The following is a 121859-nucleotide window of genomic DNA, read 5'->3' on the forward strand; positions in this document are numbered from 1 at the left end:
GCACGTTGGTCTTTTCACTGATTTGTCACGAAAGACGATGAAAAACGAACCTTTTTTCACAGCTGCAAGTGAAATAAAAAGGCAAAACACGTTGCTTGGAAATAACCCTTTACCACCCTCTTATATTAACACTGTGTATTCCTTTTTCTTACAAATCGATATCCTGCCACACGGACGCGCAAGTCATTCTCAAAAGGGTTGAGTAACAACACATGCAAGTCATATAAAAAAGGGGGATGAGTCTTTTGTAAACGAAACGCGTGTCTGGCGTATATACTGAATGTAGTCCTGGTATCTATGATGAGTTTGTTTCCAACCATATATATAGTCCCTTACAAAGGCATCAGTTGTCATAGGATTTAGGATTTTAATTAATTTGAGAGAAAATTACAAAAGTATACTAATAAATGCATTAAGTTTAGGGTAGTTATTAAGGTTTTATGTACCCTTCTGTAGCCATTTTTGTACGAATTTTTCAAACCTCAATTGTATCAAAATTAAAGATATAATAAATAATAGAGATAGGCCATTTCAAGGGGAAACTTGAGGCAAAGCATTATTTTTTACTGTTCCATTGCATTTAATAGAAGAAGAGGACTTTGTGGCAAATAAATCAAGATTTTTATAGAAAATCCACAGCCTTTATCCTTGTACTCTGAGTACTTGGAATATGTCCAAATGACCTATCTCGGCCCTCTATCTCTATTATTCATTATATCTGTAGTTTTGATACATGATTGAAGTTTGAAAAGTTCGTACAAAAATGGCTACAGAAGGGTACATAAACCTTAAATGGAAGTTTTTGACGACCTTGACATGCTACGCAGACTTTACACGGTCGGTAGAAAGACAACAAATGGAAGTTTTTAACGACCTTGACTGGCTATACAGCCCTTGCACGGTCGGTAGGTAGAAAGATAAAGGTATACCGCCATATTGAATTGTACAATCACAGTAAATATTAGATATAGTTTTTTGCCCAAATCTGCAAATTTGGAGGCAGATTTGCAATTTATTGCTTACAATATTTATTTATATAAAGAAAACTTATTTATTCAGTGCATTATCAAAAATATTTGTAAAAATACCATATATTTTTGCTTTCATAATTAAATTTTCAAATCGAACCTATTTTAGGGGAGTTAACTCTTAAAGAAAGAAAAAAATGTTGATGGACACATAGGAAAGTTTACATATTTTACTTGAAGCAAGAAAACAAGTTTGGTGACACCATTTTTTCTTCTTATTTTCTTAAAATATATGAAAAAATATCTTCTCTTATTCAATTTCAAAATTCTGTCTCCTAGATTTCTTTTTATACACAAATTTTTTTTTTTTTTTTATTAACAATCTAAGCAAATTTTGACATTTTTGAAAGGCTTGATCTTTAAAATAGCGCGGTGACCCATATTTTTTATCATTTAAAAAAAAAGAAGCATAGTAAAAGCCAAAAATATTTTTTTTCAATTTTCAGTTAGAATAAAAGAAATTTTCAAGCTGTATGCATAGCTTAAAAAAAAAGTAGTAAGATTTGGAGTAGAATCATGGTGAATTAGTAAATAAGTAGAATACGTTTATCACGTCAAGTTTAACATTTGAATGTCCTACTAGGAACGTTATTCTTTTTAGGACGATTATCAGAGCCATATATATATATATACTAAAAATATGTATGCTATAACTCAAATACAATACCTCATTTAATGCGCTATTCTGTGTAACTGTTTATGTCAGTACTATACGTTCTGGATAGACACATTTCTCTAGATAATCTATTCCCTAAGAGCTCTGTAATAATGAAATCATTTATAAACAGGATTTCGTAAAATAACAGAGGATAACGAAAACGATATGTGTTGCAGGTCACGACAGTATAAGAATAACAATACTCTGTATGTTTCTTAACCCCTGCACAAAAAGTAAAAATGGATCAGAAATGGAATTTGTTAGAAGCAGCTTTTATTTAATTTATTAACAAAATCATTTGTAATATTCATATTTATATCTTAGTATATCCTAAGACTAATTGATTTATCAAGTATTACTTTATTTTATAATGTGTATCGAATACTGTAGTATGTAATTTCACATGTTTCGTGAAAAATAAAATAATTACAAAAAAAAGAGACAGTATAAGGATGAATACAAAAAAAATTTGAGTTTACGCCAATGAGACGGATACCTAACAGCATACAAATAACAATAAAATTTATGGGTCGACAAACGATCTTTAACAAAATAAATCTACATCCAACTATTGAGCTAAAAGAATATAAGGGTTCCGTAGAACTCAGTGTCTCAACTTCTTTATGAAGCTAATAAATGTTTTAGGAACTTTAAGTGCAGGATGTATGTAATGTTTACGGGGAAAAAACTATGTACATAATTAAGTAAAATACGGATAAGTAGGATTTTTTCTGGATACTATCTTCTGATCATAAATAAGCTTCTTGTTTGCTCTATGGTCGGGTGGTTGTCGCTTTGACATATTCACCATTTCCTTTCTCAATTTTATTCTGTTCAAGTTTGGTAGAAATCCAGGATAGTTTAAGAAAGTTCTTAAAATTTAAAAAACTTTAACCACAGAGTGAATGTAATGTTAACTGTAAGAAACATTAAGTCCAGTTATAAGAAAAATATGGATAAACAGGATTTTGTTTTTACAAAATCTATTTCTGGATACTATCATAATAGAAATGAAAGATAATTTAAAGAAACCACAGAACGAATAAGTGTGGACACTGCCGCCGGGATATTCAGTGTAAAATCGATATGTCTCGCTTTTTCGACAAAAGTCTTTCAAATAGGTAAATGTATTTTAATATATACAAAACATGCGCAATATGTATCATTATGCAGATGAAGAAAACTAGAAAAATTAAAATCTATAGAACCTTCGCATTGCAACGTCCACAAAAAGTCTTCTTTTAAAATTTAGCTATAGAGATATATTACGAGCTTTCATTTCTTAAACAATGAATATTTTGCAAGGACTAATGAAGAAATAAAACAAAACTCTGTTATTTAATTTTTAAGGATGTAATTTAAGTAACGATGCAATTTTGGTTCTACTCATAACAGAGTGGTGGATCGTTTGGAGGTTGCTTTATATCCATTTTTGTATCATTCAATATGGATTCAAAATTAAATTGGTGGACCAACTTATGGTAAACAAGGATACATCTATACAAAATGAATCCTGAGAATGGAAACTTTTGTTTGGAATATAACTAAAGGTAGAAAAAAACTATCATGTTATATCATTGCCTATCATTTATCTAAACAACAACCATCTTTTCTATTCTTTGTTTTACGGTGATGTGGATAATTCGGATAATTCCTATTATAAAGGTGTGCATATTCTAATGAACTATATGTAGAGATGATTAATGTAGTTTATAAATTGTTATGAAATCAAATGTCATACGTACCAGTCCAGCTGTCTTGGGTTTTCTTGAATGAATGTGTTGTTACCACTTCTAACGTCAAGGTAGTCGCCGACGTCATAGTAGGACGTCGATAGCTTCTTAAACGTAATGCAGATCTTTTTTTTTTCTTTTCTTTTTTCTTGTGTTCTTGGAGAAAAAATATGACATACCCACCAATAAAGGGTCCCAAAAGGAAAAATGTAAAACAATTCAAAATGAGAAAACTACAAACAGCCTGGTTTTTTACGAACAAACAACAACAACAAACAAATATTTTATTTGCCAATCACGGCGCCCAGAATGAGCAGAATAATTATAATATAATTTTCAAACATAATGTAAAGTAAATTCAAAATAGGTTAAACAAAGTACATAATATGATTGATTTTGATTTAGTTGATTGATATAATATTAAAGAAAATGAAGTAGGCAATTTGTAAATAATAAACATATATAATACAATATGGTTTTTTTACGAGACAATAAAGAAAACACAAATTTAATAATAAGCAACAAATGGCATCCACTGAATTACATGCTCCTAACTGCTTGGGAAAGGCACATACAGAATGTGTGTGTGGGGATGTAAATTAGTTTGAAGGATCGCCACACCCCACTCCCTAAACCTCTTGGACAACGGTCATGGTAACAGAACAATTTACCGGCAAAAAAGAAGAAGCTATAAACATTAGTTGGATGTTGATTTTGATATAAGTCTACTGGTCTGATTTCGTTGAATGTAAACTTGATTTCTACTAGGCAACTTGTTTTTTCCTCTGGTATGTTTAAATTTCTTATTTGTCTTAATCGTGTTATTTAAAAATAATCCGAAATTCCTCTCTTTTCAATTCCTTTCTTAAAGTGCATAACGACTCTACATCTTCTTTCTATATTTCTGTGTTTGACTTTAAGATTCAATTTTTATTGTCGGTCTGTCTTTAATGTACGAAGCGTGATTTTAAACATTTGTGGTTTTCTTTTTTTTTACCATCCAGCAATCTTCAAAACTTGTATATATATATATATATATCTGTTCATGTATTTGCATAAAGATGTCATAAATCTTTTGTTGTCATATGATGTTAACAAAAATGAATATTTTTTTCTCAATTTACTGCAGTATTCTCAAAATTGGACACTTTTAAATAAAGACTATCTTGAAAAAATGTTCTTGAGGCTGCAATTTTCCTGAAGAGTTGAAACTGCGTTCATAAAAGCCAGTTTCAGTTCTTAATTTATGAATACTTAATCTCAATTTTGTGAGAATTTTCCAATCAGTATGTGTAAAGTGAAGAATTCGAATCTTAAATAATCATTAGATTGATAGAGTTATCTTTCTTTGTCCAAATATGGATGTCACTTATATTGTAATTCAGCTCATCCCCTTCTTTTGACATCTTGATTTGTAAATACAACAATAATTCTGTTTCTACATCTGCATAAGATTATTTTATTTTTTCTTATATGGGGAAATATTATCATAGTAGCTGTATAGCCGTAAATATAAAATGGTCCATCATTTAAAAATGAATGTTCGAAATCTTTTCCTTATTCAAATTTGATATTTCCGGTTTGGGAAACGAAAAATAAACAGTGAACTTTGTAGGTTTGTAAATGTAGTTTTGAGATAGATATAGAACATAGAAATATTTTTTAAAACAACGTCAAAGAAAGTAAACGTTTTACCGAATTGAAACTCAACGGTATATGTCATGAGACAGGTGCTACCGGCCGGGTGCTACCTTTATGTTTCTAAAATAATGATGTAAATCATTTCTGATAATTTCTTGGGAACAAGTCGATGATTGTATACATGTTTGATTTACTTGCATTGAATTGATAGCTGTAGTGTTAAATGACTGTTCAGGTTTTTTTTTATCTCTTGGGGCCTGGTGGCTGAGTGGTCCAAGTAGTTACTACTCTAATCACCTGCCAGTCAACACTGAGGTTGTGAGTTTGAACCCCGCTCATCGGTTGCACTCTACTCCAATCTTAATTGACTAGGATTGTCAGTTTTCCTGTCAAAGGTCAGTGGTTTTCTCTGGGCACTCCGGCTTCCTCCACCAATAAAAACTGTTTGCCACGAAATAAATAGCCCAAAAGCTTAAAATTGACAACACCAAAAATCAATCAAATCTTACATGTACATGTATCTCCCTTTATTCCATGTAAACTGTCCTCTGGTTAGCATTATCCTGTTTTGAAATTTCTGAAATCCATAATACAATTTTGTTATAAATTTTGGTCAAGTTTTGCTCATTTGAAAATATTGATAGTGTGGCCACAATGCAAAAGAGTAAGTTGTATTTAATACATTGGTGCATTTCGTTGGAGTTTTGAAAAATTTTGGGTCAGCTGTTGCAGAATACACATTATTACTATTTGGAAATCTGTCCTGGTTGACCCAAGAATCTTCCCTGCTTATTGATGTCATACAACAATTACTTTTCCATTGTTATGTCATGTATGTCATGTATATCAGATATTTTGTATTACATGTATGACCTCAAATTTTATTGGTACCTTTGTGATGCATAGTAATGACCAGCTCAAGAACATTTATACATATAGATCCTGAAAATTCTGAAAATGTTTAAAAGTCTGTTTTAGATAAATGTTTAGTTTATATGTAATGTTAAATTTATGTATATATTTTTCACTTTGATATGACATGTACATACATACATGTATATAAGTAATTGCCTCTGAAATAGGAAAAAAATCCATTTCTTTGCTTTTTATTTCTGTTTGTTTTGATTTTTTTGGGTCTTATTTCTGTAAATTATGAAGAGTATAGTGCTACACAAAAATGTACATTACAAATGAAATTTGCATACATTGTAAATGATTAGCATGTTAAAATCTATCAAATTGAGTTATTTCCCCTGATATGTTGACTCTTACTGATTTTTGCAGTTTTTAGCTGTTGATTAATATAAGAGTAGGCTTAGGTTACACATGTTATTTTCACAAGTTCAAATAATCAGCAATTCAAATACTAATAGTATATGTATGGTACATTTGTATGTGCATAAATAAATCCTGATTTGATTATTTTCAATACTTTGTAGGTGAGAGATACAGGTACAGGTGTGCCTAATGTTTCATTTAACACATGTATGTTATATTAGTGACATATTTTGTCTTAGTATTGATTATAGTGCTTATAAATGTTCATTTTATCTCTGCTAAGTTGTTCTGTTGTCTTAATAGTACTAAGATCATCCAGTCCATTGTGTTTCCTCCCAGAGAACAGGTCTGTTTGAGCTTAATTTTTTTTTACCATGTCTAGAACCTACAAAAATGTACATGTATCTTGTCATCACAACTACTCAGAGATTGTTTCATCATTTTAATGAAACTAATTAAAACTTATTATATGGTTAGATCCTAATATACATTTTTTGTACCTATGTACATGTAAGTTGGATGTACATGCCTATGATGCCTTTGATACATGAAATAAAACGCTTGAAAAAAGTTTTAATTCTGGTCTTTCAATTAGTCACTTTTATACTTCAAAGGCAATGCAGGATGTGGAAGCTTGACAGTTGTACAAGTTTAGCAATTCTGACTCCCTGGAACCTCTTCTTTTTATGATGCAGAGTTCTATATACATGCATATAATTGATTTTAATACAAATGCCTAAATTGATAAAAAAAATAAATAATGCAGGTCTGAGGTGAATTTGCATGCACATACATATATAGTAACATGTGCAATTTTATATATATATGCAAATACATTGATCCCTTTTGGTATTCAATTTATGCAGCAGTATCATACATAACAGTTGGCATTCTCATGTATTGATTTGTTGAATCAACTGAGGGATTCAATCTTAGAGAAAACAAGAATTTCTATTGATTTTATACAGGCTCCAATCAACCTAATGATCATCATTATAATTGGATTTCATCTTGGTGACAGGTAGTGTTGGAATTTGATTTTTATAGCTTTTTTATTTAATTTGTTGGCTATTTTGAATTTGTGTTTAATTTCCACAGACATGACAGATGTTGTAATAAATGAGCCAATACATGTAATTGATCTGGAAATTTATATTCATCTACCGGTAAATACATTTTATACATGATAATACCATGTATCAATACTGTAAAACTGAAATATATACCAGAAAGAAATTGATCTTGAATTTTATCTGTTTCCCTTCAATAAATGGAAATGGGAATGTTCATCTCTATACATCATTTTGTACATTACTGCCATATTGCATGATGTTCAAATCTGTAACTTTTAAACAAACAATGTTAGATCTGTAAATTTGCCTTTGCAAATTTTTGTTCTTCCCTCACCAGGATTTGAACTCATGCTACTGAGATATCCTGACACTAAATTTCCTGCACTGTATCCAATGTGCTAAACCACTCGTCTACCTTGGATGATATATCTATAAGTACTACAATGACTGTAAATCAGGTACCCTAATTCTTCAGTACTGGTCTGTACCGGTATATACATGGCTTTAAAATGATCCTTCTCTACATACATGTATATGAATAAGGGATATAGTAATATGTTAAGTTGTACCTACACCTTGCTAATACATGTAGATACCCATTTTACTGTATTACATTTGTAGATTAAGAAATGTCAGTCTGGTAACATTGAATCAAAGGTAACATTGGAAGAGATCTTTCTCTAGTAAGAATTTAAAGATTTGCAGTGAACATTTTGTTGCTAGCATTTGAAAACATGTCCATTTTCACTCAAATTCATGCTTTTCAAAAATCCGATTTCATATTTCATTCCCCAGATAAATGCAATATTATTTTTTGTTCAAAAGTTCCAAATTATAACCTTGCCAAAACTAGTCTACTCTTACTTAAATTAAGTAAGTTTTATTCATACTGCAACATATGAACATTAAAGTCATGACAGTTACATTTATACAGATGCATTTTTACATGTTATCCTTCGTTTTTTAAATTGGGAAACGTGTATGTTAATGGATTTTGCCGCCTTATATTAATGGAATACTTATAAGTTGCTTCAATACATTTATAAGCAGATCTATTTGGTGAAATATCTATGAATAAGAACACCTAAAATCTTATTTAAGGTCATGAAGACGCACAAATCTTATCATTGATAAGATACTTGTTATGTTCATCAGTGGCTTCTGTAGGAAGGGACCAAATTGGTAACTCAGTTAGACACGAGATCAAGACTTAGAATGCTATGCACTGTTAGCCACTAGTGTGATGCCCTAGTCTAGGAAATATTGATATGTACTAGTAAAAATTGTGTGGGGTGCTCATTTCGCCATATCTTTCCATGTTTTCTGCAGTTTATGTTCAGGCCTTTATATTTTTGAAGTATTACTGATATTTCTATATGAAGATAACTTCAAAAGCAAAATATTCTTAGCTTGAAAACGTGTGCGTTTGAAAAAAAAATCATCTAAAAAGTTAGATTAAAGGGTGTTTAAAATGTCCTGCTGTTTTGTCAAAGGGGACACATATTCCCTGTATTTACACATCTATTTAAAATCAAATAACTGCAGCTTAACTTAACACTTTTGTTGGGGAGGACACCTTTCTAAGTGTTATACTTATATAAATAGGATGATATATATATATACTTGAGAGTTGAGACAGTTATAAAGTGGTGCACACATATTGATAGTGATGTCATAATAAACATGTCAAACTAACTTATTATCTATAACAGCTAAAATTATCAGCAGTTTAAGACCTACATAAGTCCAATGTGAAGGAATGTATAGCATATAATTGGCCTTATAGGAGTTATAGCTGCATTGGTAAACAGTTCAAACTTATTAACCTTGACATTCAACAAATTGTTTTGTATCTAAGAAATCAATGATAAATTACATAATAATAAAACAATTAATGGCTGTTGACAGATAAATGACATTCAATTCATAATGAGTTAGTGTCATTTCATATTATGTTTTTTTCCCCTCATTTTATTAAAAATTCAGAAAAGATATTTTAGTGCATTAAAAAATTTAAAGGTCACTAATAATCATATCAGACTTTTATCATCTTTGAATATATATATGACTTAAAGGGATAAGAAAGTATGTTTAAGGTCAGTTTGAGTTCAAACCTTTTAAGATATTTCAATTTAGAGAGGACATGTACAGGTAAAAGGATACATGTTTTTCCAATTTTATTATTCTTATGTTTTGCACCTACTTAAATATTTATCATGAGATATGTTTTTAATACATTATGTAGCAGTAATCAAGAAGATAATGAAACAAATACACAGAATATTAGAAATTAACAAATATGTTTTACATTCTCAGACATATGATTTGAATTGAGTTTTCACCTTCAAATATATTTATTAATTATTTATCTTTTATGATTTCCCTTTTGGTTATACTAAGGGTTGTATTTGAGAAATGTCAATCATTATAATTATCAAAACTGGATATAAAATAAACAACTCTTACAGTAAGAATAACAATGAAAGGCAGAATTATATTAAAATGCATTATAAAATAAAAGTGCTTTACCTCTTACATGAAGCTTTTTATGGAGACAGTTGAAAGAGCATAGAAAAAATAAATGCATGATAGTCAATTAAGAACAACAGTTAACTCCCTTTGCATATAATTTGTTGTTGTTACAATATATAAAGGGTTATGTATTAGCCTATTTTATATATTAAAACCTAGATTACTGCTTAATATCAGGTCAATATCTTCAAAATACCTGTGTAGTAGATCCACTAACATGATAGGCCAATTTTCATTCATATTTAAAAAATTAATATTATTACCAGTAATTATAAAACAGTGTACATGTATTCCAAATATTTGCTATTGACTGTATTGTACTGTCATTTTGATCTTAAAAAAATTTTTTTTTACAGAACCAAGTCTTTGTCTATTTTTTTTGTTACTCTGCGCATGCGATATCATGCCTATCACAGGGGGCATTTAGTTTTACTCTTGTTTATATATACATGATACATCTATTTGTATGTCAGTCTGTATGTTTGTACAGTCCAGAATTGGTTTCTGTTATTTAACTTTAGTTTTTCTAAACAAAATGAATGTTATGAAACTTTTACACAATACTCATAACCACAAAATGAAACTTTTACACAATACTCATAACCACAAAACACAAGTTTGAATTTGGATGGTGTCACTTTTACCTTTCTTGAGCATGTTGAGTTATGCTCCTTTACAAATGGAAAAATGTTCATTTTTTTATTCCATTCTGGAACTTAAGTTTGTCTCAACCAAATGTAATGAATCTTTATACACAATGCTTATTACCGAAAAAAAAGCACAGATCAAGTTTGAATTTTGCTGGGGTAATTTTACTGTTCTTTTAAACAAATGGAAAAAATGCTGAATTTTTCGTTTCTGCTCTTACTTGAGTTTGCCTGTTCAAAATGATATGAAACTTATAAACAATGCTTATTAGCCCAAAACTCAGTTAAAATTCAAATTTTCATGGAGTCACTTTTAATGTTCTAGAGTAATGCCCTTTACAAATGGACAAATTGCTGTATTTTTCATTTCCGTTTTCTAACTTTAGACAAATTAGTTTGCCTAAAATAATTGTTATAAAAAAATGATTAAGTTTGAATTTGGTAACTAGCATCACTTTTACTGTTCTTGAGTTATGTCCCTTTGTAAAGTTATATATATGCAAGTGGGTGCATCATCTGTGTCCCATGACACATTCCTCATGTTTTTGTTTTGAAAAAGTGTCAACTTGTGGACGTAAATCCTCTGAAAATGTGGAGAAGATCCATCTTTTTGTGTTGAAAATTATCTTAGTATGTGACGTAGAGTTATGTACATGTATTTTTTAAAGCATTAAATGGGTAATGTGCAAGACAAGTTAATACAAATGTATGATTGTAAAAATCACAAATTAAAAAGATCTATATTTGTCTTACATTTGTACATGTAAAAAAACAAAAAAAAATACCTTGAAACTTGAAGCCAATACTATATGAAATATGAAAATATTAAATGTCACTAGGAAAATTGGGTTAAGGTTCTGAAGGAATACAAATTAACTATGAAGGTGATATTAATTTGATAGTTTATGTTAATTACCAATCCTTTTATAGGTGATGTTTTGATTTGCATATACATTGTCTGACAAATATAGATGAATTTAATTAGGTGTAAACATTTGTACTTGTAATGTAAAACAGTACATGATTTTATACATTTCCTGAAATCAGTGGATGGTGAAAGCGTTCAAGGGTAAATTGTTATGTTTTAATTTATTTTCAATTATGTCAGCTGTTGCTATAAGAATAAATGCATACATGTGTACATGTTGCAAAATTTTTTTATTATTTGATAAACCTATTTTTATCATGAATATATTGACCAACATTCATGACATTTAGTCGCAAGAGAGGTTAAACTTATCAATCCTTTAGATAGTTATTCTTAAAGGTTACCAGTTCAACACTGTTATAATTAGATCTTTGAATATTGTTTTTATAGGTACATATTATATTGATTTTGAAATCAATAAATAAAAAAAATATTCTTGTTTTATACATTGTGTACATTAACTGTTCTACAATCTTTCAATATCTTTATATTTTGGCATTGAACAAGGTCATGTTTTACTCCAACTGTTTATGATGTCTTTAACTAAATCCATTGCAAGTTGGATGTGAACTGATTGATATCTTAGTCTATGATATTGTATATGAATTTGTTATGAGTTCTATTGGCTCTATGCAAATGATTTTTATAGTTTGTCCTTTTTTATGCACCACCTAGTCATGCTAGTGGCATTATGTTTTTCTGTCTATGGGTCTGTTCCTTGGTTAGTTATTCATTTGTATGCTTTTCCATTTGTCTGTGCTGCTTCAGGTTACAATTTTTAGTCAATTAGTTTTTGCTGAAGTTGATTCAAATCAGATTGAATTTAGTACACATGCTCCGTATGATAATCAGATATGATCTGATGCTGTCTGTTTGTTTGTTCATTCGCCTATTTATCTGTCCAGCTTAAGGTTAAAAGTTTTTGGTCAATGTAATTTTTGATGAAATCAGCAGTCCAATCAACTTGAAACTTAGTGCACATATGATATGATCTTGCCAAAGTATTTTTTTTTACCCTAATTTCACGGTCCACAAAACATAGAAAATGATAGTGCAAGTGGGGCATCCATATACTATGGACACATTCTTGTTTTTAATGTTACACCACTGTCCCAGGTTTGTGGGTAAGTTATGGCGCTAGAAAAGGCAAACATGATTAACACTGCCACGCTCTATTTGTGCTTGTCTAAAGTCCTGAGCTTGTAATTTAGTGGTGGTTGTTAGAATTGACAATATGTTGAATTGCCTTAGATTCATATTTATAATTTGATTTGATATTGAGTTTGTGTATAGTTGGATATATTATATATGACAAATTGAAGTGTGAAAGTGGTAGACTAAAAAAAAAGATTATCCAGAAAAGCCTTTAAAAGTGCTGGCTATAAGTATAATAGTATTTTGTCTTTATATTATTAGCATACATCTTTCTTAGATATATATAAGATTAGATCATGTTACATGCATTGGTTTCATGTTACTAGTTGGTAGATATTCATATTTTTCATAAAAAGTACATTTTGCATATTAAAGTTAATGGATATAATTTGGAAAGGAACATGTACATGTACATGTACACACTACAAAGATTGAAATTGAAAATGGAGATCATTGCAGAAACAAGTATGTGTATTATAATGTGATACAACAAGTACAGAATTTATGTTCAGGTTGGAAACATATTGATATTTTATACTTGAGCATCAAAGAAAAAACTGCAAACATAAATTTTAAATGTTGAGTTTTATTAGGTATTTTGAAGTGCACATGTATGCAGTAAATATTTTAAATTAAAAGGTTTTTTTTTGTGAGGTTCATTATCTGTCTGAATTTTTAGAGCATACCTGCTGTATTTCAATTTATGATTTAACAGCATGGTTGGATTCATATACTTTATTGTTGTATATTCATGTTAAACATGATATGTAATATTATGAATGGATAAGTTAATATTTTTGTCCTGAGGACAAGAACAACGTTGGTTGTGACACGTCGTACAGCACTGTCTGAAGTCATTGTTTGTCTGTGTTTACTTTTGTTCTTGCATAGATAAATCATTTCAGCATGAACATTATTTTACACAGGAAATAAAGAAATAATTATTCAAAACTATAAAACATAAACAGTTGAGAAGAGGTTGACCTAAAGGGTAGACATCCATGTTATCCTAAACTGAATATTTAATTGGATTTATTTATTTTAAGGTGATAGAAAGTACACATTAAAGACAGAAAAAGATATAATTAAACAGCCATAAAGTAGGAATGGAAAAAATAGATACGGTGTAAAAACATCATGTGAAAATTGGGTAAAATAATGGGTTAGAAATATGCATGCCGTTATTGAAAGAGACAAATTGATCAGTGAGAGTAGTCAGAAGGAAGAAGATAAAAATGAGAAAGAAGAAAAGAAAGAAGTAGTTGATACTCAGGAAGAAATAGTTAATAGTCAGGAAGAATTAGGTAATAGTCTGGAAGAAGTGATTAATAATCAGTATGAGATTCTGGCTGCAGAGACCGTGGTATCAGGATTCTCAGAACTAGTTGACAAATCTGCAAGGGAGATAACTTTCTCTGGGGAATATTACACCTCAAATACCAACGATTATGACAGCTATGGTGCTGTTATGACTGGATTGAAAAACAATGATCTGGCAGTCGTCAAACATGTATTACGAACAAACAGTTGGTTACCCAATCATCCGTGTCGGGAGACGCTGTGGATGCAGATCTGTAAATATTTACATAAAGCTAAAGGAGATGTGTACACAGAGTTAGAAGGGGATCTACTAGGTGACAGTAAGTATACTTGTTATGGTAAATACATTGAATTAAAGGACATATTCTGTTTAGAAAAGATAAAGTACAGTTATTTAAAGTGTGTAATTCTGAATATATTTTGATTGGTAATATTTTGTCTGTGATTTTGTTGACTGGCATCTTCTGTATCATAATGACCATTCAGACATACAAATAAAAACATCATTATATATCTGTTTAATTGACTATTGGTATTCATATTCTAAACTTACTAGAAACAATGCAATATTCTGTTTGTTTTCTCACTTTTCTGATGTAAAGCCAGCTAGCCCTATCTGTCGTTTAGCCTTAAGAGTTTAGTATATCTACTTGAAATAAAGACCCTGCTCGTATCTAAATGTGTAATGACAATATCTGAAATGAGACTAACTAGTTTATTTTTGGCAGCTCTATGTTATTATAAACAACTAAAAGTTTGTAGCCCTAAAAGATTAATGAACGACACTATTCATAAAAATAAATTCTGAAAGTAAGACACTGAGGTATTGTGAACATCTGAAAGTAAGACACTGAGGTATTGTGCACTTCTGAAGGAAATTACATGTACTTTATGTATTTATTGTGGTATATTTTGTAATTTAAAACTCCATGATGGCAAATGAGTTAGTACACATGTTGTAACATTATACCTTTTGTATAAAAGTAAGAAGATTTTTTATGATTGCCAATTGGACAACTATCCCACTAGAGTTCAAATAAAGTGGAATTGTAAGCAACAATGCTAGAGGCTACCATATAATCTTCAACAGTGAAAATACCCAAAGTATACTTCATAGTCTTCAAAAGGGACTGACTTGAAAAATGTGAAATAATTTTCAATAAACAAGAAAACCTCATTTATAACAAAACAATTTATGAAAGTCAAATATAACAAACATTAACCACATTAACACTGAACTACAGACTAGAACCATTAGTTGGGGGAATTTTTGTTGGTGAGGTTAACTTATGTAATGTGCGTTTCTGAATTAAGTAAGACATTTTTTTTCACCATGTTAGTCATGATCTGATGATATTGTGTGACTGCATGAATAATAAATTGAAATAAAGAAATAGTTAACATAAATGTATATGTCATTTATATACATTTATTTATGTAAGGTAAATGTTTACTAAAACGTACACATATATACATAATGTAAATATACTCATAGAAACATATTGGTAAAAACTATGGGAGTTTTAGAGAAATCCAAAGAGCAAAATTACTCAGCCAAATAAGATCTACACATATGTCCACATTGCTAAATTATCACACTTAGTAGTTATAGTAGATTTGGTGGTGTATATATATATAAACTGAAACAGTAAAAATGAAATTAATGCATGTACAATACATATGCATGTTCCTACAAAGAAGCAACAAAATATGATCTACACATAAGCTAACATAACTGATTGAAATAGATTGGACAGTGTAAAAGATGTAGAAAAATACAAATGATATGCTATTGCACCTTGGGGATAGTATATTACTTGCAAATTTATTGTAAATTTATATCTTTATGTTTTATTCATAATATGGTAAGAAGGGGGATAAAATTACTTGTTAACAAAATTTGATTCATGAACTTTAAGATATAGTAGTCATTTAATCTGATTGAAAATATTCAACAAGCAGGTGTTTTGTTTTTAATTTGCATTTTATATATGTTCTCAGGCAATATATGTATAATGATAAAGTTCCTAAAACTAATCTGAAAATGCTTTAATACTGTTTGTATTTTTTTGCAGGAAAAATTAAAGATGTTCAACTACCTTCATTTGTGGATTTTGACAATTTAATGACCTACCATTTATCTGTGGATGGAGTTCAACAATTACATAAAATACTGGCAATCTTACACCATACTAATCCCGATATTACATACAGCCCATTATTATATCCCTTACTTAGCATATTTTTACATTACATGACTCCATCAGATGCTTATAACTGTATTTATGGACTCCTGACATCCAAAGAGACTTTTATCATACAGACCAAAGTGGCTTATGAAGCATCAAAACGGGTTATGAGAGATCTCACCAAAAAGTTTGCTGTGAGTTGATAATAAAAATAAAAGATTAGATAAATAAGAAACTTCTATTGAAATGTTGTTTCAAGAAAAATAGTATTCCTGTATGCTTTAAAAAAAGAGTTTAACTTCAATGAGACAGCAAACCATCAACAAGAAACACAAGACCGACAGGACTTTATTTATATGATACCTGTATTTATCTGTAGGAAAATTGAAGCAGATCCACATTATTATGGTAGTCATTTATGCAGTCAACATTATATTTGGTGCAGGGAAATTTTGGAAACAGATATACAGTGTACATGTATTTTACAAAAAGAAATGATGTATTTATCCAGGACACAAAATCTCTGCCTCAAAGCAAAAAATAAAATATAGATTTATTTCTGTTCATCTGAAAATGACAATGACTTACATGTATTTACATAATGAAACAGTGGTTTTATATATTATATATTTTCAGAAATCAGCTTATGTCCATTTAGTGCGGAACTGTAACACCAAAGATATAGATACAGTATTTGATTCCTGGTTATGGTGGTTATTTTCTGGATTACCATTCCATTACATGGTAATAAGTGATATTGTATAAACTGTCAAAGTCTTAGGATCACAAGCTAGAAAATTAAAACATTCTACCCAATGTAGAAGTATGATTTAGAAATAATTCATGGAAGCCACATATTTGTTGAAAATTTACACATAGCCTGGGTTGTGATATTCACATTTTACCCGGAGCATAAGCGAGGGAATGCCATGTGTATATTTTCATAAATATAAGTAATATTTGATTTTTTATTAACCATTGGTTGGTCTGTTTAAAATAGGAGTTTCTTACATAGAAGCAAACAAAGTTAGTTTTGACACAAATCAAAATCACTTTTTCTCAGCCTATTAATTCTTGTTTGAAGGTGATTGAAAAAATTGTATTTAACTTATGATTTCAGAAGTTTTACTTAAATACCTAAAATAAAACAGCAAGCAAAGCGCATATATAAACATAAATTCAGGAGATCTTCTATTTGCACCAAATGAATATCTTATTCCTATGTTACTTATAAAATCTGTTTTTTTTTCAAATATTAAAAACTAATAGAATGTTTTACCTGTCTACTGATGTAGGCTGGTAAAGGTCCATCAAAGGATATTTTTAATAACAACAAACTTACTTTTCATTGCATGGGTAGAATAAATCTTCATGTGACATTTCTTGTAAACAATGGATAATGTTTTACATTTCTGTAAAACTTCAAATATCAAAATTTATGAGCTTGTTTATTTGGATTGGGTCTTTGGACTCGGCCGACTATGTATGTTTGTGGTTACATGCTATGAACTAAATGTACTAAGTATTGTCCTATGACAAAGGAAGTAAGATTTATTCCTTCCGTTGTTTATAATTTAAGTGGAAGTCTTTATTCAGTTGAAACATACGACTCAATATGGTCTGCTTTTTGTCTGTTTTCCAAACAACTTATTACAAGTTTTATTTGATCTTAGATAAAAACATGCATTTTATTTTTATTTATGTTTTTATTTATTTGCTCAGGTTCACTTCAATTGAATTTGATCAGAAATTATTGCAAAAAAATGTGCATTGAAAATTAGTCTTCAGTACCTCCATGTACAGATAACTGTAAACATTGATAAAGAAACTGTATAAATATGAAACATATATATTTAAACTTATTTAAACACTAAGAAGGAATAAGCTATAGATGGTATAGATGTAAAACATTATACTCAGATTTCAAGGTAAATTGTCTTTTCTGTGCTATAATTATGAGATTAGCCACCAATATTACAAAGATAGTATACCCCTTCATTACAAGGAATTTAGCAGTTTTTCAATAATCCAAAATAAGCAATTTAAAAAAAAAAGATTACCAAGAGCATTTACATTTTTTCTTTATATTTTGTTAAAAATATGTCAGTATTCTGAATAACTTTTTGCTGTAAGTTTTTAGGTTTTGTGAGTTGGGGACCCCGTTTAGATAATTAATTTTCAATATTCCTGTAAATAAGTAATATAACTCGGCTTTAATTAAGTTGATACTCATATACATAAGTGTGCCTTATATATTTAAAACTTGTAGGAAGTTATGATAGGCTAAATTAGTTCTATTTAAGGAGGCTTGTGGGTATCATTTAATATAGGATTTCGCTATATTTTTCTATAAATGAACATAATCTTAAATTTAATTGAAAAATAGAATTAAAAAATGGAGTAACCGTTCATTTAAAGTCACAATCTGTCTTCGAAACAAGCATACATTTTTGTAAAGGTACTTTTTTCTGTTGAACTTATAGGAGAAATAGAGGTAATATGGAAATAAAAAAGAATTAAATTACAGAAATCACTCAAATTTAAAAAAGCTAAGTTTAAGTTCAGCTTATTTGAAACAATAATAAAAAATATAGGTCACCGATGAGTTAAGAATTATATGTCAATTTTAATGAAGAAAAAAAATGGCATTTTTGCACCAAAGGGAGATAATTTGGAGCTTTTTCAATGTTACATACATTTTAAACGTCACCTGGGCCAAAACAAATTGATTTTTCTTAATGATTTTTGTACCATAACATAAAGTAACAATTTTTTCTTCCCTTGAGCCTTTAAAAATATAAAAAAAAAGATGTAATACAATTACCAATTAGACACCTCACCACCAGAGACAAAAGGATGAACATGTTAGAAACTTATTAATGACATGATACCAGCATAGCAATGTTGATGTACAAATAATTTTTATTCCAATATTTCCAGATTCGTGTTGATGATTGTTTTTTGTTGGAGGGTGTCAAAGTATTCTACAGTATAATTTTGATTCCTTTATTTTCAGATTCGTGTTGTTGATTGTTTTTTGTTGGAGGGTGTCAAAGTATTCTACAGAACAGCTTTATCAATACTCATACTATTTACAAAATACTCTGGTAAGTTTTAGATAAAGTGTATTCATTAGGGTTTATGAAAAGAAATCTGATTTAGTTTTGAAATACAAAGACTTGTTCAATTCATTAGTAGAGCATCAAAACATGTCCTACTTTTAACGGTTATCGAATGACTGATAAAGCTACCTATTCTGAACTTTGATTTGGCAGAGTATTGTCTTTATTATGAAGAATTAATAAAAATTTTCAAAAATGAGAAGGCAGTATTATTACTGGGAATAGTTAAACAACTTAAAATTGATCTTACGACGTGAACCATTCAGTCTTAAAATGCATTGTCAATAATATGCTTTGCCAAATTTTCCATCTACAAGAGGATTTTTTTTCAGTTTACCAAACAAACTCTTGATTTAGAATCAGACAATCTTTTATTACTAATTGAAAATATTTGTGTCCTTTTTGTCGAGCCTTCAACTTTAGTCAAAAAAGCGAAACTAAGCGATCGGTGTCGTCGGCGGCGGCGTCCACAAATATTCACTCTGTGGTAAAGTTTTGAAATTTTAATAACTTTCTTAAACCATACTGGATTTCTTCCAAACTTGGACAGAAGCTTATTTATGATCATAAGATAGTATCCAGAAGTAAATTTTGTAAAAATAAAATTCCATTTTTTTCGTATTCTGCTTATAAAATGGACTTAGTTTTTCTGCCAGGAAACAACACATTCACTCTGTGGTTAAATTTTTGAAAATTTTGATAACTTTTTTATACTATTTTTAATTTGTACTAAACTTGGACAGAAGCTTGTTTATGATCAAAAGCTAGAAATAATTTTATGAATATTTTGTAACTGTGTATCTGTATTTTACTTATAATGGACTTAGTTATTCCTCTGGTTAACATAACATCCATATAGTTAAAGTCTTTAAAAGATTAAATAATCATTCATAAGCTATCCTGTATTTTTTGAAAACTTGGACAGAAGCTTCTTACAATCAAAACATAGTATCAAGCGGAATATCTTTATTGATTTTTCCCCTCATTTTTGTTGAGCCTGCAATTTACAGCAAAAGTAGCAAAGACACTGGGTTCCGCGGAACCCTTACAAATTTTTTTGTCTTTCAACTCTGTATTCATTTTTGCCTTTTACAACTTGACATTAAGTTTAAATTAGAATTGTTTACTGCCTTTTGCAGCTAATAATACTTGTACATGTCAAGCATGTATCAGTAAGGAAATTATGTTCAAATAGATAAAAAGTGTAAATAAAATATATATGATTTTAGTAAAACATTGTTAAACTTCAGAGGCCTCTTAGCATTAGGACAGTTTTCCATCTCAAATATCATTTTCTTTTCCTTGTAATAAAATAATTTTATTCTGTATTTTATCTTGATATTTCCACCTGCTTACAGGTATATTGAATGGAGCAAATGTGTTTGTCACGGGAAACTTGCTTCTTATATTATTGGAGTTATTCCCCTTTAATCAGCTGTCAATTCCAATGAGTAATATTTCACTATTTCCTAAACTGTTCTATCTCATATAGATCTATTTTTTTTAAATGACATATTCCCATGAAATGATTTCTGTGGTACCATCAAATGTATTTGTACGGTTCTATTATTCTTGCATTTCTTTAAAACATTGAAAGTCTTTCTTCTTTATCTGTCCTTTTAACATTTATTTAAAATAACTATCAAAACTGCAGATAGACAATATCCATACATTCTGCATAGTCCCTAGAAATGTGGTAAATTTAGATTTTACCTTGCAATTGTAGTATGTTTTATTATAGGACCACAATTTTGCAATTGTACAATGGTATGATGTTGTTGTCTGCATCGTCCAAAAACACATTTGGTGTCCAGGCAATAACATAAGTTTAAGTGAATGGATCTCTATGAAATTTAATAAGAAGGTTCAATACTATAAAAGGCAGGCTGGGATTGATTTTTGGGGTGATGGTCTGTACCATTTTTGGATAAACTGTCACAAAGGGGCCCAAAACAGCATTTTTCAACTTTCAGAATATTAACTTGTGAATAAGTATTTCAATTGCTCTGAAATTGTACCTCAATGTTTTATACCACAAGTAGAAAGTTTGAATTAATTTTTGGGGTTATGGTTCCAACAGTTTAGGTATTAGGACCAAAAAGGGGCCAAAAACTAGCATTTTTGTAGTTTCAGGACAATAACTTGTGTATTAGTGTATGTATCTTTCTACATTGTACCACAAGGTTCCATATCACAAAAGGAAGGCTGGGATTGAGTTTGGTAGTAACTGCCCAATTCATGTGGAAATTAGGGGCCAAAAACATGCAGTTTAGTAGATTTCAGACAAGAATAAGTGTTTAGGAATATGGATCTCTCTGATATTGTACTTTGAGGTTCCATACTACAAAGGAAAGGCTGGGTTTGAGTGTGGGGATAATTGCTCTAAGGGGGATTCAAAAAGTTTTGAGGGTTCCAATTTTTTTAAGACGTTTCAATATTTTTTCAAATTTCACATTTTTTTTTTAATTTTCAAGAAGAATCTTTAATTGCACAGTATTGTGCAATAGATTTGTAAGATCTTGACATTTGTTTTGTGTCAGAAACCTATACTCTGTCAAAAATTTGATCACAATTCAAATTCAGACAGAATCAAGCTTGAATATTGTGTCCAAATTTGCCTGAATTGTTCAGGTTCAACCTCCGTGGTCATATCAGGCTGCGCTCAGCAAAGCATTTTATTTCATTTTTTCTGGAATACAAAATAAAGTGAAAACCTTTTTGAAAACTTTGAAAAATCTACAGAATTCATTCAAATTATTTTGAAAAATGACAAAACAGATATAATCAGAAAGAAAAAAAGTATATGAATTGAAACTTTAAACACATGAAATATGTATTAAATGTAAAATATTGATCCAGAACTTCTATTGAACAGGGAAAAGAACAAGTGGTGCTCCAAGAGATTTTAATGGTTTATCCAGTGTTCCTCAGAATCTTCTACAATTTTGTCAGGAGATGCCTTTCAAAATAGAAAAAATGCTTAAGGTAGGTTAACAAATGCTGGTGTAAATAACCAATATACTTTTGAAGGATCATAGAAAATATCTGAATTTAATGAGTTTACAATTGGCACAATGATGATACTTTATGGTTAACAATAGTGTTGTTATCATAGATATTCCTTATTTCAAGAAATGGATGTCATTCACCACAAATTGGCATTGAATGTTTTTTTTCTTCAATAAATGCAGATTTTAACTTTTACCTATAGTCTTAATCCATCTTTGAATAGAAGATGTATGATATTATGTTCAACTGTTTTTTAGAGACAATTTAAAGTAATCAGAAGTAATTAAACTTATTTTAGACATATGTCTAAAGCTGTTTTTTATACAACCGCAAAAATAAAAATAGAATTTAGACATATTTGGTATCACGTTTTGTAGTTATGGCAGGGTTTCCGCTGGCGGTCGCCATTTTCGCAATTTGCGAAAAAATAATAATTGTGGCGATAAAAATTCGTCATTTGCGAAAGAATTTGGCGAAAGAAATATATACAACGATTAATTTTTCTCCATCTTGTTTATTTACTTTTTTCGAGTTTCTCAGACTTTACCCGATCAGACAATACTCGGAATTCACCTTGACCTAATTAAGATACGGACAGAAAATCAATAATCAGCTGATTGCATTTTATTGCTATCGACAACAAAGGACTAATTAATAAAGGTGTTGATTGAATTGTTTGACAAAATGATATGGTTAAATGGCTTCCGTTAACTGTCACATACAGAATTTATTTACAGCTTTGCGACGCACATGTTTGAAGCAAATTTTTGACGTCTCCTCTCCTTTTAAAGATAGTTTAGAAAAGAAATCTGTTGTTGTGATGAAAAATGTTCAAAAGCAAGAAAAATCTCCGATTTAAAACTTGAATACTAATCTAAAGTCGTTTGAGTGATACACATGTTTCAAGCATAGTTTTTACGTCTCATCCTTTTCACTTACGATGGTCAAGAAAAGAAAACTCGTTATGAAGAAATCTATCAAAAAGGTTGGGAACAACCCCTCGAATGAGAGTAACACATGAATTCATGTGAGAAACATGATAAAAGCTTTTGTTTTGTTGTAAAAAACACTTCTCAGTATAAAAGGGCACATCAGTTTTGCACTACGAATTAACTGGTATTATATGGTTATATATTATAAAACATGTCCATTAATTTGTTATATTCCAGGACTTATATAAATCTTCTTTATTAATAAAAGAATAGTGGCACCTTTTGAGTTTGAGAGAATAATCATAGACACAATGGGAAAAAAACATCTTATTTATGGGAAGGGGGTGGGGGGTAGAAAACAAGTTAATATTAAACGAAAAATATATTTATGTTACTTGGCGAAAAAAATAATAAAGTGGCGAAAAATATATTGTTTTTGCGAAAGAGGTGGCGAAAAAAAAAATTGACCCAGGGGAAACCCTGAGTTATGGTCGTTGTTGTCTGGCATCATCTTTGTCAGGTGTCTTTGTCGTCTTCAGCATTGTCCAATTTGTTTATTTTTTTTTGGGGGGGGGGGGGGGGGGGGATAAGGGGAAAGGGGGAGGTGAAAAAAAGAGTAGAAGGTTTTTTTCTCATTTTAGATTGAAGAAAATTAAAAGAAAATTCTTTTCAAAATTTGTTTTTGAGGGGTTGATATTTAACAGCATAGTGTATTGCACAAAAGCAAAAAATTGAATATAAATTCAAATCATATAACCAATTTGAAGTTCTTTGACTACAGTTATTCTGTGTCAGAAACCCATTATGTGTCAAAAATTTAGTTACAATCCAAATCAGACCTGTATCAAGCATGAAGAATGTGACCATTTTGGCTCCAAGTTTTCAGGGTTTGACATCTGCTGTTGTATCCAGCTGTGCTCAGCAAAGCATTTTATTACAGTTTGTAGAAGCATTAGTTATTTTCAGTATAAGTATGATTTCGAAGCCAAATTATTTTTGTGAATTGGTACAAAAGTTAACCTATCTATTATTATAGTGTTTATCTGCTGTTAGTTGACGATAATCATTTCTTTACAGGTAGGATTTGGTATCCGTGGCTTAACAAGAAAGGAAATTAAGAAGCTACAACTGAAACATGAAATGTACTTGAACAGTCGCAATTTCCTAAATCATGAAATGCATCGAGTGGCGTCCCATCATTCCATAACTCGTTCAACAAGTGGACCATTAGCTTTACACAACATTTCGTCTATCAATTCCAGTGTTATAACCTCTGATATGGTATGTATTTTGTCACTCATGGCAAGAATTGGCCTGTACCAATTAAAATGCGTTAGCTTCTTTATATAGCTTTCATGTACTGAGGCACTGCACTTGAAAGATTTAGCTTTGTTAGGATTCAATATTGATATTTAATTTCTAAACTGGTTAAAATAAAAGTAAATGTAAAAGAACAGTCAAAATAATCAGAAAAAATCAAATTTTGATCTGCTAGAACAGCATTTCTAGAACAGCATTTTTCAATGCAGCAAAAATATGATATATCTTATCTAAATTTCATTTAGAGTAAAAAAAAGTATACAAATCCACTTCCCTACTTTTAATTATACCCCCAATTTAAAAAAGGGGGGGCATACTGTTTTACCTCTGTCTGTCTGTCTGTCCGTCAGTCCGTCAGTCAGTCCGTCCCATGAATATTTTTCGTCGCATTTTTCTAAGGAACTACAATACAAGGATTTCTGAAATTTGGTTTCAGGGTTTATCTAAGTCAGCTATACCGTGTGATGCGTTTTCAGATTGATCACTTGAAAACTTCCTGTTTACCGAACACTTGTATGATTTTACACATGATAGCCAAGTTGAAAATTTTCGTCACACTTTTCTCAGGAACTACAGTACAAGGATTTCTGAAATTTGGTTTCAGGATTTATATAAGTCAGCTATACTGTGAGATGCGTTTTCAGATTCATCACTCGACAACTTCCTGTTTACAGAACACTTGCATATTTTTACATTATTTATTTTTTCGTCGCATTTTCTCAGGAACTACAATACAAGGATTTCTGAAATTTGGTTTCAGGGTTTATCTAAGTCAGCTTTACCGTGTGATGCGTTTTCAGATTGATCACTTGACAACTTCCTGTTTACGGAACACTTGTATGATTTTACACATGATAGCCAAGTTGAAAATTTTCTTCACACTTTTCTCAGGAACTACAATACAAGGATTTCTGAAATTTGGTTTCAGGATTTATATAAGTCAGCTATACCGTGTGATGCGTTTTCAGATTCATCACTCGACAACTTCCTGTTTACCGAACACTTGCATATTTTTACACTATTTATATTATCCACTTGCGGCGGGGTTATCATCAGTGAGCAGTAGCTCGCAGTTTCACTTGTTTATACTGTTGTGTCCCAATAGTTTTAATTGTATGGATGTAGGCAACTAGAAATATGGTTATTTAAGTTATGCTATAAGTAGGTATGCAGTACTTTGTTTAACATTCTGGTGCATCAATAATACTTCAGTATGAGCCTATAATGTGTGGATATGTGTTTATATATTGGTTACTTTGTTGATAGAGCATATTGCCTACTTTCTTGTCCTAATAAAAAAGCAAGATATTTATAAAATTTTTCATCGATATCTCTTAGTATTCAACTTTGTTTGTGGTTAGTTTAAGTTGCATTTCTCAGTCTATAGTCTAGGTTATGTTTTGTGGAGTTATGTTAGAACTTTTGTTGAGCCTTCGACTTAAGTTGAAAAAGCGAGACATAGGTATCCTACATTCCGTTGTCATCAGCGTCGTCCACAAATATTCACTCTGTGGTTAAAGTTTTTAAAATTTTAATGACTTTCTCAAACTATCCTGGATTTCAAACTTGGACAGTAGCTTGTTTATGATCATAAGATAGTATCCAGAAGAAAATTTTGAAAAATAAAATTCAATTTTTTCCGTATTTTACTTAAAAATGGAATTAGTTTTCTGCTGGGAAACATTACATTCACTCTGGTTAAAGTTTTAAAAAATTCAATTTCTTTATTAAACTATCGTGGATTTGTACCAAACTTAGACAGAAGCTTGTTTATGATCATAAGATAGTAACCAGAAGTAAATTTTGTTAAAAAAAATCCATTTTATTTGTAATTCATCTGTAAACGAACTTAGTTTTGCTGCCAGGAAACAATACATTCACTCTGAGGTTTAAGTTTTTAAAATTTTTGTTGGGTGAGATACTGGATTTCGCAGAACCCTTACAAATTTTCATCTTTTTATGTCTTTCTTTGACTCTATGGAGTTTTAATTGCCTTCTTTGTTACGATTCAATTTTTGTCAAGCCTGCAACTTTTGTTGCAGAAAGCTCGACATAGGGATAGTGATCCCGCAGGCGGCGGCAGCATTAGCTAACTTCTTAAATTTTAAGCTTTATATTTAAGAAGGTAGAAGACCTGGATGCTTCATATTTTGTACTTTGTATATATAACCTCATGATACAAAGTATCCGTCAGTCACATATCCAATGTCCTTGACCTCATTTTTATGGTTCAGTGACCACTTGAAAATAAAAATTAAGATTTTTTGTAATGTTGAATTCTCTCTTATTATAAGTATAACTATATTTGGTATGTTCATACCTTGCAAGGTCCTTGTGCCCTTCAGACAGTTTTCACTTGACCTCGACCTCATTTCATGGATCAGTGAACAAGGTTAACTTTTGGTGTCAAGTCTATATCTTAGATACTATAAGCAATAGGTCTAGTATATTGGTATATGGAAGGACTGTAAGGTGTACATGTCCAACTGGCAGATGTCATCTGACCTTGACCTCAATTTCATGGTTCAGTTATAATAGTTAAGTTTTTGAGTTTAGGTCTGTTTTTCTCATACTTTTTGAAATAGGTCTACTATATTTGTTGAATGGAATGATTATAAGGTTAACATGTCTAGCAGGCAGATGTCTTCTGACCTTGACCTCATTTTAATGGTTCAGTGATCAAAGTAAGTTTTTGAGTTTTGGTCTTTTTATCTAATACTATATGCCATAGGTCAACTATATTTGATGTATGGAAATATTTAATGATCAATATATCAGTCACACAGGTTTTATTTGACCTTGACTTCATTTTCACAGTTCATTGCTCACTGTTAAGTGTTTCTGTTTTGGTCTTTTTTTCTTAAACTATATTTGTTGTATGGAAGCATTATTAGCTGTACATGTCTGCCTGGCATGGTTCATCTGACCTTGACCTCATTTTCATGGTTCATTGGTCTTTGTTTAGTTATCTTGGTTAATGTTAAGTTTATGTGACAGTTGTAATAAAGCTCTGTATTTAGGACTGTCAACATAATATCAATGGTTAAATAGTAAAGAAGGCAAGACATTTCAGCATGTGCACTCTTGTTGCTATTCCAGTAGTTTCAACATATCTTGTTGAAAAATGTTTTACAAAGACCTATTTATTGATATCTGAGTTAATTAAAATTGAATTCATATTTAAACCCTCCCATGCTTGTTAAGTTTTTAGAAGTCTGTTTCAAAGAATCAGAAAATTAATATTACAAATTCAAATTTTGAATTTTATGATTACCGTATTTATTCTAGTAAACGCCCCGGGGGCGAAGACAATTTCCGAAAGGGGGGCGTCAATTAGAGAAACGAATTTCGTACCTTACTTCATTGACCTTTACCTGAATTTTGTTGAAACAGACTATAGTAACATACACGTGTTTCTTATTGTCTCCATAATCTATAAATAGCGTTTATCGGTAATGTGACCTCAAAAAAAAAATAATTTGTTAAAATTTTCGAATGAACAAGCGTGCACATCAATGGAACACAATTTCAACAGCGTACTAACTGACACTCTCCTGACAGATCTATTTTTGGAACTTGTACACACTGTGTTGGATTATCGGAGTGGATTAAAACATGGGCATTATTGATTTTACGTTTCATGTTTCTGAGTGACCGGGTCGATGTCTTTGCAATATTGTAATGGTTAAGTTTCAATTTTATTTTTTTAACTACAAAATGGGGGCGGTTATTAGAAGTCAAAAGTTCTGAACGCATGATTTTCGGTAGGGGGTGTTAATTAGAAGGGGGGCTTTAAATAGAATAAATATGGGTAGGTGTATTTTTGTGTGATTGATTGATAGAAGGCTTTTTTATTGTCATAAGATTAAAGACTGTGTTCTTGTAATGCCTTCTCCCTGTTTTACTGCCAGGGAAGAATAAGTTACTTCTGATCATTAAGAAGTGTGATGACTACTATATTGTTTATTTTTTTGAGATTTTTTGGGATGTTATTTTTTGGCTGCAAGTGCTGTTAAGACATATTGCAATGTTTCACTTTTATCAATTTTAAATTTTCAAATTGTCAGTACATTTTAAAAAATTTCTAAGTGAATGATATGTAAAAAACCAGATTTATTTTATATTAAGCCATGCAGTAAAATGAGATCACATTCTGTTGGAATTTTGGCTCTCCCTCATATTGATTCAAGAGCCATGATGATGGAAGATGTGAGTTACTTCCCTTGTTGTATTTTTTTGTATTCTGAGTTATCTCCCATTGGATGTTCTTTATTATTTACTTTCATTTAGTTTCATGCTCACTTCCTTTATTATAAATGCATGCATCACTATTTAAAACTTACACAAAAGTTGCTTTAGTTTCTTAAAGGATAAATCAGTTTTAATGCATTGGCTATATATTGAATGCTTCTTCTTCTCTTTTGATATCAAAATAAATTTACTGACAATTTATTGCTATTAGAGGGTTAAAAAATACATAATAAATTGTATTCTTCATTGTAAATATGAAAGCTATATGATATGAAAGTGATTTATCTTCTGAAAGATGCGTTGAAAGTACAACTGTCATTATATATATTCAAAAGAACTGTTGTCATAAACATTAAAAATAGTATGTTTTGAAGGCAGTTGACTCCATATGATCAGCATGGCTAAATCACAAAAGAGAGAATTCACACATTATAAATTATTTTATGTACTTTCAAGCGCTTGAGCAAAGACTATACAATATTAAACAAATTGATTCCTAATTGATTCAAAATATCCAGTAATTCTTCCATTTTCTGACCATAATAACAAAGGGGGAAACAAGTTTTGTTAATATCTTCAAAACAAATCAGGGGCTTTTTAATATAGTAATGCATTCATGTTATGTTATGTTATATTATATTTTTTTTCATAATTGATTTATGTCTGTGTTTACCTTGATTTTATTTGAAGTCATGTGGTTTTGGACAAATTTAATATATACTACATGACTCACCAACATGAAACCTGATTCTGTACACATATACCTTTATAGTCAACAATACATGTTAAATCATACAATCATAGACACAATCTAAAAACAATATACAGTTGTACAAATATATCATTTCACTAAACTCTTTTTAACTTTATTTTTGATGAAATATTTACATTTTTAATTTCGGATTTGAAATCGACTTTATGCAAATGAATACCAATACTTTTGATTATTATTTATTTTGGGTTGAAAATGAAGAAAAAAAAATCTATATGGAAAGTCTGTAAATGTTTTAAAATTGAGTTAATATACCAACCTTTCAAAACAGACCAAAATTCATCCTTTTTGTAATTGATTGTCCCAAAAACAATCAAATTTGTTTGTATGTAAATGTTTACATGCACTTGTATAAGGTCAATTTCTCTGCGACGCAGCTCTTATGTTATTGTTATTCTGCTGTTTACATTTAATTGTTGATTTTTATTTTAATGTATAAGTTTTTTTAAGTAATTAATGCCAGTAGAGACATTAAATTTTTTATAAAATATGTGTGAAGAGTACAATGGTTTTATCTTATATAGTGAATACAGTTGTCATTTTTAGAGATTCATGTTTCTATGCACAAAAGAATTTCAAATTAGCATTTTACTTTATCTTATTCGTTATCCAAAAAAACATCAAAATTGTTTTGATACAATAAAAATAAATATTTCCTTTTGTACATCTGTTGTCATGTGAAATGAGTGTTGTTGTTGTAATATATTAGATATAAGCTTGTAACCTGTAAGTATGTATATGATGTATATGATGATGTAACAGTACCTGTATATTCTGGTAACCATAAGTGATTGAGTGTAAGACTCGGTCTTTTTAAGGACATACTTGTCAAAATGTGATTGATCTGTCCTGTATTTCTAGTGAGAACTAGAAAATAAGTCAGCTGTTAAAAACAAAGGAAAACACATGCTGGAATTAAAACATGCTTAGCCATATTTAGTTCTGTAGAGTGTCAGTAGGCTGTTGGTGTTAAAATTGAACATTCATTGATATACGTATAGTGGATTTTGTCAAAAATGTGTCTGATTGAATTTGAGGACAATAATAAATAAAGTGCATCATCAAACATCTGGAGTGTTTTAAAATTGTTTGTTCTGTGTAATGGAGAAACTGTGTGATCTTCAGCATTTCTTGAAAGGACTTCATAGGAAACATAAAAAGCAAGGACTGCCATCTAAAATAAAACTACAAGTTAATAATGTTCCATTATGTCCAAACCCTAAGGGATGTAATATTCCTGATTGTGCTGAGGTTTGTAAGAAACTTAATTTATCAAAAAATCTTCAGTTAAATATATACCAACTTTCTTAATTTCTCTCACATTTGGTTTGAAAACAAATATGTATAAAAAAATCTTCTTACTGTTGAGCTTATCCCATTTAAGATAATCCTTGAGTAGTCAGTTTATTCCACAATCAAATAATGTTTTTATGCCCCACCTACGATAGTAGAGGGGCATTATGTTTTCTGGTCTGTGCGTCCGTCCGTCTGTCCGTCCGTCCGTCCCTCTGTTCGTCCATCTGTCTCACTTCAGGTTAAAGTTTTTGGTCAAGGTAGTTTTTGATGAAGTTGAAGTCCAATCAACTTCAAACTTAGTACACATGTTCCCTATGATATGATCTTTCTAATTTTAATGCCAAATTAGAGTTTTTATCCCAATGTCACGGTCCACTGAACATAGAAAATGATAGTGTGAGTGGGGCATCCATGTACTGAGGACACATTCTTGTTTCATTCTACTTTATATGTCTGAATTGGAATTTTGTTTAAACAATATGCTAATATCTAGAATTATTTTCCTTACAAAACTGAAATAGATCTCACTGCTTTTGTTATGCATATGACTTTTTGAAGAAATCAATGCATTTAATAAGAAGTACAAAAGCTATAAAGTTATCATCAACTCAGTAGTAAGTGCTTTTGTACTACAAACTTTTCATAAATTCTGCGTTGACAAATTAAGAACTTTTAAAAGATTCAAGCTCCCTTAGGCAATATTGACCTTATAGGATGAATAATGCTATTTTACAGGTCCCTTTTGGGTATATAAGATTACATGTGTTTTGGTCTAGTATGGCCTTTCAAATGATTTGGTTCGAGTGCTTGATGGAGGTTTATTCTAAAAAGTGCTTCAGGCACATGAAATTAATCATTTGTTTTTTCATCAAAAACAAAAAAAAGTAATTTGTGAATTGTCGTCTTAAAGTTTTTGCTCTAAAAATTGACAAAAGTAGCCGTTGCAGTTACTATATAGTATTAACAGCTGTTTACATATTTGCTGTTGGATATTAAGAAAACTTTTAAACCAACATAGATGAATAAAGTAATCAGCATCAGCAATTAAAGTTAAAGATCAGTCATTTTCTGTTGGGTAACATAATCAATATTTTTTAAAAACATGCTTATTAGTGAGATGATGGAATGAAACCATTGTATATTTAAGGCAATTTACATAGATTAAAAAAAATTACTGGCTAAACTTTAACAAATATATATATATAAAATTTTTCCTGTTACCACAAATAAACACTGTTAAACAGTTGTGAAAGTGTTCAGAAATATTGTAGCTTACAAATATTACAATCATTATTGATAGTGATATTTATTTACACTTTCAGCTTTATACAATATGGACATGGTTACCACCACGGTTTGCTGTCTGTCAACCAGAGTTGTTGTATACATCAGAAGAACATGGCACAAGTCTAATGACATTGTATTCCAGGGTAGAATCCTACCAACCAACACTCATATTTATAAAAACAACTACAGATGAGGTAAATTTTAGAATTAGATGATTTAGATTTCACTGTGGACTGTGGCAATAATTCCTCTGCTCTGAGGTTGAGGTATATAGTGATATGCATGTTCTTCCACCCATCCAAATTAATTGTTGCATGATAGTAATCAAAGTACTGATTGGAAATAATATTAAAATTTAAACCCAAATATATAGTACAGCTTGGGTTTTTTTTACAGTTCAAGAGTTATGGCCCTTAATTATAAAAAAAAATGGATTTATTGATTTATTGTTTATTTCCGATTGAGTGATAACAGGAATGCTCAACAAAAGCTAAATACACATGTTTAATATGTGAAATTTTCTAAATTAAATGTCAAATGATGATTTTATCTCAATTTCTGAATTAACTGAACATAGAAATGGGATAGTATAGAATCAGTACCTTCTCAGATTCAAGTTTTAGGTTAAGGTAGTTTTAAAACATGAAACACTTGCTCATTATTATGTACTCTTTTGAAAATTTATGACAAATAAAGGTTTTTACCCAGATTTCACAGTTCAGTGATCAGGTCAAATAAAGTAGGTTAAAGCTCTTGTTTACCATGAAGTAGTCATCATACCTATATATAAAACTTAGTACACTTGTTCTACACATAATTATTATGATGTTAACTTTCCAAGATATATACCAGATTAGGACTTTGACCCCGACTTCCTAGTTCTCTGAACATTGAAATGTGATATGCAAGTGTTGCATAGTGCCCTAGGTAAACACATTTTTGTTTAAGCATTCATTACATATAGTGTAGACTAGGCCAAGTTTATTATAGACAGAGATAACTGTTAACAGCAAGAAATTTTCAGTAGAATAAGATAACAAACAAGTCACCATCACCAAAACAGAGAATATTGTCATGATTCTATTCTTATCTTTAATGTTGTACAGTGTCAAACATGCACTGCAGCACATAGACCAAGGTGAGCGACACAGGCTCTTCAGATCGTCTAGTTATATTAGCTGTAGATTAGTTATATTTTCTATTTATTTCCAGGTGTTTGGTGCCTTTTGTTCTAATTACTGGAGAGACAGACGACAGAGCTCAAGAAAACTCTGCTATTTTGGGACAGGAGAAACATTTATTTTTACCTTGAGTCCAAAGAAGAAAAAGTATGAGTGGGTTGGACTTCATGAAGAAGAGATACCCAACACTGCACACATGTTCTTAGCTGGAGACAATAGTGTCTTAACAATAGGAGGAGGGTAGGTGTAGTAATTGTAACAGGTTAAATTGTGTAACATGTTTATTGACTACCTCATGTAGCCTATATTTTTGGGGGGAGTTGAATAAATGAACTTTGGAAGATTTTGTGGTATAACATAGAAGAATAACATCATAAATAATTGGAAGACAACTGTAACTTTCTCATGGTGTAAATTCTATAACATTACATCCCAATAACAGATTTTTTAACATTCTATAACATGGTACTCAAAAATCAGATTTTGACTGGTGTTAGAAATAAGTTTTACTGCATGTTAACAAATTGATGACCTTGTATTTGCATTTTTGGCTTAGCATGATAAAAAGGATAACAGAATGACTCCTGGCAAATACTTTATATCTAATTAATAATATTGTTGTTTATAGCCTTTTATGAATTGAAGGTAATTCAAGTAAAGTTTAATGATTTGATTCAGCATATCTTTCATGAAAACTTTATATTTACAGACATGGTGAAGCCATCCAGTTAGATGCTAACTTAGAACATTGTCGTTCTCAACATTGTGATACATTTGACAATGAACCCCTGTGTTCTAATCAAGACTTTACTTGTAAAGTGGTCGAAGTTTACGGATTTCATTAAACAGACGAAACGAGAAGATTTTGTAGAAGTTATGATTTTTTTTAATGTTCATATTGTAAAGATTGAGAAAGTTGCAAGCAACTGGACAGAAATATATTGGAATTCAAATAAGGTCAATCATATATGGTATTTTAAACAGATTTTTTACTATATGGCATACAAACAGGCGTGACACATTTTATTTTTCAAACTGTGTAATGCAGGATAAGTCAATGAATGTGTACCTTATGGTCTTTACTTGAAACTCAACATGAGGTATATGTAGAATTAAGCTTTTGTATGAAAATTTGATTACCGTAACTTTAGAAAAATGTGAAAGTGACATCAGTGGAAAGGGTAAAAATAGATGTGCCGATACAGAACAATGTTATGTAGAAACTATTTACATTTCTTCACTATGTTTATTATGTTATTTTGTTGATTTATTTTGTTATAAAACAATTGTCATTCCATTTTCATTGCTGTTATATAGGAATTTATCTTATAATTTTATTCAATAGAGTAGAAAATTAGTATTAAGAAAGTTATTTTAAAATGGCACAGTTTTATGTTTCATCCAAATTAGTTTTCAAATTAGTGTTTTTATGAATTAAAAGAACTACCCTGGTATGTTATCAGAAATTTAGCAATACCGTTTTATATTTTTAATTGAAAATTACTTCCTGACACTACTTATATCTACAAAAATGATATGTTTTATTTTATTAACAAATCATCATGAAATTTTTATATTCAGTCATGACCATACTTTGGCCTATAATGATTTACTTTTAGAAATTGTGAACTTAGATGGAGAGTTGCCTCATTGACACTTATACCACATCTTTTTATATCTATGATAGAAAACACATAGTGTATTTGAATGGAAATTAAAAATAATTTTCAGTAACTATTTTAATTGATTTGAAAAGGAGTAGCATGTTACTCTAAAGAATGTGATCAAGCAGTTATGTACATTACAAAAGTCAGTTGCATTTAATTTTTATTCTAATCAAGTTTTGTAAGCAAACTTCTTGTAATTTGTAAAAAAACAATCCTGTTTATGGAATAAAAAAAAATAATTTAGAAATGGTAAATATGAAAGGGTAGTAGGTTCATCAAATATCTGTTTATAAGTCAGCAAAACTTTTAATTACCTCGTTATATGGTAGTAACTTTATTAAATCAGGTTGTCATGAGATTCTAAGGGGTATATGTGAAGAAATCGGCATTATTTAGATTACAATATTGAAGTCCTCATAACAAACAGGTTTAAAAATGTTTGACTTTTCCAAATGGAATATTTATGCTTTAACATTTTATGTAAACATTGTTGATTAGTTGCGTCTTCATAATAATTGTATTTGAATATGCATACTGCTTTTGTGTACTTCAAATGCAAACTATTGAAAATTGATATAGATTTAAGACTAAAAAATCACACAAGTACTTTATTTGTAATAATAAACTTGATTTTTGTTTTTTGTTAGGTTTACAATTCTGTAATAAATGTAGACAAGATTAGAGTTAAGCTAACATTATTGTATGTCAGAAAAACATTTCATTCTTTGTCATGTCAATTAGATTGATGACAGTTTTTACAACTTATGTAAAAGGAAAAACATGTATTTTAGGGCTTTTTTGCCCCAGAAAGTTCACTAAAAGCATAAAATCGTATGATTATCAATCACAATTTTAAAAGACTTCAGAAGAAAAGTTTTATGAACATTTTAGTAATGACATTATAATAATGATATATTCTGATAGTGACGTCATTAGAAAGATATGTCAGTCTTTTAAGAAAAGTAGGCAAAATACAGGAATATTCATATAAAGTAACAGATAGTGTAATGTCCAAAAGATTTTTTTGCTATCAAAAGAGAAACGCAAAACAAACTTAACATGTTTTGAATGGGTTAGTTCTTTATAATATTTCCAAATATGTACAATTTTAAACCATTTTGTGTAAATGTGATATTTTACTTTATTAATTGTCATTGCATGGCTTTGTTTAATTGACAAATGAAAACAAATAATTTGAAACCAAAACTGCAATGTTTATATAACCTGTCAAAAGTAATCTTAAGATGCCTGCTTTGTACAAACCCAGTATGCTTAGCATGATTTGTTATTTGTCAGCTTTCAAGGTAATCAGAAGATATGGCTCCTATTTAATGAGTGCATAGTGAAAAAGATGCCAAATTAATATTTAATCATGTGTATGGAGATTTTTATAAGTGAACAGATTAATTAAGATGCAGACTGATAGCTATAATGTACCCATCATATCAGTAGTTTTTTGCTAGTTTTATAAGCCTAATTTATAAAAAATTGTATTTGTATGTTTGTGATATAGTGATCGTCATTTACCTTGTATTCAATTTTGGAAACAAATAAACTCAAAAGGCTAGTTTTCTGTTAAACATTGAAACATTTTTGAGATAATATATATATAATCAGTACATGCAGTAGTTGCGCATCTTTATTAACATTTCACAATGTGTTGCTACGTTGTGATTAAAACATGATATGCTTTGTGTTTAATCTAGTCAAAAAGCAAGTTAATTTAAGAACATGCCAAATATATAGTATTTTCCTAAAATATTGAGAAGGAGAATACAAAACTTTAATTCATATCGAAACAGGTCATCATTTTCATATTTATTTTTCTGGTTTACTTTTGTATTTTAGACTTCTTGTTTATTGTTGTTTTTGAAAATTAAATTCAATTTTTTTTCTTTTAAAAGAAGTATCATAAACACATTTATCTCAATTCCCAATTCAATGTGTTGTGGCACTGAAATTTTAGATTTGGGTTTGCACTATTTTGACAACTAGATTTTTCAGAGAACATAAAATGATGATTTTGTACGCCAAAAATATTGATTTATATATCATAACTCATAAACAATGGCTTATCTTTCTGTAACTGGAGTAAAATGATAGTAGTTCAAATGTGTAATTAGATGATAGTTGTTTAAATATAATTAGAAATTACTCAGATGTTATATTTCTTTTTGTAATCACAGGATTCCACCCATAGTAGATGATCATTATATGTGCAATAAGATATTGTTTTGCATCATGTATATTTATAGAAAACACTTGTGGTGTATTCAAAGAATAAATTCTCAAAAGAATTGATGTTATTTTTTCTTGTCAATAATTTATAATACCAGATGAAACCTAACCAGTTCTAGGAGAATGTTGTGTGTTAGTACATTCTAAAATCCTGATACATTTGTATATAAAAGAGTGTGTTGTTTGTTTCTACATGTCTTTTGAAATAATTGATCAGTCATTTTGTCCTTTTGAAATAAGTACATATGTTCATCTTAAACTATATATATAAAAAAAAAGATGTGCTATGATTGCCAATGAGACAACTCTCCACAAGAGACCAAAATGACACAGATACTTTTACAACTGTAGGTCATCATATGGCCTTAAACAATGAGCAAAGCCTTTACCGCATAGTTAGCTATACAAGGCCACAAAATGAGAATGTAAAACAATTCACAATTCAAACGAGAAAACTAACGTCCTTATTTATTTACAAAAAATGAACCAAAACAAATATGTAGCACATAAACAAACGACAACCACTGAATTACAAGCTCCTGACTTGGGACAGGCACATACATACAGAATGTGGCAGTGTACTTTTTTCTGAATGATTTTTTCTTATTCTACTCTTTTCTGGCTCAAAAGGGTCATTTGGATATTTTTTAGAGTATAAAACTAAGCATTTGCTATACTCCACAGATCCAAATTGAATGATATACACTTTTAACATAAATATTATTATTATAATACTTATTTTTATAATGCACACGAATGATAACTTTGAACACACTGATGACAAATGATCAGTATATAAGATAACTTGTGGAACATATTTCACAAACAGGGAACTTATTTCACCAGGTGAGGAACAAATCTCACAAACCCAGTAGTTATTTCACCAGGTAAGGAACAAATCTCATAAACACGGAACTTATTTCACTAGGTAAGGAACAAATTTCACCAACCCAGTATTTATTTCACCAGATATAGTGTGTGACTTATTTTATACAGATGTAACAAATCATACAGAAATCATCTGTGAAAAAAGTTCTCCCAGAACATATTTCTGGTTATATTAGTTCCACTCAAACATTTTTCACAGGAACAAATATTGGCTCACACAAGTACATTGACAGTTCCTGATATACAGATTTTTATCAGATGAGCACATGGGTAGAATTAGTTGAAGTCTTGATAACAAAATACAGACCGAGAAATAAACCAAAAATTTTCAAATATACCAGAAGGCCCAGTAGGACATGTGAGCCATTCTGTCATTTGGAATCAACTTTTAAAAAAATATTTCTTGAAAACAACTTGGACTTATATTACTAAACTTTGCCAAAATATACCATTTGGAATCTACTTCGAAAATTATATCAGAGGATCTAGTTCTTAAACAAACATGGCACACAAAAAACCCATCTTAAGCAGTAAGAGCTAATCTGACAAGTATAAAATGATCAGCATGTCAAGGGCTGAAAATCAGACAACAGATTTTGGAATTTTTGTCACTCAAATGTCAATGTTCAACAATTTGGCAGATTTTGCCTCTTATTGTGCTTTCTCTGCCCCGTGCAACATTTTGTGGGGGTCATAATAACACTGGACAACCTCTGGTCTGGTTAGCAAGCTCACCTGTACATATCTTGCTAGATTTTTATAATACTTTTATCATAAGTTGATATCAGCTGTCTTGGATGAGTCGAAAATTCAGTGCTAATTATTTTTTAAGAGTTGTGTTCCTTGGAAACATTAAATGTATTGAAAATTGCACTGTTAGCACTCTAATGAGTACAATTCTTGCCAGATTTTTATGTAATTTATATCATAGGTTTATATTATGAATGTTTTTTCGAAACAATATGTCAGAAGCCTTTTTGAACTTGTTTGCTTTGCTCACTCTACAAAAATCTTCATACTGTGACTCGCAGCTGTTAATTTACAATTATATCAATATGCAGACAACCTGAAAATCATTACATAGAAAAAACGAGAGTGCACCTGCTGAACTCAGAAATGTCTTTCCTGATTTACTGATCATCGAATTCATGATGAAAGTCTAAATATGAAGATTATACTTCAAGAACTACCTGTACATAAACTTAACTTTATCAATCAATGTTCTATGAAAATGAGTTCACTGTCAGACGAACCATGCCAGACAGAAATATACACCTTACAATCATTGCATACACCAAATACACAGAGGTCTCATTGGTAATAGTACCAGAGAATCAGATTGAACCACAAAATAATGAAAGTGAGGTAAAAGTCATATGAACCCTGCCAAAAAGACATGTGCACCATATGATCATTCCATACACCAATCTGATAGACTGACAATGAACCATGAGAATGAGGTCAAGGTAAATTAAATTGTGCGAAACAGACATGCTCACCCCACAATTGTTCTGTATACATAATATAATTTTCCTATTGCTTACATTTTGAAAAAAAATAAACAATTCCAATGAACCATGGAAAAGAGGTTGAGGTCAAAAGAACATGTACACATAATTATCATAGAATACACTAAATATAGTGGTCCTATTGATTATTGTATCTGAGAAATAGACCAAACCAAAAAAACTAAACATAGGCTAATAAGCATTAAATTGAGGTCAAGGTCAGATGTAACCTGTTCCACAGACATGTTCACCTTACAATCATTCAATGCACCAAATATAGTTGCACTATTGCTTATAGTATCTGAAATAGACACTTGACCACACAACTTCAAACATCCGTCACTGATCCAGGAATTAATAAGGTTGAAGTCAAATGAACCCTTCCTAACTGACATGTAGATTTTACAAGGAACCCATATACCAAATATAATTAATATTCAAAATAAGAGAGTATTTAATTAAAAAATAAAAAATAATTTGTAATCATGAAAATGAGGTCAAAGACATTGGACAACGACATACAGAAACTTCATAATATATGGTATCTGCACAAAAACTTTTTCAGTATAAAGCTTTGAAAAAATATCTCACCCCATCTGATTATAATACCTAGTATGTCTCACATACTGAGACTTTTGTCGCAAGTGAAACAAAAATCTGTTTTGTAATAAATCGACATGCTGAGGGTGATTTTTAACACACTAGTTTAAAAAGTAATTAAGTCCAAATGTACAGTAAAACATGTCCCTGTACACAGATACATTATTCTGACTCTGAGGCTTCTAGTCTTTACTTGTACCCCAAATTGCCTGTGCTGAGTGAAGAAGCAAAAAATACCAAGTTTCATGTATCAAATTTAACCCAGATTAGGTTGAACCCATGGTCAACACACTCAAGGCAAACATCCTTCCATAAGACCACCAAGGAAGTACTTCAATAAGGAGTAATGAATATTTTGGCCATTTTTGCCATTCAGATTTTCAAAATGTTCTGTTGTAACAGTTTTATTAAAACAAATAAAACTCAAATGTCAGCATCTATTGCACAAGGAATGGTAAAAAAAGTTTTTGAAATTTTGCAACCATCATATTACATCTTAAATCTCTACATGTTTTTCAATAAGGAACATCAAGTAGTCTTTACACAACACTTCCAACAGCAGAAATAGTCCTGAAAAATATGGAATCAATTGTCAAAAATCAAAAATATATATTCATATTTATTGATAGTTTTTCATATTTACTTTACTTTCTCATCTTTTATTTCATTTTTCACCTTATATCTGAACATTTTGTAAATATCTTTTGTTGATTGAATAATCTTAGGAAAAACAGCTTTCCCATACTTTGACTTCTCTGAATGTTTAAAATTACTGAACATTCAGAAATTATTGTGTGCATTTATTATTTTAATTTTTTAAGAATTGCTCAAAAAGTATAATTAATTGTTATGATTTCGAGAAAATCTCCAAATAAATGTGTATATTGATTTATGGATGCCAGCTCTTAGATTATTGCAATCCAATTTCCAGGAATCTCAACTAAGGTTAATAGACATAATTCTTTTATGCTATGCTCTATGCTCATTTTAAGATGGGTAAGCTTTATATTTTTGTCAATATATTTATTGCTTTTATTATTTACCTGTAACTGAGGAATGTTCTCCAGCAAGAAGTTGTATGATTTGTCCACTGATGTATGACCATTGTAAGACAAACAACTGAATTTGTGGTTTCTGTCTGTCAGTCTGTAATAGTAAACATTTATCAATCAGAAAAAAGTCAATAAAAAAACATAAACCTGTATTACTTACCTGACGTCTATTCATTAACTGTTCATCCTTTGTTCATACAAAACTAGAGGCTCTTAAGAGCCTGTGTCGCTCACATTGGTCTATGTGAATATTAAAAACAAAGGAAGCAGATGGATTCATGACAAAATTGTGTTTTGGTGATGGTGATGTGTTTGTAAATCTTACTTTACTGAACATTGTTGCTGCTTACAATTATCTCTATCTATAATGAACTTGACCCAGTAGTTTCAGAGGAAAATGTTAGTAAAAATTTACAAACTTTATGAAAATTGTTAAAAATTGACTACAAAGGACAATAACTCCTTAGGGGGTCAACTGACCATTTCAGTCATGCTGACTTATTTGTAAATCTTACTTTGCTGAACATTATTGCTGTTTACAGTTTATCTCTATCTATAATAATATTCAAGATAATAACCAAAAACAGCAAAATTTCCTTAAAATTACCAATTCAGGGGCAGCAACCCAACAACGGCTTGTCCAATTCATCTGAAAATTTCAGGGCAGGTAGATCTTGACCTGATAAACAATTTAATCCCTCGTCAGATTTGCTCTAAATGCTTTTTTTTTTTTAGTAATAAGCCCAAAACTGCATTTTACCCTTATGTTCTATTTTTAGCCGTGGTGGCCATCTTGGTTGGATGGCCATGTCACCGAACACAAATTTTAAACTAGATACCCCAAAGATGATTGTGGCCAAGTTTGGATTAATTTGGCTCAGTAGTTTCAGAGGAGAAGATTTTTGTAAAAGATTACTAAGATTTACGAAAAATGGTCAAAAATTGACTATAAAGGGCAATAACTCCTAAAGGGGTCAACTGACCATTTCGGTCAAGTTGACTTATTTGTAAATCTTGATTTGCTGAACATTATTGCTGTTTACAGTTTATCTCTATCTATAATAATATTCAAGATAATAACCAAAAACAGCAAAATTACCAATTCAGGGGTAGCAACCCAACAACGGCTTGTCCAATTCATCTGAAAATTTCAGGGCAGATACATCTTAACCTGATGAACAATTTAACCCCCATGTCAGATTTGCTCTTAATGCTTTGGTTTTTGAGTTATAAGCCAAAAACTGCATTTTACCCCTATGTTCTATTTTTAGCCGTGGCGGCCATCTTGGTTGGATGGCCAGGTCACTGAACACAATTTTTAAACTAGATACCCTAATAATGATTTTGGCCATGTTTGGTTAAATTTGACCCAGTAGTTTCAGAGGAGAAGATTTTTGTAAAAGCAAACGACAGACAACAACGCCGGACGCAAAGTGATGAGAATAGCTCACTTGGCCCTTTGGGCCAGGTGAGCTAAAAATCTATACATCTATTTTAACTAGTAGTCAACTTTTAAAAGACATGACTACAATACATGTCCCATACTTAAAAGAGAAATTGTTTACCTCTTACATATATAATTTAGTTCAAACATAATTATTTATAGTGGATAGGGAAACAAGTTGTGCAACTAATATTACAGTGAGTTGCCTATAGGTGTTACTGTAAAAGTTTACCTATAGCTCAACCTGTTTTTAAAATTGTCAACACAATAGGGACATTTAAATTGACCAGTTGGTATTGTTACAGCACATTTAAGTCAGTATGTAGCTAATGGTAATATCTTTGGGTAGCTTGCTTGTTAGCTGAACCGTGAAGTCATTGTTAGGTAAGGTAAACTTCCCTCCTTTCATAGTAGACTAGCCCAACAGATAAAAAAATCTATCTCTCTGTTGGACTAAGCTACGTTAAAAGGAGGGAAGTTTACCTTACCTAAAAATGACTTAACGGTTCAGCTAACAGGCAAGCTAACCAAAGATATTACCATTAACTACATACTGACTGAAATGTACTGTAGATTTTATAGCTATAAATACCTTACCATCATAAATTCTGAGTGTAACCCCAATTGCGTCATAGGTCAGATGGAAAATCCCAACTAAAAATAAACGTATTCTCACTGGTCCGGACATATACCCCTGTTTGCCCATATTCTTCCATTCAATTTCCATCTGCGACATCGGTCACACGTGCACATCAAACAGATTCAACAGAGAAGTGTTTAGTTTTTTGAATAGCTTAATTGCTTTTCATATATATTGTGTATTTTATTGGAAATATATTCCCTTGTTTTGTTTAAATTTCTAAACAAATTATTTGTGTTTTTTTGACTAAAGTAAAATTTATTATGGACTTTAATTTGAATAGTCCGTATGTAAGTATTCCTGGTTCGGACTATCTCTTAGATGGGTCACTACCTTTAAGTCCCCCCCCAAACTACCAGTACATTGACCGGAGTTTCGACAACGGTGTCTGGTAATGCTACCTATCCGACCCTTTCACAAGGTTCGGCCATGCATTTTGGGGGGGTACCTACGTCAACTTCGGTGACTCATACTTTATCTAGGACTGTTAATTCAGCGGGTACTATTAGTTCTGTCCCAGGTACAGCTATGGGCTTGAACTTGCCAGGTTCTAGACCCCCATTATCCTATTGTGGGTATATGCTTCCCAACACGGGCACACAACCTTTACCCTCATGGTCTCAGCCACCTTGGCCACAGTCTTACCCTTATGGTGGGTTTATGCCAAACCAACCTGGTTTTTGGCCTTATAGGGACAATTTCTATGGTCCCCCTTCTGGGGTAGCTACTGCACCACCTTTAGCTCCTGCTCTACCCGTAGCAGTATCTTTGACTTCTGCAGTAGCTCCTTCTACCACCGTACCTGACTCTCAAGCTTCTAGTTCTTCACATGGTACTCAGGTTTCTGATCATGCATCACCTTTGGATGGTTTACAGAAGTTACTTTTAGACTTTGGTGAGTCTTTCAAGGCAGAATTCCATACTCTATCCAGTCGTATGACTCTACTGGAAAATAGAGTTTCTTCTCATCAACCTTCTCCAGCTAAGTCTGAAGAATGTGATGAGAGGGAGGATGACGAGCTTTCTGTTTCCCCTGGGAGTCATGAAAGGGCTTTCCTCACTGATGAGGATGTTGAAAGTTCTTCTCCCAAGGTATCGAAGACGGCCCCTGAGCCTTCTTCTAAGTCAGCTCAACAACCTCCCACCAAGGAGACTGAGGATCCTCCTTCCTTGAAGGATCTTAGGGATAAGGTGTATACCTTGATGAGGGATGAAGCACATATCCCTTTTCTCTCTCCTTCCAAGCCGAAGAAACCTTCTTCAACTTTTGAGGCTTCCTGTGGTATTTCTCAGGATACTGTGACTTCTCACAATTCTTTTCCTGAATCTGGCCATATGGCTTTTGCTTTACAATTTATTAATGAAGGTATCGCTAATTCTGCTAGTGAAAAGGTTTCTAATAACAATATCTCAGGATTTGGAATGTCATCCTTTACTGATCAGGTTAAGTACAAGGATTTTGATATCTTTGATTCTTCACTGGGTAGACTTGTTCCCAGTTGTGACAAATCTATGTCATCTTTATTGGGAAAAAAGCCAGTAGATGGTCTTCGTCTCACTCAACCTGTTTGGTCAAAGACTGAGAATCTCCTTCGTAGTGCTTCTCAAGTTCTTGGCACAGCCGAACATTTTCTAGCTGCAACCGGACATTTGCTTAACAGCGAAGATTCGGTTGTTCCAGCAGAAGTACGATCCTTCTTACTTCAACTGGATAAAGCTTTAGGTTCATCTCAGTTGCTTTTAATGGGTTCTATTGCTAATTGCACCCTATCTAAAAGAGCAGAGTTTCTTGAAAACATTTCTATAGCTGAGCCTTTGAAAGATTCTTTACTGAAATCTCCACTCTCTGACAAGATGTTTGGTTTACCCTTACAGCGGGTTCAAGAGGAACTCAGCAAAAACCCTCCTCCAGTCAAAGTTAGTGTACAAGTTACTAATGGCAAGAGGTCGGTTAATGCTACATCTAGTTCTAATAGTACTTCTGCTTCAGGTGGTCCTCCTTCTTCTGCTAAGAAAAGGAAGAATAACTACGGCAAACCGCAGAACAAACCCAATAACTCAGGAAAAAGCTCAGGTAAGCCTTCTGGTGGTTTTAAGGGTTCCAAGAAACCTGGGTCTAGTACCTAGGTTCTTGCCCCCTCGTACGTTATTGACAGCTTCCCCAGGGGAAAATTTACAACAAGTTCCTCAAAAATCAATACCAGTAGGGGGGAGGTTAAGTTTTTTCCTAAATCAGTGGAAGAAAATTACCTCAGACTGTTATGTGCTGTCAATAACTCGAGGGGGATTAACACTTCAGTTCAAGAACCCACCTCCTCTATCTGCAATTCCAATAAGTTTGTCTCATACACAAGACCCAGTCAAGTGTCAACTTCTATCAGTAGAAGTGGACACTATGTTACAAAAAGCTGCAATAGAGGAGGTGTCGATCTTAACTCTGTCTCCGGGATTTTATTCCTGTCTTTTTCTGGTTCCAAAGAAGACTGGAGGAATGAGGCCAGTCATAGACCTATCTATTCTGAACAAATTTCTTATTGTTCCCCACTTCAAAATGGAAACAAACAGATCCATCAGGGCTTCAATCCTTCCAGGAATGTGGACTACTTCTCTGGATCTTTCAGACGCGTATTTCCACATTCCAATTTCCAAAACTTACAGGAAATACCTTCGCTTCGTTTGGAACAACAAAGTTTTCCAGTTCAAGGCTCTCCCTTTTGGCCTGTCTACAGCCCCTTTGGCTTTTACAAAAATCATGCAGGCAGCCATAGCTCACCTACATTCCCTGTCTATTCAGATTCATTCCTATCTGGACGATTCCCTTCTCAAGGAATTTTGCCCAATCAAATTGAGGGTTCAGACAGATTTGGTCATCAATTGTTTTCTGTCCCTAGGCTTCCTTATCTCTTGGAAAAAGTCAGAGATAATTCCGTCTCAAGACTTTGTTTTCCTGGGAGAACATTTCCTAACCAGTGTAGGCCTAGTCCTCCCACCAGAGGAGAAATTTACAAAACTATGTCAGAAAATACATTTATTCCTGACGGTTCAATCAGTCACAGCACGTCAATTCTTGCAACTTCTGGGTCTATTGAACTCTCTGGCAGATGTAATTCCATTGGGACGACTTCACATTCGTCCGCTTCAGTTTTATCTGCACAAGTTATGGATTGCAGCTTCACAAGAATGGGAAGCATTGATTCCAATCACTCAGCCTTTATTTCCACACCTTCAATGGTGGTTAGTACGGGAAAATGTAATGAGGGGCCTATGTCTGTCCCCTCAAGTTCCCAGTCTAACATTATTCACAGATGCCTCCACCCTCGGTTGGGGAGCATATCTGGAGGGGCTTACAATCTCGGGAGTCTGGAGTCTAGATCTTTTGGAAGAGCATATCAATGTATTGGAAATGAAAGCAGTTCTGTTTGCACTGAATCATTTCCAAATGTCTCTAAAGAATCAGTCTGTCATTCTGGCCACGGACAACACAACAGTTGTAGCTTATCTCAAGAATCAGGGAGGAACTCATTCACCTTCTCTTTATCAGATAGCCAGAGACATTCTCCTTCTGTGTTTTCAACTCCAGGTTCATCTAGTGGTGAGACATATTGCGGGGCACCTCAATATTCTAGCCGACACTCTATCCAGATCTCTTGCTCCAGTAAACACGGAGTGGGAACTACTTCAAGTAGTTTTCAAAGCTGTGACTCTTCATTGGGGGTCACCTCAGATAGATCTGTTTGCGACCAGTCTCAATCACAAACTTCTAACATTTGTGTCTCCGGTTCCAGATCCAAAATCTTTTGCAGTAGACGCAATGAGCCTATCTTGGAAAGGAATGTTCGGGTACGCCTTCCCTCCTTTCAGGTTTCTCTCCCCAGTACTTCAGAAAATAGCAGGGGAAAATTGCAAGATCATAGTTATTGCTCCAGCATGGCCAAAACAGTCTTGGTTTCCAGACCTTCTGCGCCTATCATGTGCTTGTCCTCTAGTTCTACCTCTGAGACCAGACCTTCTGTCTCAAATCAAGGGCAAGGTTCTTTATCAAAATCCAGAAAAACTTCATCTACACGCCTGGCTTCTCTCAGGGTTAGCCTCAGAAAGAGAGGTTTTTCTGAAGGAGCAACCAAGCATCTCACAAAGTCTGTCAGAGACTCCACTAGCATTGTCTATGATGCAAAATGGTCAATCTTCTCAGATTGGTGTAGTGAGCGGGAAATTGATCCTTTCCAAGTCACTGTACAACAATTAGCAGACTTTCTAGTTTTTCTTTTTGAATCCAAAGGATTATGTCCCTCTACTATTAAGGGATATAGATCAGCTATCTCAAGAACTATTCATATTTCTGGTGGCCCAGATTTTGGAATCAATGAACATATTTCTCTTTTGGTTCGTAGTTTTAGTCTTGAAAGACCAAGACAAAAAACTTTAGTTCCTAAGTGGGACCTTGGACTAGTTTTATCCTTTTTAAAACTTCCTCCTTTTGAACCAGCAGAAACAATAGATTTAAGGTTTCTTTCCTATAAATGCTGTTTTCTTTTAGCTTTGGCTTCTGGACGGAGAAGGAGTGAAATCCATGCCTTCTCTATTTCTGATGCTTGACTTCGATTTAACAGGGATAAATCTTCTGTTACTCTTTTAACGGATCCTGCTTTTTTGGCAAAGAATCAGATTCCAGATAAGGGTGCAGAACCAGTTGTGATTCCTGCACTCCCTAGCGATTCTATTTCTGTACTTTTATGTCCAGTAAGAATCCTTTCTATTTATCTGGAAAGAACGTGTAGTTTACGTTCTGTTTCTAACTCAAGACTCTTTATTCCTATTAAAAAAGGAATCTCAGATCTTTCTGTTAAAACTATATTTCTACTTGGATATGCAAATGCATATCTTTAGCTTATGGTTCTTCTAAGGCAGAACTTTTAAATAGTTTTAATGTTAAAGCTCATGATGTTAGGGGTATCTCTACATCCTGGGCTCTGTTTAACAGTGCATCTTTGGAAGAGGTACTGTCTGCAGGTTTCTGGAGAAATGAGAACTCTTTTATATCTCACTACCTCCAATCTATGGCTACTTTTGCCGAGAGTTTATACTCTCTTGGACCTATAGTTTCAGCACAAAGATTGAACTTTCCTCCTGTTTCTTCTGTTACAGGGGATTCAGCTTTACGTTAGATTCTGTTACTCAGAATTTATGATGGTAACGTATTTATAGCTATAAAATATTCAAATTTTAAAGTAAATTTGGATTTTATTAGATAAATACTTACCATCATAAATTATAGGTCCCACCCACCTCCCCTTCATCCCCTTTCCTTATGTTTTCTGTCTTGAGGAAATTGAATGGAAGAATATGGGCAAACAGGGGTATATGTCCGGACCAGTGAGAATACGTTTATTTTTAGTTGGGATTTTCCATCTGACCTATGACGCAATTGGGGTTACACTCAGAATTTATGATGGTAAGTATTTATCTAATAAAATCCAAATTTACTTTAAAATTTGAATATTTAAATCTACCTTGATGCTACCTGTAAAAAAAATTATTCACCAAACCCAAAGTTTCAGCATGCTTTTTTCCTGAACTTTTTCTTACCTAGGATTATTCTATTGAGAGGTTTTTATTTTACTGTCATTCAAAATATTAGGAGTGATCAAGCCAAACAAGAATGACTATATCATATATGATATTTTCTTGCAGTTTGTTTAAAATTGCATGGCCTTAAATGCACTACATTTCATCTTAATGTTTGTATAGCCACTACTTGCAGTGTTTATATCCTAAATAATCCAGTCATAATATTTCACTCACTTTATGAAACATCAAAATCATATTTGAATAAACAATTTTATTTATTTTTTAACACTAATATTTGAAATCTCATCCAGAATTCCAAAGATTTTAAATAATTCCCAATTTTATTCATTTTTCACTACTTCACTAGATTTTTTTCTAAATCCATAGTATAAATTCTGATTAACTTCCCATGATATACAACCTAATTTAACAGGTGCAGAATCTTGTTATTTTGTTATCAATTCCATTACTATATTCCAAATAGATATCCTCACTTTACAAATATTTTGTAATATTTTATTTATATTTTTACTATTTTATATTTTTACTATATATCACTTGATTTTACTAGATTTTACTATATCCACAGTAAACATTTTATTTCTTTTCCTATGATAAATTTCCAAATCAAACAATATTTGATCCAGAATTTTATAATTACTATTTCCAATTTCACATGAATCACTTAAAACATTTCCTCACGTTAGGAATATTATATTTTACTTTCATTTTTCACTTTATCACTAGATTAGACTATATCCACTGCATTAATTCAACATTTTATTTCATTTCCAAGATCCCATTTAAATGGTAAATCATCTTAAGTTTGTAATAGATCCCAAAACTAATAATGAATGTTTTTAAAATCACGTTTAAAGCCACAGAAACATGTTGGATGAACTCGCACTATATCTCTTACTTGAATTCCAGTTTTGAATTTGTTTAATCTTTAACATAACTAAATCCCATCGTATGAAAATTTGAATTTCCTTGATTGAACACAGAATTTTATGCACAAAAGTCCCACTGATATTATAATAGATTTCAAAGAAAAAACACAGCAAGGTATACTCCAAAATTATTTTCTAATTTTACATGTACAACAATATATGTAAATCCCACAAAACAGTTTGAATGAATTATTTCCTCCTTGATGTCCTTCATGACAATAACATCTTGAAAAAAACACATCACATTTTAAGAAGCAAAATTGCCATAAAAAATCTAAGAAGTGAATTCAAATGAAATAAATCCAATATTGTATGCACAATGACACCAAAAGATTTCAAACATTGCAAATAATAATCCAAAATGAGAATCTTGAAGGGTCATGTGAAGAAATGAACAACATATCCCTCTGAAAATGTAAACTGTAAACACCTGAACAGCTATTTCTTGTTTCACTGGCAGCTGGACAATACTATGTATAAGGGTTAGAATTTTAAAGAAGCATTTAGTGTGTAAATAAAGTTTAAATTTTCAAACATAGTAATACATATTTAATTTAATCTTTTAGTGATTTAGAATTTTAGGTAAAAATTTGATAAATCATAAATATCAGGGATTTAAAACAATTAAAACCAAAAACTATTTTCTTCCCTATCAATTTTTTAATAGAACAATCCTAGGTAAGAAAAAGTTCAGGAAAAAAGCATGCTGAAACTTTGGGTTAGTTGGGTTAGGTGAATAAAAATCTTTACAGGTAGCATCAAGGTAGATTTAAATCTAACAATACCAACTGGTCAATTTAAATGTCCCTATTGTGTTGACAATTTTAAAAACAGGTTGAGCTATAGGTAAACTTTTACAGTAACACCTATGGGCAACTCACTGTAATCCCTTTCCACTTTGCGGTTGAGAGTGTTGAGTTACATCGGCATTAGCCTGCTCTTTTTTCGAAATCTACAAGGGTGTCTTTTCAATGCAAGATATATGGCTCTCTCTTTACACAGGTCAGCCATTTATCATCCCCTTCCGACGGACTATCATTGTTTCCTCAAGACCATACTTGCAAATGGTGTCAAGAGACATATAAATAAAATGTTTATACATGTGTTGCCTGTATGTAACCTTAATTGGGTAATGGACATGTTTTAATTTCAATTGTATTACTGTATGAATATCTTTTATACATTTGGCAAATTTTTTTTTTTTTTCAGATGGTTTAAGATTTTATCGTTTTAGAAATGATGTAAATCAAGCATATACAGAAATTGACTTGATCACAAATTTATCAGTATCTATACCCAAGTAGGATAGGAAGTCAATGGACCATTACTGATAGGAAATGTGTCAATGCGTTTACAAATATTTACATATGCAGTGGTATACATTTTGGGATGAATGCCTCTAATAAATAGTTTTGACAAGGTTTGAAGAAATTGGCCCAATAATTTTTTGGAAAAGTTTAAAATTTCTTTATGATATATGTTTTGTCCTGATTTCGTGTGAAGTTTTAGGGGCCAGGGTCAGGTGAGCTCAAAATCTTCAAATCACTGATTTTCAATTTTTACTTTTAAGCAATGTGAAAGGAGGGAAACAAAAGGCCTCTGAAGTTTTCTAAGTTCTTGAATAGTCATATACTTACCGACTTCCAATATGTCTGTAACACTGTGTGGACAAGTCTTGTTAACTGTGCAGGTATGTCCTTCTTGCTATCTAGTATCATGTCTATTTTCTTTATATCTGTAAAAGATGACAAGTAATAGAATAACCAGAGTTCTCTTCCTTTCATTTTGGCTTTGAGCATTTTGATAATGTGTTGATTTATATTAATACACAGTGTACCTCCCTAATAAGCTTTAAAAAAAATCTCACATTGCAGTGTGTTAGAGCTGGAATTGATCCTATTCTATTAAAAACATCTCAATAATTGACCATTTATTATATATAAAGTATGCTATTATTTCTGCCATGAAAATGACACAAACAAAACCTGACAAAAGCAATGTGTAGATTTTCAGCTATGTATAGATGTTAGCTTGATACTTAAAAACTAAATTTTCTTCTGATCTAATTTGAAACACACTTTTAAATCAAGGCGGCATTCAAACTTAACCCATGGTCTTTAGATGATATTATAGGACTATGAAAGAAGGGTAGAGAACTATGGTAGTGCACCATCATATCACTGGGATTTTCGAATTTATTTCAGTCTTCATCAATGGCTAAAAGGGTTTAAGAAAAAATATCTTTATAATTTGACTGCTCATATTTGATGAAAAATCAATTGACATAATGTATTACTGCTGATCAATAAAAGCTAGTGTATATCTTCTAATTCCAGCAAGTACTTACAAAAAAGAACATCTTTTAAGTCAATTTGTTGAAAGACTGTAGAAATCCTCCCATATACTTCCTTGCTGTCTAGGTGTGTCCAGTCAGTATGTAATTTACTAGCTACATCCTGATTCCTGAGTACAACACAAGCTACAGTGTATATACAACTGATATGAAGTTGTTTCTGAATACTCTTTTGAAATTCTTGGTAAACTGAAAATAAAGTTATCAGTACTCATAATGTAGATGTAGATTGCATGTTAGTTTTAAAAGACAAAGGAATATCTCCATGTCAAAAATGACAATAGTTTTATATGCTAAGAGCTGATTGCGGTAACTGACATTGAAAAATGATGTCAGACACTTGGTTACAAGTGATAAAAGATAACACTTGGTTACAAGTGATAAAAGATAAGGCTATGTGGAAATTGTTTGCCACACTTTCTGATCAAAATCAAGTTCTGGCCAAAAGATGTATTGAAGCAATTTTACTTTTTCAATGGTTGTTGTTTATTGCTTCATATTTATTTTTCGTTCGTTTGTTTGTAGATTAACTAGGCCAGTTGTTTTCTCATTTGCATTGTTTTACATTTGTCAATTCTTTATAGCTGACTATGTGGTATGGCTTTTCACATTGTTGAAGGCCATATGGTGACATATGGATGTTAATTTCTGTGTCAATTGGTCTCTTATGAAAAATTATCTCATTGGCAATCATACCACATCTTCTTTTTTTTTTTTTTTTTTTTTTTATATATTTACATATTCAGTCAAATCATACAGTTATTAATCTTAATAATAATTCAACTGATTAAGAATTTAAGTATATATAAACTGTCTACTCCTTATTATATTGAATGCTACCACATGTTTTTGTGTGTACTAAGTCAGGAAATCTTGAACATGTGTTGTTCGTCCTTGACTTTGTATATATATTTTTTTCTTGTTTGCTGTGTACATTCCAGCAGCAGCCTTTTTATGCATTGAATATAAATATAATTAAAATATAAAACTCAAGGATGTTGTAAATAGTTGAAAAACATATGAATGAGTATGTAAACAAATCTTAATTTCTGTGTTTTAGGTAAATAGGGTAACAGGATCAAACTGTTGGTCAAACACTTTACCATTGAGGGTGTTAACAAATCTTACCTTTTAATTTCTGTGTTCTAAGTAAATCAGGTAACAGGATCAAACTATTTGTCAAACATTCTGGTAAACAGTGCAGTAGACTCTTCACAGCTTCTGTTATTCTAAAATAATAAAACAATTAGTATGGATTAAGAAAGAACAACAAAAGGGAGAAAGACACTGAGACAAGAGGATGGAAAGAAACCAAGACAAGCGAGGGAAATTAGCACAACACAATATTAAATTCTACCAGAAGAAATCAGTAAAATTCAAAACTTTAAGCATAAGTAGAGCCCAAAACAACTGTGAGTTTTAAAGTGAGTGTGGAAATGATTTTTGTACAATAACTGAGTTTAGTCTTTAAAAGAAAGGAATGTATTTACAACTATTTATACAATTTAGCACTGTTTTGAATGGTAGTACATACCCCTTGTTGACAACATAGGGAACTGTTGGTACGAGAATATCATTGATAACAAAGTACACCAATAAATCACACTGTTCTACGACTGATACAAAGTCTAATTGGTTAAGAAGTGGATACATCTTCACAGGAAGGCCTGTCCAGAACTCAGATATACATCTTGTTACCTACAAATAGAATCATACCTTTACTTAATTTTCATGCATACACTTCAAGGATATTGTAGGTCAATCACTGTTAAAGTTCAGAACATGTCCCTATATAGGTCTTTGTAAAACAAATTTTCAACTAGATCTGTTGAAAATCAATAGGAATGGAACAGCCCACAAGTTCAAAGCCTGTACTATCTGCAAAAATCACTCAGTGTAAAATATTGCCAATATAATATAATGCCTACCAATGCCTAAGAATTATTTATTAATTTAAATATCTTTTTTTTGCAATTACATTCAAATCAATTGTTCATTAAGGTAATGTTTTTTTTCTGGTAATGTTGATGACATCTTTACACTGTGTCCTAAATTATACTTTATTCTGGGAAAACACAATTTTATTTAAATTGCTTTGAACTAGCTTTCAGTAGCTGTGAGTATACTTAAATTGGTATTTTGTGTCGTTTGTCTTTAAGTTTAAGTTGACTGCTCTCTGGTTACTATGTCTTGGAAAAGAACATTTCAGCAAATAATGACTAAAATACTTAAAGCCAATACCTTATCAAATTCTGCATTAACAATTGAACTGATTAATGTGACAGCATGATCTTTGTACATCTGTAAAAATTCAAATGCCTGAAAAAAATTGAAAAAACATGTTAATTATCTTTTTTTTTTTTTTTTTTTTTTTTTTTGTAATGTGTTTATTGGCAAAGAACTTCATATATGTAATATATTTATTGTTAATAAGTTCATAGTACATCAGCAAAATCGAGACAAGTACATAAAGTTGATATTTTGAATCCTTCTATAATGTTCATGTTAATTATCTTGGCAAAGTAAATTAATCTTTTAAACCCTTTCTTCTGTTCAAATTACTTTTAGGGGAGTCAAGACAGCATACTCAGAATTTATTCACGAGATTTCTATCATGTGACTTGTTTATACGTTGATTGAGAAAAATATGTTTTTGTGGATATTTGATTTTGAGGTTTTCCCAAAGTTTACACACAAGCCTATAGAAAAGACTTCATTGAAAAGCTATGGTTCACCTTAACCTTAACCTTAAAAAATTAACAAAAATTGATATCCAACAAATAATTATGAATCTACAGTACAGTAAATTCAGAAAATAGTGCATGCGTTTATGATTGCCATTTTAGGAGAAAAATTATAGATAAATGACTGCGATTTCAGGAAAAGCTACAGACAGATATATGTAAAGGATATCAGAAAAAAATCCTTATTTTTGAAAAACTCATCCAGCGTGTCCAGTGGCATAATTCACATAAATAAAAACCTCAGAATTACTTCTGAATTTACAGTACTAAATTTACAAATATATGACTCCAATGTCACTGACACTGCCTGGTCTTCCATTAATCAATCTTCTCAAGCCTCAAAACATTTAACATTTGTTATTCCAGAGATTATTAAAACAGAATTAAATATTGACATCTGCAGCCCTGATACAATGTGATCAGAATGATATGAGCCATTTCACAAGGACCTTCCATATATTGTTCCTTCAAAGTCTGATTCAAACTTGCCTGGTTTCTTGACCATTATGATTAAATGAAATTACCACAGATGGACATAGAAAGCAAAGAAATAACTTCAGCTCAGAAAGTCCTATGGAACAGGTGAAGTAATATTTTATTTCTTTTTTCAAATTATCTTTTTCCTGTATGAAATGTGATTCTACATACCAGAATCTTGTGTTTACATTTAATAGCTACGGTTTCAATAGTTGGAAAATCTGCCAAAAATAGCTCTACATCATGATATCCATTAGGTCTCACTCTGTTGGGACACTGTAGCACCTACAAATATAGTACGCTAAAACTAATTCCAAATAACCTGTATGGCTCATCTTTGAGTCTATGTACACTATTGACTGATTCTGCATACTAAGTATGTATAAATATATAAATCTCATGCAGTTAAAGTATAAAAAAAGAAGATGTGGTATGATTGCCAATGAGACTATTCACAAAAGACCAAAATGACACAGACATTAACAACTATAGGTCACTGTACAGCCTTCAACAATTAGCAAAGCACATACCGCATAGTCAGCTATAAAAGTCCCCGATAAGACAATGTAAAACAATTCAAACAAGAAAACTAATGGCCTTATTTCTGTAAAAAAACGAAGAAAAAAAAACCAAATATGTAACACATAAACAAATGACGCACAATCTTTGATTTAAATTGGCCAACTTGTTTTAGAGAATCTATTCATACATTTTCTTCCAAATTAAAAATAGAAATTCCTTGATAGCTTCACTATTAGATTAAAGCTTTATATGAGCATTTGGCTTTTAGGAATATTTACTTAGAAGTATACAATCTCAACATTTATATATTTGAAGAAAAAAAACTTTGGGCCTGATCAATCACAACATACTTTCCACCCTTGCCTAAACATACCACTGCTGGGTTGTGATCATCTGCTTCATGTCTAAAGTAGGATCTGAAATTAAATAATTGTACATAAAATTTCACAAAGCAAACATTTATTGTATCAAACATATTTCAGACATTTAAAAACAATGTCCATTTGCCAAATGTGACAAATTATGATGTAACCAGGACTTCTTTATAAAGATTATAAATTCTGACACACCATCTTTCTTCAGACCTTCTGAAAAAAGGCAATAATGGTGTATACCAGGTTTAAATGCCTACGCAAATAGTATACAATATAGGTCCAGGTAACACAAATGGCATCCTTTCAATAAACTTCATTACCATATCTCCTTTTTCTTTATTTTATATCTGTACTTAAAATATTTTAGGTTGGCATTTTCTCTGAAACTGTTGAATACACTTTAAAATTAACTTAATAAAGTGCTTGTTTTTCCTACCTGTGTGGTATAGATGGAGAGAATTTTTCTTTGTTCTTGACTGGTCCTATACCAAAATAATGGTACCTAAAAACAAAATATCACTTAAAGAACAGAATCATCTTTAAATGTCATCATATTGCTTTCTGATTTAAACTATATTAGTAAAAAATGTAGCAAAAAAAATTAATTCTTCTCATTATTATTGTAGAAATTTCAATGAAGATTTGAGATTTTCTGACACCCAATTACAAAATTAACAATTTTCTTATTGCATAAGGATCAATATCAAATGCCTTTTGAGCTTTATTTTGTGTTTCTTTACTTTCTATCAATTGTTATGAATCGTTTGTGCAAGATAGTAACAATAGAACTTAAATACTTAGTATTAACCCTTAGACTGCTACGCGCGACTATTGTCGTTCCGATAAGACAGTCCGCTACTGCTACTCGCGACTATAGTCGTTTTCCGTACTCGTTTGTTTACACAGTTACCATGGAATGGGCGGAGTCAATATTCATGAGATCGCGGCAGTTTCGACTTGTATGGATTCTGATTGGCTTAAAATCTGCGTTCTTTCGAGTGTCTCTTGACTTTTAATCAGGTATAAGCGATAAACCGAAAGTGAAAATTTTTGATGAAAAAAGTGACAAAATGGCGGACATTGTTTGGAGAAATGGCCAACACGTTCAGAAGTATTTCAATGATAACGATTTAACAGGGGCGGACAATTAAAAGGATTTGGACGAGAACCGAAGATATAATAGACAGAAATGGAAGTATTCTATCAAAACTGCAAACAGAAGACTTTTAAAGCGAGAATTACGGGGATTCCCAGACATTGTTCAAAATGGATGACATGAAACAGGATTTGCGATGTTTATCATTTTGCCTTTCAAATGTGAATCAATATTGACTAACATCGATAGACCCGAACTTTGACATGAAACAGGATTTGCGATGTTTATCATTTTGCCTTTCAAATGTGAATCAACATTGACTAACATCGATAGACCCGAACTTTAAGTTTGTCAAGATTATATATTGATGAAAGCTTTAAAAATGAACTTGTCGTGTAAATATATTTGTACATGGAAGTAAAAGTCGGCGCAGTGAAAGTTGGAGGAAAATACCGGAAAATATTTGCATAAAAAAGGCCGTTGGTCTGAGAAGAAACTTTTATTTTTTGATAATCACAATGGAACTTAGTTCTTAAAAGAGATTTTAAACTATATTGGTTCAATTCTGAAGTCATGGATACTTTTACATTGATGGATCGTTTAATAAAACATGAAAAAATAAGTTTACCTTTGTTTACCTATTTTCGCACCTGTACAGGTAAAACATGACCAGAGACTCACACAAAAATAAAATAAATTAAAAATACAGAATCTAACAATACTTTTTTATATAACTTTTATTGATGAATATTCATTTACAAAGATACAGCAATTGTAAGTGAACATGTTTATTTCATCAGTGATTAAAATTTTACTCAGCATTACACAAAAGTACAATAGAAATCAATGCAGCAGTCTAAGGGTTAAGTATTATGTACCATATTTCAAATTTCAAAATACTCCATACTATCCCAGGGAGGACATGATGAGAAATACACATTCATTTACCTGGAATGACCTCTGATCCCTATTCTTCTTGTCTTAATTCCAGGAAAGACAACTCTGACAATCTTTCCAAACGTAGCCTGGTTACAAGGTGTTTCTCTGTGAAACTTACAGCATTCACAGTAGTAGTTGTACATTTCTCCTCTAGCAACATTCTTATCTTCATGCTCTATAAAATTATCAGACAGCCTAAAAATAGATATAAAGCAATGACTGAATTATTGTTTTAGACTCTAAACAAAATCAATCATGTTGATACTAAGTGATCACACTTTAATTGCTAGTGACATCTTACAAATGTGAAAATTGCTAACTCTGTATAACTCATCAATATTAAATAATTACTTCCCCTCAAATGTGAAAATTGCTAACTCTGTATAACTCAATATTAAATATTTACTTCCCCTCAAATGTGAAAATTACTTACTCTGTATAACTCAATATTAAATAGCTACAGACCTAATAACAATTCATCCCTTTTCACAGAAGATTATTACTACATGTATATATTTATGTATTAATATTTATTAGATAGTTTAACAAATAAAACAGACAGACAATTGATAGTCATCAAGGTCATTGCAGTTTCCCAATCATCTCTGACATGTAAGATGGTGCATATAATGACAAGTCAGAGAGATGATAGTGACAGCAACTGTAGGTTATGCAGCAGCATCACATGTCATACTGTTTGATAAGCAAATCATTCTTCAATTAGAACTTCTGAAAAAAGCAATACAGGTAGAATAAATCATTTTCTGTGTCTTTCCTTGTTTTAAAATCAGTTTAAGGTGGCTCAGGCCTATTCAAATTTTCTATCAGAAGTGCCGTATTTTTTGTTATTTTATTCTTCACAGAAAGTGATTCAAATTGGTCGAAAGAAATAGGGGGTCACGGACCATTTAAGCTCAAAATTTTACTTTTAAACAGGTATGTAAAAGGGACCATTTTTCAATGAAATTATAGGGAAAATAGAGGTGTTGACATATTTTTATCAGAATTTCAAAAAAACATCCTATGACACTTGGTCCAATTTTGGCGGGAAAATTGTGAAAATGGGTGAAAATTCAATTTAACTCTTTAACAAATACGGATAATAACGAAAATCTTCTATTAGTCACATAACTACAATGATTTAACATTTCTAATCAATCAAAATATTAAAAAAAATTATATCTAATTTACGACTAAGTCTTTTGTAATTCATGCGTGAAATTGTGTGCAGTCGAATAGTCAATACTTGCAATGGGGGGAATCAGAATAAACGACTTTGTTCAAGAGATTTGGGAAGGATGTTAATACAGTCAAAGAAAAGACATATGTCATGTTATTTCTAAATATTTGTGGTGAGAAATTTTGAAAAAAGTTGAAAACAAGATGCACTGTGAGCTATTGCCATAATTTAATACCCCTGCACATTAATGTTTTTTTTAAATGTGATGAAAGTTACTAGTTTGTGTGCATTAATTTGAAGTTTAATGTTTGGGTAGGATGTAAAACCAAAGGAACTAAAATGTGTTCAAAGTATGGCATCACAAGATAAAGTCATGCCATCAACAACTTAAAGAAGCCACATATAAGACTAGCAGTTCCACAGAAAAAAAGCTGTATAAAATTCTGTGCATGGGATAATGAACTGAAAAATATGGGATAGAAATGTATTACAGAGAGAGGAATACCAGTATACTCCATCCTTTGAGGAGGGGGGATTACGATTAAGGCAATTTTCATTTTATCTGTATCTAATTTTTTTAAATTACATATTACAAGTAAAAATTTCTATCATAACTATAGAGGGAAAACATAAGTTTACAGTATCAATCCTTACAATTCTTTGTAATTCTATAGTCTTATCCTACCATTGTTCTATTTTAGGGGACTGAATTTTACCAGAACCCTGAAAAGTACTATAATAAATACTATCTGCCAGATTTTTAATTGCATCTTCATATTTCCCACTCTGACTGGCTGTTTCAATGGGACAAAGATCTGGTAGCTCCAACTGGTTGCACTGAACATCCATTAGTTCTTCTATTTCACTATCTAAAAAAAATCAGTTTCTTATTTCTTTCAAATAAAATTTTAAGTTCTTTTTAAAGTGATTTTGGTACATACTTAAGGAATAACAGTACTGTAGTTGAAGAGTTGCCACCGTCAATTGTAGATTTGACGGTCGCAAATGCAGTTTTACTGGCAACGCGTAGCGGAGACAGTAAAACAGAGATTTGCGACCGTCAAATCAAAATTGACGGTGGCAACTCTTCAACTACAGTACTGTTATTCCGATTCCAATGCATTTCAAAAAGAAATAATACGAAAAACTTGGAAAAATGTCTTAATTTGACAAATAAAAAAAAAACCGCGAAACTTCATGAATGATTTTGACGCAAAAGCGTCTTGGATAAACGTGACGTCATACGAATGAAAACTAATAAACTGGAGGTTATTACGTTACCTGTACGCTTCAAATTCGGATAAAATAACATTAAAACGGCGAATTGGAGGTAGGTGTTGTTTTATTTTCGATTATATAGTAGTAATCGAACATGTGTTGATTCGATCATTTCAAAATGGTTGTTCTCCTTAGTTACGCCTGGTCAACTGTGGATTTGACGGCAACTTTCAGCCAATGAAAAACAATGTTACATACAAATTGCATTAGAATTGACATTTGACTGTAATAGTATTTCCTCAAAAATTCAATCTAGGGAAAGTTAAAAAAAATAAGCTATTTCCCTTTGAACGGAAATCTAGTAATCAATAAGTATTTCATCAAAAATTTAATTCTAGGGAAAGGGCTTTAACTGAACAAGGAGAAATGCTAGGATGTAAATGTCCAAAGTCTTGACAAGAAATCCATTATAGAACAAACCTGCTTGTATTTGAGATACTGCTACTGATGAGAACACAGGGTCCGTAAAATTTGTCAGGCACATGGAACAATCCTCCAATGTCATTCGTAAATACTGTGGTCTCTCCACACGATATTTCAAATCTCTCATCATAGCAGTGAATAGGTTAGAACTGTAAAGAAATATAATTTACTGATTGTATGTGTTGAAAAAATTATGTAGATAAACTTGATTGTTTAAATTCTTATAAAACTTCAAATTGAACAAAAATTTTAAACATTTTTTTTAATATAATATAGCTTATTTTTCAAATAAAAAAGGGATACAAGTTCATTGTTCATACATATTCTTAATAAAGAAAATCTTTTATTTTGTCAATATTCTAATAATATACATGTACTGCTATTGAATTATATTGTCTCCCGTTAAAACTATTCACAGACAGCTTTTCCATATACATCATGAGCATCGTTCATATGATTTGTGATTCATTTTAAAATTAAAAAGTGTTATGAACAACAGTTACTGATAGAACAAGTTAAAATTACATGAATAAAATTATAATACAATGATATTCACATAAATAATATCTAATAATTCTGATTCAGGTACTTGGTCATTTCTACCACTTAAGATTTGGTTGCCTTAATTCTACTTTTGCAATCAAGATGTTAATTTCATACAACTTTTGTGTCAATTTTCGAAGATTTGTAAATAAAGGCTTGAGAGTTGTGGTTTGTATATTTATTATAAGAAATGAGTGCAAGTGACGATGAATTAAATGCTTAAAAACTCTGATTCTGCAGTTCTTGCAAAATGTGATCGTCAGTAAATTTTGCAGGCATTTCTTTTACATTTTACACAGTGAACAATTCTGCAATGAAAGAACACTATTTCTCCTTTCCTTGTACAGTACATACTCATAGCGTCGATATTTCATTATTTGAATATTAGAACATTAAATTGCTATGCCAATTCACAAGAGACTAAATGTTTTAAGAACATGCATATTTAGTCGCACGGTAAAGCGCATTACTACCCTCATGAATGAGGGTTGTATTATAGAGCAAAAAAAAAATTGAGAATGGAAATGGGGAATGTGTCAAAGAGACAACCCGACCATAGAAAAAAACAACAGCAGAAGATCACCAACAGGTCTTCAATGTAACGAGAAATTCCTGCACCCGGAGGCGTCCTTCAGCTGGCCCCTAAACAAATATATACTAGTTCAGTGATAATGAACGCCATACTAATTTCCAAATTGCACACAAGAAACTAAAATTAAAATAATACAAGATTAACAAAGGCCAGAGTCTCCTGACTTGGGACAGGCGCAAAAATGCGGCAGGGTTAAACATGTTTGCGAGATCTCAACCCTCCCCTATACCTCTAGCCAATGTAGAAAAGTAAAGGCATACATGTAACATTACGCACATTAAAATTCAGTTCAAGAGAAGTCTGAGTCTGATGTCAGAAGATGTAACCAAAGAAAATAAACAAAATGACAATAATACATAAATAACAACAGACTATAGTATCATACCATCATAACATATATGAGAAGAACATAACCCGAGTCATGCCAACAACTGTTTTTTGAATAAATGTGTTTAGTTCCAATGCAAAGACCCTATCAGTGAATCAATATTAACACCAAAATATGCAATCTTTAATGACCTGACAACAGTATCGTAACTAATATCCCTTCTTAATAAGTCTATTCAAAGGTTTTGTTAGTTTCTGAGGTGAATACTGACACCTTCTTGCTTTATAAAGAATATTTCCATAAAAAATTGGATGTGAAATACCTGAACGTACAAGAAGTCTGCATGTTGAGCTATATTTACGAATGATGTCCTTATACCGATGATAAAATTTAGTAAATGCTTTGACTAGTTTGTGATATTGAAAACCCTGGTGTAATAATTTTTCAGTAATACATAAAGTTCTCTTGTTAAAATCTAAAACATTGTTACATACACAAGCAATTCGTACAAGTTGAGATATATAAACATTGTAAGATGGTGACAAGGGAACGTCACTACCTAAAAATAGATAATTAACGATAGGAAATGAAAAATCATCTCTTTTATCATAAATTTTAGTATTCAGCTTTCTGTTAGTGATATAGATATCAAGATTGAGGAAAGGGCAGTGGTCAAGAATACATGGATGAAGGTTGTACAATAGCATTGGGGTATAAGCAGGGGTTGGACTCCTATTTTTTGGACGACCAATGCATTTGAATGGGATAATAGAGTTGGACCCCCCCCCCCCTCCTTTTAAAATGGCTGGATCTGTCCCTGAATTGATCAAGAATACAGGTGTGCCTTCTTTCTGGTATCAGAGACATATATACATGTGTATATATGTCTCTGCTGGTATAAAGGCGTGAGAAATTATTGATGATCTTTTCTGTTGTAAAACATGATTCCAGAAATTACCTATTTATTATATGGCGAATCAGACATATATCTGTCTCTGACTGAATTGACTACGGCCGAAACGTCTGTGAAAGAACAGGTTCCGAGTCCGAAATGGTTGTAAATGTGGCCGAATCCGACGAAAGGGCGAAACGTCTCAAAGAAATCTTCCAGACCCTCCCCCTTTTCTCTTTTCTGCTTCTACAAATATTTGGTCATTAATGAAATACCTGTTGTTTCAAATTTCATATAAATGTAAAATTTACAATATAACTGTATTCATATTACCATGTAACAGCTGTATTTGAGATTGTTTTTACTCCAAGGAGACAGACCTTATCATATCTCCCGCCATACGTCAATAAACAGGAACATTGAAAGGGGAAATAACTCTAAATAAAAATCGACACATGTGAGGAGGAATGACAGCTGTAATTTTAGGTGGTGGTGTCAGTGGTTTAGCCTCGGCTTACTATCTGGTCAGAAACTCAAGTCCATTTAAAAGGGTTTGTACAACTACAAAAAATACATAAGAATGTGAAATCAAGGTCGTTATAAATAAAAACCTTGTCGTATCTGAAAGAATATAATTTTGTTACTTTATGTAAGGATTATGAACCTTTATGTTGATTCAATGCTAAACATATTTGTGATAATATGGAAATTTTATAAAACAGCAAATGGAAGTTTTTAACGACCTTGACTGGCTATACAGCCCTTGCACGGTCGTTTTTTTATTTATTTAAAATGCACATCCTTTCCCTTTATACTCTCATATTTGGCAATTCGGTGCCAAAATATCTAGCAATGATTTCTTTAAACAAGTTTATAAATTTAGATATTGGTTAAAACAAATATAAAGATGGATCAATACACCTTATCGCTATTTGTCCACCATTACTGGATATCACATAGGTTCCCGTAAAATTTTGAAAACAAAATATCTGACGCCAGAATGGAAAAGTGATTGTTGTATGCGTCAAAAGGTCAAGTGGCCAGGTCGGCCGGCCGAGAAGGCTAATAACGATAAGGTGTATTCAATTTCACCTTCTAGCTTGCACTTGACTTTAGTGATTTAGCACAAGTTTTTTTAAATTAAAAGGTTGATTTATTCAATTCAATTCAATTCAATTCAATATTTAATTGGAAAGAGCACAATAGAGGCGTGATCCAAATACAGACAATTATAATATTAAAACAACATATAAATGAAATAAAGATTCATGTAACAAGTCATGAGCCAATTCTATGTATACAAATACATTATAGACTGATATTGATACCATAGACTTATATTTCAGTATTATTATAGATTTTCGTATATTTACTTAAAACACACAATACAAGATATTTATATATATATATGTATATGCACAAACTACTGTAAAAGATTATTATCTGATGAAACGGTATGGTGGTCTCTCAAATCAAGAGCTTCTTCAATATACATACAAATAGATTTTAATTCCTTTTCAGACATAGGATTTAACATTTTGGTAAAATTTTCATCCAAATTATTTGAATTAATATCATTTATTTTATATTTAGATCTAATGTTTTTATATTGCGGACATTCAATCAAGAAATGAATCTCATTTTCAATTTTTTCTGTGCAAAATTTACAAAATCTCTCATTAGATGGTATTTTTGGTCTTGCATACCTCCCAGTTTCTATTGCTAATGAGTGTGCACTTATTCTTAATTTAGTGAGTTTTTTTCTAAGGTATTTAGGAATATTAAAATTTAAATATTCTTGTTGTTTAAATTTAGTATAAATTTTACTAAAAAATAAAAGTTTACCACAGTTTCCATCTTTTATCTTAGAAAGTTCAAAAATAATTTTATTTTTGTAGAAATCTTCTAGTTTCTGTTTGAAATTAATATTACAATGCTTGTTAAAGGATATTCCAATATATTTCATTAATTCAGATAGTTTATAAGACCATGAATTTTCTTTATTTGTGAGAGTTTTGTCCACTTCAAAAGCAGCTTTGAGAATTTCATGCGGACCACCAGACCGTTCACCAATATCACTGAGACGCTCATAATATTTAAACATAAGTTGATAACATTTAATGCTAATGGGTAAAGTGCCCAATTCACACCGCACTGCTAGATTGGAAGACTTTCCATGAACCCCAAGTATGTTTTTAAATATGGAGTTTTGTGTTTTTTCTAATTTACTTTTGTCTAATGCTTCAAAATTTGGTTTGAATTCTGATATCCATACTTCTGATCCATAAGTTAAAATAGGAGTTATCATTGAATTAAAAAGCTGGAGCCAAGTCTTAACAGACAAATTTTCACTATATGGTAGTTTTGACTTCAATGCAAAATATGCTTTTTTAGCTTTATCTGAGAGGCTTGACACTGCCTGTATAAATTTTCCAGAGCTATGAAAATCAACTCCTAAGTATTTATAACAATCAACAATTTCAATTGCATTAGAGCTGTAATAAAAGTAAAAGTTTTCTTTATTTACTTTAATTTTAGAGAAAATTATAATTTTTGTTTTCTTAAGGTTCACGTCCAGTTTCCATTCAGTACTATATTTTTGTAAAGAATCAAGAGAGTTCTGGAGACCATCTGCAGATTCTGATATCAACAATAAATCATCGGCATACAATAAATGGTTCACTTTTTGACCATTTAAATTAACTGCACTAGTTAAGTTTGTATCTAAGTATTTTCCTATGTCATCAACAAATATATTAAATAAAGTTGGACTTAAACTGTCACCTTGTTTGACACCCTGATTAGCAAGAAAAGGCTTGGTAAACATATTTTGATATTTACATGAATATAAGGTATTAGAGTACATGTCATGCAGTATATTATAAAATTTGCCTTGTATTCCTTTATTTTGTAATTTTAAGAACAGAGCTGATCTCCAGACACTGTCGAAAGCCTTTTTAAAATCTACAAAACACACATATAGTTTCTTTTTACATTTAAACAAATATTTGTTTATTATTGTTTTTAAGATAAAGACATGATCTACAGTTCTGTAATTTTTTCTAAAACCACCTTGATTTGAAGATAATAAATTATGTGTTTCAAGAAAATCACTAAGTCGTTTTTGTAAAATGGATGTAAAGACTTTACCTAGACAGCTTGTAATGCTTATACCTCTATAGTTCCCACAATCAGATGGGTCACCTAGTGTGTTTGACCCCACCTTTAGAAATTCATTAATTATTAAATCAGGACCTCCAGATTTTCCCTTTTTTTGCTTCTTAATGCAGTCTTTGATTTCTTTACATGTAATAGGGACATTAAGGGATGTATTAGAAAAGTTTTGATTTTTGTTCTCTATATTTTGATTTGTATCAGTCTTATCATTATTACTTGAAGCAAGTAAATTTTTATAATGAATCTCCCATTCTTTGGCAAAAATAGCAGGCTCACAGTTATTATTCTTTTTTTTGTAAATATTAATGCTTCCCAAAAATTCTTTGGTGTTCTTTGGGTTTATCTCATTTATTTGTTTTATCAAGGAATGAAAAAAATCCTTTTTTAATTTATTTTTCAATTTATTGTACTCTCTTTTACAGTTGCAATAAGTTAATCTTAATGCATTATTATTAGGGGCTTTAGCTAATCTATTTCCAAGGGAACGCACTTCTTTTCTAAGGAGTAAGCAATCATTTGACATCCATACTTTTTTAGGTTTTGCTTTTTTTGTGTGTCTTTGCATTATGGATTTTTTAAAATTTGCTTTAAAAGAAACTGATTTTTTTGCAGCTTCTAAATAGATTTCATTAGTTTTGTTCACTAAGAAGTCAATATCATTAAAATTATTATCATCAATTAGTTTGTTTAAAGATAGAATGTCTTCTACACTCTTTTCTTCTAATAAAGCATCAATATAAATGTCCTTACTTTGATCCGCCCATTTAAATTTACCAGGAAGGGACCATAGTTCTTCCTCATCTATTTCTTTAGAATTTTTAAAATTAAAAATATTCAATGCTATTAAACAATGATCTGATAGATCAGTAGGTGGTTTTACCATAAAGTTATTGATGGTATAAAATAAATTTATAGAACTTTTTGTAAACAATAAACACTAGCACATCATAGAAAAAAGAATGAGTAATCTATGTAATTTTACAGCAAAAATCTCTATTTAAGTCTGTAGATTTTCTACAAACATCTTGATTGTATTTGCCACAAAATACCCTTTTTCTTTGTTTTTTTTTTAAATGCAAGAAAACAACAAATAATCATGTTTTGCTCATAGTTTCCCCTTGGTACATCACTGTATATCTACAAAATAGCACATCTTTATTATTCATTATCTTTACGGTTTTGATACTACATGTAAAGCAGTTTGAAAATTTGGTAATTCAAATGGCTACAGAAGGGGTCATAAACCTTTATGTTATAAGATCATTTTTGTATTTGAATTTCTTTATTTACTATTTAAACTGTTATAAATACCTCTAAGCCCATGGCTTCTTACTTTACATGTAAGTGGTGGAATTTTTTATTTTCAAAGACAAAGTATAAATAAAAATATGCCAAAGAAGCAAAGATTGAGTGAGCTTTGTTGAATTTTTCACTCATATGAGCTTTAAATATAAGCTCTTACTCAACTAAATGGCAGAATAGTCAGAAATTGTGGCAGCCACCAACTGGCTGAACATTTCTGAAGCAGTTGTAGAAAATTGTATTCTTTGGAAAAAACCAAATCTGTTGTAATATGAATCAATATTATTTTATTTCATTGTATTCATTTAATTAGACATGTTAATGGCTAGGTACTAAAGATCAAACAGAACTTGAATTGATAGCTACATATAAAAGAAGAAGGAGTTTGTGCACTAATGAGACAACTCTCCACTAGTCCAAATAATTATGATGTTTTGAAAGGCTATTTTTTATTTTATTCTGTGACTCCTTACTATGTCACTTAAAACATGGTTCTACATGTTGTAACTTGGGACAGGCACTATAATGTACATGTAAAAAATGTGCCATTGTAGTGGGGTTAAACATGTTTGTGAGCACTCAACCTTTCAATAACCTGGCACAATGTTATTACCATGATTACAGCACAACTTAAGAACAAACTGCAAACAATTGGCTTCTCTGAAATAAATCTGTATGAACCACAAATAAGCTAATGTCAGAAATAGTGTTAGTGACAAATAATTTTGTTTACCTTTCAATTCTGTGAAGATACACGTAGGTCACCATAGACATGATAGAAGGGATTATGGTGTGTCCAATTCAGCTTGTGAAGAGAAGAAAATTGATTCAGATTTCAATTGTCTTACAATATTATTAAAAAGGTATAATGACTTATCATGTAGAATCTCTCACATTAAAGGAAGCCAGAAGAACTAGGTTGTCACGTTACAATTTGACAACTATTATTGGGTGATCTCCCTTTGTTTAATTGGTTCACTCTATCATTCGAAATGGTGCTATAACAGAAATGGTATTACAATTTATTAAATGCTCTATATAACATATTCATGATATTATGATATTATTTTTAGATTATATTATTAGAGGCCAGTGACAGACTTGGGGGTTGGATACAGACATCCAGACTTGATAATGGTGCTATATTTGAGCATGGTCCAAGAAGTCTGCGTCCAGCAGGACAAGGAGGAAAAAACACTTTGTCTTTGGTGTGTATAGAAATTATTTGCTTTTGTTTTCCTTGATATATATTTGATTTTGTAAAGTTGGCAGTAAATGATATCATGGATATGATGTTTATGAATATTAAACTGTTCATACTATGAATTGTAAATAAATAGCCAAAGAAAGAAAGAATCAACATGTTTATAACTGTTCTTTATAATGACAGTCATGACAGTGCTTAAAGTTCTTCAAGAGTATGATGGCTTCAAGGATATTTTTTAGCAATAAATGATCATAATGCTTCTGACATGAAAATTTGTATAAAACAAAATTGTTACCTGACAAAACATTAGTATAACATTAGTATAGTCTAAGAGCATAAAGTACCTCCATTCATGACTGAAATTTTATAAATTATGTGAGTACCAGAAAAGTACCAAATAAATATTCTTGAGAAATCAAAATTTACATTGCTTACCTTAGTCAAGCTTCAATCCATGAAATTTCAAATTTAAAAACTGTTCAGCAAGGAAAAATATACCCAGAAGTTCTGACCAAGAATAGAATCAGGTTGATATCATTCAGAATAGCACTTTTGTTATGAGAAAAATTACCAACTGACCATTTCTGTTTACAGGCAACAGAACTTGGATTATCTAATGACATCATTGCAGTTACCAGAAACCACCCATCAACGAAAAACAGATATATCTATATGAATAAAAAATTAAACAGACTTGCAATAGGGGGTGGTAAGTGGCTAAGATTTATCATTAATTGTAGTTGCATCCTTCATGTAGTTTCTGTACATGGGCGTAGTAGTTGCTTAAATCTGCTTCATTTGAACTCAGTTGGAAGGAAATCTGCAATCATAAGATTTATTATTTAGTACGGCAGATAACAACAAAAAACAACTATGCAGTCAAATATAGCTTTAGACAGGCACATACATGATATGTTTGTTAGTGTTCAAATCTCAATTCAATGTCTAATCTATTAAACCTCATTTTATTTTATATAAGCATATAATTACCTGAAAGATTGAACAAAACTATTAAAGTGGTTTCCTATACTAGAAATGATTGTAAAATTATCTCTTAGAGTTAACCACAACATTCTGTTTGTAGCTATTATCACACACTAGATGTAAACCATTCATTCTTTTATTTACTTGCATCATTATATGGCTTCTCATCAGTTGAGATTGTTTTCAGCTAAATCAATCTTTTTCTCAACAGGTTTTAAAAATACATTCTACCCGCAGCCCCCCTTTTCCAAGTCAGTGTTCAGTATGGTTATAAATGAGTTACGAGCACCAGTACCTGACAATGATATAGAGGATGAGTCTATTCACAGTTTCTTCTCAAGAAGAATAGGACAGGAGGTAATTTCTTAATAAGAAGCATGCACATACACCTAATGTTTTTATTGGAATTACAACATAGCTTTGCTGAAGGACGCCTCTGGGTGCGAGAGTTTCTCGCTACATTGAAGACCCATTGGTGGCCTTCGTCTGTTGTCAGCTCTATGGTCAGGTTGTTGTGGCTTTGACACATTCCTTATTTCCTTTCTCAATTTTATTGTTCACAATGTGAAAGAAGAGTGTCATATATATTAGAAAGTTAATTTCTCAATTTTTATATAAGGTCATCACAAACTGATAAATGCTCTGAAGCATAGATATTCAGATGTTAAGAACTGGTTTAAGACATTATAACCTTTACCTACACACTCAATGCATTGTGCTGTGATATACAACTGAATTAACTTGTATACATAATCCTTTAGGTTGCAGATTATCTTCTTGATCCAGTGTTTCGTGGGATATTTGCTGGTGATATATCTAAACTAAGTGTTAAATCATGCCTGCCTATGGATGTTTTAAAGATTGAAAAAGAATACAAATCTTTAATGAGAGGAGTAATCAGACGCAAAGACAAAGGTATCAATGTACTACAAGTATTTTTTAGCAAGAAATTTTAACATGGATCAGCATTATATTTGTCAATATCTTTTTACCATGCTTTATCACTGATACATAAGTATAGTGATACTGTTACATATAAAAATAATGATACTGGTACATATACATATATAATGATATTTAAAGGACATACCCTCTTATTAAAAAATCTGTATATTTTGTGATCTTAGCAGTAAAGTAGACATTCTTCGATTCTTATAAGTATATAACGTGACGGTACCCAAATTGCACCTATTTTGACAGTTTTTTCACCTACGTTTTTTTATGAACAAGAAAAAAATGTCCATACTGTGTTTATTTTGTAGCCCTATCCTTCTTGATTGTATAGGTACACCAATTTAGATTTTAATCCATATTGAGTCATTGAAAAATGGGTTTGAATCAACCTCCAAACTATCCATGATTCTGTAATGAGGAGTACCCAAATTGCATCCATGCTTAGATTCACATCGTCAAAAGTATAATAACCGGGCTTTTCTTTAATTTCTTCAAATATTTTGAACAATTGGATATTTGTCCATGCTTACTCTTCATATTTTACGAAATGGATAGTTGTAGTATATTGTATTTGCTAATTTTAAAAAGATGACATTTTGATGACGTCGCGTGGTGACGTTTTCGTACATTTTGTTTTTTCAGTAAACAGTCCATCTGTTGATAAATACTGTGAAAGTTTTGTGTATATCTAAATATGTTTACCTATGTTGGGAGACGTGCATAGTATCAAATCATAAAAATACAAATTGTTTAGTCTCTAGGAAATCTTGTAAGATTTTTGTTGCTATTTTTTCCTAAATAGGTGCAATTTAGGTACTCGGTGCAATTTGGGTACCCTTACGTTATATACACTTTTTGTAGATGATGATAATGAAGTATATGCAATGAATGATATAATGAGAGCAACTAAGGAAAGATGGTCTACCTGGTCCTTTCAGAAAGGAATGCAACAATTATCGGAAAGATTAGAAGATGTAATAATAAGGCGAGGAAATGTAGAAATTAGAAAATCAACACCTTGTAGAGGCCTAGAATTCAATGGTGATCAAGTCCAGGTAATCAATAACACTGAACAATTATTTGTAGAATATTCAGGTTGTGTCTAATTTGATTGTAAGAAAATCTTCCATTGCCTTGAATGAATTTTAAATGTAAGAATTTTCCTTGGGTTTCATGTTTTTCTTAAACAATAAAAAGACTTACCGGTAAATAAAAGTGAAAAAAGAAATGGGTTTAAATGTATTTTATGACATATAACTTTAAAGAAAGAGAATAGAATCAGGTGTACAATTTTAAGAACTGCATGATGTTTTATACAGGTGATTACAGACACAGAATCTCTAACAGCTGACCATGTTGTATCCTCCATATTTTCTCAAGGTAAATAAAGAAAGCAGTGCTTTGCAATTGTTCACTTAATATTGTAGGATTAGGCAAAATAGACTTAAGATACAAATTGGAAGTAACTCAAAATGAAATTTCATAAAAATAATGGCACATAGTTTCATATAATATTATACAATACCCTTCTCAGATGGCATTTTTCTTCAAAAACGCTTTTCAGGTATGTTGGAGATCTGGCCTTACAGTCATAAACATTTTGAATAAAAAAAAAATGATTTAGTGTTTTGAGCACAAACTTTTGTATTCCAGAGTACTAAGTAAGGTTTAATGAAGGAAGCCAAATATATAAGAAAACCAAGTAGTATGGTACCTTAAGAAAATAGTCCTTTGTCAACTTTCATGTATTTCCATATAAATTGAAATATGTTTATTTCTTTGTAGATCTTTCAAAATTACTAGGCAGTCAACAAGATGAACTAGCTAACTTGCTTAATCAGATAACAGCTGTTTCATGTATAGTTGTTAATGTAGAATATAAAGATTATGTGTCCAATATAGAGGTACTAGTATTTCAGTATGATAATACCAGTCTCAATGAAAACTATTTAAGGGAATCTCAATTATTAATTGCATAAAACAGCAGTTTTGTACATCAAAATATCTCAAATTTTTGTTTTAACATAAATGGTTAAGAATTAATGGCCAGGCTGTCTGCAAAAAAGACGCATCTATAATGTTCAACGAGAAAAAATTAATGATTAAAACATAGACAAAACCCATAGAAATTTTGATTTGATTGTTCTCTATCACTTATTTTTATCCATATTTTTCATGTTAATTTTTATTCAACAAACAATAGAATAAGTGTTTCTTAAAAAAAGTTTGTTTTGTTTTTTTCAACACAAAGTATTCTTGTTTGAAAGAAAAGAATTCAAATTGTCACTCTCTTTGTGGTGAATTTTATTTTGAGAAGCCAGCCTTATATATACTTTGAAGAAAAAAAAATCAAACAAAAAGTGAACTTAATTAGTTTGACCTCAGTTTATTTAACCACATGGAATATATATCTATGTACAATTTGGGATATTTACAGGGCTTTGGACATTTACTACCATCTTCTGAGGATCCATGTGTGTTAGGTGTTATATATGATTCTTCTACATTCAAACAACATGATGCTGAAAAATATGTTTCTAGTAGATATACAGTAAGTACTCGATTAATGATATCTTAGGGCTGATTTCTTTTATTTTCCATAAGTTAATGCAATTATAACAATTTTACATTCCTATACGTTGCTTGAGCATAACATTTAAGAATGAGTTACTATACATGTATAAAGTAATGTATTTCTAATATTTAACTTCAGGATAAGCCATACAGTAAATAAGAATTGCATAAAGTATATAATATAAAAATAAGAAGATGTGGTATGATTTCCAATGAGACAACTCTCCACATGAGACAAAATGACACAACAATTAACAACTTTAGGTCACCAGACTTTAATAATGAGTAAAACCCATACCACATAGTCTGGAAACCTAAGTGCCTGATTTATGTACAAAAAATGAAAAAAAAACAAATATGATTTACAGCAACAAAGGACAATCACTGATTTACAGGATACTGACTTATAAAATAGTGGAGATCTTGCTCATACTACAGGTTGACATTTGGGGGGGGGGGGGGGGGGGATTAAATACCAGGAAAGCTTATGAATAGAAAGAAGAGTAAAAAATAGATTTTAAAGCATTTATGGTGAATTGGAAAATTTGAATATTTTTAGATCATAAAGCCATTTTAATATTTGTAGATGATGTTAGGAGGTGCTTGGTATGATGAACTTGTGGACAGATTAGGTGACTTGAAGGAATCAACCATCCAGGATTACGCATGCAAAGTTTTAAGTGAACAATTAGATATAAAAACGGAGCCATCTAATGTGGTGGTGACCATACAAAAGGTAGAATTTATCCCAGATGATAGTATTCCTGTATTGATTTTCAGTTCAAACAGTAAAATGTCCAATTAGTTATCTTATTCACAATAAATGTTTATGATATAATTGTGTTTGCTTTTGAAAATATGAACTTATATTATGTATGTATGTATGTAAAAATACAAAGAAATAACATAAAAAATAGATAACCTTCAAAGATTTTTTCAAGTTGAAAAAAAGTTACTCATCATGTACAAAGAAGTAATTTCATACCTGCCAGATAGATATTTTGAATTTTACCTTATCATCTATTTCTTACCCTAGCAAATACAGGTTGTTAGACATACACAAAACAACCTGATTCAAATACCATACGTTTTAACACATACACCCTTTCTCCACTGGAGTCATTTTTATTAAAGCAGAATACTTGGGTTACTTTTATAAACTATATCTGCTTTAAATATACTTTATTATACATAAACAGTATCAATTATGAACAAAAAAGGATGATAAGTGTGGCACATCTATTATTAATAAATAGCTGAGAAACATTTTCTTTAAAAGTGTTCTGTTGTCAAAAATTGAAAAATGACACAAGTGAAGCAACCAATCATTTAAGACTTGAACAGTGATAGGGTATTTTGTATTATCTATTTATAGCTTGATATATTATATAGAAACATGCATATTGTTTAACTTTATGATCACCTTTAGAATATGTGTTGGTTTTCTTTGTGTCATTTGATCTTGTATATTGTATATCCTAACTACTTTTAATTTAAATGTTTAATTTAATGTTATATATTTGTAGAACTGCATACCACAGTACTTCGTAGGACATAGTAAACTTGTGGAATCTATAGACAAATGTGTATCAGACAGTGCTTTACCTTTAAGTCTTGTAGGAAGTTCTTACAAAGGAGTTAGCGTGAATGATTGTATTCATAATGCAAAAATGACATTGAAACAATTTGATCATGGAATTAAAAAAGTTGAATCTCCTGATGCAGAAATTATTGAAAAAAGTAGCAACGTTTAAAATTATGTTTTTTTTTCTATATAAAAAAATATATTTTTATAGTTTAGATATTTTAATAAAAAAATATATGAATGCTTGATCTGTCTTTTGGATGGACATACATCTGATCAGTATGTTTTCCTTTAAATGAAACACTACTTATTCTCAAATATATAAAAAATAAACACATGTGATATGATTGCCAATGAGGCAACCATCCACCAGAGACCACAACATGTGGATGTACTCAGCTAGTATAGGTCATAGTATGGTCTATAACGACAATTAGCAATACCATAAAGTAAAAAAATCTTTGACAGGCACTATTATGACAATATGTTTAACGATTCAAACTCAGTAAAGACATGATTCATGATATATTGTTATACAATTAAAGTAAAACAGATATGTCAGGCAACAACCAATGACAACCATTGAAATACTGGTACAGACTCATGTCCCAGTTTTTATCATTTTCTCTTTATGTGCCCATTTCCAAAAGCTTATTCTAATATGACGTGCTTCTTTAGCTTTGTAAAGAAACCATACTTTATTATCCAATAAAATTAGTTTGCACATGCGTATATTGACTACGGCAGAAAAATGAATTTCGTCAAAATGGTATGCATTTAATGTATTTCCTTAAATTAAAACACTTTCAAACACTAAAATGATACACATTTTGTTACTAATACTTTAACAATGACAACAATGTGTTACAATTCGTAATTGAAAATAGTTGACCTAGATACAGCAACGTCCATGTTGGCTGTTCTAACTTCAAAACCCCTCCCCCTAAAACACGTTTCATCTCTCCTGTTAAAAAGGCATGTCATTGTATATTAATTTCATTGAAACATATGTTCAGACGATAAAATATAAAATAAAGAATAGGTTACTATTACTGTTGTACTGAAATGACAAAATTGTTTCATATTGCTGATAAAATGGATTGACCCTAGCAGGGAATCGAACCCCATTCTCCTATAAAAACAAATAGGCGTAATTACCAATATACCACCAAGGTTTCCAATCCATTTTACAAACGCAACAAGATTGTCACCCAGTATTAATTTTAATCTCATGTATAAATACAGCATTTGAAATCGTCAGATGCACAAAGGCGTGCCCTTTGATCAACTTTAAAAGGTGTACATGTAGCCACGGCAAGTATAAATGGATTTCTGTCAAAGGGCCCCTCCTGCCAAGTCTCGAATGTCAGCACAACTTTATCAAGAAATCCTCTATCAGATATGAACATATTTACCAATGCTACAATATTAACCGGCGGAATATTTACGATTAATTTAGTAAATAAAGACCTACCCGATTCTCCTTGTGCGTCCACCGCCATTGACGACTGACTTGAAAATGTGCGTGTCAGAAATTGACCTCAAAGGAAAAGACTGTTGAAATATAACTTTTCTGTTATATTGTGACACAAATATTGTTTTAGTTAATAAATTAATTTATTAATATCTGTTTCAATTTTGAATTTTAGAAATTTATACAACTTTGCCAAATTAAACTGGTATGAACTAGTTGGATAAAAATCGACAGGAAGGTTGATGGAAGAGCCTACACAAATACCGTACACTTTATACACAGCGAACATAGATATTACCGTAATTGTCCTAATCAGAATCGAAATAATTGATGCCAGCTATACTTTATTGTAGTTTTAACATGGGTAGGCATTATATTCGTGTTATTTTAGCCCTCGCTATCGCTCTGGCAAAAATAATCACGAATATAATGCCTACCCATGTTAAAACTACAATAAAGTATAGCTGGCATCAATTATTTCTTAACTATATTGGCATATTGGATTGCATCTTAAGATTATGTGTGTATGTAATTCCATGATCCTTTCATAGGTCAAATTATAGCATTTTGTCTTGTCTAAACTTTATTATTTCTCTTGAAAAAAACTATTAGCACAATAATTTATAATAAATAGAAAAAAACTCTGAACAATCAATACAAGATTGTGACTTCCAAAGCTACAATTTGACACAAAAAGTTTTGTTGAGCCTGTGAGATATAAGGATAGTGATTAAAAGGAACCTTCTGAGGTGACATTAACTGTCTCCTTTGTACTAAAAAGCTCAATACTTAAGAAGTAGGAACCCTGGATGTTTTTGACTTTGTATATGGATGCCTTATGTTGTGAAGTTTCTGTCTGCCATATTGTGGATTCGTTATTTACTAATTTTGTGGGTAAAGGTGAACCACGAAATTAGATGTTCAACGAATGGCAAATTTCCTATAGGCTTGTATGCAAACTGGCAAAACCACGTAATTAAATATCCACGAACATGTAAGTTTTCCTTAATCCAGGAAAATTCGTACCCACGAAAAAAGTGAATTGACAGTATGTCCATTTTGCTTGCTTGACCTTATTTTTGTTGTTCAGTGAATGCTTAAAAAAAAAAAAATATTTTTAATAATGTTTATTTCTCTCTATTATGAGTTTAAAATAGTTATATTAGGTATGAAAGTAGCTTGCAAAGTATTAATGCCTGTAAGACAATTTTCAATTGACCTGTGCCTCATTTTATGGAACAGTCAGCTAGGCTATATTTTCTGTGGTCAAGTCCAACTCTCAGATATAATAAGCAATCGTCTACTATTTTTATACGACCGCAAATTTTGAAAAAAATTTCGTCGTATATTGCTATCACGTTGGCGTCGTCGTCGTCGTCGTCGTCCGAATACTTTTAGTTTTCGCACTCTAACTTTAGTAAAAGTGAATAGAAATCTATGAAATTTTAACACAAGGTTTATGACCATAAAAGGAAGGCTGGTATTGATTTTGGGAGTTTTGGTCCCAACATTTTAGGAATTAGGGGCCAAAAAGGGCCCAAATAAGCATTTTCTTGGTTTTCGCACTATAACTTTAGTTTAAGTTAATAGAAATCTATGAAATTTTGACACAAGGTTTATGACAACAAGAGAAAGGTTGGGATTGATTTTGGGAGTTTTGGTTTCAACAGTTTTGGAATTAGGGGCCAAAAAAGGGCCCAAATAAGCATTATTCTTGGTTTTCGCACAATAACTTTAGTTAAAGTTAATAGAAATCAATGAAATTTAAACACAATGTGTATGACCACAAAAGGAAGGTTGGTATTGATTTTGGGAGTTTCGGTCCCAACAGTTTAGGAATTAGGGGCCAAAAAGGGACCCAAATAAGCATTTTTCTTGGTTTTCGCACCATAGCGTTAGTATAAGTAAATAGAAATCTATGAAATTGAAACATAAGGTTTATGACTATAAAAGGAAGGTTGGTATTGATTTTGGGAGTTTTGGTCCCAACAGTTAAGGAAAAAGGGGCCCAAAGGGTCCAAAATTAAACTTTGTTTGATTTCATCAAAATTGAATAATAAGGGTTCTTTAATATGCGGAATCTAACTGTGTATGTAGATTCTTAATTTTTGGTCCCGTTTTCAAATTGGTCTACATTAAGGTCCAAAGGGTCCAAAATTAAACTTAGTTTGATTTTAACAAAAATTGAAATCTTGGGGTTCTTTGATATGCTGAATCTAAAAATGTACTTAGATTTTTGATTATTGGCCCAGTTTTCAAGTTGGCCCAAATCGAGGTCCAAAATTAAACATTGTTTGATTTCATCAAAAATTGAATAATTGGGGTTCTTTGATATGCCAAATCTAACTGTGTATGTAGATTCTTAATTTTTGGCCCAGTTTTAAAATTGGTCTAAATTAAAGTGCAAAGGGTCCAAAATTAAACTAAGTTTGATTTTAACAAAAATTAAATTCTTGGGCCTCTTTGATATGCTGAATCTAAACATGTACTTAGATTTTTGATTATGGGCCCAGTTTTCAAGTTGGTCCAAATCAGGATCTAAAATCATTATATTAAGTATTGTGCAATAGCAAGTCTTTTCAATTGCACAGTATTGTGCAATGGCAAGAAATATCTAATTTCACAATATTGTGAAATAGCAATTTTTTTTTTAATTAAGAGTTATCTTTCTTTGTCCAGTATAGTAAGCAAGAAATATCTGCAAGAATTTTTTTTAATTGGAGTTATCTTTCTTTGTCCAGAATCAACTTAAATCTTTGTTATATACAATATACAATGTATATTCACTTTTTACTACCAACTGATAAATTTAAATAATCTTTACCATTCAGTGATAACAAGCAGTTTTTTTACATCTTAATATTTTATGATGTATTTAAATGAGTAGTAATTGTTGCAAACTACATTAGAATATTTTAATTGAAATTAGTTTTGGAATAAGGGAAAGGGGGATGTGAATAAAAAATTGGGTTCAATTTTTCTCATTTAAAATTTCATAAATAAAAAGAAAATTTCTTCAAACATTTTTTTGAGAGGATTAATATTCAACAGCATAGTGAATTGCTCTAAGAGAAAACAAAAATTTTAAGTTCATTTGAATACATTCATTCTGTGTCAGAAACCTATGCTGTGTCAACTATTTAATCACAATCCAAATTTAGAGCGAAATCCAGCTTTGAATGTTGTGTCCATACTTGCCCCAACCGTTCAGGGTTCAACCTCTGCGGTCGTATAAAGCTACGCCCTGCGGAGCATCTGGTTGGTGTATGAAATGATTGTAAGTTGTCATGTCCAACTGGCAGGTTTCATCTCACCTTGGCCACATTTTCATGGTTCATTGGTCAATGTTATATGGAATAACTGTTAGGCGTGCATGCCTGTCTGACTGGTATTATCTGATCTTGGCCTCATTTTCATGATTCATTGTTCAAATAAAAGTCTTTGTGTTTTGGTACATCTACTTTAAGCAGTAGGTCAACTATATTTGGTGTATGGAATGATTGCAAGGTGCATGCCTGTCTGGCAGTTATGATCTGACCTTCACTTTGCTTCCATTGTTTAATGGTCATTGTTAATTGTTTGTGTTTTGATCTGTTTTCAATTACCATAAGCAATAGATCAACTATATGATTGATGGAATAATTGTAAGGTGTGTCTGTCGGACAGGATTTATCAACATCCCAGAATTTTTAGCAAGTGCACTCTTGTATTGCATTGTATCAATTTTATGCAAAAGAGCCAGCTGAGTGACATATATGATTCTTGGAATTTTAGTTTCCTTTTACAATATTCAACCTTTTTGTGAAAAACACAAAAAATAGCAGCTTAATTGCAATCATACAATAATATGATATCCATGAAATTTCAATAATAATATAAGAAGGCTTGACCCCCTAAATTATATAGAACTATAGCATAAATGGTACTTTGGACAAAATGCAATTGTTTTTACATAAAATTGAGAACAGAAATGGAAATGTGTCAAAGAGACAACAACCTGATCAAAGAGTGTAGAAGAACACTATTTATCAATAATAATTCATAAAAAGTTTTAAAATTTAATATTTTCTGTTATATAAATGCATACATAGCAAAAATAAGTAAATAGAAAACATAGGAATCAAGAACATACAACCATACACATCAATATGACAAAATCATACATTTAAATTTAAAGATTTTGCACAATACAATATCATAATCTATAATTTGTATCCAAGATCTTTTAAATGTAAATACAACTTTTATAAGATGGAAAAAAATCTATTCTACACTTCTTACACTTAAATAAAGATTTCTGTGTTGCTGGTGTTGTATGCTTATTGTGTAAGTCTGAGGAGGATCTATGCATCAATAACAGACATAAAATAGTGAAGTAATCTTAACTTTTCTTAACAAGAAAATGATATAACTTGCACATCATTCTAATAAGTGGCATTTTTCAACATATTTAATCCAAATTACAGATATACTCAGTGTAAATTTTGAGGTACAGATTTGTTAACATTTATAGATTAAATTGTGAGTTTATGCTGAATGTTGTCTTAATTCATCATTTCATCATTTCTTGCCTTCCACCATTATTATATGATATCCAAATTTCGTTTTGACAGGTGGGTCTGTGTAATTAGGATTTCCTAGAGAGCTTATTGGGAGAGCGAATGCTGCATCTTGAAAAGGACCAACCATACTTCCTCTAATCATCCAACCTAAATCACCCTGAAAATATTAAAAAAAGAAACAGTCAAATATTGAATACAGTAAATTCAGAAATTAATGTGAGGTTTTTATTATTGCGAAAAATGTGACTGAGTTGTAAACGCAATAATTTCAACTCGCATTTTCAAATATTTTATATGAATTTAACCGGATTTTTCTCAAAATGGTAAAAAATAAAATTGCATTTAAGTCTAAAATGACAAAATCGCAATAATAAATGCATGCAATAATTTCTAAATTTACAGTACATGTACTAGTAAATGTACAAAAATATTGTGAATAACTGAAACTCTTATGTCACTTTTGCTCATTTTATGTGACAATCAATGTAAGAGTAAAAGATCTGATTAATTCAGATTGGTCAAAGTTCAACGTACTGATATGTAGACTAATGTTTTTGTAAAAATTAAGGTTTCCGGTTGTTAAGATATTTCTATATCGTTTGTTTATATATCAGACATTTACCAATCTTGGAGGTTAATAATACCTCATGGGGTGAAAATGACTCCTATTAATTTTGAGGTGAATTTGTTAAAGATATAGTCATCCAAAATAAATCACCCTGAAAATATTAAAAAAAGAAACAGTCAAATATTGAATACAGTAAATTCAGAAATTAATGTGAGGTTTTTATTATTGCGAAAAATGCGACTGAGTTGTAAACGCAATAATTTCAACTCGCATTTTCAAATATTTTATATGAATTTAACCGGATTTTTCTCAAAATGGTAAAAAATAGAATTGCATTTAAGTCTAAAATGACAAAATCGCAATAATAAATGCATGCAATAATTTCTAAATTTACAGTACATGTACTAGTAAATGTACAAAAATATTGTGAATAACTGAAACTCTTATGTCACTTTTGCTCATTTTATGTGACAATCAATGTAAGAGTAAAAGATCTGATTAATTCAGATTGGTCAAAGTTCAACGTACTGATATGTAGACTAATGTTTTTGTAAAAATTAAGGTTTCCAGTTGTTAAGATATTTCTATATCGTTTGTTTATATATCAGACATTTACCAATCTTGGAGGTTAATAATACCTCATGGGGTGAAAATGACTCCTATTAATTTTGAGGTGAATTTGTTAAAGATATAGTCGCTGCATTTCTTCTAGTACAAATCTATAAGATTGCTAATGCACAATGGTACTTTTGTATTTTTGTGACATATTATAATTAATGTAATTTCAACCATTTGAAGGAACTGAATTAGATTGAAATTAATTTCTTCCAGTTGTCTCCCATAGACTGTTAGTTGTTTTCCCGCGCTTCATTGGATATAGCCATTCAGCATGACAGGGCTGACTCGACTAGACGTGTTTCTCAGTTGAAATTTCTTATCTTGCTTATGTGAATTAATTTGATGTTATATGAAATGTTTTGATTTCAGTAGTAATTATGAATTACTTGACTATATTTTGTCGACATGATATTATGTATCATAATGTGCAATTAAAATCAGCACATGGCACTGTCATGTGGGTATTCAATTTGAACTTTAGTTTGGTTTTTTATTAGTATTATATGCTTAGAGTTGGGTAGTCTATTGGTGTTGTAATTGTAGAAGAAGTACTAATACCCAGACCTGCAGAAAACTGATGCAGAAAAAAACATTAGGCGTAAAAAATATTTTATTTTGACTTCAGTATCGTAGTGGTCCACTAAAAGTACAACAAAAACTAGAGATGAATAATGATAAAATAAAAGTGGTATCCCAATTGGCTTTTTAATTTTTCTTATAACTTTTGTCTACTTTTACTATAATAAGTATCTGTTTTGATGAATTATAAAAAAAGAAATGATGATCTTCATTGAAAACCAAGTGCTCCACAGGGCTCAGCTTTATAAGACAGCAGAGGTCAAATCCTGAACAGAAGCTAGGGGCAAGTATGGACACACATTCAAGCTTGATACAGCTCTGAATTTGGATTGTGATCAAATTCTTGACATATTATGAGTTTCTGACACAAAACAAATGCAAAGATCTTACAATTCTATTATGCAATATTTTGCAATTAAAGATTTCTTCTTCAAATTTTTCAAAAATTTGGAATTTGAGAAATCTGGAAAAAAATTTGAAAACTACTACCACCCCCCTTTTTTGGCAATAAGTCCAAAACGTGACATTTCTTTAAGCATTAATTACAAGTTCCAACATACCAAACATTGTATGTTAACTGTTTTTGAATTACTACCCTTACACTGCTTTTAAATTGTCTTAATTCTCCATTGACCAGAAAAACCTAGTTTCCCCTTTTTGGCCCCTTATTCCTAAACTGTTGGGACCATAACCCCCCAAAACCAATCCCTACCTTCCTTTAGAGGTATTTAACCTTCTGGTAAAAATTTATAGAGATCCATACACCAAATCTAAAGTAATTGTCCGGAAACTAAATGTGTCTTGGACAATGACGACATTTTTTTTTGCGATCGTATAAAAAGGAGTGACATTCAAGGTTAATCACCTTAAATTACTGAGAGGAAACACCATGAGCACTAAATTTGATCCTGATGTGTGTAAAATATTTTGTTATTTACCCCAGATCTGGCTTTGTCTTCACTATATGTAGCTGCCACTTCATTAAACTTCATTCCTCCCTTTAACTTTTCCATAGCTTCTAAACATTTTGACTGTTTCTCACAAAGAATGTGTCTAACCTAAAAGAAAACCAAAAAAATCAAATTTTACCTCAATAATCAATGCTATGTTTTATTTTATGATGGAGCTTTCATTACTTTGGGCATGTATAAATTTGTTTTAATGTAATATAATACATTTGTTTTTGGATGTATTAGATGTTCTGTTTTTACCATTTTTAGTTTACTCCCAAAATAACAGAAAATGCACAGACATACATTTAACTTTTCTACTTGTTTTACTCTTATTTTCAATATATTTATTGCCATCATCTAAATTTTTGCAGATATTGTTAGTCTAGAAATTCTTCATAGAGTTAAATATAATTGAAATCATATATGGAACTGTTATTGGAGTTTTTTCTTATAATTTTTTAAATCTGTATTTTTTTCAATTGTATTGTTTTTCTTTGATCCTACTGCCAAATATTTGTTTAGATCGAGGACAAGACTTGTTATCAAAAATTAGACAATGATGGCATTGATGTCATGAATCAGCTGCAGAAAGGTTGCATATGTTCAGTATATTTTATTCTCAAATGCTAGGTTTGCACAATTAGTCAATTATGACAAGCACTGCATGATTACACACAACGAAATACTAGTTTTCATAATTTTGGTAAGTTGGTAGACCATTGTAATTTTTTTGATATACCAATATATATTTTCATCTGGATTTTCAAGTGTGGCCAAGAATTTGTATAGTGTCCTTTCTATACAAATCCTTGGTGTGGCAGAAGGAAATTTAACGGGATTTAACCTTTTTCAGAAGAAGGGCGAATTGGTTAACCAGTGTGGCCGATTTTTTTATGTAGTACGAGTCGCTGCTGGATAACTCGGACTAAAACAAAGTCGGACTATAACAAAATCGGACTATAACTAACTCGGACTATAACAAACTCGGCCTACCATTATTCAAATGCAGAAATACATTGAACCAACTCGGACTACGATTAGAAGATTGTTTTTTTTTACTGTAATAAAAAAAAATCTTATATATTAAAATTATATACGAATTTATGAGATTATAAGTTGGTGGAATAGTAGGGCGAATAGGTGAAAAAGTAGGGCGAGTTGGTGAAAAAATAGGGCGATTTGGTGTATTGTCAGTGTGGCCAGTTGTCTTGCTTTCATCTGGATTAGTAATATACAAATTATCTATTGGTCCAAGCATGGAATTAGACTTGTTTGGAGAAAAAAATCCTGGGTCCCAAGTTGTAAAGTGTATACAGAAAATATATTTACTTTGACAGCGTTTCCTCCTTTTGCTTGTTTCCCTTCATCTCCACCACCTTCTGCTCCCTTTCCTCCTTTTCCGCCACCCTTGCCTCCTCCGCCACCTTTATTTTTCGGCATATTTTGTTTGTTTACAGTTTCCAAAACACGTGTGTTAAATCAAAACAGGAAGTCTAAAACACATGAAAGGTAAAAAATGATTGGATAAAAGTTTTCAGTTGACCAATCAAATATTGTGACACAAAGACAACTTGGTTTGATTTACAAGATGGATGCAAAGTGAAACTAGACCAGAGAAAGAGATATTCGATCACAATTTAGGAGAAATGTCAGGCGGTGAATATGGTCCAGCTTTACCACCAGGCAAGTTCCTAAAATCAGAGTCTAAATTTACAGAATAGAGAATAATACAACAGAAAAAGAAACAGATGGAAAAAAATAGGCCCCCAAAAATAAGAAAAATACAAATACTTAAAGATTTTCACTAATAATTAACTAATCATTAACTTATCATTAACTTGTACACCGTTTTGTTTAGGGACCTGCTGAAATGAAGCCTGCCTCAGGATTTTCTTGCTTTGTTGGAGAAATGTTGGTGGCCTTTGACTGTTAGGTTTGACTGTTAGGTTTTGAGTTTTGAACTTCGCGTTGTGATATTAAGACTATGTTGACTCTCAAAACAATACTACTGTACAGTTCAATTTCTTTTCAAACATAAGCATAAACAAAGTTACAATTTCTACATAGAAGTGCAACGTCATATATTATCTTTAGTGGTGTAGGCACATATAGTAAACTTTACATTTCCACAATCCAGGACATCCTGGTCACGGCACCAATGTTAGGTTTTGAGTTGTGTAATACACTTTTGTGATAAGACTAGGTTGACTTTTATGAAAACTCTACTGTACAGTTCAATATTCTATTCAAACATAAGCATTAACATAGTTACAATTTCTAAATAGATACACCACATCAAGGATTTGTATAGTTAGAAGGATTGGAATCTCGTGAGCTTTTGCATAGACTGTAGTATAACATCTTATGCGACGCGAGGTTTTGTGAGATTACCCATGGTGCATCTGGAAAATGCTAACTAGCTCCGATTAATGGCTGACATTTGCATCACCTAAACAAATATACATCGATATGTAAGTATCTACAATCTATATTTATCAAATATTATGCTAGAAATAAGAAGTTTAAAATGGTTCTGGTGTTATGAATAACTTTTGCGATCACAATAAGAATACACGGCTCCATAGAATGAATTTGCATATTGACCGAAGTGACCTCACCCTATCACGCCTATTGGGCGGTCCTAACATCATTTTCTATTTTTATACTCCTTCCTCAAAAAACGGAGATGAGTGAAAATATTTATATTTTCTGATAGATATATGATTCCTTCGTGTATTGAGTAAATTTCGTAGTGATTGGTGCATTAGTTTTCCTAATTTTTCCCTTTTTTTGAGTTGATTACAACAAAAATGGCGTTCTTGAGCAAAAATAGGGGTGGCTTCGGAAAAATGAATAAAACTTTTTCAATTGGCCTAGAGTAACGTTCAAACATGTTTACAAACGTGAAACATTGGTGATAAAGTGTATTGAAGAAAGCTCAAACCGCTAAATAAGGGAATTGTGATACTTTACTGTCTTGAAAAATCAATGTGGTTCTCAGATGAATTGTAATATAACAGGCCGAAATTGGGAGGGGATCCAGTTGTCATTATCATCTGATACTTCCTTCCTGTTTCTACCGAAATGAAACTGTTATAAACCATGTGTTTTGAGGTAGTTTAACATCAAGAAGCCATGTTCCATAGAAAACACCATAGATTTGCCTTTGTCGACAATGCATTAATATTGATGGTAATCTTTTTTTTCAAATGTTTAGCCCAATGTTTAGCCAGTTTAGCCCGTATGATCAAACGTTCAGCCAAGGTCAAGTTAATTTGTGAAAGTACTCACAGGCACTTGTTTCTATCCATATGAAGGTCGACTATATCCATCTTCTACTTCAAAGTCGAACTTCATAGGGATAGATATCGATACATATAGAAAGAAGTGGCACCACCTCAACACAACTCATAATCTGACATCAAAATACATTATCTAATGAAAGCTTGAAGGTTCGTCATTATATAAAATATACAGCATTGCCTCCAGTTATGTACACCCATCGGCATGTATATCTGACATCTGTTTAAACACATACACGTATCACATGCATAATAGGAGCAGTCTTGAGACTTCTCTCGGACCAACTGCTAGTCATTACATTGGCATTGCCATGTTTACTTTGTATATATATACATTTGTACATCTCCTAAATAAGAAATAAGAGGATGCATAATATGAGCAGTCTTGAGACTTCTCACGGCCCAACTGCTTGTCATTCATGTCATACATAAAAAAACAAGATGCGGTATGATTTCAATTGTGACTTATTTCCCTAAAAAGAGATTAACTGACATCCGAGTTAACAATGTACAGAAGGAGATGATTGTTCAATTAGTACGTCATTTACAATAGCTTAATAACCCACATTTGTAGGGTCAACAGACGTAACTCATTCATAAATATGAATTTTAGATTGGTCTACATACATTGTATATATGTATATATGCTTTTGGTAGATTGTTATTAGGTTGTTTAGGTAAGCTTCTTCATTTAAATTTACATATATAAGAAAGAAGATGTGGTATATATGATTGCCAACGAGAGTTTACATGTTATGGAAATGAACAAAGTACATGTACATTGTACATGTGAACAGACAGATAAAATAACTCACGATATGAAAATGTTTTTTTTTTACCAGCATTGTTCAATGATACACATGTGATATAATAACCAATTAATCTTTCCTAAGTACTTTTCGAAAGCAAAATATGTGTGAAGTTCAAATGTGAATTAAATAGAAAAATCTTACCATTGCAGTGATTGCACACTGATTATTATTTGTCAGAATTGAAAGTGCCCCTTTTAAGTCTAGATAAAACACTATAGTTGTATAAAAAAAGGAAGATGTGTTATGATTGCCAATGAGACAACTCTCCACAAGAGACCAAAATGAAAACTATAGGTCACTCTACAGCCTTTAACAATGAGCAAAGCCCATACCACATAATCAGATATAAAAGGCCCTAAAATGACCACGTAAAACAATTTAAACTGGAAAACTAACAGCCTTATTTATATACAAAAACTTAATAAATAACAAATATATATATGTACATTCTCTCTAGCCGGGTTGTTGTGTCTTTGACACATTCCCCAATTCCATTCTCAATTTTATGTAACACATCAACAAACGACAACCACTGAATTACAGGCTCCTGACTTGGGACAGGCACATACACACATAATATATCAATGTTATTACATTTAGGTTCTGGATTACCTTTTTTTATATGTACTTATATATATGCATACATTATACATGTTATATATGTTAAAATGTATATATATTAACCATGCATTGCACTAAGCTTACACTTTGAGCTGGACTTTTGAAGTGCTAAATGAAACATAAATTGACAATTATATGTCACTGTACAGCTTTCAACAATGAGCAAAGCTCATACCACATGGTCAGCTATAAAAGGCCCCGAAATGACAAATGTTAAACATTTTAAACAAGAAAACTAACAGCATAATTTATGTTGTCTATGTACAAAAATAAAAGAATAATTAATATATATGTGACACATTAACAAACGACAACTTCTGAATAACAGGCTCCTTACTTGGGACAGACACAGGCATCCAAGATGTGTTGTGACACATGATCATTGTGTTGAAAAAGCCATATTATAACATTTTTTTATTGCGAATATAAAATAGAAGATGTGGTATGATTGCCAATGAGACAACTGTCCACAAGAGACCAAAATGAAAAATACATTAACAACTATAGGTCACTGTGTCGCCTTCAACAATGAGCAAAGTCCAAACCACATAGCTATAAAAGGCCCGATATGACAATGTAAAGCAATTCAAACGAGAAATTTAACCGTTTAACGGCCTTATTTATAAAAAAAAATAAACTCAATATTACGTTTTTTTTTGCAGTATTCACCAAAATGCCAAAACTTAAGAAAAGAAGAAATGTCCAATCACAAAGAAAGGTCCCAAAAAAACCTAACCAGTCGTCTGCCAACAGCAGTTTCAATCTTGACCATTCACACACCAGTCATGATCATGTAGACTTAACGACAGCATGCCTTGAAGAAGAAATAGAACTAGGATTGATAAATTCTGCAGAAATCGAAGACATTGAACCAAAGCAGTCATCTACCAACAGCAGTTTCAATCTTGACCATTCATACACCAGTCATGATCATGTAGACTTAACAACAGCATGCCATGAAGAAGGAATGGAAATAGGATTGATAAATTCTGCTGAAATTGAAGACATTGAACCTATACAGACACAGCTAGATCATGTAGATGTTGAAGATATACAGCTAGAAGAGAGCCTTTATTCTGACCCTGTTAGTTCAACAATGCCTTATGAAGATTTGAAAAGTAATCTACAGAAATACCTAAGTACTTCATATACACTTGATCAAAACAGTGACTTCATTCAAATTATGCAGTTGTATCCATCTACAGGCACTGCATCAGTAAAACTAAATGTTACCATTGACCAGAAGTTTGCAGCCAAAGTATTTGTTCACCGGATAGAACTTTGCTCCGATCACCAATTATGGAAAGATTTGCCAACAACATTTGATTCAATTATTAACATTCAGTCTTTACTATCTAAACTTGAGAGCTTCTCTGTGTGTGTTGGGAACTATGAAAATGACCTTATCGATGTAATACCAATTGGCAGCGCAGTGCAACATGCTAAACCTGCTTCAACAAACTGTCATGGTTATAGAGAGGGTGATTTCGGTGCAGTCAAGGGAACTATATCCTATTCGTCAACAGTCCGCAATGTTCAATGTGCACTCCTTGTGCAAGGTCACAGATGTTACCAGTGCAGTCAACTGAGACGTATTTTAGTAGGCAGGAAGTACAGACAAGAAGAAAAGCTACGCAAAACTCAGGAAACCTCAGGCCCAACTGACTATCTTCACAGTAAGATGCAGCACAGTAATATGTCAAAGCTGCAGCTGATAGAAAAAATTCACCAACAGAAAGACAAGATCACCAATCTACAGAATGAGATATTACGCACTAGAAATCAGTTTCAACGAGAGATGGCCAGCAAAGGGGTTATACTGGACTTCAGCCAATCACTTGAAATTAAAGATACCATGGCAACATGCAATGCTGAGATGGAAAAAGCATGTCCTGATGAAAATTCATATCAAAGATTGTTCTGGACTGAACAAATGAAGTGTATGAATCTACAGTCAACAAAAGGTATGCGATGGCATCCTATGATTTTGAGATGGTGTCTCTATCTACGTCAAAAGTCTTCTGCAGCATATGATGCCCTAAGAGATTCAGGATTTATCACACTACCTAGTTCCAGAACCCTGTTTGATTACTCTCATTATACCCGGAGTGACAACGGATTTTTACCTGATGTCATGAAAGTCCTGAAGGAAGAAGCTACCAAAAGAGACATGTATAGCAAAGAGGATGTTTGGAAAAACTATGTAGGAATTCTCTTTGATGAGATAAAGATCAAGTCTGACCTAGTTTATGACAAGCATACAGGGGAACTAATTGGTTATTGTAATCTGGACAAAGTTGGCAACCAAATTATGGAGATGGAGAGGAGCCTTAAAGACAGTTCATCTGATGACATTGCAAAATACATGCTGGTCTTAATGGTAAGAGGTGTGGCTACAGATCTGAAGTTTCCTTTGGCTGGGTTTGCAACACTAAGCATTACAGCAGACTTTCTGTATCCCATAATCTGGAAAGCGATACGTATATTAGAAACAACCAGTGCTGCTCAACTAAAAGTTTTATTCCTAACCTGTGATGGTGCATCAGCAAATCGTAAATTCTTCAATCTTCATGGACAAGTTAATGACTTTGTTTACTTCACAGATAATCCGTTTTCAGAAGATGGCAGGAAAATTTACTTTGTGTCAGATGTTCCCCATTTAATTAAGACTACTCGTAACTGCTTCAGCAACTCATTTTCACACCTGAACACTCACAAATTGTGGAATAATGGAAAAGACGTGTCCTGGATTCATTTGTTGACCTTGTTTGAGCAACATTGTGAGATGTCACTTTACACTCCATGTCCTAAACTGACAAGAAGCCACCTTGACCTAACACCATTTGGACGCATGAAAGTGAATTTAGCTGCACAGGTAAGAATTAAAATCATGTATTGATTAAGTTTACAAATTTATACATGTATGAGCCTTAGTTTAAAATCAAAATAATTTAGACTTCCTGATTTGTAATGCATTTTGAATATTGATATTTTAGCCTAGCATTAATCTTGTAAATGTGTGTTACATGCATATTCTTTTGTACACAAATATTAGTTTCTAAAATAGCAGGGGTCATATCTCATATTGTATGATCCTTTCATTCAGATATATATACACCTTATAAACAAGGCTCATACATTGTATGTTAGACACTTAACCAGCCATCTTTTGTTGGTGGGTCCCACTGCAGGCTTTTGAAACCATTTCTGGGGATTTCAAAATCAGTCTCCCACATGATGACTGGTTTGTGTCTTGCGAATTTTATCTGATATGTTCATAAAAAAAGAATATTGAGCAGCAAAAACATCATATACATGTATCTCACACTTTGAGAAATGTTTGATAGCATATTATATACGGTCGTACAGCATGTACAGAGTAAATTATTATCTGCACTATTGACATCTTGTTTCATTGTTGCAAAATAAATGTACAGTTTAACTTGTACAATGTATAATAAATGAACATGTACCATATATATGCATTTTTACATGTTTGTATTACCTATACATGTACATGTAAATTCAAAAATAGAACTTTTTGAATGAGGAACAGAAATGTCCATTTGATAATCATGAAAATCGCTACTTTAGGAAAACCGTCTTATATCATTAACCATAACTGTATAATGCGAGTTCTGGTTATTGTTATTCAATAGGAGTCCAATTAAAAAAACTTGCATTAATCTTATCATGTTAATTTCTGGTACTGAAGTTACAGTCATTTATCATCATTATCTATGTTTATATTATATATGTTTATGTATGATTTGTTACAATTCTTTTAAAATGTTTAATCAATTTCAGGTGCTGAGTTCTACTGTGGCAAATGCTTTGGAGATGATGTACGGTGATAATGTTAGTGAAACAGTTAATTTTCTCCGGATAATTGACAAATTTTTTGACTGTCTAAATGTCAGAAACCTCTATGAGGGACGAAATAAGCGGAATCCGAATTTGAATCCATACACCAATATAAATGACGAAAGGCTTCAGTGGCTTACTGGTGACTTTTTAAGTTATTTTGATTTGTGGGAGCAATCTGTTATGCAGAGACCAGGTGAATTTACAAACAAGCAGAGGAAAGGTATGCTTTTAAGTAGACAAACATTAACTGGTTTGAAGATAAGTGTGCTTTCCATTGTGGCATGTGTCAAATTTCTTCTTGAGATTGGAGCTAAGTTTGTTTTAACCCACAACTTCAACCAAGACCCACTCGAACAACATTTTGGGCATTATAGACATAGAGCTGGTGACAACTCAAATCCAACTGTGTATGATGTACGACACATGATGACAACAATGCGAGCCGTAGGAGCCCAGGCCTTGGCACCACGACACTCTAACATTAACAACAAGGAAAACAGAAATATGGTCATTGACAACAGCAAGTTACCAAAACGTGGAAATTACTTTTGATTAAATGTATGAATGTATGTTATATTAATGTGAATCAAAAACTCAGGTCACAATTATTTTGTGTAAATTTTAAGGAGTCTATAGTTATGTCACATTATTTAAGTGATCATATAATATTTCTGATCTTTTCCCTAACCATGCATTGCATTTGTATATACATGTATGGTGTGTGGTTAAAATGTACAATCAACAATGATGTTAAGATGAATGTATTAAAAAAGCAGATATACAAAACAAGTATGCAGTATCTTAATTTAAATGTATCGCAAATTTTTTGGTTCAATGAATTATATTACAGTTATATTTCTTCATGCAAAATAACTCGAGCTGTACTTGTTGTTTTAGTTTATACAAATCTTCCACTTAAAGAATTGTCCTTTCTGATCCTGAAATATCTGCCACTGGACGTAAAACAGACTTTGTTAATGTGTAGGGGATCTTGCTTATAATAATGATGTTTTCTGTCACATGGTTATTGTGATGTCAAATAGATTAAATTGTCTTTCTGTTAATGGGTAGATGATCTTGTTTGAATTAATTATGTTTTCTGTCTATAGTAAATGTATCAAATACTAGTAGATTAAATTGTGCAAAATTAGGTACTAGTAATTTAATAGTAGTTTTGTTTGTTAATTTGTTTTTTACAATGTATTATATAATTAATTTAACATTTTGTAATATAAAATATATTTGTGTTATTTGAGGATGTACTTAGGCATTTAGGTGAGGTTTTGGAATTTGTGTCGACTGTTGGTACTCCTTGGTGTTTTTCCATACAATACAATGTAAAATATTTTGCCCCATAACACTCATGTATTTTTTCATATCAGACTTAATAGCTTATATGAAAGGTCATTTACCAAAATTTTAGAAGATTCTTGATTTTCTTTCTTATGTTTTGAGACCCAATAATACCCATGCAAATTAAATATAAGGTACATAAAAGTATGCCATATTTTAAATCTCAAATATCTAGAAAGAGGTCCATGACCTATCAATATTTTAGCTAATCTTTATTCTTAATTATATATATTAATGCTTTATCAGCTTAAATTATTAATTGTAATTTCTGAATTTTTACCTATCCTCACCGAAGTACATCCTTAACATAAACCACTAAATGTCAGTTGTTGATGAGGTTTTTTTTTAACATTGTCTCTCTTGTTTGAACATGTATATATATCTGATGCTAATTTATTTGTGAAATTGGATGTCTTTATTTTGATGTAAAAATAAATTATTGAACATCATCTATCAATTTTCTTTACATGACAGATTTTTTAGGTAAATATGTATGAGTAATGTCTTTGAGTAGTGAAATAAGGAGATGTGGTATAAGGTCGCCAATGAGACAACTATCCACCAAATAACAAATGAACATCTTATAAGCAAATGTATGTATGTTTTCTTTACAGCCTTCATCAATGAGCAAACCTATCCGACATTTCAAATGAAATCTCTCACATTTCATAATGTACAACAGTTTGAAGGAAAAAAGCAACAACCTACACTCATCCAATATACAGAGATCAATTATAAAGACAAACTCAAAATAAAATATTTTTATTTGATACATATTTTGCACATGACAAAAGTCTTTATGCTTTACAAGTACATATATACATGTATGCTATAAAGTCAATACAAACAAAGAATATTTAATGTGTACTTTTTCAAGACTTTTCGGTCAACATACCAGGAATGGTTATTCTCACTCATTATTGTTTCTTACATCTACATTAAGCATTATCAAAGTTACAACACACAGAAAAGTCAGATTAATTAGAAACTATTTCCTTTAATGCTTTGCGTAAACCAGATGAAGCTTTGCTGCTGTTACTTATCTTATTTCTTTCAATACGGGTGAAAGCATACCCACGGACAGTCAGAAAGAGATGAATAATGTCTTCTGTCATGGATGACATGGTATCACAAGTCTCACCTTTGAACATAATGTCTGTATAGTACTTTACCATGAAGGATTCCATAAATGATTCTTTGAGGGGTTGTAATGACAGAGAGCTTGCACTATAAGGTGGACTTATACATTTACGAACAATCGTTTCAAGTTCTCTTACTAGAAAGAAAAATGTATCACATGGTTTCTGAAGACCACCCCTGTCCTGTTTGGTAAACCACTTTCCATATGTAGTAACAAATGTAGTGTTATTAGTACTGTTCAACAATTTGCTTACTATGGACGATTTATTAGTGGAAGCACAAGAGTAGCGTTTCTTCAATGCCTTAATGATGAAACCGGCTATATAATATAGGATAGACTGGTCATTTGTACTAAGATTGGACTGTTGTGTGTCGGATGCTTGCTTGACAACCTTAATTTGCTGAACAAAAATTTCACCAATAATGTCCTCAATAAATAGTTGGATAAACAAATTCACAACAGTTGGGGTGAATGTTAGACACAATTCAGTTATTTCTTCTTTAAGTGTGTGGTCACTTCTCAAACAATGTAACTGCCTAAACAGTTGCTCACGATCACAAGATGTGGTCAGATTAGTAGAACTTGTTACAAATATGGTTTTAAATCTATTTCCCAATATTGTACGAATAGTTTCAGAAGAAGAAGCAAATTTGCACATAACACTTATGTCATCATTCAGAAGAAAAGGATCATTTTCTATGTTGCTCAGGGTTGAAGAAAAGGCTGTTGGAAAGATTGTGTCAAAATCATTTCCACTAAACTGGAAATGTTTTTTCTCACTCTTAGGGACAGATGTTTTAAATGTTTTGTTCTCACTAGCTTTAGCATCAATGTTGTGTTGTTTTTTTACATGGCCACGAAATCCAGCAATAGTTTTTAATTGTTTTTTACACTCAGGACATGTGTAATAAGTCTGGTCACCTGAACCTGAAGATGTCTTTGGTTGTTTAGGCTTAGAGCAGGTGTCATCACCACTTACATCGCTGTTACTATTGTCGGTGTCATACTCTGTGTATTCACCTAATAAAAAATCAAGATCAATATCGTGATCCCAAGATAAAAAATCTGACATTTTCGATTAACTGATTCATAAATAATAATCATTTTAAGGATGTGTTAACTATTTATCATAAATCATTTTACTCAGCTTTCGGATTGATCTTTGATCTTGTTTAAAAATAGATTTTTATGTAAACAAGTATTATGTTCTATTATTGACTACTTTGTTTATTTAGTTAATCGGGACAATTGATTGAAATGAAACTTAACAGAACAAAGCTTGTAAAAACACTGCCTCTTACACATTTTCAATAATTAGTTTAAACACTTTAATTACGCATGTCATCAAAAGAAAGTGGGAATAAAATAAAATTCATTAACGTTTGATTAAAAAACTGAACTATTTATTTCATTTGAAACAAAAGAAAAGTATCCTTACCACCGCAACACTGTTTAGAAGTAAACAAAAACATGAATACGTTTTCACAAAATTTACCGGAAAAATTGTTCCGATATCGTAAGTGACGAGTAGTAGTAGTGGGCTAGTGGCGAGTAGTGAAGTCTCGCCGAAGTATCGCCGCGGAAGAGATTACGATAAACCGCGAGATTCCAATCCTTCTAACTATACAAATCCTTGACCACATCATGTGGTTAATGGTGATGACACAATTAGTAACGCTTTACATTCAGGCTGTCCTTGACAGAATTTTTTTTGTGTTTCAGTATAACCTAAGTGCATTGAAGTGTGAGCTGGTTGAAGTACCTTGCACGCAAAACTTAGTGTTTTCTATTCCTTGTCTTGGACTTGTCTAAGTGTAGCTCCTATGGTGTCATAAGAAGCGTCTGTATCCAGGGTTGTTTAATATGAATGCTTCAATAAAACCATACCTGTCAACTGACCCGTATTCTGCGGGTGTGACCCGAGATTTTCACAATTATGAGGGATCACCCGGGACACCCGCCAGGTCATTCAAATAACCCGGGAATTCCGAAAATGACCCGATTTCACCCGTTTTTCTTAGCTTTGAGATTGATTTCATAAGTAATATTCCTTTGAAATACCGGCAAATTCGTAATTCTTCCATGAACAGGAAGTTCATTTAGCTATACAAACTGTCAAATTAAGTGACCCATTAAGTGTATGGCTTCACTTGACAGCTTTGGTGTCAAACAAACGGTTAATTAACACCAATTACCTTAGCTTTAGGTCGTAAATAAATTGTAAACATATTTCAAATAGACGTCTAGAGTTACTTCCCCTTATTTGTCACCATTCAAAATTATTCCTTAAATTTACGTTTTATGGGTGAAAAAGATTAAATCATTAATAAATATAAAATTCAAATACATATTGAAAACTAAACTTTTATTATTTATATACCTTTATACAATTTTAAAAAAAAAGTTGAGAATTATTTTTTACATTTATACCTTCTTTAACTATACTAGAACACACCCGCGAAGTCGCGGGCATTCAGAGCGTATTTGAAAGGATGTAAAGTGTTGTAGGAAGAATTTTGTAAAAGATTTAATGACTTGAGAATTTCAGGAAAAGTATCAAAAGTCATAGGTACTTGGGGACAGGAAAATGTTTTTTTAACCCTCCTCCTTTATTTCCAAAATTCCCATTTTTTGTTTTCTATTAATTTCATTATCCAGTGGCATTATGAACATACATTTAGTGTACATGTATTATGAACATACATTTAGTGTACATGTATTATGAACATTTCAGTCAGAAGCCTGTAATTCAGTGGTTCAGTGATATTTGTTTTTGGTTCTTTTTTTTTACATAAATAAGGCTGTTAGTTTTCTCATTTCATGGAATTGTTTTACATTGTCATTTTTTTTATATCAGACTATGCAGTATCGGCTTTCGCTTATTGTTGAAGGCCGTAAGGTGACCTGTACGTGTTAATTTCGGTGTCATTTTGGTCTCTTGTGGAGAGCTGTCTCATTACCTATTAGTTTTCTCATTTGAATTGTTTTACATTGTCATTTCGTAGCCTTTCAAATCAGACTATGCAGTATCGGCTTTTGCTTATTGTTGAAGGCCGTAAGGTGATCTAAATACATGTTAATTTCGGTGTAATTTTGGTCTCTTATTGAGAGCTGTCTCATTGGCATTCATACTTGAGAATTTCAGAAAAGGTTTCAAAAGTCAAAGGTAATTTGGGACAGGATAATTGTTTTTCTAGCCCGGCTCCTCCTTTTTCCACAAATCCTTTTTATTTGTTTGTTTTCTATTAATCAACCAATTATTTTCCACAAAAGGGGGGTCGGGGCAGAGGCGGATTTAGGGGGCCCGGTCTCCCCCCCCCCCTTTTCTGGAAAATAATTGGTTGCTTATATAGACAATCACTGAAGCATAACCGGAGCGGGCCCATCTAAGGCAGTCAACGTGCCCCTGCGTATGAAAATTTCTGGATCCGCCACTGCGGAGGGGCCCTGATCCCAATATCCCGGGCTTAAAAAATGAAATCCCAAGGTTCTGAATTTATTATACAAATTAAATATCTCGACATTCCGAAATTCGAAAAAAGATATCCCGGATCCCGAAATGGTAAATCCTGAAATTTCGATCTTAAAAACACACGTTCCAGACGTTCCGAAAGTGTATTTTCTTTTTACAGTCAATTCTCAGTTTAATAATCGATCCACGGCGGTTATTGATATATTATACAGACCCTCTCTATTTAATAAACTCTGTGACCGCCGATGTTAGTAAACTGGAAAATGATATCAGACAGAAAATACACTAACTTTATTCGTAGTATATGTATTTGTTTCAAAGTAAAAAGAAAAACGCAAACCGGAGGTCTAATCTGACTTAAATTTCGTCCAATGACGGATATAAAACAGAAAATACACTGTATTCGTAGTATAATTTATGTTCAAAGTATATACAGGAAAACGCAAACCGGAAGTCTAATCTGACTTAAAATTTCACCCAATGACGGAAACATATCCGGACGTCTTTTTTCTCGTTTTTCACCCAAAATAACTCAATCTGATTAATCATATGAATGGATGACAAATGCGATTATGCACTGTACCCATTGGACATAGAGGCATTATGATTAATTTATTGTGGAAAGAAGAGAAGCGACACCAAAAATGAGGTCTTCTCGTTTAATAGTATAGATTACTATATTTTATCACAGTCTAATTTCCTTCTATAATCAAAATTGGTATGTTAAAAGGCTACATAGCCAGCAATCTCAAACATTTAAAAATTACCTAAAGTTAAACAATTTTAATTCTTTATTTGGACAAATTCAAATAGTAAAGAACATAAGACTGTTACACAGAATTATAAAAATCTTTAAAAGTGCAATGAAGTAATAATTAATAGGATTTAAAATGACTTAACTAAGTGAACATGCATTGATGTTGTGGTATCTTTGATATACTTTACAAGAAAATGTACCATAAATACTGAAATTCAGCTCGAAAAAGTTCGTACGCGTTATGACCTGAGATTTGATTCTTCAATGCAGGTCATAACCTGCATTTTCATCGTCACAGGTTGACAGGTATGTAAAACTGTTCTTTAGTTTAATGTTTCATTTCCTGGTTATTGTTGTTGTTGACAAGTATAAGGTTTCCTACAATCTTGTTGAGAGGTAATACTTTCATTGACTCTAGTGTTATATTTATCTTTTTAATACTAGTTAATGAAATCATTACAGTGTGTGCTGGCTGGTCATTATCCCGTATAATACAATTTTGACACGCCTACATAGCTTATAGATATTCAATACTTTATAGGTAAGATCAGCATGTGTAGCCATTAAGAGAAAGTTTTAGATTTGAAGTGTAAATGTTAAGATGTAGAACTTTTTGAAAATAGAAAATAGTTACAAAGATATAGACTACCGCGGTATAAGTTATTCATTATCATAATCTGAACAAGAAAAACATGGATCTATCTCACCATATTAAACTAAAAACATTTGTAGAACTGAACTCTAGGTTGTTCTTACTCTTTAGGTTGGACAAATTTCTAAATGCTTCATCATTTTCAGGATCAAAATTTAACTTTTCACAACTGACAATCTTTCCCAGGAACTTCTTGCTGCAATAAACTGTAATTTTTTGGCTTCGATTTGAAAATAATGAAAAATAACATGTTATATAAAATTAAGAGCACCAGAAGAGCTTTTCTGGATTTACCTTCATCAAGAACACTCAAAGCAAAATATTAGAAAGCCAAGGATTTATAAGTACTGAAACAATTGAAGAGCTTCTTTCTAAATCTGTCTAATGCATGTCAAAACTTAGTTCTAGCTACACAAACATCTGCAAGATACACTGTAGGCATGGAATGAGTACCATACCAGTCATTACAAGACTAGCTGTATCAGTGTACAGTCAAGACGCTGTGATAATAGGCAGCTGGCTCTGCATGATGTCATGTAGAATTTGCTCAATTGGAAGCATATAAATTAGTCCTATATTTATTGACATTGTCGATTTTCTTTCAGGATTACAAAAGTCTGAAGACAGTGTAAGAGTAGCTGGACCTGAGCTGCCACCGCACCTGAGAAGAACTTCTAAAGATGAAATTGGACCAATCTTCCCTCAGACAGTGGCAGGTCCTATTGGACCTTCTTTACCTCCTCATTTGATGAAAGACCAAATTAATGACAATGATATAATTGGACCAGCAATGCCACCACAGATTAATGATTCTGATAGTGACTCTTCAGATGAAGAATCAATAGGTCCAAAACTACCTTTTCAACTTCAAAATAAGGGAAATACTCCAAATAAATCATCAGTAATTGGGCCTTGCTTGCCACCTCATTTAACATCCAATACATTACAGAGTGCTGGTCCTCAACAGATTTTAAAGGGAAATAACTCTGATATTGAAGATGATACTGATGTTATAGGACCAATGCCATCTGAAATGTTAAGAGGAGATGCCAGTAGAAGTACGGCAGCAGAAATAGAATCAAGAGCAAGACAAATGAGGGACAGACTGGAAGGAAAGGTTAGAATTTTCTCTATTGACTCTTGTCACTCATTAAAGAGTAATTTTATATAAATTGTATGAAGTAATATTACAGTTTGGGTAATTGGGTAGAGTCAAGCCCTTTTTAACTGACTTTTACATATAAATAAGAATAAAAATATATGAGGTATGATTGCTAATGAGACTGTCAATTACATGTATCCAAATTATGTGGATGTGAGCAACATAAGACATAATTTGAAACACTTCAAACATGAAAATAAAATGAAAACAATCAAAGAAAAAAGAATAGCACTTTTTTCAAACCTTAATCAATGTATAACAGAAGCTTCATTCCAAGATATTTTTCTTTTGCTGCTAAACGGACATAGTTTTTGGCAGTCTATATTATGCTTTATGAGATACATGGTGTTGTTTAACTGATTATGATATTTTTTACTGTGATACTATCAACTATCAGGCAAATAATTGTAAAAATGTTTAAAAAATGCTGATTGAAAAGACTCTTTTTTTTGTTTGTTTTAAATTAAATACTGACATTTCATATGATATTGTAAATTTAGAATAACACAGAAGAAACAATTTCTCGAGAATCCTGGATGACAGAGCTACCATCTGCTGAGCTAAATCGGAGTTTAGGTTTACAGGCTCGTACCTTCAGAGCTAAAGCTGGACCAGATCTGTCAGATAGATCAGGATGGACTGATACTCCAGCAGACAGGGAAAAGAAAGCAAAAGTAAAAAAAGATACACCACAAATATTATTTATTTCAAAGTAGTATATAGATTTATGTCTCTGTCATATTTTACTTCTAAAGTGTTAATTTATTGTGGGGCTCTGTTATGAATTTTTGTAATCTTCTAGCTATACTTTTATTATTATCAACATAAATGTTCATTTATTGAAATTGTCTCCTATAGTTCATCATATTAGGCCATATTTCCAACACAGCTAAAGCATTTTGCAACTATATAATTTTATAATTTCCAAAGTATTTTGTTTTTAAAAACAAACATTGATCATGTGTTATATCATAATATCCTTCTATCACAAGCTTGATTAATAGTGATGTATATAGTAAAATACTTTGCAGTGACATTACATAAAGCAAACATTATTCATTATTTATAAGTCATTTATTTTTTTCACTTCATACAAAGTCAGGGGAAACATTTTATGCTGATTTATAACTACATGTACATTTCCAGGAAGAAGCAAGCCGAAAACGTCCACATGAAGATGTAAGACAGTCAGATAGTGATAAACAGAGGTCTAAAGAAATAAAAAAATATAATGTAAGATACATAAAAAAAACTCTCAATTATTACTTAATCAGCAGGTTAAAAGACAAATAAGTTCCTGTATATTTTACAATTATTTCATTTATTGATGTCACCGATTTAAAATTTGAACTAGCGGTACATTTATTTTATGTGGTCCTACATATTAAACCATGCCCATGGATTTTGTAGTGATCATCTACACATGAATATACTTTTTAATATATGCATAATAGAACAATTTAATATATATTATGAAGACTTTTATCTCCATACATGAAAATTGCATTACCAGGTATAATAGTATTAAAGTGGAGGGGTCCTTAAAAACATGGAATCTTGAGATCAAGAATTTAAAGAAATTTAAATCCTGACATCCCGAAATTAGTAAAAGAATTCTTGGATCCTAAAAGGATCAATCCCAAAATCCTGAGCTAAAAAAACATCCAATCCTCGAGACATGATAAAGGTCTTACCCCTCCCCCATTAAATACTAAAAAAACCACCAAAAAAACATTTGTTTTAACAATTCAGTATTGTGAAATTAAACAATTTATGATTAAAATTACAATCTGTTGAACTAATGTGATTTGCTCTAAATATCTATGTCAGTATAAGTTCAAGCTCCCATGAACTATTTCTTAATATCTGAGGCTGTAATATGTTAGATACTGAATTATGACTATGTACAAATATTGTTTTAATTTACAGAAGTCAAACAGGCCAGAGTCATTGTTAGAATTGCATCAAAAAGAATTAAAGAAGAACAAGGTATACTTGACTTTGTTTTTAATTTAAGACCACTTTAGTACGACCAATCCTTTATGAATAATAACTGGCTATTACTACATGGTACCCATTAGTTAGATTCAAGCCAATGTTTAGTTTTCATATCTGATGATTATTACATTATGAGGTTCAATTTCAAATTTCAAATTAATTTCAGCTAAGATTCTTTAACTTTTTTTTTACAATTTATACCATTTAATGAAAAAAGCAATAGTGTTCTTTCAATGTTAAGATTCACATTAAAATATGTTACGCGAGTCCAGTTTAAAGAAAACATTTTTATTGAAAAAGAAAATGAAGAAATATGAAAATATTGGATTGTATTTTTAAAATATTAATAGCCTGAAGATTTGAGATGATTTTTACAAGACCTTTAGTCTTACATAATATATAAATAAGATTATTTGGTATGATTGTCTATGACACAACTGTCCTCCAAAGACCAAAGGATGAAAACAACTGTAGGTTATCATATTACCCACGACTATAAACATAATTTATACCATACAGCTAGCCCAATGATGACAAAATGTGAAACAAATCAAAAGGGAAAACTAATGGGTTAATTGAAGCCAATAAAATTAAACAATTACGGTAGAGGGCAATGGTAGTCTGCAGCTAGTGGTCTACATGTATTGTCTGTAAGTTTCACCTTTTTATTCTAATTACATTTATCTTATTTTTCTATCTAGAAAAAGACTGAGGACAAACCAACAGAAAGAAGACCATTTGACAGAGAAGCAGATCTACAAGTGAATAAATTTGATGATGCACAGAGAAAAGCTATCATTAAAAAATCACAGAAATTAGACAGTAGATTTTCTCAAGGTGGCTCACAATTTTTATGAAAACTTTCACAGAAAACAATTCTTTTTATAATGATATTGAATACACATTAAATTATTTATAAATAAGACTGAGAAAATTATGGCATTTTTTGTACAGATCATATCCATATGGCCGAATTCACTTGAATCTCTAAGAGTTTACTTTACTCACTCGACCTCAACAATCAGAGTTTACTCCAACCTCTTGATTTAGTCCCTCTTTCCCCTGTTCCAACCCTCACACATAGCCAGGGTTAAACTCAATAAACTCTTGAATGATGTCAAACCAATCAGATTTTTTCCTTTTTTTATGCTAGCCAGGGCCTTACCCTAGAGTTACTCAGTTCTGAATAGCAACTTGAGTGCATTCATGTGATATTCTTGAAACTCTGAAATAGACTTAAGTTTTAAGTGAACTTGGTATATATGTGATAACTTTGTGTAATTGTTTATCTGCTAATGTAAACTTGGCTGGGAAATTGGTTGATCCTGTATATAATAGGCAATGACATTGAAGACCGACTGCTGTTGTCTGTTCTATGGTCAGATTGTTGTCTCTTTGACACATTCCCAATTTGTTGTGTAGATAGTTTTTTTACACTAACATCGGAAACATAATAACAAGTAATCCTTTTTCATATTTAATACGACACTTGAACATCAACATACGTATCAAGAATAATACAATGATAATAGGAAATTGCTATTATAGTCAAATATAAACTGGTTGCATGAAATTCACATGAAGTGCCTGATAATTTTACATTTTAATACAATTACCGGAGTCAAATTCACAAAAGGACGGAGAAAATATCTAAAGACAATTAGCGGAGTAAAATACTATTTAGCGGTGATTAATAAATCCATAAAGTCCATAAATTTGAATAATAAAGTTTTCGCTATTCGCGACACCATTTCCATTCAATTTTAAGTCTTATATTCATATAACCAAAGTCTAAAAACTGTTTTTTTCCACTGAGATGGACAAATCAAAAGTCCAATGAAAATTTCTTCCCACACATAAGTGGGTCTGTCTGAAATCTTGAAATTGAGCCTTATGATGTTTCTAATCAGAATTCATCTCTTTTTAAACAGACATAACTTTTGATTGAAAACAATAAATGATGATGCCAGTTTAGCTATAGACACTTGGGAAACATTTCAATAAATATTCTAGAAATTATCTTAACCTTTGGCATTTCAACAAATTGTTTCATTTTATTGAAAAATATTTTGTTATTTCAAGATTGAGGTCATTAATATGTAGTATATAAAATGAATATGGATAAGCATTTATACATTGGTTTTTATAAGTATAACCCTCAAAATAGTAAGAAACACAAAGTTGATTCACATGAATGAAATAATGTTTAAAACATATTTGCTTGCTGTAGTTAAATTGTCTCTTTTAAGTTACAAAAGAATTGATTATATAAGAATAAGAAGATGTTAACAAGTATCAGTTACTGTTCAGCCTTCAACAATGATCAAACTCATACTGCATAGCAACATATAAAAGCAAAATAAATTTGATATATACAACAAATGACAACCACTGAATAACAAACTTCTGACTTGAGACAGGCACATACAGAATGTGGTGGTGATAAACATGTTTGTTGTCCACCAACTAACGCCTCAGCCTGGTACATAACATAGCAACTCCTCTGAAACCAAGCAACATAATTTTATGACACATTGTAAACAGTATGGACAAATTGTGTAGATGTGCTTGTCCACAAGAAATTTTCATCAGTTGACCTTTATAGAAGTAAACTTTTACAATAATCTTCTCCTCTGAAACAATTGGGCCAAATTTAACCAAACTTGGCCACAATCATCATTAAGGTATCTTGTTTGAAAATGTGTCCGGTGACCCGGTCAACCAACCAAGATGGTCGCCATGGCTCAAAATAGAACATAGGGGGTAAAAAGAAGATTTTGGCTTATATCTCTAAAACCAAAGTATTTAGAGCAAATCTGACATGGGGTTAAAATGTTTATTAGGTCAAGATCTATCTGCCCTGAAATTTTCAGAAGAATCAGGCAACCTGTTGTTTAGGTTTTAGAAGTAGTAATTGTAAGGAAGTTTTGCTGTATTTGGTTACTATCTTCAATATTATTATAGATAGAGATAAACTAAAACTGCAATAATGTTCAGCAAAGTAAGTTCTACAAATAAGTCAACATGACCAAGATGGTCAGGTGACCCCTTAAGGAGTTATAGCCCTTTTATAGTAAATTTTTAACAATTTTTTATTTGTTATCTTTTACAAATATCTTCTGTGAAACTACTAAGATGAATTTAATCAAAGTTGTAAACAATCATCTTTACAGTATGTAGTTTAAAAGTTGCATCTGATAACCCCGCCCCCAAACCAAGATGGCCGACATGGCTAATAGTAGTACATAGGATATAATGCAGTTTTTGGCTCATATATCTTAACCCAAAGCATTTCGAGCAAATCTTTTATAACAAAATTGTTCATCAGGTCAATTTCTATCTGCCCTTAAATTTTCAGACAATTCAGGCATCTCGTTTTTCGGTTGCTGCCCCTGAATTGGTTATTTTGAGAAAAAATTTCAGCTTTTGGTTATTATCTTGAAATATTTAATAATTAAATATTATTATAGATAGAGATTAACTGTAAACAGAAATAATGTACAGCAAAGTAAGACCTACAAATAAGTCAATATGACCAAAATGGTCAATTGACCCCATTAGGAGTTATTGCCCTTTATAATCAATTTTTAACAATTTTCATAAATTTTGTAAATTTTTACAAAATAGTTTCCACTGAAACTAGTGGGCCAAGTTCATTATAGATAGAGATAATTGTAAGCATCAAGGATGTTCAGTAAAGTAAGATCTACAAACACATCACCATTACCAAAACACGATTTTGTCATGAATCCATCTGTGTCCTTTGTTTAATATGCACATGGACCAAGGTGAGCGACACAGGCTCTTTAGAGCCTCTATTTTACAGATACAGCCAAACTTGCAAGACAAACCTTTGTTTCTAAAGAAGAATTAAGTTAAGGTTTTAAGAAACTTGTGGTAATGATTATGAAATACTTGACAGTAATAATTACCATTATTACCTTCACAATGTTCATTAAAACCCAAAATGTCACTACAGACAAATGCATAGCAAAAGAGTTTGAATATATAAAAAAAAAGTTTAAGATGGTACGAAATGGACTTGCCTTCCAAAATAATAAAATTTTCAGTAGGAATGGAAAACTCCCTTAAAAATCTGACCTCTTTTGTAGTAAACTTCATAATTTATAATAATAGTTTGTGGAATAGATTTTTTCTTAATGATTTACCAGTGACACATCGATGTCGTATACATTAACACAACTATAGATATGGGAAAAGAACGATTTGTGTATATAAACATTGAAAATGGTCCCAAATAAGAAATTACTAAAGGGACTGAAAATTCTCCCTCTTGTACATTTTTGTGTGAAGAGTTTCCAGTGTGAAAAATATTAATCTTGTTATGGACAGATTTTGCTGTTTATATTTTTTTATTTAAAGTAATATTCTTTGGGTAAATTAAATAGAAATAAGATTGGTTGTTATTGAGTTTGGCAATGAACTGTGATTTATAATAATGCATATATATCAATCAGGAATAAGTCCGATATTGAATTGGTGCAATTGGAACTGGTGCCCAGAGGAATACCTTCAAACTGTCGATAAACTTCATCCATTAATTTGCTGAAACGTACATAGATGTTGTTTATGAGCAAATTTCAAGCTTTTATCTTCTCATCACATTTCTAGTAAGAATCATAAATATGTTTATTTGTTTCACTCTCATAGAAAACCCATTTTGGTGTACAAGATTTCAAGAACAGCTAAACACTTTGTATACAATCATATTATTGCCAACCTTATGTTATTTCGAAGCTGTATTGATTCCACTTTTAGCTACAATCAATCAATTATATTTGTCACATATAACTAACAATGTAGCCTTATGGTACAGATATTAGAAAGAGCCTTTGGCACTCTGTTTCGAAAGTGTTCAGAGAAATACCTAAGGTTACAATCATTTTATATAACGGCTATTATTTATTTGCTTCAATTGTCAGGCTCATATAATTATATTTATATGGTAATTTAAAGTTAATGTAGTTATGTATCTTGTTTGACGGGATTTGATATTTTGTTAGGCTTACCTGTTCAAGCTCGACTGTGGTATTTTGTTAGGCTTACCTGTTCAAGCACGACTGTGGTTAAGCACCTTGGGTTTTATTTACAACAATAAAAAGTAAGATCCGACACATAAGCTGCACTTCTGTTGCTCTTTGATCCAGTAATAATTTCTTATATGCCACAAGGATTTGTAAAGTAAGATTTATACAAATCCTTAGATCTCACTACTACAATATAGTCCACGAACTATTTGGGGACGACCAATTTGTATTATGGATGAGGCAAGCAGGATTTTTTTTCGGATTGGATTTTCAATCAAGTTCATATGTTGCTACTCATGTTTATTTTTTAAATTACAATTGCCTTATTTGTTCCTTTTTCTTTCAACAGATTTTCAATATTAGATTCAAAATAAAATTATAAAAAACATTATATATGGTATATAATCACCAATACCCAAATTACCCGACTGTTTATTACAGAACTCGGAATTCCAATATATGTTTGCTTTTGAATTTTTCTCATAACTAAGCGGACACTCAACATTGAACCATGCATATTGATTCGTTTTCTAAGGAAAAAGAATCAACCCAAAACACTTTAGGCCAAACACACGGACACGTTATTTTCTCCATTTTATTGACATAACTTCCCAACATTACCTAGTGACTAAAACCATCAAATTATTCCTTGAAGGAATCAATGGGTTTATGCACTTTCTTTCGACTTATTCAAACCATGTTTATCATTTTGCATTTATTCTTGAAAAGAAATGATAGTTTTTTTTATGTTGACAGTTTCTGTCATAGGCGAAAATGCCCCCCCCCCCCCAAAAAAAAAAATAAAAAATCGTCTTTTTATGTGTATACTAACATGAAGCAACATTCCAGCAGCGCCTGAATACAGAGTATATATCTCCCACTTGATTCGAAGTTCCAGGGCTTGTGTTTCCAATCATGATGTCCTTGACAGAGGGTTGATGCTCACACGGAACTTAATTAAACCAAACAAAAGTTTCAAGTGAAGTAGTTGAAATTATCCCATCGTAAATATAACGGATGCCATCACGAGCTAGTTGACCGTTAAAGAATATCCAAATATGACCACGGATATGTTCTTTTTATGTCATAACAACAATCCTGTTCCCTTTACTCGAATGTGACCTACCTAGTTTTAACATGAGCAACACGACGGGTGTTTTATACGGAGCAAGATCTGATTACCAGGATCACCTGAGAGCACCCCGATTTTAGATAGGCGTTCGTATTGCTCATCTTTAGCTTTCTATGTTGTTGTTGTTTTTTTTTTGTACTGTTGTTTGTATGTTTGTCTTTTTCTTTTTTAGGCATGGTATTGTCAGTTTACCTACGACTTATTAGTATGAATGTCCCTTTGGAATATTTCGCCTCTCTTTTATTGAAAAAAAGAGTAATCGGATTTTGAAAAAGAGTGACATCAAAATCTTACTCTGACTCAGATTTTCTGTATGAGTTTCAAGATGTAATTTGACATCTTTTGCATCCTGTATTTTCTTTTATAGCAATCTTAATGAACACCACCATAGTGATTAGTTGTGTTAAATTCTAATAAAATTGTATTTATGGTTTCGGAAGACCATATCTTTTAACAATTTAACAGACGTTAAGTTATAGCCAAATCAATGACATTAGGTCAGACGAGCGTGTAAGGCATCTAGAGGTCGTCAAAAAGAGTCTAGATTCGTATATAGCATATATTATGTCTAGACAACCTGAAAATGAAAAGCAATCATCCCAAATTTCTATCTACATCAATTATCCGAAACGTCAAACAGAAGACCAAGGGAAACTTCACTTGAACTTGAATATAGATGTTTGACAGGAAGCAACATTTATTTACAAAACTGAAACACTGTCAATACATGGTACACCATTGTTCATGCATATTGGTTCGTTTTGTGAGTAAATAGGAACAATTCAAGCACATAAGGCCAACCACACAGATATGTTATTCACCTTTCTATTGGCATGACAGTCTTCCATTATGATCTTTTGGTCTATTCTTGGGGATCGAACGTCACTGGGAGATTTTTTCGTGTGTGTGGAAAGGGAGGGGTTAATATTCTTGCATGGCGAAAAGACCCTTTGATAATCGGGGTGTTTGGGAGTGGTGAATATTTTGGAAATTACTGTTTGAATGCTGGAAATTGATATTGTGTGCGCAAAACCGCGCGATGTTACTAAGATGTACTAGCAACATGTAAAAATAAATACTAGAATTCCATCTGCAAAAAAATCCTCTTAAAATATAAAAATTGTAAAAATTGTTTAATTCAGTTTGTAACATAATACAGTAATAAAACAAAACATAGAATGATAAACCGACATTTGTGATACATCGTAATTGACATGCAACAATTTTACTATCAAGGCATATGAAAACAAGTGTATTTTGTTATTTAGCAAGTATTATCCTTTAATATATATACATTTTTTAAGAACGAGAGCGACTACAAAATCGCCAAAACAGACAGGAAAGGTTTTTTTTCTATATAGATCATTGCAAAGGCCTTAGTCATTGTGTTGGATAATTTCCCCATGATTTCAATGCACATGTTGCATCTTTCGTTTAACATACTTGTATTCTTCAGTTGTAAACGGCTGCTAATACTACAGCAATGATAAAGAACACGACAGGGAAAGCAATGAGAACAAAACGTTTAATTTTCTCTTCTTCAGTCAGTGGCAAAACTTCTCCCTGGCCATAATAGTTTGATTTTTCTTCTAACTCTAGATCCTTGGCATCAACAATCTCTTTTTGGTCCACATTTCCCTGTGAAATTAGATTTATGAAATAATTATCAAACATGTTAATACATAAACACGATACCTTTATTTTGTCAACTCCTGCTAATATTCTGATCTCAAGTATATCAGATGTTTCTATTATAAGCAAAATCTGTCTGTAGTAGCAGTTACGATCAATGTGCTGTGGCCTGAAAGTTTTGATTGCCAAGTCATTGTCAACGACTCCAATTAAAAAACTAAATGTGTGTTGTTGACATTTTTGAAGTTCTATGTATGGTCTTGAGGTAGATATTTCTGGAGGGATACACAAACTGTGCATATTATGTTTTTGACATACTTCCCTTATTACCCGTTGGTCATTCATGCCATTACAAAAATACATTATTTAAATAATTCATATAACGATAACATAACTTACATGAAGTAATAACAAAACTAATTTTCGACCAAACGTATAACTGTGTCACAAAATTTAAACACTAAAAAAATTTCTTTTATAAACTTTTTATTTCCTAATTCAATTTTTCTGTAACTACTGATGTACAAAACAAGGTTCAAGGGAATCATTTTACATGACACTACTGTCACTTTATGTTCAATTAAGATATGTATCAAGGTTAAGTATAGTTTATAGGTAAATTTTATATATTTGTATACGTTCAACACTGGATCAAAGGTAACACAAACTAGAGCAAGTGAAATAGGTCACCTTAAACTAGGCTATACATATTTGGTTGATTTCAAATATCACATAATCACTTATAAATGGACATATAAGGTGATTTTAGATCATTGTCCATGTTCAATTCATTAGTGACCATACGAAAAGGGATATGAGGGTATAAAATATGGTTGACAAGAAGAATTCTCTTGCCCGGCTGCAAGAGATTTGATTAGAGACATCTATAAAAACGCAGTCAAGTGTTGTTAAAATGAGGACATTAAATCGAACCAGCGTGCAATGATGGTTTCCAGAACCCTAGAAACATCTTTTCATGTATAATTTGCTTGTCTTGTGAGAATATTTTCCACTGAACACGAAGCAAACAACAAATCTAGCAATCCTCTAAAACAAAGTACAATTTACGGACATAAAAGAATATATAGCTTTATTAGTGTTATAATTAAAATGTTTTTATTGTATATTTAAATTTAAGTTTTTTGGTTTTTTTGGGGGGGGTGGGGGGGTAAGTATTTTTGCCTTCGATGTCGACATGGAAATGTGAAGTTAGTTTTCTTCATCGTCAATAAAATAAATAATAGTTTTGACCACATTTTTATTAATTTCCATAATGTAAACCAAAAGAAAAAGAAAATCCTTCTATCTTTTAGTTTGATAAAAATCTGTGTAACTTACCTCACTTGTACTGTTAATATTTTTTGGTTTAAAATGTATATAGGGTTTTATGAATATGTTGATTGCTCGCATATAGTGTTTGTGAACCAAGCAACGATCTTCCGAGCGACTTTCTTGTACATGTAACAGAGAATTATTAAAAAAAGTACCAAAACAACAAAATCAATGATTTCTTATTATTTACATGTTTATAAATGTATATACGATGTGCAGTAAATGAGCACTGGACCAGTTATATTATACCTCACCTATCAATGGTTTGCACACCTACCTTTTTCACTAGACATATAAATAATAATGAGGACTATGATCACAGGTACTATATAAAGCAAATCTGTTTAAAAGTTTCAATACTTACAGAAATCGTCGAAAGCCCAAGATCCGCAGATTTTTGTCGTTTAGACATTGTTATTTTCAAGTAAGTATCAGAGACACAACAATGTGTAGAAGTACGCGGTTTTTACTTTAGTACGTCAGAAGATTCGCTTCAATAAATAATTAAATCTTACAGGTATCATATATTTCGTTACAGGTGTTTCACAGATAACAGTTTTAATATATGTAGTTGTCGTCAGAAATGAGTTTTTGAATACCTCCAAACGCAGGATTTAAGGAGTAAATATCAACCATTCAATCGAAAGAGCTTTAAATTCAAACTATACAAATCTGCGGCCACATTTTAATCTTTATGCTACCATGCATTATTTTTTTTCAAATCAACGTAACACGTTTTTAATGATTTTTTTTGGAGGTAAATGAAAGCAGGTACATATTAATTAAAATTCAAATATAAACGCAATGTAGCTTCAAATAACCATCTTACATAGTGAATATTTACGCTACCGATACGGTAGGATAGTAAATAATTAACCGATCTATAGTAATGGTCAATGAAGTTTGCAAAATTACTAAGGGAAATTATTTATGTTTTCAGTATCCGTCAGTAATAATATAGATAGTGTAAAGTTGTCAAGAGACACGTTCAAAAATATTTTCTTGGTAGATGCGTGGATATGAACACAACAGCCAATAATTTTAACAATAGATTTTCTGAGGCAGGGTATTCAACCAAACATGCTACTTATCCATCATTAAAATTAATGATCATGGACATTGCATAGAAAGATGTGTAGATTCCATAGGCAACTCGGATACTATTTTGACCAAATTGTGCTTATGAGATACCTGCTTCCGAACTAATAAAATTACATAATAATTACAGAATCTTCTTATCTCATACGTATCCTTTCATACCAGTTAAAAAAGTAACTAGCTGCTGACTTGGGCGTATGACATTTGCGCCGATTTAAAAAAAAATCGATCTTTCATTTGCGTCGATAGATTCTTTTATTAGAAACGATTCTATCTTCAGATATGAGTAGATGTGGTATGAGTGCCAATGAGACAACTCTCAAACCAAGTCACAATTTATAAAAGTAAACCATTATAGGTCAAAGTACGGTCTTCAACACGGAGCCTCTGTACGCAAGCCATAAAGAAAAGATGAACTTTGTTGGGCAAGTACAACAAGTATAGGAGAAATGGATTCATAAGAAAGAAATACATCAGATGTGTAGCATAAAATACTCGGAAGGAACAGATTTTAATTCCCGTCATTATGGATTTTAATGTTCAAGTTCAGTTCAAGAGAAGTCCGAGTCTGATGTCAGAAGAAGTAACGGTCGAAAGAAAATAATTAAAATGACAATAATACATAAATAACAACAGACTACTAGCAGTCAACTGACATGCCAGCTCCAGACTTCAATTAAACTGATTGAAAGATTATGTCTTCATAATATGAATATCAGGCACAATCCTTCCCGTTAGGGGTTTAGTATCATACCATCATAACATTTATGAGAAGAACATAACCCGTGTCATACCGTATATATAACTGGCTAAAGCTGGGGTCACACATTCACGATTTTTACTACCGTCCTCGACAGGACCATTCCCGATTAAAATTTATCAAAAGTCTGATCAAGATCCTGTGAATCGTAGATGGAAATTCAAACTTAAATCAAAATTTGTAAAAAAAAATAATTTGATCACGACAGCAATCAGATATAGTTCAGGAAGCGACGATATTCAACCGTTTCCAAGCGAATTAGTCCCGATAATCCCGTTCTGAATCCGCTTCTAACCCGATTTGTATTTTCCGCCAGGTAAAATTCGACCGAGTATGTCACGACTTCGTCCCGACTCTACCGAATGTAATCCGACAGATTTCAGACAGTGACCAGACAGTAAACCGATGCTGACGGAAGTTATCCGTTAGAAAACTGTCGGCATATTCGGGATGATCAGGTACTGTCGGAACGTAATCCTATCACGGTCCGCTCTATCGCATTGCAAACGGCTTTGTCTGGTCTCAGTCGTATTGGATTCTGTAATTGTCGGGACTCTGACGTGGGTATCATTGATAAATTTCGTATTAATAACGGGACTGTTTCGGAACGGTTTCGGCAAAAAACGGTTCGCAATCGACAAGATCTGGATGCAATCTGGACTCAATCGGCAGAAAAACAACTATGACAAATTACTCCAGATCATTCCCGTTCCACAAGACACCGTCCAGAATACACAAGACATTGTTCGGAATTCGATCCGATACAGCAGAATCTGTCACGACATAGCCACGATTGTAATCCGACTAGACAAAATCGGTTGAGTTGTCCCGAATGTTACGGGACGCACTTAACTGTCGGGGTGCTTTGCCGAACTATTGGGACCCTTCCCGACCCGTAAGAATCTGTTACGAACTAAAACGACTGAGTTCAGACAATGATAGGACATTCCAGATAACTGAGGATACTAATCCGACTTTTACACTTTTCGTGTCGTATTGCTGTCTGATCTCAAACGGGAGCAATAATCGGCAATGTGTGAACCCCGCATTACGGAAGAATTTTATACTGATAAATAAAAAATAACATTCACCTGTTATTTACCTGTACACATTCGGCGCAAATGAAAGGTAAACTTAGCGCAAATGAAAGACAAAATTCGGTGCAAATGACGCGCAGATCGGCGCAAATGCAAAACACCGGCTGACTGTCTGTAAAAAAATAGCAAATATCGTACCTGTTTAAATAGTTGTTGGTACATCTTTTCTGAACTATTGGTACGTTCACGACTGTATGTCAGTGAACTTGATAACAAATAGAGAAGACCATATACATAAGATATAATTGTTACAAGCTTAATCTTTTGATAGTGTTTATCTCTGTAAAGATATTCGATATTTAACAAACATGAACAGATATAGATTTTATCGTTTATTTGAACAGACTATTCTATTTTTTCAAGTTCGTGACATAGATTGTGGATTTTTCTGACCGTTGTTCCCGAAAACTCTCAAGAGGTAGATAATAGATTAACTTCTGAAAATTGTTTTATGGTTAGGAATATGAGAAACAACTTGAACAGGTACGAACAGAAATAAAGGCTTTCAGTGTAAACACTTTTTCTGGATTTGGTATATGTATCAAAGAGTAACATTTTTAAATAAGTTTTACAATCTTTGAATGTATTTTAATTATGATAACAAGTAGTTTTATGTGCAAAAAATAGCATACTTGTTTCATGTTCATGTATTGTAAGAAAAAAAAACATAATCCAAAAACTTCAATCTGACCACTGGATCATATTTTTAGGTTTAAGTTGAGGTTAGATGGGCATATCCTACTTACAAAACCTTTTCAGACCAAACATTTTTTTAAATTTTATATATAGGTTCTAAGATCGAGACCATCCATTATTAGTTAAAAATATTTTAATTTCATATTTCAAAATGAGCTAGACCAAGACCTGTTGACCTCAGTTTGATATTTTTTATGTGATGCTCAGGCCAAACTTAAAAATTGTTTGGTTTGTCCAAACACTACCCAAAGGTTGAAACAATGGGTAGGTAGGTAGGCATTTTTTTTTTTTAAATTTCTCGACTAAGAGAAATTTTAACTGTCAAATGCTTTTTAGACTCCATGCCTATCTGATAAAGACTCCATGCCTATCTGATAAAAAAAAACAAAACGTTTTCACATCAGGGCAATAAAAGATTTTGAGTAGGCAGCTATTTTTGGTGTAGGTATAGGGTTAGGGCAAACAAACATACCGGGGTAATCTGTTTTATGGCCTCAGCATTTATTGCTTTGCAAGTTTATGGAACTCCTGAAATTTTAAAGCAGAATACACTTTGAAATTTTTCTATGGTCGGGTTGTCTCTTTGACACATTCCCCATTTCCATTCTCAATTTTATTCAAAACTTCACAATAAATGTATCCTTGCAACAGGGCGTACTACGTTTGCGCGCATTTGAGGATTAAAATATTTTACGTTTGCGCACAGCTTTTGATTACATTTGCGCACATTTAATTTACAGGTAATCTCAGGTAAAACTATAAATAAAAATTATATTAAGTTACAAGTATGGACACAGACGCAAATTGTCAGTGGGGTTAAAGGTCGTTACAAATGTATTGAAAGCTAGACTGGAAATGTGTATTAACAAATTGAGTTGATGTGTACATGTCTTCATTCAAATGCATTGACTGATAAAAAAAAAGGGGGGCTTCAACTTCCACCCCTCTCTGTGAATTAGTTGTTTGAGTGTTTGAATATGGAGTTTTTTAATAAATAGCTGCACTGTAAGCGCATGATATGTCTTGATTCCTTTTAAGCTTGCTTAAAGGTTGAACTATTTTGTTTTGTACAATTATTAGTCTATTTGTTTTCTCATTTCATTTGTTTTATATTTGACATTTTAAGGTCTTTTATAGCTGACTGTGCTGTATGAGCTTTTGTCATTGTTGAAGGCTATTTGGGGACCTGTAGTTGTTAATCTTGTTTTAAATTTTGGAATGTAGCTGAAGTCAACAGACATAGACAATTCTCCCAAGTTTTATAAAATGATGTGGAAGTGTTTATGTGAATAATTGAGATGGGAAATGAGGAAAGTGTCAAAGTGACAACAACCCAACTATAGAGTAGACAACAGCTGAAGGCCTCCAATGGGTTTTCAATGTAGCCAGGAACTCCTGCACTTATAGGTGTCCAAAAACTATAAAATCCCTTCTTTTTTTTAGCATATATAAAAATTCATAACACAGAAATGTATAATCTGAAATTTATTACAATCAAAAGGGACCTTAGGTCAATAGTGTAAACAATTCACCAAAGTTTAATTAAAGGTGGTGGATGCATTTTTGTGTTATTGTTCAAAATTGGAAAATTCTCTCTTTTTTAAGGATAAAATCTCTCTTCATAACATGGAAATGAAAATTCTAAAATTTATAAAATCGATGTGGAGCTTATGTCAATAGATATAAACATTTCAACAAATTTTCTTGAAAGTAGGGGGAAGTGTTTTCTAGTTATTGTCTGAAGTGTGGATGATGGACTGATAGACAACAGTATACTATATTATGTTGTGTGTGAGACATTGGTATAATAAAATGGTTTGGAATTAATAATGATTAGAAACTGTTTAATGCAGTTATTGAGGGAACGACAGTGATGAAATTCCCGAGATCAATGCGTTTGAATCCTAAGAATTCAATTTTTGTTGAAATGAAACAAAGTTCAATTTTTGACCCTTTGGATCTTAATGTAGACCAATTTGAAAAAGGAACAATCCTGTGCAATTGAATATTTCTTGCTATTGTGCAATTAAAAATTTCTTGCTATTGCACAATACTGTGCAATTGGAGATTTCTTGCTATTGTGCAATACTGTGCAATTGAACATTTCTTGCTATTGAACAATACTGTGCAATTGAAGATTTCTTGCTATTGCAGAATACTGCGCAATTGAAAATTTCTTGCTATTGCACAATACTTAGTATAATAATTTTTGACCCCGATTTGGACCAACTTGAAAACTGGACCCATAATCAAAAATCTAAGTACATGTTAAGACTCACCATATCAAAGAACCCCAAGAATTCAATTTTTATTAAAATCAAGCTTATTTTAATTTTGGACCCTTTGGACTTTAATGTAGACCAATTAGAAAACAGGACCTAAAATTAAGAATATGGACATGGTTAGATTTGGCATATCAAAGAAGCACAATACCGTAATTCATTTTTTTGATGAAATCAAACAAAGTTTAATTTTGGCCCTTTATTCTTTGGGACCAAAACTCCAAAATTAATCCAAACCTACCTTTTGTGGTCATAAACCTTTATAGATTTCTATTAACTTATACTAAAGTTATTGTTCAAAAACCCAAGAATAATGCTTTTTTGGGGCCTGTTTTTGGCCCCTAAATCCTACACTGTTGGAACTAAAATTACCAAAATCTATCCCAACCCTCCTTATGTGGCCATAGACCTTATGTTAAAATATCATAGATTTCTGTTTACCAATACTTAAGTTATAGAGCAAAAACCAAGAACAATGCTAATTTGTCCCCTTATTCCTAAACTGTCGAGACCAAAATACCCCAAATCAATCCCACCCTTCCTTTCATGGTCATAAATCTTGTGTCTAAATTTCATATATTTCCATTTTACTTTTACTGAAGTTAGAGTGCGAAAACCGAATGTCTTTGGATGAAGACGATGATGCCAACGTGATACCAATGTACAACCAAAAAGTTTTCAATTTTTGCGGTTGTATAAAAATGATGTCAAATCAGATTTTTAATGGAGTTTGCAACAGTAATTATTCAACTACTCATTTTAATACATCATAAAGAATTAAAGTGTAAATGTCATACAGTCATGGTGATGATGCCTCCGCTAGCATATGACGTTATAAAGGTACATAAATCAAGAACTGTAAAAGTGAAGCTGCTAAAAATTGAACTTAAACCAAGTTTAGAGGTACCGGTAATAAGCATTGTATACACATTTCACTAAATTTAGTTGAGACAAACTTGAGAAATTTTTCCATTTGTGAAAGGGGATAACCCTAGAATGATAATCAAAGTGCTTGTAATCACTGAATGGCTATTAAAGACTGCTTAAATTTATCAGTTGGTAGTAAAGTGAATTTTGCATTGTATATTGTATATATAGCATTATTTTAAGTCGATTCAACTACTATTCTGGACAGAGAAAGATAACTCCAATTTTCAAAGAAGATTTCATAAAGCAATGGTTTTAGGTAATATTAATTCAACAACCGTTCTGGACAAAGAAAGATAACTCCAATTTATTGTCTTGAATCTACAAAAATGTTTGTTTTTGGTCCTCAATTCCTCAACTGTTTGCCCCATAACCCACAAAATAGACCCCAGACTTCTACTTATGGTATTAAATATTATGGTACAGTTTCAGAACAATTGAAATACTTATACAAAACTTTTTGTATTGGATTAATGCTTGTTTTGGGCACCTTTGGAACCCTTATTCATAAACCTTAGGGACTATATATATATAACCGCCCCAAAACAATCCCAAGCTTCCTTTTATGATTATAAATATCATGTTATAATTTAATGGCTTCCCTTTTTACTTATACTGAAATTATTATCTGGAAACCATCCGTCTTGGGAAGACGACAACAGGATACCTACATGTATTTCAACTGCAAAAATCTCTGTGGTTGTATAAAAATTTCAAATATGTACAATGAAATATAGTTTTAAAATTGATAAGCCTAGATAGGCCTTATAATTTCTTCCCCACATAGTTGAAAGACCATTTACACTCAGGACCGAGTCATAAGTAGGCAGTATAGTCTACAAATGTATTAAAACAACCTAGCATCATATTGCTAGTAGTGGGAGTAGCATTCTCGGGTAAATTTGTTCTTTTTTTTTATAATATGTTTGGTTCAAATCAAAATAGAATGCTTTTATCTCCCTAATACTTACATTGTAAATAGAGGTGGTACTACTTTGACAAATCCTTGTACATGAGAGTTTTCTGTCAAATCTTTATTTCACAAAGAATGAATTGCATAACAATGAACTGAGCTCAAAGCAAAGTACTTTAATAATACACTTAGACAAAGAGCTAAATCCAGTGATATACTTTGTACTACAGGTCCTTCATTAACATCCATTGACCAAAACCATATCTCAACGACATTCCATACTACATGGTTGGATTCGGAAGTCCTGAAAAAGACATGATTTTTTTAACATATTTTAAGTATATATATACACAGGTTAAAACTTTCTTGTTGTATAATCATTCCGTATCTAGCAACTATCAATTTGCTTAATGCACATATTGATATATGTTGAGTGTACCTCTGTTGGAAATAAGAACACACAAACCTCCACCTAGTTTTAGTCAATGGACAAAACATTCAAAACTATAAAATATTATAAATCTAAGACTTGTCAGTGTCTATTTACCATTGCCACTGAATCAGTGATATATGTATTGTACACATAACTATATACATGCAAGACTAAAATTATAAAGTACATACATGTTTGTATATAAGACTAAAACTGACATTCAGTCTTTACAACATCTTCATTCCCAAAGTCATTTTCAAATCTGACTTCATGGTAAAATAAGATTCCATATCTACAACCAATTAAAAGGAAAAATCCCTCTGATAGACTAGCATTTAAATCCGATTTCTAAAATGGAAGCTAGGTCACCTTGGAACTTAGAACTAAAAAAAATCAAACAATATATCTGATATATTTCAAATGCATGTACATGAAATAATATAAATCTCTAAAATTCACCATATTGTTCCCTTTTTCATCTTCTGTTAGATACTGTATATCCAGTGGCGGATCCAGAAATTTTCCTTAGTGGGGGCCCACTGACTGACCTAAGAGGGGGCTCGCTCAAGTCATGATTCAGTGATTCCCAATATAAGCAACCAAATTTTTTCTCAAAAAGCAGCCCCCCCCTCCCCCCCTAAATCCGCCTCTGATATCAATCTCTAGATGTCTTTCAATTACATTCAGTTTAGTGTGGGTTGATCTTTGATTGTTGTACATGTTACAACCAGATTCCCGGCAGGGGGAAACTTTGTAAGACCGCAGAGGTTCAAGCTTAGATTTTGAAATAAGGGGGAAAATGTAACCTTTTCAATTTATAAAACAGGTTCAACATCATTTCTATACATATATAAACATATTCTAAATTGTGGACACACCTTCATTAAATATTCTACTTCAATTAGTGGAGGAGATCAAATTAAAAAGTTGCAATGGTTAAATACTCCAATCACAGTCTTTCCTGCTAAAATCTGATGTGTAGAATGTGATAAACGGTTTTTGGGTCTTTGTCCTTGATATTGAGGTTATTTTGACACAGCAAAATATAAAGAAAATGTAAACTATGATCTGGAAATTGACTTCGTTTTCCCAAAATAAGCCCACTTAAACTGAACTTTAAATGCAAAAGACCTCTAAATGGCTAACAGATATTGCTATATAAAAGAATAGTCCATGATTATACATGT

At 31.7% G+C, this 121859-nt stretch overlaps 6 protein-coding genes across 10 annotated transcripts; 3 read left to right on the forward strand and 3 right to left on the reverse strand.

Moving 5' to 3' along the window:
* Positions 1-4921: 4921 nt before the first annotated feature.
* LOC134712511 (GTPase-activating protein skywalker-like) lies at positions 4922-37316 on the forward strand. 5 transcript variants are annotated; one of them, XM_063574135.1, is made up of 11 exons: positions 4922-5030; positions 13720-14313; positions 16069-16376; positions 16819-16926; positions 19199-19289; positions 22180-22289; positions 24323-24526; positions 28694-28774; positions 32207-32365; positions 33384-33592; positions 34062-37316. In XM_063574135.1, the coding sequence occupies exons 2-11, from the start codon at positions 13845-13847 to the stop codon at positions 34195-34197; spliced, it is 1875 nt and encodes a 624-aa protein (XP_063430205.1). In that variant the 5' UTR covers positions 4922-5030; positions 13720-13844; the 3' UTR covers positions 34198-37316. The 5 variants fall into 5 exon arrangements, with proteins under 5 accessions (XP_063430205.1, XP_063430204.1, XP_063430206.1 ...); XM_063574134.1 differs by having other exon boundaries at positions 4949-5034; XM_063574136.1 differs by lacking the exon at positions 4922-5030 and adding an exon at positions 7338-7359.
* A 3325-nt stretch (positions 37317-40641) lies between these two features.
* LOC134711050 (transcription factor RFX4-like) lies at positions 40642-63965 on the reverse strand. The gene is made up of 14 exons (XM_063571479.1): positions 63924-63965; positions 61291-61442; positions 60278-60461; positions 58422-58607; positions 56814-56879; positions 56377-56419; positions 55653-55766; positions 54502-54579; positions 53795-53958; positions 53389-53489; positions 52255-52449; positions 51545-51642; positions 41297-41399; positions 40642-40823 (listed from the first exon to the last, which is right to left on the reverse strand). The coding sequence occupies exons 2-14, from the start codon at positions 61421-61423 to the stop codon at positions 40750-40752; spliced, it is 1539 nt and encodes a 512-aa protein (XP_063427549.1). The 5' UTR covers positions 61424-61442; positions 63924-63965; the 3' UTR covers positions 40642-40749.
* Positions 63966-64042: 77 nt separating this feature from the next.
* Positions 64043-75677, forward strand: LOC134712512 (protoporphyrinogen oxidase-like). The gene is made up of 11 exons (XM_063574139.1): positions 64043-64199; positions 69201-69335; positions 69929-70043; positions 70530-70675; positions 71080-71233; positions 72134-72327; positions 72592-72652; positions 73058-73176; positions 73710-73823; positions 74433-74582; positions 75373-75677. Exons 1-11 carry the CDS (start codon positions 64116-64118, stop codon positions 75598-75600), a joined length of 1500 nt encoding a protein of 499 aa, XP_063430209.1. The 5' UTR covers positions 64043-64115; the 3' UTR covers positions 75601-75677.
* A 5274-nt stretch (positions 75678-80951) lies between these two features.
* On the reverse strand, positions 80952-85699 carry LOC134712514 (peptidyl-prolyl cis-trans isomerase NIMA-interacting 4-like). The gene is made up of 3 exons (XM_063574141.1): positions 85515-85699; positions 84171-84290; positions 80952-81624 (listed from the first exon to the last, which is right to left on the reverse strand). The coding sequence occupies exons 1-3, from the start codon at positions 85623-85625 to the stop codon at positions 81466-81468; spliced, it is 390 nt and encodes a 129-aa protein (XP_063430211.1). The 5' UTR covers positions 85626-85699; the 3' UTR covers positions 80952-81465.
* On the forward strand, positions 85694-104259 carry LOC134712513 (GPALPP motifs-containing protein 1-like). Its single transcript, XM_063574140.1, has 6 exons — positions 85694-85868; positions 100768-101279; positions 101825-101998; positions 102471-102557; positions 103254-103313; positions 104024-104259. Exons 1-6 carry the CDS (start codon positions 85778-85780, stop codon positions 104177-104179), a joined length of 1080 nt encoding a protein of 359 aa, XP_063430210.1. The 5' UTR covers positions 85694-85777; the 3' UTR covers positions 104180-104259.
* LOC134709619 (uncharacterized) lies at positions 95118-96755 on the reverse strand. Its single transcript, XM_063569771.1, has 2 exons — positions 96720-96755; positions 95118-96301 (listed from the first exon to the last, which is right to left on the reverse strand). The coding sequence occupies exons 1-2, from the start codon at positions 96751-96753 to the stop codon at positions 95118-95120; spliced, it is 1218 nt and encodes a 405-aa protein (XP_063425841.1). The 5' UTR covers positions 96754-96755.
* Positions 104260-121859: the final 17600 nt, after the last annotated feature.

The sequence above is a fragment of the Mytilus trossulus genome, chromosome 3, assembly GCF_036588685.1.
Source record: "Mytilus trossulus isolate FHL-02 chromosome 3, PNRI_Mtr1.1.1.hap1, whole genome shotgun sequence".
Lineage (NCBI taxonomy): Eukaryota > Metazoa > Mollusca > Bivalvia > Mytilida > Mytilidae > Mytilus > Mytilus trossulus.

Coding starts and splice junctions, on each gene's coding strand:
- LOC134712514 (XM_063574141.1), bottom strand. CDS start 85,625: ATGCCGAAAAATAAAGGTGGCGGAGGAGGCAAGGGTGGCGGAAAAGGA. Junction 84,291..85,514: donor AAGGAGGAAACGCTGTCAAA/GTAAATATATTT, acceptor GTTTTCTTTTAG/GTTAGACACATTCTTTGTGA. Junction 81,625..84,170: donor AAGACAAAGCCAGATCTGGG/GTAAATAACAAA, acceptor TAATATTTTCAG/GGTGATTTAGGTTGGATGAT.
- LOC134712513 (XM_063574140.1), top strand. CDS start 85,778: ATGCAAAGTGAAACTAGACCAGAGAAAGAGATATTCGATCACAATTTA. Junction 85,869..100,767: donor TGGTCCAGCTTTACCACCAG/GCAAGTTCCTAA, acceptor ATTTTCTTTCAG/GATTACAAAAGTCTGAAGAC. Junction 101,999..102,470: donor ACAGGGAAAAGAAAGCAAAA/GTAAAAAAAGAT, acceptor GTACATTTCCAG/GAAGAAGCAAGCCGAAAACG.
- LOC134712511 (XM_063574135.1), top strand. CDS start 13,845: ATGCATGCCGTTATTGAAAGAGACAAATTGATCAGTGAGAGTAGTCAG. Junction 19,290..22,179: donor ACTATTTACAAAATACTCTG/GTAAGTTTTAGA, acceptor TCTATTGAACAG/GGAAAAGAACAAGTGGTGCT. Junction 32,366..33,383: donor TAAAAACAACTACAGATGAG/GTAAATTTTAGA, acceptor ATTTATTTCCAG/GTGTTTGGTGCCTTTTGTTC.
- LOC134709619 (XM_063569771.1), bottom strand. CDS start 96,753: ATGTTTTTGTTTACTTCTAAACAGTGTTGCGGTG. Junction 96,302..96,719: donor TTCTAAACAGTGTTGCGGTG/GTAAGGATACTT, acceptor ATTTTTTATTAG/GTGAATACACAGAGTATGAC.
- LOC134711050 (XM_063571479.1), bottom strand. CDS start 61,423: ATGATGAGAGATTTGAAATATCGTGTGGAGAGACCACAGTATTTACGA. Junction 58,608..60,277: donor TCCCCTAAAATAGAACAATG/GTAGGATAAGAC, acceptor ATCTATTTTTAG/GCTGTCTGATAATTTTATAG. Junction 54,580..55,652: donor AATGTAAACACAAGATTCTG/GTATGTAGAATC, acceptor AATTTTTTTCAG/GCATTTGAATTTTTACAGAT.
- LOC134712512 (XM_063574139.1), top strand. CDS start 64,116: ATGACAGCTGTAATTTTAGGTGGTGGTGTCAGTGGTTTAGCCTCGGCT. Junction 64,200..69,200: donor ACTCAAGTCCATTTAAAAGG/GTTTGTACAACT, acceptor TATTATTTTTAG/ATTATATTATTAGAGGCCAG. Junction 72,653..73,057: donor ATCCTCCATATTTTCTCAAG/GTAAATAAAGAA, acceptor ATTTCTTTGTAG/ATCTTTCAAAATTACTAGGC.